This window comes from Denticeps clupeoides, chromosome 3 (assembly GCF_900700375.1).
Source record: "Denticeps clupeoides chromosome 3, fDenClu1.1, whole genome shotgun sequence".
NCBI lineage: Eukaryota > Metazoa > Chordata > Actinopteri > Clupeiformes > Denticipitidae > Denticeps > Denticeps clupeoides.
Genome location: NC_041709.1, coordinates 28,676,235 through 28,818,180, shown reverse-complemented (window position 1 = coordinate 28,818,180; position 141,946 = coordinate 28,676,235). Strand labels below are relative to the sequence as shown.

Here is a 141,946-nt window from a genome sequence, read left to right as displayed (position 1 = left end):
TTCCAGTCTATCATTAAACTTTCACTATGCCATGCACTTGTCCGTCACGTTCACTCTGTGTGATGAAGTGTCATCCGTCCCATTGAACCCACAGCATATAAACAGTAGCTGCTTTCAGGTGGCACTGAGGATGAGTAGCAACAACATCTATTTGCTCCTCACAATGACCTGTAAGGCCAAGGGAGACATTAAGTGAATATTTGCTCATGCCTGCAGGATGATAAAGTGTATGCCGTAGCATAAACATGTCCTCGCCTGACCTACACACACACACACTGGCTGCAGAATGCTGCAGACGTATCTCGGACGGTTTAAAACAGCCCCTCGGCCCTGAGCACAGTTAGTGTACCTGTGATCATTTTTTTCCTGTTTCAACAAAAAGATTGCTGCCAAGTTCTGTTTATATGGCTCCCTACAGAGTCTCTCTCTCTCTCTCACACACACACACACACACACACATCTGCATTATGCTGTTAAGCAGAGTCACAGGCAGCTGATTGGCTATAGGTGGCGAGATGTCTCCAGACAGCAAATCAGGTAAGGCCCATGCTCTCATCCTCATCCCTGGTGACATCATGTACTGTTTTAGTGGCCCCATTTGCTGACAAAATCCCTGCACTCTGATTGGCTGAAGGTGTGCTGTGGACCTGCAATCCTGGAAGGCAAAAGTTACAGAATCTAGTCAGATGCAAGCTGGAGAGGGTTACATAACTGCACTGCACTGCATTTGGTTTGCTTGCTGGACAGGGGGGACAGGAGCGTGGGCTGGAGCAACACACACCTCAGTCCTTTGGCATCTCTCAGTCATCGAATCATATCTGACAAAACCACTGGGGCAGTGGTTGCCTAGTGGTTAAGGAAGCGGCCCCGTAATCAGAAGGTTGCTGGTTCGAATCCCGATCTGCCAAGGTACCACTGAGGTGCCACTGAGCAAAGCACCGTCCCCTCACACTGCTTCCCGGGCGCTTGTCATGGCTGCCCACTGCTCACTCAGGGTGATGGGTTAAATGCAGAGGACAAATTTCACTGTGTGCACTGTGTGCTGTGCTGCTGTGTATCACATGTGACAATAACTTCACTTTCATATGAAGTGAAAGTGAAGTGATTGTGAAACAATGCAGCACAGCCAATGGTGACACAACGAAATGTGTCCTCTGCTTTTAACCCATCACCCTTGGTGAGCATTGGGCAGCTATGACAGGCGCCAGGGGAGCAGGGTGTGGGGACGGTGCTTTGCTCAGTGGCACCTCAGTGGCTTCACATTGAATGGCTCAGGATTCAAACCGGCAACCTTCTGAATACAGGGCCACTTCCTTAACCACTAGGCAACCACTGCCGTTTCCCTCTCTCTTCTGTCCTGCTCAGTATTCCCCTCATGTAGAAGTCAGCATGTTGCTGAAATGAATATGAGTGCATCTTCAGAAAAAGTGGCTCTGATGAAGTTGGTGTGAATGAAGGCAGCAGAAGGAGTGGGTTTGATTTGTTTGCATCGACTGTCCGTGTTGCACAGCAGCAGGATTATCGATTCAGCAGGAAGGATTCACTACCACAGCTGACGTCCCATTACAGAGAGCTCAGGAGACACAAGGACCAGGTATCAAAGAGTGTAAAAATGCATATATAACTAAATGTTATATATAACTAAACGGATTGTAAGCAATCACTTCAGACAAAAACGGAAACGCTAAAAGTGTTAAAACAGCCAGCACTCAGTTCAGGACAGCCGTCTTTACTTTCCAGGACTCTCAGCTTTTTCAACATTCTCTCACACGTCTTCCAGAGTGCGTCCCGGTGTCTCGTCATCTCCTCCACAGCGGTGATGGGAATTTTCAGTGAGTCACATCACTTGGCTGAGATCACCTTCATCCAAGATTCTGTTTAAACTACTGCGGGAGAGAGAACCAACCATGTCCAAATATGCTCGACTATTGGTGGCAGCATCAACCTTTTTTTTAATAAATACTTTAAGCCTGTTAATAATTTGTGCATTTTCATCTTTCTGTCCTTTGTGATGTATTCCTTCAGCTTGTAGAGCAATGAGCAGTTTCACTCCAGAAATTACACATGGTTAATATATCATGGTGAAAGTTGAGTATATGTTTGTGTGTGTATGCTTGTTCAGTTCAGTCTTTAGTAATCTCACGACTGGATTACTACAACTCCGTTCTATCTGCCGACCTCTACAACTAATCTCCCACACTGCCCCTCTGCTATGTTCCCTCCCACTGGCTGCACACATCAGATTCAAAATACTGATGCTGGCCTACAAAACCAAACATGAAGTAGCACCATCCTACCTCACAGCCCATATTATACCTCACACTGCACCTCGTATACTCCGAGCCTCCAGTACTGCTCGCCTGGTCCCTCCATCTCTGAAGGTAAAAGGAAGACATTCATCTAGAATCTTCTCTGTCTTGGCCCCTCGGTGGTGGAATGAACTTCCCCTCGAGGTCAGAACAGCTCAGTCACTGAGCACTTTCAAACAGCAGCTCAAGACTGTAAAAAAAGATAGTTGGGGGTCCTAGTGAACCAGAATTGATCACTTCATTGATTGTAACATGGAAGAATGTTATAAGTTGTTCTGGATAAGGGCGTCTGCCAAATGCCTTAAATGTAAATGTAAATCTAAGTCTCATCATATCCTGATGCTGCTTGGTGGCAAGTTAAATCACATGACAGCACTGCGCAGGCAAACAAGATCCAGGCAAATTATTCCCCTCCACAACACTGACATGCTGCACATGCTCGCACTTCATAAAAGTGTAACTGACATTTATATTACACCCTTACATCCTTTCCACATCACTCCTGAAGACAGAGGACGGGGGGGAGTGGAGCTGCTGATGCATTGCAGATAAACTGCAGGTCCTGTGCATAGCCCCTCCCTGCGTCTCGTTTCCTTCCAAACGTCCACCCCGACACTCCGTATGACATCATCATGTCTCTTGCTGCACCTCGCGTGGGTCCCCTGAGTGTGAAGCATGGCCCATTCCACCTCTGCACAAAACCTAGCTCTGATGCAGCTCCTTAAGGAGCACTGAGCCTGTTCACCACAGCGAATAAAAAAAGAAGGAAGGAAGGAGGAAGGAGGAAGACGGGAAGGAACAAAAGATCCCGTTCAATGCAAAGGGCCCTCGCTGGTGGCAGATCTCGGCAACACAGACAGATGGAGGAGCGCAGCCCAGGCTCACCTGTGTGTCCTCACAGCCCAAACACAGCGATGTGTTATCATTACCGCTTGCCAGACAGAGAGAGAGAGGCTGAGGGAGGTAGAGGCAATAAAAGGCAAAATGTGGCCAAAGGAGAAACGGAGGAGAGGGGTTGACCTCAAGTCTCCGTTTGGGGACTCTGTTATTTATGGCTGTCTGCTGTCTGCTGCTACTGCTGAGCAGCTTCCCCCCACTGCGGCTCCCGCTCTGAACTCCCTGACTCTGTAACTGGGAGAATTCACGAAGCTGTAAATACAGCGGTAACCGTAGCACCAGTGGGGTAAAAACACAATACAGCAGTGATACAGACGTGATTATGGAACACTTGTTTCAAAATCCCTGAGAGCATCTTTTAAACGCGGGTATTTTCCACAGAAAGATTGGCAGCGCCGTTTTGCTGTGTGCCGGTGCCACATTCTCACATTTTGCAGAGATAGACGGGTTGGATGACATGGCGGAGTCATCATGGTGTCATTTCACTGTATAAATATGACATTCAGCAGCAGCTACTGCCATGCATCTGCCGTGGATGCAGTCTGAAACAGTCTGGGTGTCAGTAGCCTAGGTGTAACACACTCGCCTATGAACCAGAAGACCCAGGTTCAAATCCCACTTACTACCATTGTGTCCCTGAGCAAGACACTTAACCCTAAGTTGCTCCAGGAAGGACTGTCCCTGTAACTACTGATTGTAAGTCGCTCTGGATAAGGGCGTCTGGTAAATGCCGTAAATGTAAATGAAACACTGAAAACAAATGAACAAGAAAAATAGGTTCATAAGCCATACATACAGGTGCGAGTTAAAAAAAAAATGAATTGTGTCCCCAAATAAGGCAAAATGTAGGCAAATCAACATATAAAAATTTTTACTTGGACTGGGCAAATCAAGTCTGTATGTAAAAAAAATTTCTAACTGCCACCAAGCACAGCCCTATGCATTTATGGCAGACACCAGAGCGACTTGCAACGTGCTTTCAAGTTACCATTGATGAAGTGATCAGTTCTGGTTCACTAGGACCCCCAACTATGAATACAATCTTTTTATTCACTATGTTGTAGTTTCTATACATAAGTCAGACAATATGAAGGTTACAAGTTAATCTAAATATTCTCTAAAGAGGAAGGTCTAGAGCTGCCGTTTGAAAGTGCTCAGGGACTGAGCCGTTCTGACCTCAAGGGGAAGTTCATTCCACCACCATGGGGCCAAGACAGAGAAGATCATTAAGCATGGAGCTTGTAAGGTCAAAGGTGTGCTCAAGGTAAAAACTGCTTGGTAGTTACATGCAGCTCTGCGCTACTGTGCAATAGTTTCTGTCACCCAGATGAAGTTTTAAACAGCTCTTACACACACTACTCCTCATCAAACCTGCACCCATCAATCCGTCACATTCGTTTTCATTGAAGGTCACATTTCCTTTGTAAGGTGGTACCCGTTTCTTCCTTGTTTAATTTTTTCATGTAAATCCTAAAGCTGCATTATAGCAGAAAACATGCCCCACACTGACAACAGGGTGATAATAGCATGTCCCACACTGATGTAATTTGTTCAATGGCCTGTATTATTTCACAGTATTATTTTCTTGTCCATAACAGGAGAGGCTGAAGTGGATCCTCTGACGTCAGGGTCTGCAGCAAACGGAGACATCAGGAACAGATGTGCTGCAGCAACCTTCCTGACGTGTGGAATGAGATGGATTACGCGTGGAGATGTGTGTGTAGTTAAGTGTGTGTCAGGCCCCATGGTTACAGCTCTCTCATTTGTCTCATTGATGTGCAGAGGCTGAGAACCCCCCCCCCTTCAGATTACAGCCTCCAGAGGGTCTGTCGACCTGAGCTGTTCATCACTGCCATCCGGGCCTGCAGCGGATTTCTCTCTCTCTCTCATGGGCGGCTCCCCTCTGACGTCTCACATGCTTAGATGCACGAACACAGAAGCACGGGCACCCCTGTTGTTCTGTCCTGCTGCATATCTATGACTCCACACCGACACACACTCATGCACGGACGCACACACACACTTACGGGCGTATCCCCTCTCTCTCTCTCTCTCTGTAGTCTCATAAATGATGCAGCAGCAGCGTAACACTCGTTCTTGATGCGGCTGATGCAGCGAGTGCAGCTGCTCCACTCTGACCACTCTGTGGTGAAGGATCTTAACAAACGTTATGGGTGCCACATCATTTAATATGCCATTGGGGCTTGAATCACCAGGTAGGAACATGCACGGATTTATTTTTAATACGTCGCCCATCAGTCCCATACAGAATAATAAGAGATTAAAACCCACCTGCCAGTGGTACTGAAGCAAATCTCTACATTACTAATAATTGGCTTCAGGGCCTTAAAACTCATTTTGATCTCCTCTTTTCTCACCACGTTCGTCAACAGAAGGGTAAATGTGACATTGTGCTGAGAATTTCTGCAGTAGTCCTTGGCTGATGTGGGGCTCGAGGACTCGGGCATCAGGGTGGGGCGCATGATCGTCAGTAGCAGGGTGGCCACTTTGTCAGTACAGAAGGTCAGGGTGAGAGCTGAAGAACAGAAGGGCAGAGTCCTAGCTGGGTCCTGTGTATTTGTGTTCCTGCCTATATATCATAGTTTATGGCCAAAAAAGGCTAGAAAACCAAAAAATCATTATAAATTTAAAACTCTTGCTTTTAGATGTAGGTGCTTTTAGTCTACGTATAGGCATGGGCTTCAAGTTAAATAATGGAACCAATGCATGTACTGTATGTTACACATATAAATCCACATACAAAGTCAAGTTCAAGTTCAAATTTATTTATAAAGCACTTTAAAACAATGGAGTTGACCAAAGTGCTGTACATGGACAAAAAGAGGAGAAAGAGACAGTGAATGAAGCTCTTAAAAGCAAGATATATATATATATATATATATATATATATATATATACACACACACACACACACACACACACACACACATATGTGCAGAGATGTATATGTGTGTGTGTGTGTGTGTGTGTGTGTGTGTGTGTGTGTGTGTGTGTGTGTGTGTGTGTGTGTGTGTGTGTGTGTTGTTGCTGGAAAGGCTCCAGCATTCTGCGGAGCTCCACAGGCCTGAACAGAATATAAATCCACGCCTCCTCCCTCTCAGAGCACCTTGAGAAGCCAAAGGTCTGACCCTCCTGCTGCTGGTGCTGCCACTGAGAGGAGCAAAGGGACCAGCAAAGATCCAGTGTCATCAACTTTAAAGGCAGTAATCATGCATGCAAGAAACACACACACACACATGCTCTGCTGAGAATGCCTTCTTTTTGTCCCACAGGACTGGTGACGAGTGCACTGACCTCCCCATCTTCTCTTATTATCTTAAACACACAGACACACACAGTGGGAAATCTTCACACAGATTTGAAAAGGAACTAAAACCATTTGGCTCCGTTTTTCTGCAGGAAAGCGTGAGCTGAAAATTTGTTTCCCAGTGACTCAGGCACATTTTGAGCTTCTATTTATAGTTCCTCACAAATGCCCATATCTGGAACACAGATTAAAGTCTCGATTATTGCATTTGCGATTGCATTACCTGCAGAAAAATGCAGCCGACGGGCCTGTAGTGACGTCACACTGCAGCAGTGTTGAAGGATCAATATGACAGACGGCAGATTCCACCCCTCAGTCCGGTTACAGGCTCTCAGCAGCCAGCGGCACACTATCCCGTGTCCTCTGTATGAAGGTCAAAATTGTATGAGCAGTGATGAAACCGTCCTCGTCACAAGGGATAAAATCAATTGTGACACTGATCTCCAGATTCAAACATGTTGAACCAAAGGTAGAACCATCAATGTGCAACAGGCCTAAATTAAAGTAATATTTTAGCATACTAATGATAATTTCAGCTGAACTTTCACCACATAATTCAACTTTTAGACCAATGCAGAACATTATAATGCATTGTTCATTAGAGAACCTGGTAATAAACATATAACATACAACAAAAATGAATCTGTGCTTAGGGAAATTAGTCATTTTCTGCAGCAAATGACGTAGCTCTGTGCAGAACCTCCACAGGTCATGTTCCATGACACCTAATGGATAACACAGTCACATAAGAACCAGAAGACCACAAAATCACAGGTTCAAACCCCACTTACTACCATTGCGTCCCTGAGCAAGACACGAGTGTCTCCAGGGGGGACTGTCCCTGTTACTACTGGTTGTAAATCGCTTTGGATAAATGTAAATGAATAAAAGGAAAGAAAACTTAATTCATCAGCAGTTAGATAAACACGGTTTATTGGAAGGCTTCATCAGTTCGTCTGTGGATCAGAGAAAGGTTGGTTAAAAAATCATATTTAATAAAAAATGACAGCAGCAGACACTTAGCTACATCTTTTCAATTTTTCCGATCAAATCACGACGAGTCACTAGAATCGTTTTCTGCCGGTTATGACAGAGATGCTCTGAATTTAGCCAAAGGAGGAGTACAATACAGGTATAATAACTTTATAAAAATGCATACAATTAAACATAGTCGATTCGTAATTTATTAAAAACAATTAAATGACAGTGTCAGTACAGTCAATTCTATATCGATAAATAATAAATAATATCTGTAATAGAGAAATAAGCGTCCTGCTTTGCTGAATCTCTGCGGCGCTGTCCGTGGTGCTGAAACCACGCGGGTTTTATTTTAACTGGTTAAACCGACAAATAATGTATATGCGCACATATGCCTTTATCTACTTATACACACGCGTGTATTTCCGTGGTTAATATCCACATCCCGGTGTGTGACGTTAAAATTGGTGACTCAGCATTTTTCCCGGGACACTCGTGAATGAATCCCGCTCTTCTAGAAACATCCTTCGCGGATCGTCCGCGTTGAACCCTCTTTCTTTTTTTCTTTTTTTTTTCTTTTTCTTGTCTTGTTTGGTCCCGTTTTCCGAAAGGCCACCCACGCCCCCCCACCCCACGTGCCGAGTGGCCGGGACCCCGGTCCGCGAGTCCCTCCCACTCGGCTCGGCTATAAAAGGCGGCCGGCCGGCTGCACCGGCGCTGTGAGAGCCACGCACGCACACACACCCCTCACACCCCCGCCCACCACACACACACACACACACACACACACGCACCCCGCTCGCCTGCACCTCGCCCGCCGCCACCCCGTCCGGCCGGATGAGTTTCTCGGTGGACAGTATAGGCAGCCGGAGGACCGGATATGTCCGCTCCGCGGGCTCCCCGTCCAGCGGCTACCGCTCCCAGCCGTGGTCCCGGAGCGGCTCCGGCTTCTCCGTCGCCTGCAAGAAGAGCCGAGCGTACAGCTCGGCGGACGGTTCCGAGTTCGGGCCGCCGGGCGCCGCGGGGAACGGGGACTACAAGCGCTCCAACGAGAAGGAGCAGCTGCAGGGCCTGAACGACCGCTTCGCCGGGTACATCGACAAGGTCCACTACCTGGAGCAGCAGAACCGGCAGATCGAGGCGGAGATCCAGGCGCTGCGCCAGCGCCAGGCGTCGCAGTCCAAGCTGGGCGAGCTGTACGAGCAGGAGCTGCAGGAGCTGCGCTCCGCGCTGGAGCAGGTCCACCACGAGAAGGCGCAGGTGCAGCTGGACACGGAGCACGTGGAGGAGGACATCCAGCGGCTGCGCGAGCGCGTGGACGACGAGGCGCGCGTCCGGGAGGAGACCGAGGCCATCGTCCGCGCCCTGAAGAAGGACGTGGGAGACTCGGCGCTGGTCAAGGCGGAGCTGGACAAGAAGGTGCAGGCGCTCCAGGACGAGGTCGCCTTCATCCGCAACAACCACGAGGAGGAGGTGGGCGACCTGCTGGCGCAGGTGCAGGCTTCCCAGGTCGCCGTGGAGAAGAGGGACTACCAGAAGGCCGACATCACCGAGGCGCTCCGCGAGATCCGCTCGCAGCTGGAGGGCCACTCCACGCAGAACCTGCAGCAGGTGGAGGACTGGTTCATGTGCCGCTACGCCAAGCTGTCGGAGGCGGCGGAGCAGAACAAGGACGCCATCCGCTCCGCGCGGGACGAGATCGCGGACTACCGGCGACAGCTGCAGTCCAAGACCATCGAGCTGGAGTCCGTCCGGGGCACCAAGGACTCGCTGGAGCGGCAGCTGAGCGACATCGAGGACCGTCACAGCGGCGACCTGTCCAGCCTGCAGGTACACACACACACACACACACACACACACACACACAAGAAATCAAACTTTACATTTTTGTTCAATTCATATTTTTCATCTCAAATTCTTTTTTAATACAATAAAAAATGACCCCGATGGAAATTGTAGCTACAGAAAAAAAAAAGTTCGGTGGGGTGGAGTTGGGGTGTCGTCGTGTAGCCCGACGTCCCGGAGCGGCGCGTTGTCGCAGTGGATTTTTTTGCGCATTGACTGTTTTTTTTTTTTTTACCAGACGCAGAAATCGAAAAAAGTTTCACGAATGCTCGAAGGAACACGTAGACGCGTGTGACGGCTCCGGTACGTGGCTGTGGGAGCACTGCGGCGCGTCCACCTCGCCGCGGGAGCGCAGGGGTTAACCGGGAGCTGAGCGGAGCCCAGACGCTTCTCTTCTGCTGAGTCACAGCCGCAGTTCGAGAACGACTCGGCCCCGCGTCCCGCCCTTGAAATAATAAATTCGCCCTCTGTTTCCCACCGCAGACCCCCTTCTTTAGCTGCTGTGGCGAATGTGCGAGAAATGAACGCTCTCCAAATGTTCAAGGGTGTCTGTGATTGTGATGCAGCAATTTTTTTTTCCTTCACATTTCTCAGGAGACCATCCACCAGCTGGACAACGAACTGAAGAGCACGAAATGGGAAATGGCGAGACACTTGCGCGAGTACCAGGACCTCCTGAACGTCAAGATGGCCCTGGATATAGAAATCGCTGCGTACAGGTATGAGCAGTTCATGACGCATGACTTACGCAGCGACTGGTAGATGTCAGCATCCTGTGACGTCATGTGATGTCTCCTGCACCAACAGGAAACTTCTGGAAGGAGAAGAAAGCCACTTCAGCACTTTCCCATATCGCCAGACTGTGACCTCCAAAGGCACCAAAGTTAAAGGTGAACCCCCCAAACTGAAGGTGCAGCATAAGTTTGTTGAGGAGATCATTGAAGAGACCCGGGTGGAGGATGAAAAGGCAGAGATGGACATGGCCCTAGCAGAGATCGCAGACGAGTTGTCTGCTGCCCTGGGCGAAGAAGAGGGCGGTGAACAGGAGGGAGAAGACGAGGCCGAGGAAAGAGGCGAAGAGGAGGGAGAGAAGGAGGAGGGGGAGGAGGGAGAGGATGAGGCAGCAGAGGAGGAAGTGACCTCCGCTGAAGCCAAGGTGAGTGCCAGCGCCCCCGAAGAGGAAGAGGAGGAAGAGGATAAAGAAGGTGGTGAGGAAGAGGAGGGAGAAGGCGGCGAGGAAGAAGAAAAAGAGGAGGAGGGAAAGGAAGCTGAAGGAGACGAGGAGAGAGAGAAGGGAGATGAAGTAGACGGTGGTGGTGAAGGAGAAGGGGCTGAAGATGAGGCTCAACAGGAGGAAGACACAGTAGAAGAAACCGTCCTGAGCTCCAAAGCTCCAGAGTCTAAAGCCTCTCCAGAGAAAGAGAAGGCTGGAGAGAAGCAGGAGAGTGGAGGAGAAGAGGAGAAGGCATCTGAAGAACAGGGGGACAAAAAGGAAGACGAGACTGATGCTGGAAGTGACAAAGAGAAGGAGACAAAAGCAGAACCAGAGAAGAAGCCAAAGGAGCAGGCTGAGAAGAAGGAGGACAAGAAAAAGGAAGACAAGGAAGAGCCTAAGGCAGAACCAGCTGAGCCCAAGACTGGGGCTGCAAAGGCTGAAGAAACTAAGACCGACCCACCCAAATCTGAAGACCCAAAGAGCCCAAAATCTGAATCCCCCAAAAGTGAAGCTCCAAAGAGCCCAAAACCTGAATCTCCCAAATCTGAAGCTCCAAAGAGCGAGGCCCCTAAAGCCCCCAAAGAAGAGAGCCCCAAGGCTGAGAGTCCAAAGAAAGAAGAACCCAAGGCTGAAGCCCCCAAGAAAGAAGAACCAAAGGCTGAGACTCCTAAAGTCGAAGCTCCAAAAGCAGATGCTCCCAAGCCCGAGCCAGAAAAGGCAGAGAAGAAGACAGAACAAGAGCCAGAGGAGAAGAAAGCAGATAAAAAAGACACAGAAGATGACAAAGGCAAGAAAGGGGACGAGAAGAAGGACACCAGCGAGAATGATGTCATCTCCAACGGAGTGGATGTGAGCCCCACCAAAGATGACCCAGCCCAGAAGGTAGTCATCACTAAAACCGTGGAGACCATCACCACCGGTGAGGACGGAGCCAAGCACGTCACCAAGTCCGTGACGGTCACGGAGACGGTGAAGGAGCTGCAGGAGACGGTGCAGGAGACGGAGAAGATGGTCTCCACCAAGAAGGTGGAGAAACACTCCACCCAGGCCATCAAGCAAGTGACCGAGACGGAGTGAGGGGGGGCCCTTGGGTTGCTGGAGAACTCGGACGCGCGGAGAACATAGCCAACAAACGAACAGAAACAAACCCATAAAGCTAGAACGATTAATCCCTCACGATACTCACTCTCAACCAAACAAGCAAACTAAAAAGCGCATTAGAGAGAAGCCGTACGATGCGACGAAGCTACTATTCCAAATGCATGTTGAGTGGCAGCTTTTCTGTGGGCTTCGCTGCAAGATGCAACCTGGTGGTGTCTGGGAATCTCTCTCTCTCTCTCTATCTCTCTCTCTCTCTCCTTATTTCTTTGCATCTTTTCTTTCTTTCTGACTTTCTGAAGTTTCAGCCTCTGCAACACAGAGTCGGGGTTCTGGGGCTCGGGGCGTCTGCATGCTAGCATCCTTCCCGGAGGTAGAATAGTAAGCGCTACGTGTGCGTGGACGGGCTTACACGCGTGTGCATGCGGGAGCGAGAGAACGTTTTTTTTTTTTTTTTTTTTTTACTCCGTGAGGAGGGAGGCCGGACCTTTTTTTTTTTCTCTTCTCCTTCTTCTTCTTCTTCTTTTCTAAAAGACGTAGCCTTACTGCAACTGGGGGGGGGGGACAGCGACGCGTAACCGTAACTCCGGAGGAACAACCCATAACCATACGGTACCTACAGCTACTAAGAAACTCCTAGCCTTAAAAACACGCTTTTTACTGTGGTCTGTTGTGTTTACGCGTAGGACGGACTCGGATTAAACTATACCGGATATAAAATGAGGTGCTACCGTTTGCAGTCCCATGTCTCTAGTCGTCATGATCAATTTCTCAGCAAGCATTTGCTCAATAAATGTCATTCTAACTTGCCCGGTGACTGTGTGGCTTTATTTCTGCCCCATTACTGAATGGCTGTAAATGTTCATTATGGCATCAACACACTGTTCATAAGATGAGATTCGAGTCACACAACGCACATGTCCGTTTGATTTTTAATTTTTTTTTCATTAATTTTATAATTAGCGTATTAAAAAAAATCTTTAACAGTTGGATATAATTAATAGCATTATCAACTAATGAGTAAAACACAAGAAATGGGGACACCTGAGTTTGGACAGGAGTGGATGAGCCTTCCCAGGAAATAAACGACTGATCCTGCAATACATTTTTTTTTAAAAAAAGATGGTGGTTTGTGAGATTTACACCTCGAGTGGCGCCCACGTCGTGATGCACTGGAGCCACGCGGGATTAAAAGGTCCTCATCGGCAGCCCGTACCGTCACGACCTTCCACGCAGGCTGATCCTCCGCAGTGCGTCTTAACGAACATCCACAAACGATTAGTCGCCTTCACGCGTAAAGTACAACCACGTGACGATTAAACATTTGACACAGATCCTATAAAAATCCTTTACATTTTTTTTGGTAAGCGATACGGTAATTATCGCTTTCCCCCCCTAAATAAGATAATTTTAATGCGGATGATGGGTGTGTTGAAGAACCGAATCGATTGCGTGCCACAAGTTCCATCCCCGCCTTTGCAACTCGTGTTGCGCATTGTGGTGAGCGGGATCCCGACCAGCAGGTGGCGCTGTTTCCTCCCCAAAGAGCGCATTACGCAGCACGGCCGACCGTTTGCCGTGCTCAGAACCTCAATTAGAGAGGACATCACTTATGTTTGGAATTCAGTTTCATTAAAGTAAAGTCATTTGTTACTGTGCATTTAACTGAAATATGAAATATAAGAAGGGCAGTGGTTGCCTAGCGGTTAAGGAAGCGGCCCCGTAATCAGAAGGTTTACGGTTCGAATCCCGATCCGCCAAGGTGCCACTGAGGCAGGGACGGATTACGGACCGGGCCAGTGGGGCCGCTGCCCCAGGAGCCCTTGGAGTGCAGGGGGCCCTTGGGGTGCAGGGGGACCGTGGGGCCCCTAGCCCAAAACAATTTGCAACGCAAACAGTTTTTTTCACATTGGAGAACTTGCAATGTTTAAATCATGGGGAGAGATATATCTTATCCCATGGTAATAACCAGGCTGCTGAATAGAAATGGGAAGATTAGCAAATTGTATGACATTCAAATAATGTTTGTTATGGTACGATCTGGTTGTGCTACGTTGCTACCTGTCTCTATAAACAGAGACCTGGTGCTAACATTAACATGAGGTAATGGCATTAGGCTGTACTGATTATAATTTGAGATCCAACTTACTGTATCAACTTAAGGCACCTTCTTTTCACATTTTCCGAGGTAAAAAGCGTCAAAAGATTTTGTCAACATCATTCTGCTTTTACGCCTGTCATGGCTGCCGACTGCTCACTCAGGGTGATGGGTTAAATGCAGAGGACAAATTTCACTGTGTGCACCGTGTGCTGTGCTGCTGTGTATCACATGTGACAATCACTTTACTTAAAAAAAAAAGAAATAGGTGTAAAGTGTGAAATTCTTGACAATCTTAATTCCATAAATCTCAATTCCCCCCTCAGCACATATTAAATGCATGAACCATATTAAAACCATTAATCTAATGGCAAATTTTGGAGTTTTCTCCTGATAGAACATCTAGAGCAGCAATCAGCAGAAACAGGGGTGTATCTATCGAAAAAGTCTGGATCAGCAAATGTGGAGGAAGAAGATACAGTGAGCCTGGCTGTTGCACTGCAGTGGACAGTTTCTGGTTTCGACCTAAATGCTTACGCCATGAAAATCCCGCATTGGTCTGGACGGTGATTGAATTGCATCGGAGCTTCGGCAGAGACATTGATTCAGGAGAAACATCTCACATTGCGGTGTCAGGACACTGTTACTGGCCCAAATCAATCAACACCTATTTTATTTATGTGCTTTTGTTGCTGTCTTCTTCATCTTTGATGTCTCATTAGGGTGTAAAGTGCCCACTGCAATTATTGGCACCCCTTGTAAAGGTCTATGAAGACAGTATGTTTAATTTCTAGCTAAATAAAACTGGTTGTGGAATGAAAGCTGAAATGTTGCCATCTGCAAGTTTTTATCTTATATTTGTTAATTGCATGATTCTTTACCCACTGTAAAATGTGCAAGTGGAAGTGCAGTATAAAATATACTGCAAACATGATTACATTTTTTAAAACAAAATTTGATTACCTTGCATATAGCCTGTATATCTTTCAATGTACAATACACACACATACACATACATTTAGAAATGTCTGTAGTTACAGGGACAGTCCCCCCCTGGAGACACTCAGGGTTAAGTGTCTTGCTCAGGAACACAATGGTAGTAAGTGGGTAGTTGAACCTGGGTCTTCTGGTTCATATGTGAGTGTGTTACCCAATTAGGCTTCAAACACCTTACATATAGCAATGTTGTAAATGACTAACTGTTGTAAGTGACACACTTTGTTCACTCATTTTAAAAGCTTCATTTGATATTAGCAAACCCCTTTCAGTGTTCTTAGTAGAGCTGAAAACAGTTGCACTGATAAAAGAAGAACTATCTGGCCATTAGCAGACATGAGTTTAATTACACAATCATTAACTTTGACAATATTTCTTTATGTGTGTATGTGTGCAAATATCCTTTTTTTAAGTTGAATTTTAAATGGCATAGAAAATTCACAGGAGAACATCTTCAGTATTATTGGAATCTCAAAGCCCCCTCCCAAACACACACTAAACAATCCAAAAAATCATAAGAATATGGACACATTGAAGCAAGGTTTTTTTCAGGTCATCTTTGCACATCCGCTGTTGATCCTCAGAAGGTGCAGACTGTGAGACCAGATGACAAGTTTTACGTCTTCCAAATATCTTTCGTCTTCAGGTTGTTTTTGTTCTTTGGCATCTTACGAACGTCCAGTATCTACGTCCTCAAAACCTCTGTATAAGGTCTAATTCTAGTCCAAATGAGGCTGTTGTGAAAGTCTTTTCTGTGTAAAATAGTAATTCATTTTTAGATATCATTTTTACAGGTCTACTGTGTGAAGGCTGTGTCGTCCACCTCCACATCTTTGTGGTGAGTACTTTAAACACTCCCTGGGCGCCTGTTATGGCTGCCCACTGCTCACCCAGGGTGATGGTTAAAAGCAGAGGACACATTTCGTTTTGTCACCGTGTGCTGTGCTGCAGTGTTCAACAATGACAATCACTTCACTTTCACTTTTCAAGTACACACACTCATAAAACCCTCTGTGACAAAAAAAGACAATTGATAAGAAGTATGAAGATAATATACAGTCATACACCAAATCCACATTTTTGTAAGCGACAATAGGTTGCCTATGCATCCACTACCAATACTAGATTAATACAAAACCATCCCAGCAAATGTTGCAAAAAGATAGCCATGGTAGACATTTGGCATGGAATTTTTAATGTCAACAGGAGAGGAAATCAAGTTATCAAGTTTTTATTACAGATTGGCAAGGGCCAAAAATTGACAAATGACAAGCCGCTGCTATATTTGAAAAGTGTATTGTGCGGTCAGAGAGAACAGTAGACAAAGAGAGAAAGTTGTATTAAGTCTCTCTTTCTCTCGCTCAGTGTCCTGTCATTTCACACTGCCAATAGATCAGCACTTACCATCCCAAGGCAATGGAAATGTTCATCTTCCATCTGTCACTGCATCTGCACCACAAAAAGTTTAATTTAGAAATGATCAAATGACACACGGCATTTTAATCTGTGCTGAGATTTGTGAGCATGTGCCAGTGAATGACTGAATTTTTTTACAGATTAGATCAGCATTAGGAGATCTGAAATTTGAAATTACGTCATTAAAGCAATTAGTACCACCAACTGAATTTCATAGTGTTTTGACTCACCATAACTTGGCCTGTCATAGGTGGAGTTGGTAAGAACACTGTGCCGGGACCTGTCATCATATCTGTAGTCATGAGTATGGCGGGCCCTGTCAGTGGTACTCTTTAAAAAAAAAAAAGCATATAGTACCATTTGCATATTATCATCTCTTTATTGGAAATAAAAAATGAGTTGAATTTCTCGTGGAAATTAAATTAAAACGCTTCAACTACACATTTAACTACAAGTACCATGAATTATGTCTGTGAATATTCTCAGTCATCCAAGTGAATTTGCCTGAAAGTTGAGTCATGGCAACTGAACTTTGAACAGAACAGAACAGAAAGAAAGTCCAGTTGCCATGACTCAACTTTCACACTACCATGAATTACCTGGCCAATTGACCTGGAGTATCCATAAAATTCAGTCATTCACCGGCACACGCTCACAAATCTCAGCACAGATTAAAATGCTGTGTGTCACTATTCCGGTCCAAATCATGTCTTCCACATTGTTTTTCTCATGCACACTCAACGAGACGAAAGCACTGCAAAGCCTATCCGTGGGTGACAAGTTCATCGGCTCGTCCTGAAGGCACACTAACCTTTAAGATTTTTTAATTTCACCAGGAAACACAGTTTTACTGCTGGTGTATGCACTATACAAATCATATATGATGTTTAATAAAAAATAATATGTTTCATTATTATATTCATTAATAATAACAATGTTGATATGTGGCATAAATGGAAAAATAAATATTACATTCACAACAACCTCAATTGAAAAAAAAAGGTCCTGGGAATGTAAATACTGGACGTTTAGAAGACGTAAAAATCCTTAGGCTTGGGACAGAGAGTGATGTGTGCAGTCCAGCTGGGGCACCTCGTCCAGGCTGAGTACCTCCTTCACCAATTGTGCAATAAACTCAGTTGGGCGCGCACCTTCGACATCCTCCGGCACCCTAACCAACCTTATATTGTTAGCAACTGCACTTGCTTTCAGCATGGGCACCATGACATTTAGCATGGATTGACCAGCTCAAGTTCCGCAATGAGCTGGTCATGGGAAGAGCTTTGCTGCATGGGCTTAATGGCATGTCTCAACTCCTCTCTCACCAAAGAAATCTCAGCGCGCAAATCAGATGACATTGAAAGTCAAGTGATTGTCATTGTGAAACACTGCTGCATAGCACATGGTGACACAACAAAATGTGTCCTTTGCTTCTAACCACCACCCTTGGTGAGTAGTGGGCAGCCATGACAGGCGTGTGAACAGGGTGTGGTGCTTTTCTCAGTGACACCTCACCGGCGCCTTGGAGGATCAGGATTCGAACCGGCAACCTTCTGATTACGGGGCCGCTTCCTTAACTGCTAGGCCACCACTGCCCCTATCGAGTCTATCTTGCCGCAAATGTCTTTCTTCAGTATGTCCAACATAGCTTGTAACTGGCCATAGCTTGTAATGAGTCGACCTGGTTTTCGATTGCAAAGCTGCCACTGATTTTCAAAAAGCAAAGATAAATAAACTAAAGTTCTCCCTGTTCTTTAATCAACTAAGCACCAATAAAAATTATGTGGAAAAAATTATTAAGTATTAAATTTGGGAGGCACATCCTACGTCTTTGATGCTTTGATGCCCCCGTTATTTATTGTTCTGTTTTTTCATGATCTTTAGAACAGTACTGTGTGTGTGTGTGTGTGTGTGTGTGTGTGTGTGTGTGTGTGCGTTCATGTGTGTGTGTGTGGATAGGAACTAAAAACAAGACAAACTCAAGGTAAGTAATTATATGCCAGCGTGTCCCCAGGTTGGCAGGTGTGGCGTGCAGGGAGAGGGTCTGCTCATCCCAGCCACAGGTGTAAATGTGTTAGTGGTGTGTGTGTGTGTGTGTGACCTGCACCATTTTTCTTCCATTGATTGGCCATGATTGGTCACCAGGCAGGACAGGGAGTACAACCAGCTCCAGAATTATAAACGCACACTGCTTGCAACCCCTCACCTTCATTATTAAACCATTAAGAAACACCCCAGGCCTGGTAAGGTCCAAGCAGGACTGAGAAATGTTGCATCACCCATTTAATCTTCCATCTTGAAGTGTGCCGTCCCTGCCAGAGAGGGGTTTATTGTTGCTAACACCATAAGGTAATGAAACCTGCTTATGTGATTATCGGATTATTGGCCCACAAGTAATCAGTGATGCGTACACTTAAACCTTTTTAATGATCACTTTATTGCACTTGCAGTTTAGCTTACAGCACGTACAAGAACGTCTCACTGGTCCAGATGCATGCATTCAAGAGACCAACTGTGCCACCAACTGGACAGTGTTTTATTGAACACTGCACTGTGGTGGCGGCTGCTGTGCTCGTCACATTGGATGCAAGCGAACTGCTTTGTTTTATTGTGGCAAGGCTAGTGCTTTAATTCTGCACGTCTGCAGGCTCACTTCTTTGCCTTGGATTTTTCTGTTTCGTCTTTCTTCGCTGTATCCACTTTCTTTTCGTCTTTTTTCTTTTCCTCCTGCGGCTTTGTGCTTTCCTTCTCTATGGTTGTGGTTTTCTCCTCTTCGTCTTTGGCGGCCTTCTTTTGGGCCTGGTCATCCTTTTTCTGCTCATCTTTAGTTTCTTCGACCTTATTCTCCTTTTTCACTTCAGGCTGGTCTTCACCGCCCTCCTCTTTCTTCTCCTCCTCTCCTCCTTCTTTCTCTTCTGCCGCTTCTTCAACCTCCTGTTCTCCTTCTTTCTCCTGTTTTTTCTCCTCTTCTCCTGATTCCTCTTCGTTTTGCTCCTCTTCGTCTCCTCCTGAACAGTAAAGAAAATATACCAGGTGTAAGTATGTAGTTCACTGAAGGTTTATAGCAAATAATAACGCAACTTTTAACGTTTGAATAAAATAGGTAATATGGTAAATATGGTAATATGGGTGGTAGTAGCCTAGTGGGTAACACACTCGCCTATGAACCAGAAGACCCGGGTTCGAATCCCCCTTACTACCATTGTGTCCCTGAGCAAGACACTTAACCCTAAGTTGCTCCAGGGAGACTGTCCCTGTAAATACTGATTGTAAGTCGCTCTGGATAAGGGCGTCTGATAAATGCTGTAAATGTAAATGTAAAAATCAAATGCATTTAAAAAATGGAGTTTAATAAACAAAAAAGGGGGCTGTACTGACCTTTGTCCTCTGCGGCCTTAGTCTCCTCTCCCTCTTCCTTCTCTTTGTCTACCTCTTCTTCTTTATCTTCCTCTCCCTCCTCATTTTCCTCTTCCCCTTCCTCCTTTCCCTCTTCCTCCTTTTCCTCCTTCGCCTCTTCCTCCTTTCCCTCCTCTTCCTCCTCCTTTTCTTCTTCATTCTCCTCCTCTGTCAGGCCAGCCTCAGCTTTCGGAGTTTGGGCTGAGGTGATGACGTCATCGGAAGAAAAGGAGGAGCTGATGAGGCGAGAGCTGAGCAGGTACGGGACGCCAGAGGTCAGGCTGGAGAAGAGGGGGCGAGAGAAGGTGGGGCCTGCAGACAAGCTGTGGCCGTATATGCAGGACACACTGCCTGCAACGCCCACATTGAACCGAGACTCCTCTCCTTCAAGAAGTTTCCTGTAGGCACAGAAGCATTGAGGGAAGGCTCATTTTCCAGTATGAGTCCAGAACTGTGAGTTGAACCTGTAATCAGAACACGTTATAAAAATTCTTCATACCTGTATGCTGCAATCTCGATGTCTAGGGCCATCTTGACGTTGAGAAGATCTTGATACTCCTTCAGGTAACGGGCCATTTCACTCTTTGTGGCTCCCAGTTCATCTTCTAGCTGTCTGATGGTATCCTGTAGGGGGCAACAGTGAGGTCAGCTTCACTTGCGCTATACCCTAAAAGTGCACCCGCATATCCCCCACTCACCTGCATGGCGGAGATCTCTGCACTCTGCTTGTCTTCGACCTCTCGCAGCTGAATCTCCAGGGACTCGTTCAGGCCGCGGCAGGCGTCGATTTCCAGGATCCGAGCCTGCAGCTGGCGCCGGTACTCGCCAGCTTCATCCTTCGAGCTGCGCACTGCGCTGCTGTGCTGCGCCACAGTCTCCGTCAGGGAGCCCACCTTGCCGCGGAACCAGTCCTCCGCCGCCTGCATGTTGCGGGCAGCCAGTCGTTCATACTGTGCCCTGATGTCCTTCAGTGCGCTGGACAGGTCCGGCTTGATGGACTCGGTCTCCACGGCAATCTGGGCTCCAAACTGCACCTGGGCCTGCAGCTCGGAGACCTCGCTCTCATGTACTCGCTTGAGGAAGGCCAGCTCGTCAATCAGGGTCTCCACTTTCTTCTCCAGTTCGGCCCGGTCCAAAGCTGCCTCGTCAGCCGCCTTGCGGGCTTCCAGCAGCCGGCCCTCGGCCTCCTCCCGGGCCAAAACCTCATCCTCGTACTGGGCCTGCAGTGCCCTCAGCGTCTGCTCGGCTCGCTCCCCCTCACCAAGGGCGGCCTGCTTCTCCAGACGGGCGTCCTCCAGTGCGGCGCGCAGCGTCCGGGCCTCCTGCTCGTACAGGCCCCGCAGGCGGGAGGGCTCCACGTGCCTCTGGCGCAGCAGCAGGAGCTCGGCCTGGAGGGCGCGGTTCTGCTGTTCCAGCTCGTGCACGCGCTCGATGAAGCCGGCGAAGCGGTCGTTCAGATCCTGCAGCTGGGCCTTCTCCTGGGTGCGCACCGTGCGGAACTCGGAGCTCACCTGGGCCGCCTGGCTCAGGTCCAGATCCATGGATATTGTTCCAGGCTCTGTCCTTCCTCACTGGAGTTTGATTCTTATTGTTTCTCTTTGTTTCCCTCTAGAATGTCTGTTTCTTGCAACAGTGGTTTGTGACATTTAGATTAATTTCATAGTCAATTGAGATGTGAACTAAAGTCAATTGTACCTTACTAAATTATATTTCTTCACTGAATTTATTAAGCCAAATCCTCATTTAATAAGCAATCCACTTATTTAGCACACAATATCAGATAATATCTTCTGTTTAGGCATGAGCAAAAACCCAACTGTGGAAGGCAGGCCCTTGTACATGAATAAACACCTAGAGCCAAGTGAAAGGGCTACAAGGTATGAGCCGAAATAGCTCAGTTGGGAGAGCGTTAGACTGAAGATCTAAAGGTCCCAGGTTCAATCCCGGTTTTCGGCAAAGCTGTTTGGACTGTGTAAATGCATTTTTTGGTTTGTTAACAAAGACCTACGCTTTATCTGGAAACTGACCTCCCCCTCACAGGCAAGAACAATTACCAGGTCTCAAAAAGGCCAACAAATGGCCTGAAGTGCCAAGACAAGAGAGGCCTGCATTCTTGTATCAATGGTTTTATCTGGAAAAAGCATAAACCTCAAAGGAGAAACTGATTGATCAGTTGCAACACTTCTGTGAGATAAACGTCCATTATAAAAGAAAGGATTTAAACCTCATTCAGAGGCCTCTTTCCCCCTCAACTGCTCGGGGGGTTCTACTCTCACATTGTTCCTGCATTCAACTTTTCTACTTCTACCAGGGTCTGGCCTCCCTCACTGGAGTTTGTTTCTTATTCTTTCTCTTTGTTTCCCTCTATAATTTATTTTTTGTGTCCATTTTGGGTTCTTTTGTTACAATGGGACCAGTTTACATATATTAGTTCCATAAAAAGAATTCTTATTGTATTTATGAACTAGAACCTGTTCAATCATTTAAAATCTATTGTGCCATGACTGTTAATGTCCATCTAACATCAGATAAGTTCAAAAAACAAGTTCAAACCTCATTCAGAGGGCTCCGTCCGGGTACTACTCTCACATTGTTCATTCATTTGTCTTTTCTTATTGTTCCAGGCTCTGTCCTCCCTCACTGGAGTTTGATTCTTATTGTTTCTCTTTGTTTCCCTCTAGAATGTCTGTTTCTTGCAACAGTGGTTTGTGACATTTAGATTAATTTCATAGTCAATTGAGATGTGAACTAAAGTCAATTGTACCTTACTAAATTATATTTCTTCACTGAATTTATTAAGCCAAATCCTCATTTAATAAGCAATCCACTTATTTAGCACACAATATCAGATAATATCTTCTGTTTAGGCATGAGCAAAAACCCAACTGTGGAAGGCAGGCCCTTGTACATGAATAAACACCTAGAGCCAAGTGAAAGGGCTACAAGGTATGAGCCGAAATAGCTCAGTTGGGAGAGCGTTAGACTGAAGATCTAAAGGTCCCGGGTTCAATCCCGGTTTTCAGCAAAGCTGTTTGGACTGTGTAAATGCATTTTTTGGTTTGTTAACAAAGACCTATGCTTTATCTGGAAACTGACCTCCCCCTCACAGGCAAGAACAATTACCAGGTCTCAAAAAGGCCAACAAATGGCCTGAAGTGCCAAGACAAGAGAGACCTGCATTCTTGTATCAATGGTTTTATCTGGAAAAGCATAAACCTCAAAGGAGAAACTGATTGATCAGTTGCAAACACTTCTGTGAGATAAACGTCCATTATAAAAGAAAGGATTCAAACCTCATTCAGAGGTCTCTTTCCCCCTCAATGCTCGGGGGGTTCTACTCTCACATTGTTCCTGCATTCGCTTTCTACTTGCTACCAGGGGTCTGGCCTCCCTCACTGGAGTTTTGTTTCTTATTCTTCTCTTTGTTTCCCTCTATAATTTATTTTTTTGTGTCTATTTGGGTTCTTTTGTTACAATTGGAACCATTTTACATATATTAGTTCCATAAAAAGAATTCTTATTGTGTTTATGAACTAGAAACCTTTTCAATCATTTAAAATCTATTGTGCCATGACTGTTAATGTCCATCTAACATCAGATAAGTTCAAAAAACAAGTTCAAACCTCATTCAGAGGGCTTCCGTCCGGGTAATACTACTCTCACATTGTTCAGTCATTCGTCTTTTCCATTGTTCCAGGCTCTGTCCTTCCTCACTGGAGTTTGATTCTTATTCTTTCTCTTTGTTTCCCTCTAGAATTTTCTTTGTCGCTAATTTTGATTCGTTTGTTACAATGGAACAATTTTAAGTCTTAGGGTTCCATAAACAGAAATCTAATTGTGTTCAAAAACATGATTTTTTTTTATAATGGAGATCAAGGTAATCTCTAATGGCAAATGAAAAACACAAGAGCATCGCCTCCCCGTCGGGGAATTGAACCCCGGTCTCCCGCGTGACAGGCAGGGATACTCACCACTATACTAATGAGGAGCTGGCCCTGCTTCTCTGTTATCATAGGTCTGTTAGAACTTCAAGCATGTTTGTTTCTTGCAACGTGGTTTGTGACATTTAGATTGATTTCATAGTAGGTACAAGGTATGAGCCGAAAATAGCTCAGTTGGGAGAGCGTTAGACTGAAGATCTAGAAGGTCCCTTGTTCAATCCCGGGTTTTGGCAAAGCTGTTTGGACTGTGTAAATGCAATTTTTGGTTCGTTAACAAAGACCTATGCTTTATCTGGAAACTGACCTCCCCCTCACAGGCAAGAACAATTACCAGGTCTCAAAAAAAGCCAACAAATGGCCTGAAGTGCCAAGACAAGAGAGACCCGCATTCTTGTATCAATGGTTTTATCTGGAAAAAGCATAAACCTCAAAGGAGAAACTGATTGATCAGTTGCAACACTTCTGTGAGATAATGTCCATTATACAAGAAAGGATTCAAACCTCATTCAGAGGCCTCTTTCCCCCTCAACTTGCTCGGGGGGTTCTACTCTCACATTGTTTCCTGCATTCAGCTTTTCTACTTCTATCAGGGTCTGGCCTCCCTCACTGGAGTGTTGTTTCTTATTCTTTCTCTTTGTTTCCCTCTATAAATTATTTTTTGTGTCTATTTTGGGTTCTTTTGTTACAATGGAACAATTTTACATATAATAGTTCCATAAAAACAGGCAAGAACAATTACCAGGTGTCAAAAAAGCCAACAAATGGCCTGAAGTGCCAAGACAAGAGAGGCCTGCATTCTTGTATCAATGGTTTTATCTGGAAAAAGCATAAACCTTTGGGTTTCATAAACAGAAATCTAATTGTGTTCAAAAACATGAATTTTTTTTAATGGAGATCATGGGAATCTCTAATGGCCAAAAAAAAAAAAACCACAAGAGCATCGCCTCCCCGGTGGGGAATCGAACCCCAGTCTCCCGCGTGACAGGCCAGGGATACTCACCACTATACTAACGAGGAGCTGGCCCTGCTTCTTTGTTATCATAGGTCTTTAGAGCTTCAAGCATGTTTGTTTCTTGCAACAGTGGTTTGTGAATTTAGATTGATTTCATAGTAGGTATGAGGTATGAGCCGAAATAGCTCAGTTGGGAGAGCGTTAGACTGAAGATCTAAAGGTCCCGGGTTTCGCAAAGCTGTTTGGACTGGTGAAAATGCAGTTTTTTGGTTTGTTAACAAAGACCTATGCTTTATCTGGAAATTGACCTCCTCCCACAAGGCAAGAACAATTACCAGTCTCAAAAAGCCAACAAATGGCCTGAAGTGCCAAGACAAGAAGAGGCTGCATTCTTGTATCAATGGTTTATCTGGAAAAAGCATAAACCTCAAGGAGAAACTGATTGATCAGTGCAAAACACTTCTGTGAGATAAACGCCCATTATAAAAGAAAGGATTCAACCTCATTCAGAGGCCTCTTGCCCCCTCAAATGCTCGGGGGTTCTACTCTCACATTGTGCCTGCATTCAGCTTTTCTACTTCTACCAGGGTCTGGCCTCCCTCACTGGAGTTTGTTTCTTATTCTTTCTCTTTGTGTTTCCCTCTATAATTTATTTTTTGTGTCTTTTTTGGGTTCTTTTGTTACAATGGAACCATTTTACCTATATTAGTTCCATAAAAAGAATTCTTATTGTGTTTTGAACTAGAACCTGTTCAATCATTAAAATCTATTGTGCCATGACTGTTAATGTCCATCTAACATCAGATAAGTTCAAAAACAAGTTCAAACCTCATTCAGAGGGCTCCGTCCGGGTACTACTCTCACATTGTTCATTCATTTGTCTTTTCTTATTGTTCCAGGCTCTGTCCTTCCTCACTGGAGTTTGATTCTTATTGTTTCTCTTTGTTTCCCTCTAGAATGTCTGTTTCTTGCAACAGTGGTTTGTGACATTTAGATTGATTTCATAGTCAATTGAGATGTGAACTAAAGTCAATTCTGCCTTACTAAATATATTTCTTCACTGAATTTATTAAGCCAAATCCTCATTTAATAAGCAATCCACTTATTTAGCACACAATATCAGATAATATCTTCTGTTTAGGCATGAGCAAAAACCCAACTGTGGAAGTCAGGCCCTTGTACATGAATAAACACCTAGTGCCAAGTGAAAGGGCTACAAGGTATGAGCCGAAATAGCTCAGTTCGGAGAGCGTTAGACTGAAGATCTAAAGGTCCCTGGTTCAATCCCAGGTTTCGGCAAAGCTCTTTGGACTGTGTACATGCAATTTTTGGTTTGTTAAAGACCTACGCTTTATCTGGAAATTGACCTCCTCCTCACAGGCAAGAACAATTACCAGGTCTCAAAAAAGCCAACAAATGGCCTGAAGTGCCAAGACAAGAGAGGCCCTGCATTCTTGTATCAATGGATTTATCTGGAAAAAGCATAAACCTTGGGTTCCATAAACAGAAATCAAAAATTGTGTTCAAAAACATGATTTTTTTTTTTTAATGGAGATCAAGGTAATCTCTAATGGCAAATAAAAAACACAAGAGCATCGCTCCCCATCGGGGAATCGAACCCCCGGTCTCCCGCGTGACAGGCGGGGATACTCACCACTATACTAACGAGGAGCTAGCTCTGCTTCTTTGTTATCATAGGTCTTTAGAACTTCAAGCATGTCTGTTTCTTGCAACAGTGGTTTGTAACATTTAGATTGATTTCAAAGTAGGTATGCGGTATGATTCGAAATAGCTCAGTGGGAGAGCGTTAGACTGAAGATCTAAAGGTCCCTTGTTCAATCCCGGGTTTTGGCAAAGCTGTTTGGACTGTGTAAATGCAATTTTTTGGTTCGTTAACAAAGACCTATGCTTTATCTGGAAACTGACCTCCCCCTCACAGGCAAGAACAATTACCAGGTCTCAAAAAAGCCAACAAATGGCCTGAAGTGCCAAGACAAGAGAGACCTGCATTCTTGTATCAATGGTTTTATCTGGAAAAAGCCTAAACCTCAAAGGAGAAACTGATTGATCAGTTGCAACACTTCTGTGAGATAAATGTCCATTATACAAGAAAGGATTCAAACCTCATTCAGAGGCCTCTTTCCCCCTCAACTGCTCGGGGGGTTTCTACTCTCACATTGTTCCTGCATTCAGCTTTTTCTACTTCTACCAGGGGTCTGGCCTCCCTCACTGGAGTTTGTTTCTTATTCTTTCTCTTTGTTTCCCTCTATAAATTATTTTTTGTGTCTATTTTGGGTTCTTTTGTTACAATGGAACAATTTTACATATAATAGTTCCATAAAAACAGGCAAGAAACATTACCAGGTGTCAAAAAATCCAACAAATGGCCTGAAGTGCCAAGACAAGAGAGGCCTGCATTCTTGTATCAATGGTTTTATCTGGAAAAAGCATAAACCTTTGGGTTTCATAAACAGAAATCTAATTGTGTTCAAAAACATGAATTTTTTTTTAATGGAGATCATGGTAATCTCTAATGGCAAAAAAAAAACCACAAGAGCATCGCCTCCCCGTTGGGGAATCGAACCCCAGTCTCCCGCGTGACAGGCGGGGATACTCACCACTATACTAACGAGGAGCTGGCCCTGCTTCGTTGTTATCATAGGTCTTTAGAACTTCAAGCATGTTTGTTTCTTGCAACAGTGGTTTGTGACATTTAGATTGATTTCATAGTAGGTCTGAGGTATGAGCCGAAATAGCTCAGTTGGGAGAGCGTTAGACTGAAGATCTAAAGGTCCCGGGTTCGGCAAAGCTGTTTGGACTGTGAAAATGCAGTTTTTGGTTTGTTAACAAAGACCTATGCTTTATCTGGAATTTGACCTCCTCCTCACAGGCAAGAACAATTACCAGGTCTCAAAAAAGCCAACAAATGGCCTGAAGTGCCAAGACAAGAGAGGCCTGCATTCTTGTATCAATGGTTTTATCTGGAAAAAGCATAAACCTCAAAGGAGAAACTGATTGATCAGTTGCAACACTTCTGTGAGATAAACGTCCATTATAAAAGAAAGGATTCAAACCTCATTCAGAGGCCTCTTTCCCCCTCAAATGCTCGGGGGGTTCTACTCTCACATTGTTCCTGCATTCAGCTTTTCTACTTCTACCAGTGTCTGGCCTCCCTCACTGGAGTTTGTTTCTTATTCTTTCTCTTTGTTTCCCTCTATAATTTATTTTTTGTGTCTATTTTGGGTTCTTTTGTTACAATGGAACCATTTTACATATATTAGTTCCATAAAAGAATTCTTATTGTGTTTATGAACTAGAACCTGTTCAATCATTTAAAATCTATTGTGCCATGACTGTTAATGTCCATCTAACATCAGATAAGTTCAAAAAACAAGTTCAAACCTCATTCAGAGGGCTCCATCCGGGTACTACTCTCACATTGTTCATTCATTTGTCTTTTCTTATTGTTCCAGGCTCTGTCCTTCCTCACTGGAGTTTGATTCTTATTGTTTCTCTTTGTTTCCCTCTAGAATGTCTGTTTCTTGCAACAGTGGTTTGTGACATTTAGATTGATTTCATAGTCAATTGAGATGTGAACTAAAGTCAATTGTGCCTTACTAAATAATATTTCTTCACAGAATTTATTAAGCCAAATCCTCATTTAATAAGCAATCCACTTATTTAGCACACAATATCAGATAATATCTTCTGTTTAGGCATGAGCAAAATTCCAACTGTGGAAGGCAGGCCCTTGTACATGAATAAACACCTAGTGCCAAGTGAAAGGGCTACAAGGTATGAGCTGAAATAGCTCAGTTGGGAGAGCGTTAGACTGAAGATCTAAAGGTCCCTGGTTCAATCCCGTGTTTCGGAAAGCTCTTTGGACAGTGTACATGCAATTTTTGGTTTGTTAAAAGACCTACGCTTTATCTGGAAATTGACCTCCTCCTCACAGGCAAGAACAATTACCAGGTCTCAAAAAAGCCAACAAATGGCCTGAAGTGCCAAGACAAGAGAGGCCTGCATTCTTGTATCAATGGTTTTATCTGGAAAAAGCATAAACCTCAAAGGAGAAACTGATTGATCAGTTGCAACACTTCTGTGAGATAAACGTCCATTATAAAAGAAAGGATTCAAACCTCATACAGAGGCCTCTTTCCCCCTCAACTGCTCGGGGGGGTTCTACTCTCACATTGTTCCTGCATTCAGCTTTTCTACTTCTACCAGGGTCTGGCCTCCCTCACTGGAGTTTGTTTCTTATTCTTTCTCTTTGTTTCCCTCTATAATTTATTTTTTGTGTCTATTTTGGTTCTTTTGTTACAATGGAACAATTTTACATATATTAGTTCCATAAAAACAGGCAAGAACAATTACCAGGTCTCAAAAAAGCCAAAAAATGGCCTGAAGTGCCAAGACAAGAGAGGCCAGCATTCTTGTATCAATGGTTTTATCTGGAAAAAGCATAAACCTTTGGGTTCCATAAACAGAAATCTAATTGTGTTCAAAAACATGATTTTTTTTTTTAATGGAGATCAAGGTAATCTCTAATGGCAAATAAAAAACACAAATCATCGCCTCCCCGTCTGGGAATCGAACCCCGGTCTCCCGCATGACAGGCGGGGATACTCACCACTATACTAACGAGGAGCTGGCCCTGCTTCTTTGTTATCATAGGTCTTTAGAACTTCAAGCATGTTTGTTTCTTGCAACAGTGGTTTGTGACGTTTAGATTGATTTCATAGTAGGTCTGAGGTATGAGCCGAAATAGCTCAGTTGGGAGGGCGTTAGACTGAAGATCTAAAGGTCCCTGGTTAAATCCAGGGTTTTGGCAAAGCTGTTTGGACTGTGTAAATGCAATTTTTGGTTTGTTAACAAAGACCTATGCTTTATCTGGAAACTGACCTCCCCCTCACAGGCAAGAACAATTACCAGGTCTCAAAAAAGCCAACAAATGGCCTGAAGTGCCAAGACAAGAGAGGCCTGCATTCTTGTATCAATGGTTTTATCTGGAAAAAGCATAAACCTCAAAGGAGAAACTGATTGATCAGTTGCAACACTTCTGTGAGATAAACGTCCATTATAAAAGAAAGGATTCAAACCTCATACAGAGGCCTCTTTCCCCCTCAACTGCTCGGGGGGTTCTACTCTCACATTGTTCCTGTATTCAGCTTTTCTACTTCTACCAGGGTCTGGCCTCCCTCACTGGAGTTTGTTTCTTATTCTTTCTCTTTGTTTCCCTCTATAATTTATTTTTTGTGTCTATTTTGCGTTCTTTTGTTACAATGGAACAATTTTACATATATTAGTTCCATAAAAACAGGCAAGAACAATTACCAGGTCTCAAAAAAGCCAAAAAATGGCCTGAAGTGCCAAGACAAGAGAGGCCAGCATTCTTGTATCAATGGTTTTATCTGGAAAAAGCATAAACCTTTGGGTTCCATAAACAGAAATCTAATTGTGTTCAAAAACATGATTTTTTTTTTTAATGGAGATCAAGGTAATCTCTAATGGCAAATAAAAAACACAAATCATCGCCTCCCCGTCTGGGAATCGAACCCCGGTCTCCCGCGTGACAGGCGGGGATACTCACCACTATACTAACGAGGAGCTGGCCCTGCTTCTTTGTTATCATAGGTCTTTAGAACTTCAAGCATGTTTGTTTCTTGCAACAGTGGTTTGTGACGTTTAGATTGATTTCATAGTAGGTCTGAGGTATGAGCCGAAATAGCTCAGTTGGGAGGGCGTTAGACTGAAGATCTAAAGGTCCCTGGTTAAATCCAGGGTTTTGGCAAAGCTGTTTGGACTGTGTAAATGCAATTTTTGGTTTGTTAACAAAGACCTATGCTTTATCTGGAAACTGACCTCCCCCTCACAGGCAAGAACAATTACCAGGTCTCAAAAAGCCAACAAATGGCCTGAAGTGCCAAGACAAGAGAGGCCTGCATTCTTGTATCAATGGTTTTATCTGGAAAAAGCATAAACCTCAAAGGAGAAACTGATTGATCAGTTGCAACACTTCTGTGAGATAAACGTCCATTATAAAAGAAAGGATTCAAACCTCATACAGAGGCCTCTTTCCCCCTCAACTGCTCGGGGGGTTCTACTCTCACATTGTTCCTGCATTCAGCTTTTCTACTTCTACCAGGGTCTGGCCTCCCTCACTGGAGTTTGTTTCTTATTCTTTCTCTTTGTTTCCCTCTATAATTTATTTTTTGTGTCTATTTTGCGTTCTTTTGTTACAATGGAACAATTTTACATATATTAGTTCCATAAAAACAGGCAAGAACAATTACCAGGTCTCAAAAAAGCCAAAAAATGGCCTGAAGTGCCAAGACAAGAGAGGCCAGCATTCTTGTATCAATGGTTTTATCTGGAAAAAGCATAAACCTTTGGGTTCCATAAACAGAAATCTAATTGTGTTCAAAAACATGATTTTTTTTTTTAATGGAGATCAAGGTAATCTCTAATGGCAAATAAAAAACACAAATCATCGCCTCCCCGTCTGGGAATCGAACCCCGGTCTCCCGCGTGACAGGCGGGGATACTCACCACTATACTAACGAGGAGCTGGCCCTGCTTCTTTGTTATCATAGGTCTTTAGAACTTCAAGCATGTTTGTTTCTTGCAACAGTGGTTGTGACGTTTAGATTGATTTCATAGTAGGGCTGAGGTATGAGCCGAAATAGCTCAGTTGGGAGGGCGTTAGACTGAAGATCTAAAGGTCCCTGGTTAAATCCAGGGTTTTGGCAAAGCTGTTTGGACTGTGTAAATGCAATTTTTGGTTTGTTAACAAAGACCTATGCTTTATCTGGAAACTGACCTCCCCCTCACAGGCAAGAACAATTACCAGGTCTCAAAAAAGCCAACAAATGGCCTGAAGTGCCAAGACAAGAGAGGCCTGCATTCTTGTATCAATGGTTTTATCTGGAAAAAGCATAAACCTCAAAGGAGAAACTGATTGATCAGTTGCAACACTTCTGTGAGATAAACGTCCATTATAAAAGAAAGGATTCAAACCTCATTCAGAGGCCTCTTTCCCCCTCAACTGCTCGGGGGGTTCTACTTTCACATTGTTCCTGCATTCAACTTTTCTACTTCTACCAGGGTCTGGCCTCCCTCACTGGAGTTTGTTTCTTATTCTTTCTCTTTGTTTCCCTCTATAATTTATTTTTTGTGTCTATTTTGGGTTCTTTTGTTACAATGGAACCATTTTACATATATTAGTTCCATAAAAAGAATTCTTATTGTATTTATGAACTAGAACCTGTTCAATCATTTAAAATCTATTGTGCCATGACTGTTAATGTCCATCTAACATCAGATAAGTTCAAAAAACAAGTTCAAACCTCATTCAGAGGGCTCCGTCCGGGTACTACTCTCACATTGTTCATTCATTTGTCTTTTCTTATTGTTCCAGGCTCTGTCCTTCCTCACTGGAGTTTGATTCTTATTGTTTCTCTTTGTTTCCCTCTAGAATGTCTGTTTCTTGCAACAGTGGTTTGTGACATTTAGATTAATTTCATAGTCAATTGAGATGTGAACTAAAGTCAATTGTACCTTACTAAATTATATTTCTTCACTGAATTTATTAAGCCAAATCCTCATTTAATAAGCAATCCACTTATTTAGCACACAATATCAGATAATATCTTCTGTTTAGGCATGAGCAAAAACCCAACTGTGGAAGGCAGGCCCTTGTACATGAATAAACACCTAGAGCCAAGTGAAAGGGCTACAAGGTATGAGCCGAAATAGCTCAGTTGGGAGAGCGTTAGACTGAAGATCTAAAGGTCCCAGGTTCAATCCCGGTTTTCGGCAAAGCTGTTTGGACTGTGTAAATGCATTTTTTGGTTTGTTAACAAAGACCTATGCTTTATCTGGAAACTGACCTCCCCCTCACAGGCAAGAACAATTACCAGGTCTCAAAAAGGCCAACAAATGGCCTGAAGTGCCAAGACAAGAGAGGCCTGCATTCTTGTATCAATGGTTTTATCTGGAAAAAGCATAAACCTCAAAGGAGAAACTGATTGATCAGTTGCAACACTTCTGTGAGATAAACGTCCATTATAAAAGAAAGGATTTAAACCTCATTCAGAGGCCTCTTTCCCCCTCAACTGCTCGGGGGGTTCTACTCTCACATTGTTCCTGCATTCAACTTTTCTACTTCTACCAGGGTCTGGCCTCCCTCACTGGAGTTTGTTTCTTATTCTTTCTCTTTGTTTCCCTCTATAATTTATTTTTTGTGTCCATTTTGGGTTCTTTTGTTACAATGGGACCAGTTTACATATATTAGTTCCATAAAAAGAATTCTTATTGTATTTATGAACTAGAACCTGTTCAATCATTTAAAATCTATTGTGCCATGACTGTTAATGTCCATCTAACATCAGATAAGTTCAAAAAACAAGTTCAAACCTCATTCAGAGGGCTCCGTCCGGGTACTACTCTCACATTGTTCATTCATTTGTCTTTTCTTATTGTTCCAGGCTCTGTCCTCCCTCACTGGAGTTTGATTCTTATTGTTTCTCTTTGTTTCCCTCTAGAATGTCTGTTTCTTGCAACAGTGGTTTGTGACATTTAGATTAATTTCATAGTCAATTGAGATGTGAACTAAAGTCAATTGTACCTTACTAAATTATATTTCTTCACTGAATTTATTAAGCCAAATCCTCATTTAATAAGCAATCCACTTATTTAGCACACAATATCAGATAATATCTTCTGTTTAGGCATGAGCAAAAACCCAACTGTGGAAGGCAGGCCCTTGTACATGAATAAACACCTAGAGCCAAGTGAAAGGGCTACAAGGTATGAGCCGAAATAGCTCAGTTGGGAGAGCGTTAGACTGAAGATCTAAAGGTCCCGGGTTCAATCCCGGTTTTCAGCAAAGCTGTTTGGACTGTGTAAATGCATTTTTTGGTTTGTTAACAAAGACCTATGCTTTATCTGGAAACTGACCTCCCCCTCACAGGCAAGAACAATTACCAGGTCTCAAAAAGGCCAACAAATGGCCTGAAGTGCCAAGACAAGAGAGACCTGCATTCTTGTATCAATGGTTTTATCTGGAAAAAGCATAAACCTCAAAGGAGAAACTGATTGATCAGTTGCAACACTTCTGTGAGATAAACGTCCATTATAAAAGAAAGGATTCAAACCTCATTCAGAGGCCTCTTTCCCCCTCAAATGCTCGGGGGGTTCTACTCTCACATTGTTCCTGCATTCAGCTTTTCTACTTCTACCAGGGTCTGGCCTCCCTCACTGGAGTTTGTTTCTTATTCTTTCTCTTTGTTTCCCTCTATAATTTATTTTTTTGTGTCTATTTTGGGTTCTTTTGTTACAATGGAACCATTTTACATATATTAGTTCCATAAAAAGAATTCTTATTGTGTTTATGAACTAGAACCTTTTCAATCATTTAAAATCTATTGTGCCATGACTGTTAATGTCCATCTAACATCAGATAAGTTCAAAAAACAAGTTCAAACCTCATTCAGAGGGCTCCGTCCGGGTAATACTCTCACATTGTTCATTCATTCGTCTTTTCTCATTGTTCCAGGCTCTGTCCTTCCTCACTGGAGTTTGATTCTTATTCTTTCTCTTTGTTTCCCTCTAGAATTTTTCTTTGTCGCTAATTTTGATTCGTTTGTTACAATGGAACAATTTTAAGTCTTAGGGTTCCATAAACAGAAATCTAATTGTGTTCAAAAACATGATTTTTTTTATAATGGAGATCAAGGTAATCTCTAATGGCAAATGAAAAACACAAGAGCATCGCCTCCCCGTCGGGGAATTGAACCCCGGTCTCCCGCGTGACAGGCAGGGATACTCACCACTATACTAATGAGGAGCTGGCCCTGCTTCTCTGTTATCATAGGTCTTTAGAACTTCAAGCATGTTTGTTTCTTGCAACAGTGGTTTGTGACATTTAGATTGATTTCATAGTAGGTACAAGGTATGAGCCGAAATAGCTCAGTTGGGAGAGCGTTAGACTGAAGATCTAAAGGTCCCTTGTTCAATCCCGGGTTTTGGCAAAGCTGTTTGGACTGTGTAAATGCAATTTTTGGTTCGTTAACAAAGACCTATGCTTTATCTGGAAACTGACCTCCCCCTCACAGGCAAGAACAATTACCAGGTCTCAAAAAAGCCAACAAATGGCCTGAAGTGCCAAGACAAGAGAGACCTGCATTCTTGTATCAATGGTTTTATCTGGAAAAAGCATAAACCTCAAAGGAGAAACTGATTGATCAACTGCAACACTTCTGTGAGATAAATGTCCATTATACAAGAAAGGATTCAAACCTCATTCAGAGGCCTCTTTCCCCCTCAACTGCTCGGGGGGTTCTACTCTCACATTGTTCCTGCATTCAGCTTTTCTACTTCTATCAGGGTCTGGCCTCCCTCACTGGAGTTTGTTTCTTATTCTTTCTCTTTGTTTCCCTCTATAAATTATTTTTTGTGTCTATTTTGGGTTCTTTTGTTACAATGGAACAATTTTACATATAATAGTTCCATAAAAACAGGCAAGAACAATTACCAGGTGTCAAAAAAGCCAACAAATGGCCTGAAGTGCCAAGACAAGAGAGGCCTGCATTCTTGTATCAATGGTTTTATCTGGAAAAAGCATAAACCTTTGGGTTTCATAAACAGAAATCTAATTGTGTTCAAAAACATGAATTTTTTTTTAATGGAGATCATGGTAATCTCTAATGGCAAAAAAAAACCACAAGAGCATCGCCTCCCCGTTGGGGAATCGAACCCCAGTCTCCCGCGTGACAGGCAGGGATACTCACCACTATACTAACGAGGAGCTGGCCCTGCTTCTTTGTTATCATAGGTCTTTAGAGCTTCAAGCATGTTTGTTTCTTGCAACAGTGGTTTGTGACATTTAGATTGATTTCATAGTAGGTATGAGGTATGAGCCGAAATAGCTCAGTTGGGAGAGCGTTAGACTGAAGATCTAAAGGTCCCGGGTTTCGGCAAAGCTGTTTGGACTGTGAAAATGCAGTTTTTGGTTTGTTAACAAAGACCTATGCTTTATCTGGAAATTGACCTCCTCCCCACAGGCAAGAACAATTACCAGGTCTCAAAAAAGCCAACAAATGGCCTGAAGTGCCAAGACAAGAGAGGCCTGCATTCTTGTATCAATGGTTTTATCTGGAAAAAGCATAAACCTCAAAGGAGAAACTGATTGATCAGTTGCAACACTTCTGTGAGATAAACGCCCATTATAAAAGAAAGGATTCAAACCTCATTCAGAGGCCTCTTTCCCCCTCAAATGCTCGGGGGGTTCTACTCTCACATTGTTCCTGCATTCAGCTTTTCTACTTCTACCAGGGTCTGGCCTCCCTCACTGGAGTTTGTTTCTTATTCTTTCTCTTTGTTTCCCTCTATAATTTATTTTTTGTGTCTATTTTGGGTTCTTTTGTTATAATGGAACCATTTTACATATATTAGTTCCATAAAAAGAATTCTTATTGTGTTTATGAACTAGAACCTGTTCAATCATTTAAAATCTATTGTGCCATGACTGTTAATGTCCATCTAACATCAGATAAGTTCAAAAAACAAGTTCAAACCTCATTCAGAGGGCTCCGTCCGGGTACTACTCTCACATTGTTCATTCATTTGTCTTTTCTTATTGTTCCAGGCTCTGTCCTTCCTCACTGGAGTTTGATTCTTATTGTTTCTCTTTGTTTCCCTCTAGAATGTCTGTTTCTTGCAACAGTGGTTTGTGACATTTAGATTGATTTCATAGTCAATTGAGATGTGAACTAAAGTCAATTCTGCCTTACTAAATTATATTTCTTCACTGAATTTATTAAGCCAAATCCTCATTTAATAAGCAATCCACTTATTTAGCACACAATATCAGATAATATCTTCTGTTTAGGCATGAGCAAAAACCCAACTGTGGAAGTCAGGCCCTTGTACATGAATAAACACCTAGTGCCAAGTGAAAGGGCTACAAGGTATGAGCCGAAATAGCTCAGTTCGGAGAGCGTTAGACTGAAGATCTAAAGGTCCCTGGTTCAATCCCAGGTTTCGGCAAAGCTCTTTGGACTGTGTACATGCAATTTTTGGTTTGTTAAAGACCTACGCTTTATCTGGAAATTGACCTCCTCCTCACAGGCAAGAACAATTACCAGGTCTCAAAAAAGCCAACAAATGGCCTGAAGTGCCAAGACAAGAGAGGCCTGCATTCTTGTATCAATGGATTTATCTGGAAAAAGCATAAACCTTTGGGTTCCATAAACAGAAATCAAATTGTGTTCAAAAACATGATTTTTTTTTTTAATGGAGATCAAGGTAATCTCTAATGGCAAATAAAAAACACAAGAGCATCGCCTCCCCATCGGGGAATCGAACCCCGGTCTCCCGCGTGACAGGCAGGGATACTCACCACTATACTAACGAGGAGCTAGCTCTGCTTTTTTGTTATCATAGGTCTTTAGAACTTCAAGCATGTCTGTTTCTTGCAACAGTGGTTTGTAACATTTAGATTGATTTCAAAGTAGGGATGCGGTATGATTCGAAATAGCTCAGTTGGGAGAGCGTTAGACTGAAGATCTAAAGGTCCCTTGTTCAATCCCGGGTTTTGGCAAAGCTGTTTGGACTGTGTAAATGCAATTTTTGGTTCGTTAACAAAGACCTATGCTTTATCTGGAAACTGACCTCCCCCTCACAGGCAAGAACAATTACCAGGTCTCAAAAAAGCCAACAAATGGCCTGAAGTGCCAAGACAAGAGAGACCTGCATTCTTGTATCAATGGTTTTATCTGGAAAAAGCATAAACCTCAAAGGAGAAACTGATTGATCAGTTGCAACACTTCTGTGAGATAAATGTCCATTATACAAGAAAGGATTCAAACCTCATTCAGAGGCCTCTTTCCCCCTCAACTGCTCGGGGGGTTCTACTCTCACATTGTTCCTGCATTCAGCTTTTCTACTTCTACCAGGGTCTGGCCTCCCTCACTGGAGTTTGTTTCTTATTCTTTCTCTTTGTTTCCCTCTATAAATTATTTTTTGTGTCTATTTTGGGTTCTTTTGTTACAATGGAACAATTTTACATATAATAGTTCCATAAAAACAGGCAAGAACAATTACCAGGTGTCAAAAAAATCCAACAAATGGCCTGAAGTGCCAAGACAAGAGAGGCCTGCATTCTTGTATCAATGGTTTTATCTGGAAAAAGCATAAACCTTTGGGTTTCATAAACAGAAATCTAATTGTGTTCAAAAACATGAATTTTTTTTTAATGGAGATCATGGTAATCTCTAATGGCAAAAAAAAACCACAAGAGCATCGCCTCCCCGTTGGGGAATCGAACCCCAGTCTCCCGCGTGACAGGCGGGGATACTCACCACTATACTAACGAGGAGCTGGCCCTGCTTCGTTGTTATCATAGGTCTTTAGAACTTCAAGCATGTTTGTTTCTTGCAACAGTGGTTTGTGACATTTAGATTGATTTCATAGTAGGTCTGAGGTATGAGCCGAAATAGCTCAGTTGGGAGAGCGTTAGACTGAAGATCTAAAGGTCCCGGGTTTCGGCAAAGCTGTTTGGACTGTGAAAATGCAGTTTTTGGTTTGTTAACAAAGACCTATGCTTTATCTGGAATTTGACCTCCTCCTCACAGGCAAGAACAATTACCAGGTCTCAAAAAAGCCAACAAATGGCCTGAAGTGCCAAGACAAGAGAGGCCTGCATTCTTGTATCAATGGTTTTATCTGGAAAAAGCATAAACCTCAAAGGAGAAACTGATTGATCAGTTGCAACACTTCTGTGAGATAAACGTCCATTATAAAAGAAAGGATTCAAACCTCATTCAGAGGCCTCTTTCCCCCTCAAATGCTCGGGGGGTTCTACTCTCACATTGTTCCTGCATTCAGCTTTTCTACTTCTACCAGTGTCTGGCCTCCCTCACTGGAGTTTGTTTCTTATTCTTTCTCTTTGTTTCCCTCTATAATTTATTTTTTGTGTCTATTTTGGGTTCTTTTGTTACAATGGAACCATTTTACATATATTAGTTCCATAAAAAGAATTCTTATTGTGTTTATGAACTAGAACCTGTTCAATCATTTAAAATCTATTGTGCCATGACTGTTAATGTCCATCTAACATCAGATAAGTTCAAAAAACAAGTTCAAACCTCATTCAGAGGGCTCCATCCGGGTACTACTCTCACATTGTTCATTCATTTGTCTTTTCTTATTGTTCCAGGCTCTGTCCTTCCTCACTGGAGTTTGATTCTTATTGTTTCTCTTTGTTTCCCTCTAGAATGTCTGTTTCTTGCAACAGTGGTTTGTGACATTTAGATTAATTTCATAGTCAATTGAGATGTGAACTAAAGTCAATTGTACCTTACTAAATTATATTTCTTCACTGAATTTATTAAGCCAAATCCTCATTTAATAAGCAATCCACTTATTTAGCACACAATATCAGATAATATCTTCTGTTTAGGCATGAGCAAAAACCCAACTGTGGAAGGCAGGCCCTTGTACATGAATAAACACCTAGAGCCAAGTGAAAGGGCTACAAGGTATGAGCCGAAATAGCTCAGTTGGGAGAGCGTTAGACTGAAGATCTAAAGGTCCCGGGTTCAATCCCGGTTTTCAGCAAAGCTGTTTGGACTGTGTAAATGCATTTTTTGGTTTGTTAACAAAGACCTATGCTTTATCTGGAAACTGACCTCCCCCTCACAGGCAAGAACAATTACCAGGTCTCAAAAAGGCCAACAAATGGCCTGAAGTGCCAAGACAAGAGAGACCTGCATTCTTGTATCAATGGTTTTATCTGGAAAAAGCATAAACCTCAAAGGAGAAACTGATTGATCAGTTGCAACACTTCTGTGAGATAAACGTCCATTATAAAAGAAAGGATTCAAACCTCATTCAGAGGCCTCTTTCCCCCTCAAATGCTCGGGGGGTTCTACTCTCACATTGTTCCTGCATTCAGCTTTTCTACTTCTACCAGGGTCTGGCCTCCCTCACTGGAGTTTGTTTCTTATTCTTTCTCTTTGTTTCCCTCTATAATTTATTTTTTTGTGTCTATTTTGGGTTCTTTTGTTACAATGGAACCATTTTACATATATTAGTTCCATAAAAAGAATTCTTATTGTGTTTATGAACTAGAACCTTTTCAATCATTTAAAATCTATTGTGCCATGACTGTTAATGTCCATCTAACATCAGATAAGTTCAAAAAACAAGTTCAAACCTCATTCAGAGGGCTCCGTCCGGGTAATACTCTCACATTGTTCATTCATTCGTCTTTTCTCATTGTTCCAGGCTCTGTCCTTCCTCACTGGAGTTTGATTCTTATTCTTTCTCTTTGTTTCCCTCTAGAATTTTTCTTTGTCGCTAATTTTGATTCGTTTGTTACAATGGAACAATTTTAAGTCTTAGGGTTCCATAAACAGAAATCTAATTGTGTTCAAAAACATGATTTTTTTTATAATGGAGATCAAGGTAATCTCTAATGGCAAATGAAAAACACAAGAGCATCGCCTCCCCGTCGGGGAATTGAACCCCGGTCTCCCGCGTGACAGGCAGGGATACTCACCACTATACTAATGAGGAGCTGGCCCTGCTTCTCTGTTATCATAGGTCTTTAGAACTTCAAGCATGTTTGTTTCTTGCAACAGTGGTTTGTGACATTTAGATTGATTTCATAGTAGGTACAAGGTATGAGCCGAAATAGCTCAGTTGGGAGAGCGTTAGACTGAAGATCTAAAGGTCCCTTGTTCAATCCCGGGTTTTGGCAAAGCTGTTTGGACTGTGTAAATGCAATTTTTGGTTCGTTAACAAAGACCTATGCTTTATCTGGAAACTGACCTCCCCCTCACAGGCAAGAACAATTACCAGGTCTCAAAAAAGCCAACAAATGGCCTGAAGTGCCAAGACAAGAGAGACCTGCATTCTTGTATCAATGGTTTTATCTGGAAAAAGCATAAACCTCAAAGGAGAAACTGATTGATCAGTTGCAACACTTCTGTGAGATAAATGTCCATTATACAAGAAAGGATTCAAACCTCATTCAGAGGCCTCTTTCCCCCTCAACTGCTCGGGGGGTTCTACTCTCACATTGTTCCTGCATTCAGCTTTTCTACTTCTATCAGGGTCTGGCCTCCCTCACTGGAGTTTGTTTCTTATTCTTTCTCTTTGTTTCCCTCTATAAATTATTTTTTGTGTCTATTTTGGGTTCTTTTGTTACAATGGAACAATTTTACATATAATAGTTCCATAAAAACAGGCAAGAACAATTACCAGGTGTCAAAAAAGCCAACAAATGGCCTGAAGTGCCAAGACAAGAGAGGCCTGCATTCTTGTATCAATGGTTTTATCTGGAAAAAGCATAAACCTTTGGGTTTCATAAACAGAAATCTAATTGTGTTCAAAAACATGAATTTTTTTTTAATGGAGATCATGGTAATCTCTAATGGCAAAAAAAAACCACAAGAGCATCGCCTCCCCGTTGGGGAATCGAACCCCAGTCTCCCGCGTGACAGGCAGGGATACTCACCACTATACTAACGAGGAGCTGGCCCTGCTTCTTTGTTATCATAGGTCTTTAGAGCTTCAAGCATGTTTGTTTCTTGCAACAGTGGTTTGTGACATTTAGATTGATTTCATAGTAGGTATGAGGTATGAGCCGAAATAGCTCAGTTGGGAGAGCGTTAGACTGAAGATCTAAAGGTCCCGGGTTTCGGCAAAGCTGTTTGGACTGTGAAAATGCAGTTTTTGGTTTGTTAACAAAGACCTATGCTTTATCTGGAAATTGACCTCCTCCCCACAGGCAAGAACAATTACCAGGTCTCAAAAAAGCCAACAAATGGCCTGAAGTGCCAAGACAAGAGAGGCCTGCATTCTTGTATCAATGGTTTTATCTGGAAAAAGCATAAACCTCAAAGGAGAAACTGATTGATCAGTTGCAACACTTCTGTGAGATAAACGCCCATTATAAAAGAAAGGATTCAAACCTCATTCAGAGGCCTCTTTCCCCCTCAAATGCTCGGGGGGTTCTACTCTCACATTGTTCCTGCATTCAGCTTTTCTACTTCTACCAGGGTCTGGCCTCCCTCACTGGAGTTTGTTTCTTATTCTTTCTCTTTGTTTCCCTCTATAATTTATTTTTTGTGTCTATTTTGGGTTCTTTTGTTACAATGGAACCATTTTACATATATTAGTTCCATAAAAAGAATTCTTATTGTGTTTATGAACTAGAACCTGTTCAATCATTTAAAATCTATTGTGCCATGACTGTTAATGTCCATCTAACATCAGATAAGTTCAAAAAACAAGTTCAAACCTCATTCAGAGGGCTCCGTCCGGGTACTACTCTCACATTGTTCATTCATTTGTCTTTTCTTATTGTTCCAGGCTCTGTCCTTCCTCACTGGAGTTTGATTCTTATTGTTTCTCTTTGTTTCCCTCTAGAATGTCTGTTTCTTGCAACAGTGGTTTGTGACATTTAGATTGATTTCATAGTCAATTGAGATGTGAACTAAAGTCAATTCTGCCTTACTAAATTATATTTCTTCACTGAATTTATTAAGCCAAATCCTCATTTAATAAGCAATCCACTTATTTAGCACACAATATCAGATAATATCTTCTGTTTAGGCATGAGCAAAAACCCAACTGTGGAAGTCAGGCCCTTGTACATGAATAAACACCTAGTGCCAAGTGAAAGGGCTACAAGGTATGAGCCGAAATAGCTCAGTTCGGAGAGCGTTAGACTGAAGATCTAAAGGTCCCTGGTTCAATCCCAGGTTTCGGCAAAGCTCTTTGGACTGTGTACATGCAATTTTTGGTTTGTTAAAGACCTACGCTTTATCTGGAAATTGACCTCCTCCTCACAGGCAAGAACAATTACCAGGTCTCAAAAAAGCCAACAAATGGCCTGAAGTGCCAAGACAAGAGAGGCCTGCATTCTTGTATCAATGGATTTATCTGGAAAAAGCATAAACCTTTGGGTTCCATAAACAGAAATCAAATTGTGTTCAAAAACATGATTTTTTTTTTTAATGGAGATCAAGGTAATCTCTAATGGCAAATAAAAAACACAAGAGCATCGCCTCCCCATCGGGGAATCGAACCCCGGTCTCCCGCGTGACAGGCGGGGATACTCACCACTATACTAACGAGGAGCTAGCTCTGCTTCTTTGTTATCATAGGTCTTTAGAACTTCAAGCATGTCTGTTTCTTGCAACAGTGGTTTGTAACATTTAGATTGATTTCAAAGTAGGTATGCGGTATGATTCGAAATAGCTCAGTTGGGAGAGCGTTAGACTGAAGATCTAAAGGTCCCTTGTTCAATCCCGGGTTTTGGCAAAGCTGTTTGGACTGTGTAAATGCAATTTTTGGTTCGTTAACAAAGACCTATGCTTTATCTGGAAACTGACCTCCCCCTCACAGGCAAGAACAATTACCAGGTCTCAAAAAAGCCAACAAATGGCCTGAAGTGCCAAGACAAGAGAGACCTGCATTCTTGTATCAATGGTTTTATCTGGAAAAAGCATAAACCTCAAAGGAGAAACTGATTGATCAGTTGCAACACTTCTGTGAGATAAATGTCCATTATACAAGAAAGGATTCAAACCTCATTCAGAGGCCTCTTTCCCCCTCAACTGCTCGGGGGGTTCTACTCTCACATTGTTCCTGCATTCAGCTTTTCTACTTCTACCAGGGTCTGGCCTCCCTCACTGGAGTTTGTTTCTTATTCTTTCTCTTTGTTTCCCTCTATAAATTATTTTTTGTGTCTATTTTGGGTTCTTTTGTTACAATGGAACAATTTTACATATAATAGTTCCATAAAAACAGGCAAGAACAATTACCAGGTGTCAAAAAATCCAACAAATGGCCTGAAGTGCCAAGACAAGAGAGGCCTGCATTCTTGTATCAATGGTTTTATCTGGAAAAAGCATAAACCTTTGGGTTTCATAAACAGAAATCTAATTGTGTTCAAAAACATGAATTTTTTTTTAATGGAGATCATGGTAATCTCTAATGGCAAAAAAAAACCACAAGAGCATCGCCTCCCCGTTGGGGAATCGAACCCCAGTCTCCCGCGTGACAGGCGGGGATACTCACCACTATACTAACGAGGAGCTGGCACTGCTTCTGCATTATCATAGGTCTTTAGAACTTCAAGCATGTTTGTTTCTTGCAACAGTGGTTTGTGACATTTAGATTGATTTCATAGTAGGTATGAGGTATGAGCCGAAATAGCTCAGTTGGGAGAGGGTTAGACTGAAGATCTAAAGGTCCCTGGTTCAATCCCGGGTTTCGGCAAATCTGTTTCGACTGTGTAAATGCAATTTTTGGTTTCTTAACAAAGACCTATGCTTTATCTGGAAACTGACCTCCCCCTCACAGGCAAGAACAATTACCAGGTCTCAAAAAGGCCAACAAATGGCCTGAAGTGCCAAGACAAGAGAGGCCTGCATTCTTGTATCAATGGTTTTATCTGGAAAAAGCATAAACCTCAAAGGAGAAACTGATTGATCAGTTGCAACACTTCTGTGAGATAAACGTCCATTATAAAAGAAAGGATTCAAACCTCATACAGAGGCCTCTTTCCCCCTCAACTGCTCGGGGGGTTCTACTCTCACATTGTTCCTGCATTCAGCTTTTCTACTTCTACCAGGGTCTGGCCTCCCTCACTGGAGTTTGTTTCTTATTCTTTCTCTTTGTTTCCCTCTATAATTTATTTTTTGTGTCTATTTTGGGTTCTTTTGTTACAATGGAACAATTTTACATATATTAGTTCCATAAAAACAGGCAAGAACAATTACCAGGTCTCAAAAAAGCCAAAAAATGGCCTGAAGTGCCAAGACAAGAGAGGCCAGCATTCTTGTATCAATGGTTTTATCTGGAAAAAGCATAAACCTTTGGGTTCCATAAACAGAAATCTAATTGTGTTCAAAAACATGATTTTTTTTTTAATGGAGATCAAGGTAATCTCTAATGGCAAATAAAAAACACAAATCATCGCCTCCCCGTCTGGGAATCGAACCCCGGTCTCCCGCATGACAGGCGGGGATACTCACCACTATACTAACGAGGAGCTGGCCCTGCTTCTTTGTTATCATAGGTCTTTAGAACTTCAAGCATGTTTGTTTCTTGCAACAGTGGTTTGTGACGTTTAGATTGATTTCATAGTAGGTCTGAGGTATGAGCCGAAATAGCTCAGTTGGGAGGGCGTTAGACTGAAGATCTAAAGGTCCCTGGTTAAATCCAGGGTTTTGGCAAAGCTGTTTGGACTGTGTAAATGCAATTTTTGGTTTGTTAACAAAGACCTATGCTTTATCTGGAAACTGACCTCCCCCTCACAGGCAAGAACAATTACCAGGTCTCAAAAAAGCCAACAAATGGCCTGAAGTGCCAAGACAAGAGAGGCCTGCATTCTTGTATCAATGGTTTTATCTGGAAAAAGCATAAACCTCAAAGGAGAAACTGATTGATCAGTTGCAACACTTCTGTGAGATAAACGTCCATTATAAAAGAAAGGATTCAAACCTCATACAGAGGCCTCTTTCCCCCTCAACTGCTCGGGGGGTTCTACTCTCACATTGTTCCTGTATTCAGCTTTTCTACTTCTACCAGGGTCTGGCCTCCCTCACTGGAGTTTGTTTCTTATTCTTTCTCTTTGTTTCCCTCTATAATTTATTTTTTGTGTCTATTTTGGGTTCTTTTGTTACAATGGAACAATTTTACATATATTAGTTCCATAAAAACAGGCAAGAACAATTACCAGGTCTCAAAAAAGCCAAAAAATGGCCTGAAGTGCCAAGACAAGAGAGGCCAGCATTCTTGTATCAATGGTTTTATCTAGAAAAAGCATAAACCTTTGGGTTCCATAAACAGAAATCTAATTGTGTTCAAAAACATGATTTTTTTTTTAATGGAGATCAAGGTAATCTCTAATGGCAAATAAAAAACACAAATCATCGCCTCCCCGTCTGGGAATCGAACCCCGGTCTCCCGCGTGACAGGCGGGGATACTCACCACTATACTAACGAGGAGCTGGCCCTGCTTCTTTGTTATCATAGGTCTTTAGAACTTCAAGCATGTTTGTTTCTTGCAACAGTGGTTTGTGACGTTTAGATTGATTTCATAGTAGGTCTGAGGTATGAGCCGAAATAGCTCAGTTGGGAGGGCGTTAGACTGAAGATCTAAAGGTCCCTGGTTAAATCCAGGGTTTTGGCAAAGCTGTTTGGACTGTGTAAATGCAATTTTTGGTTTGTTAACAAAGACCTATGCTTTATCTGGAAACTGACCTCCCCCTCACAGGCAAGAACAATTACCAGGTCTCAAAAAAGCCAACAAATGGCCTGAAGTGCCAAGACAAGAGAGGCCTGCATTCTTGTATCAATGGTTTTATCTGGAAAAAGCATAAACCTCAAAGGAGAAACTGATTGATCAGTTGCAACACTTCTGTGAGATAAACGTCCATTATAAAAGAAAGGATTCAAACCTCATACAGAGGCCTCTTTCCCCCTCAACTGCTCGGGGGGTTCTACTCTCACATTGTTCCTGCATTCAGCTTTTCTACTTCTACCAGGGTCTGGCCTCCCTCACTGGAGTTTGTTTCTTATTCTTTCTCTTTGTTTCCCTCTATAATTTATTTTTTGTGTCTATTTTGGGTTCTTTTGTTACAATGGAACCATTTTACATATATTAGTTCCATAAAAAGAATTCTTATTGTGTTTATGAACTAGAACCTGTTCAATCATTTAAAATCTATTGTGCCATGACTGTTAATGTCCATCTAACATCAGATAAGTTCAAAAAACAAGTTCAAACCTCATTCAGAGGGCTCCGTCCGGGTACTACTCTCACATTGTTCATTCATTTGTCTTTTCTTATTGTTCCAGGCTCTGTCCTTCCTCACTGGAGTTTGATTCTTATTGTTTCTCTTTGTTTCCCTCTAGAATGTCTGTTTCTTGCAACAGTGGTTTGTGACATTTAGATTGATTTCATAGTCAATTGAGATGTGAACTAAAGTCAATTGTGCCTTACTAAATTATATTTCTTCACTGAATTTATTAAGCCAAATCCTCATTTAATAAGCAATCCACTTATTTAGCACACAATATCAGATAATATCTTCTGTTTAGGCATGAGCAAAAACCCAACTGTGGAAGGCAGGCCCTTGTACATGAATAAACACCTAGTGCCAAGTGAAAGGGCTACAAGGTATGAGCCGAAATAGCTCAGTTGGGAGAGCGTTAGACTGAAGATCTAAAGGTCCCGGGTTTCGGCAAAGCTCTTTGGACTGTGTACATGTAATTTTTGGTTTGTTAAAGACCTACACTTTATCTGGAAATTGACCTCCTCCTCACAGGCAAGAACAATTACCAGGTCTCAAAAAAGCCAACAATTGGCCTGAAGTGCCAAGACAAGAGAGGCCTGCATTCTTGTATCAATGGTTTTATCTGGAAAAAGCATAAACCTTTGGGTTCCATAAACAGAAATCTAATTGTGTTCAAAAACATGATTTTTTTTTTAATGGAGATCAAGGTAATCTCTAATGGCAAATAAAAAACACAAAAGCATCGCCTCCCCGTCGGGGAATCGAACCCCAGTCTCCCGCGTGACAGGCGGGGATACTCACCACTATACTAACGAGGAGCTGGCCCTGCTTCTTTGTTATCATAGGTCTTTAGAACTTTAAGCATGTTTGTTTCTTGCAACAGTGGTTTGTGACATTTAGATTGATTTCATAGTAGGTCTGAGGTATGAGCCGAAATAGCTCAGTTGGGAGAGCGTTAGACTGAAGATCTAAAGGTCCCTGGTTAAATCCAGGATTTTGGCAAAGCTGTTTGGACTGTGTAAATGCAATTTTTGGTTTGTTAACAAAGACCTATGCTTTATCTGGAAACTGACCTCCCCCTCACAGGCAAGAACAATTACCAGGTCTCAAAAAAGCCAACAAATGGCCTGAAGTGCCAAGACAAGAGAGGCCTGCATTTTTGTATCATTGGTTTTATCTGGAAAAAGCATAAACCTCAAAGGAGAAACTGATTGATCAGTTGCAACACTTCTGTGAGATAAACGTCCATTATAAAAGAAAGGATTCAAACCTCATTCAGAGGCCTCTTTCCCCCTCAACTGCTCGGGGGGTTCTACTCTCACATTGTTCCTGCATTCAGCTTTTCTACTTCTACCAGGGTCTGGCCTCCCTCACTGGAGTTTGTTTCTTATTCTTTCTCTTTGTTTCCCTCTATAATTTAGTTTTTGTTTCTATTTTGGGTTCTTTTGTTATAATGGAACCATTTTACATATATTAGTTCCATAAAAAGAATTCTTATTGTGTTTATGAACTAGAACCTGTTCAATCATTTAAAATCTATTGTGCCATGACTGTTAATGTCCATCTAACATCAGATAAGTTCAAAAAACAAGTTCAAACCTCATTCAGAGGGCTCCGTCCGGGTACTACTCTCACATTGTTCATTCATTTGTCTTTTCTTATTGTTCCAGGCTCTGTCCTTCCTCACTGGAGTTTGATTCTTATTGTTTCTCTTTGTTTCCCTCTAGAATGTCTGTTTCTTGCAACAGTGGTTTGTGACATTTAGATTGATTTCATAGTCAATTGAGATGTGAACTAAAGTCAATTGTGCCTTACTAAATTATATTTCTTCACTGAATTTATTAAGCCAAATCCTCATTTAATACGCAATCCACTTATTTAGCACACAATATCAGATAATATCTTCTGTTTAGGCATGAGCAAAAACCCAACTGTGGAAGGCAGGCCCTTGTACATGAATAAACACCTAGTGCCAAGTGAAAGGGCTACAAGGTATGAGCCGAAATAGCTCAGTTGGGAGAGCGATAGACTGAAGATCTAAAGGTCCCTGGTTCAATCCCGGGTATCGGCAAAGCTCTTTGGACTGTGTACATGCAATTTTTGATTTGTTAAAGACCTACGCTTTATCTGGAAATTGACCTCCTCCTCACAGGCAAGAACAATTACCAGGTCTCAAAAAAGCCAACAAATGGCCTGAAGTGCCAAGACAAGAGAGGCCTGCATTCTTGTATCAATGGTTTTATCTGGAAAAAGCATAAACATTTGGGTTCCATAAACAGAAATCTAATTGTGTTCAAAAACATGATTTTTTTTTTTAATGGAGATCAAGGTAATCTCTAATGGCAAATAAAAAACACAAATCATCGCCTCCCCATCTGGGAATCGAACCCCGGTCTCCCGCGTGACAGGCGGGGATACTCACCACTATACTAACGAGGAGCTGGCCCTGCTTCTTTGTTATCATAGGTCTTTAGAACTTCAAGCATGTTTGTTTCTTGCAACAGTGGTTTGTGACGTTTAGATTGATTTCATAGTAGGTCTGAGGTATGAGCCGAAATAGCTCAGTTGGGAGGGCGTTAGACTGAAGATCTAAAGGTCCCTGGTTAAATCCAGGGTTTTGGCAAAGCTGTTTGGACTGTGTAAATGCAATTTTTGGTTTGTTAACAAAGACCTATGCTTTATCTGGAAACTGACCTCCCCCTCACAGGCAAGAACAATTACCAGGTCTCAAAAAAGCCAACAAATGGCCTGAAGTGCCAAGACAAGAGAGGCCTGCATTCTTGTATCAATGGTTTTATCTGGAAAAAGCATAAACCTCAAAGGAGAAACTGATTGATCTGTTGCAACACTTCTGTGAGATAAACGTCCATTATAAAAGAAAGGATTCAAACCTCATTCAGAGGCCTCTTTCCCCCTCAACTGCTCGGGGGGTTCTACTCTCACATTGTTCCTGCATTCAGCTTTTCTACTTCTACCAGTGTCTGGCCTCCCTCACTGGAGTTTGTTTCTTATTCTTTCTCTTTGTTTCCCTCTATAATTTATTTTTTGTGTCTATTTTGGGTTCTTTTGTTACAATGGAACCATTTTACATATATTAGTTCCATAAAAAGAATTCTTATTGTGTTTATGAACTAGAACCTGTTCAATCATTTAAAATCTATTGTGCCATGACTGTTAATGTCCATCTAACATCAGATAAGTTCAAAAAACAAGTTCAAACCTCATTCAGATGGCTCCGTCCGGGTACTACTCTCACATTGTTCATTCATTTGTCTTTTCTTATTGTTCCAGGCTCTGTCCTTCCTCACTGGAGTTTGATTCTTATTGTTTCTCTTTGTTTCCCTCTAGAATGTCTGTTTCTTGCAACAGTGGTTTGTGACATTTAGATTGATTTCATAGTCAATTAAGATGTGAACTAAAGTCAATTGTGCCTTACTAAATTATATTTCTTCACTGAATTTATTAAGCCAAATCCTCATTTAATAAGCAATCCACTTATTTAGCACACAATATCAGATAATATCTTCTGTTTAGGCATGAGCAAAAACCCAACTGTGGAAGGCAGGCCCTTGTACATGAATAAACACCTAGTGCCAAGTGAAAGGGCTAGAAGGTATGAGCCGAAATAGCTCAGTTGGGAGAGCGTTAGACTGAAGATCTAAAGGTCCCTGGTTCAATCCCGGGTTTCGGCAAAGCTCTTTGGACTGTGTACATGCAATTTTTGGTTTGTTAAAGACCTACGCTTTATCTGGAAATTGACCTCCTCCTCACAGGCAAGAACAATTACCAGGTCTCAAAAAAGCCAACAAATGGCCTGAAGTGCCAAGACAAGAGAGGCCTGCATTCTTGTATCAATGGTTTTATCTGGAAAAAGCATAAACCTTTGGGTTCCATAAACAGAAATCTAATTGTGTTCAAAAACATGATTTTTTTTTTTAATGGAGATCAAGGTAATCTCTAATGGCAAATAAAAAACACAAGAGCATCGCCTCCCCGTCGGGGAATCGAACCCCGGTCTCCCGCGTGACAGGCGGGGATACTCACCACTATACTAACAAGGAGCTGGCCCTGCTTCTTTGTTATCATAGGTCTTTAGAACTTCAAGCATGTTTGTTTCTTGCAACAGTGGTTTGTGACATTTAGATTGATTTCATAGTAGGTATGAGGTATGAGCCGAAATAGCTCAGTTGGGAGAGCGTTAGACTGAAGCTGTTTGGACTGTGTAAATGCATTTTTTGGTTTGTTAACAAAGACCTATGCTTTATCTGGAAACTGACCTCCCCCTCACAGGCAAGAACAATTACCAGGTCTCAAAAAGGCCAACAAATGGCCTGAAGTGCCAAGACAAGAGAGGCCTGCATTCTTGTATCAATGGTTTTATCTGGAAAAAGCATAAACCTCAAAGGAGAAACTGATTGATCAGTTGCAACACTTCTGTGAGATAAACGTCCATTATAAAAGAAAGGATTCAAACCTCATACAGAGGCCTCTTTCCCCCTCAACTGCTCGGGGGGTTCTACTCTCACATTGTTCCTGCATTCAGCTTTTCTACTTCTACCAGGGTCTGGCCTCCCTCACTGGAATTTGTTTCTTATTCTTTCTCTTTGTTTCCCTCTATAATTTATTTTTTGTGTCTATTTTGGGTTCTTTTGTTACAATGGAACAATTTTACATATATTAGTTCCATAAAAACAGGCAAGAACAATTACCAGGTCTCAAAAAAGCCAAAAAATGGCCTGAAGTGCCAAGACAAGAGAGGCCTGCATTCTTGTATCAATGGTTTTATCTGGAAAAAGCATAAACCTTTGGGTTCCATAAACAGAAATCTAATTGTGTTCAAAAACATGATTTTTTTTTTTAATGGAGATCAAGGTAATCTCTAATGGCAAATAAAAAACACAAGAGCATCGCCTCCCCGTCGGGGAATCGAACCCCGGTCTCCCGCGTGACAGGCGGGGATACTCACCACTATACTAACGAGGAGCTGGCCCTGCTTCTTTGTTATCATAGGTCTTTAGAACTTCAAGCATGTTTGTTTCTTGCAACAGTGGTTTGTGACATTTAGATTGATTTCATAGTAGCTCTGAGGTATGAGCCGAAATAGCTCAGTTGGGAGGGCGTTAGACTGAAGATCTAAAGGTCCCTGGTTAAATCCAGGCTTTTGGCAAAGCGGTTTGGACTGTGTAAATGCAATTTTTGGTTTGTTAACAAAGACCTATGCTTTATCTGGAAACTGACCTCCCCCTCACAGGCAAGAACAATTAAAAGGTCTCAAAAAAGCCAACAAATGGCCTGAAGTGCCAAGACAAGAGAGGCCTGCATGAGGCCTATCAATGGCTTTATCTGGAAAAAGCATAAACCTCAAAGGTGAAACTGATTGATCAGTTGCAACACTTCTGGGAGATAAACGTCCATTATAAAAGAAAGGATTCAAACCTCATTCAGAGGCCTCTTTCCCCCTCAACTGCTCGGGGGGTTCTACTCTCACATTGTTCCTGCATTCAGCTTTTCTACTTCTACCAGGGTCTGGCCTCCCTCACTGGAGTTTGTTTCTTATTCTTTCTCTTTGTTTCCCTCTATAATTTATTTTTTGTGTCTATTTTGGGTTCTTTTGTTACAATGGAACCATTTTACATATATTAGTTCCATAAAAAGAATTCTTATTGTGTTTATGAACTAGAACCTGTTCAATCATTTAAAATCTATTGTGCCATGACTGTTAATGTCCATCTAACATCAGATAAGTTCAAAAAACAAGTTCAAACCTCATTCAGAGGGCTCCGTCCGGGTACTACTCTCACATTGTTCATTCATTTGTCTTTTCTTATTGTTCCAGGCTCTGTCCTTCCTCACTGGAGTTTGATTCTTATTGTTTCTCTTTGTTTCCCTCTAGAATGTCTGTTTCTTGCAACAGTGGTTTGTGACATTTAGATTGATTTCATAGTCAATTGAGATGTGAACTAAAGTCAATTGTGCCTTACTAAATTATATTTCTTCACTGAATTTATTAAGCCAAATCCTCATTTAATAAGCAATCCACTTATTTAGCACACAATATCAGATAATATCTTCTGTTTAGGCATGAGCAAAAACCCAACTGTGGAAGGCAGGCCCTTGTACATGAATAAACACCTAGTGCCAAGTGAAAGGGCTACAAGGTATGAGCTGAAATAGCTCAGTTGGGAGAGCGATAGACTGAAGATCTAAAGGTCCCTGGTTCAATCCCGGGTATCGGCAAAGCTCTTTGGACTGTGTACATGCAATTTTTGATTTGTTAAAGACCTACGCTTTATCTGGAAATTGACCTCCTCCTCACAGGCAAGAACAATTACCAGGTCTCAAAAAAGCCAACAAATGGCCTGAAGTGCCAAGACAAGAGAGGCCTGCATTCTTGTATCAATGGTTTTATCTGGAAAAAGCATAAACCTTTGGGTTCCATAAACAGAAATCTAATTGTGTTCAAAAACATGATTTTTTTTTTTAATGGAGATCAAGGTAATCTCTAATGGCAAATAAAAAACACAAGAGCATCGCCTCCCCGTCGGGGAATCGAACCCCGGTCTCCCGCGTGACAGGCGGGGATACTCACCACTATACTAACGAGGAGCTGGCCCTGCTTCTTTGTTATCATAGGTCTTTAGAACTTCAAGCATGTTTGTTTCTTGCAACAGTGGTTTGTGACATTTAGATTGATTTCATAGTAGGTATGAGGTATGAGCCGAAATAGCTCAGTTGGGAGAGCGTTAGACTGAAGCTGTTCGGACTGTGTAAATGCATTTTTTGGTTTGTTAACAAAGACCTATGCTTTATCTGGAAACTGACCTCCCCCTCACAGGCAAGAACAATTACCAGGTCTCAAAAAGGCCAACAAATGGCCTGAAGTGCCAAGGCAAGAGAGGCCTGCATTCTTGTATCAATGGTTTTATCTGGAAAAAGCATAAACCTCAAAGGAGAAACTGATTGATCAGTTGCAACACTTCTGTGAGATAAACGTCCATTATAAAAGAAAGGATTCAAACCTCATACAGAGGCCTCTTTCCCCCTCAACTGCTCGGGGGGTTCTACTCTCACATTGTTCCTGCATTCAGCTTTTCTACTTCTACCAGGGTCTGGCCTCCCTCACTGGAGTTTGTTTCTTATTCTTTCTCTTTGTTTCCCTCTATAATTTATTTTTTGTGTCTATTTTGGGTTCTTTTGTTACAATGGAACAATTTTACATATATTAGTTCCATAAAAACAGGCAAGAACAATTACCAGGTCTCAAAAAAGCCAAAAAATGGCCTGAAGTGCCAAGACAAGAGAGGCCTGCATTCTTGTATCAATGGTTTTATCTGGAAAAAGCATAAACCTTTGGGTTCCATAAACAGAAATCTAATTGTGTTCAAAAACATGATTTTTTTTTTAATGGAGATCAAGGTAATCTCTAATGGCAAATAAAAAACACAAATCATCGCCTCCCCGTCTGGGAATCGAACCCCGGTCTCCCGCGTGACAGGCGGGGATACTCACCACTATACTAACGAGGAGCTGGCCCTGCTTCTTTGTTATCATAGGTCTTTAGAACTTCAAGCATGTTTGTTTCTTGCAACAGTGGTTTGTGACGTTTAGATTGATTTCATAGTAGGTCTGAGGTATGAGCCGAAATAGCTCAGTTGGGAGGGCGTTAGACTGAAGATCTAAAGGTCCCTGGTTAAATCCAGGGTTTTGGCAAAGCTGTTTGGACTGTGTAAATGCAATTTTTGGTTTGTTAACAAAGACCTATGCTTTATCTGGAAACTGACCTCCCCCTCACAGGCAAGAACAATTACCAGGTCTCAAAAAAGCCAACAAATGGCCTGAAGTGCCAAGACAAGAGAGGCCTGCATGAGGCCTATCAATGGCTTTATCTGGAAAAAGCATAAACCTCAAAGGAGAAACTGATTGATCAGTTGCAACACTTCTGGGAGATAAACGTCCATTATAAAAGAAAGGATTCAAACCTCATTCAGAGGCCTCTTTCCCCCTCAACTGCTCGGGGGGTTCTACTCTCACATTGTTCCTGCATTCAGCTTTTCTACTTCTACCAGGGTCTGGCCTCCCTCACTGGAGTTTGTTTCTTATTCTTTCTCTTTGTTTCCCTCTATAATTTATTTTTTGTGTCTATTTTGGGTTCTTTTGTTACAATGGAACCATTTTACATATATTAGTTCCATAAAAAGAATTCTTATTGTGTTTATGAACTAGAACCTGTTCAATCATTTAAAATCTATTGTGCCATGACTGTTAATGTCCATCTAACATCAGATAAGTTCAAAAAACAAGTTCAAACCTCATTCAGAGGGCTCCGTCCGGGTACTACTCTCACATTGTTCATTCATTTGTCTTTTCTTATTGTTCCAGGCTCTGTCCTTCCTCACTGGAGTTTGATTCTTATTGTTTCTCTTTGTTTCCCTCTAGAATGTCTGTTTCTTGCAACAGTGGTTTGTGACATTTAGATTGATTTCATAGTCAATTGAGATGTGAACTAAAGTCAATTGTGCCTTACTAAATTATATTTCTTCACTGAATTTATTAAGCCAAATCCTCATTTAATAAGCAATCCACTTATTTAGCACACAATATCAGATAATATCTTCTGTTTAGGCATGAGCAAAAACCCAACTGTGGAAGGCAGGCCCTTGTACATGAATAAACACCTAGTGCCAAGTGAAAGGGCTACAAGGTATGAGCCGAAATAGCTCAGTTGGGAGAGCGTTAGACTGAAGATCTAAAGGTCCCGGGTTTCGGCAAAGCTCTTTGGACTGTGTACATGTAATTTTTGGTTTGTTAAAGACCTACACTTTATCTGGAAATTGACCTCCTCCTCACAGGCAAGAACAATTACCAGGTCTCAAAAAAGCCAACAATTGGCCTGAAGTGCCAAGACAAGAGAGGCCTGCATTCTTGTATCAATGGTTTTATCTGGAAAAAGCATAAACCTTTGGGTTCCATAAACAGAAATCTAATTGTGTTCAAAAACATGTTTTTTTTTTTTAATGGAGATCAAGGTAATCTCTAATGGCAAATAAAAAACACAAAAGCATCGCCTCCCCGTCGGGGAATCGAACCCCAGTCTCCCGCGTGACAGGCGGGGATACTCACCACTATACTAACGAGGAGCTGGCCCTGCTTCTTTGTTATCATAGGTCTTTAGAACTTTAAGCATGTTTGTTTCTTGCAACAGTGGTTTGTGACATTTAGATTGATTTCATAGTAGGTCTGAGGTATGAGCCGAAATAGCTCAGTTGGGAGAGCGTTAGACTGAAGATCTAAAGGTCCCTGGTTAAATCCAGGATTTCGGCAAAGCTGTTTGGACTGTGAAAATGCAATTTTTGGTTTGTTAACAAAGACCTATGCTTTATCTGGAAACTGACCTCCCCCTCACAGGCAAGAACAATTACCAGGTCTCAAAAAAGCCAACAAATGGCCTGAAGTGCCAAGACAAGAGAGGCCTGCATTCTTGTATCATTGGTTTTATCTGGAAAAAGCATAAACCTCAAAGGAGAAACTGATTGATCAGTTGCAACACTTCTGTGAGATAAACGTCCATTATAAAAGAAAGGATTCAAACCTCATTCAGAGGCCTCTTTCCCCCTCAACTGCTCGGGGGGGTTCTACTCTCACATTGTTCCTGCATTCAGCTTTTCTACTTCTACCAGGGTCTGGCCTCCCTCACTGGAGTTTGTTTCTTATTCTTTCTCTTTGTTTCCCTCTATAATTTATTTTTTGTGTCTATTTTGGGTTCTTTTGTTATAATGGAACCATTTTACATATATTAGTTCCATAAAAAGAATTCTTATTGTGTTTATGAACTAGAACCTGTTCAATCATTTAAAATCTATTGTGCCATGACTGTTAATGTCCATCTAACATCAGATAAGTTCAAAAAACAAGTTCAAACCTCATTCAGAGGGCTCCGTCCGGGTACTACTCTCACATTGTTCATTCATTTGTCTTTTCTTATTGTTCCAGGCTCTGTCCTTCCTCACTGGAGTTTGATTCTTATTGTTTCTCTTTGTTTCCCTCTAGAATGTCTGTTTCTTGCAACAGTGGTTTGTGACATTTAGATTGATTTCATAGTCAATTGAGATGTGAACTAAAGTCAATTGTGCCTTACTAAATTATATTTCTTCACTGAATTTATTAAGCCAAATCCTCATTTAATAAGCAATCCACTTATTTAGCACACAATATCAGATAATATCTTCTGTTTAGGCATGAGCAAAAACCCAACTGTGGAAGGCAGGCCCTTGTACATGAATAAACACCTAGTGCCAAGTGAAAGGGCTACAAGGTATGAGCCGAAATAGCTCAGTTGGGAGAGCGTTAGACTGAAGATCTAAAGGTCCCTGGTTCAATCCCGGGTTTCGGCAAAGCTCTTTGGACTGTGTACATGCAATTTTTGGTTTGTTAAAGACCTATGCTTTATCTGGAAATTGACATCCTCCTCACAGGCAAGAACAATTACCAGGTCTCAAAAAAGCCAACAAATGGCCTGAAGTGCCAAGACAAGAGAGGCCTGCATTCTTGTATCAATGGTTTTATCTGGAAAAAGCATAAACCTTTGGGTTCCATAAACAGAAATCTAATTGTGTTCAAAAACATGATTTTTTTTTTAATGCAGATCAAGGTAATCTCTAATGGCAAATAAAAAACACAAGAGCATCGCCTCCCCGTCGGGTAATCGAACCCCGGTCTCCCGCATGACAGGCGGGGATACTCACCACTATACTAACGAGGAGCTGGCCCTGCTTCTTTGTTATCATAGGTCTTTAGAACTTCAAGCATGTTTGTTTCTTGCAACAGTGGTTTGTGACATTTAGATTGATTTCATAGTAGGTATGAGGTATGAGCCGAAATAGCTCAGTTGGGATAGCATTAGACTGAAGATCTAAAGGTCCCTGGTTCAATCCCGGGTTTCGGCAAAGCTGTTTGGGCTGTGTAAATGCAATTTTTGGTTTGTTAACAAAGACCTATGCTTTATCTGGAAACTGACCTCCCCCTCACAGGCAAGAACAATTACCAGGTCTCAAAAAGGCCAACAAATGGCCTGAAGTGCCAAGACAAGAGCGGCCTGCATTCTTGTATCAATGGTTTTATCTGGAAAAAGCATAAACCTCAAAGGAGAAACTGATTGATCAGTTGCAACACTTCTGTGAGATAAACGTCCATTATAAAAGAAAGGATTCAAACCTCATACAGAGGCCTCTTTCCCCCTCAACTGCTCGGGGGGTTCTACTCTCACATTGTTCCTGCATTCAGCTTTTCTACTTCTACCAGGGTCTGGCCTCCCTCACTGGAGTTTGTTTCTTATTCTTTCTCTTTGTTTCCCTCTATAATTTATTTTTTGTGTCTATTTTGGGTTCTTTTGTTACAATGGAACAATTTTACATATATTAGTTTCATAAAAACAGGCAAGAACAATTACCAGGTCTCAAAAAAGCCAACAAAAACGCCTGAAGTGCCAAGACAAGAGAGGCCTGCATTCTTGTATCAATGGTTTTATCTGGAAAAAGCATAAACCTTTGGGTTCCATAAACAGAAATCTAATTGTGTTCAAAAACATGATTTTTTTTTTTAATGGAGATCAAGGTAATCTCTAATGGCAAATAAAAAACACAAAAGCATCGCCTCCCCGTCGGGGAATCGAACCCCGGTCTCCCGCGTGACAGGCGGGGATACTCACCACTATACTAACGAGGAGCTGGCCCTGGTTCTTTGTTATCATAGGTCTTTAGAACTTCAAGCATGTTTGTTTCTTGCAACAGTGGTTTGTGACATTTAGATTGATTTCATAGTAGGTATGAGGTATGAGCCGAAATAGCTCAGTTGGGAGAGCGTTAGACTGAAGATCTAAAGGTCCCTGGTTCAATCCCGGGTTTCGGCAAAGCTGTTTGGACTGTGTAAATGCAATTTTTGGTTTGTTAACAAAGACCTATGCTTTATCTGGAAACTGACCTCCCCCTCACAGGCAAGAACAATTACCAGGTCTCAAAAAGGCCAACAAATGGCCTGAAGTGCCAAGACAAGAGCGGCCTGCATTCTTGTATCAATGGTTTTATCTGGAAAAAGCATAAACCTCAAAGGAGAAACTGATTGATCAGTTGCAACACTTCTGTGAGATAAACGTCCATTATAAAAGAAAGGATTCAAACCTCATACAGAGGCCTCTTTCCCCCTCAACTGCTCGGGGGGTTCTACTCTCACATTGTTCCTGCATTCAGCTTTTCTACTTCTACCAGGGTCTGGCCTCCCTCACTGGAGTTTGTTTCTTATTCCTTCTCTTTGTTTCCTTCTATAATTTATTTTTTGTGTCTATTTTGGGTTCTTTTGTTACAATGGAACAATTTTACATATATTAGTTCCATAAAAACAGGCAAGAACAATTACCAGGTCTCAAAAAAGCCAACAAAAACGCCTGAAGTGCCAAGACAAGAGAGGCCTGCATTCTTGTATCAATGGTTTTATCTGGAAAAAGCATAAACCTTTGGGTTCCATAAACAGAAATCTAATTGTGTTCAAAAACATGATTTTTTTTTTAATGGAGATCAAGGTAATCTCTAATGGCAAATAAAAAACACAAGAGCATCGCCTCCCCTGTCGGGGAATCGAACCCCGGTCTCCCGCGTGACAGGCGGGGATACTCACCACTATACTAACGAGGAGCTGGCCCTGCTTCTTTGTTATCATAGGTCTTTAGAACTTCAAGCATGTTTGTTTCTTGCAACAGTGGTTTGTGACATTTAGATTGATTTCATAGTAGGTATGAGGTATGAGCCGAAATAGCTCAGTTGGGAGAGCGTTAGACTGAAGATCTAAAGGTCCCTGGTGAAATCCAGGGTTTCGGCAAAGCTGTTTGGACTGTGTAAATGCAATTTTTGGTTTGTTAACAAAGACCTATGCTTTATCTGGAAACTGACCTCCCCCTCACAGGCAAGAACAATTACCAGGTCTCAAAAAGGCCAACAAATGGCCTGAAGTGCCAAGGACAAGAGAGGCCTGCATTCTTGTATCAATGGTTTTATCTGGAAAAAGCATAAACCTCAAAGGAGAAACTGATTGATCAGTTGCAACACTTCTGTGAGATAAACGTCCATTATAAAAGAAAGGATTCAAACCTCATACAGAGGCCTCTTTCCCCCTCAACTGCTCGGGGGGTTCTACTCTCACATTGTTCCTGCATTCAGCTTTTCTACTTCTACCAGGGTCTGGCCTCCCTCACTGGAGTTTGTTTCTTATTCTTTCTCTTTGTTTCCCTCTATAATTTATTTTTTGTGTCTATTTTGGGTTCTTTTGTTACAATGGAACAATTTTACATATATTAGTTCCATAAAAACAGGCAAGAACAATTACCAGGTCTCAAAAAAGCCAAAAAATGCCTGAAGTGCCAAGACAAGAGAGGCCTGCATTCTTGTATCAATGGTTTTATCTGGAAAAAGCATAAACCTTTGGGTTCCATAAACAGAAATCTAATTGTGTTCAAAAACATGATTTTTTTTTTAATGGAGATCAAGGTAATCTCTAATGGCAAATAAAAAACACAAGAGCATCGCCTCCCCGTCAGGGAATCGAACCCCGGTCTCCCGCGTGACAGGCGGGGATACTCACCACTATACTAACCAGGAGCTGGCCCTGCTTCTTTGTTATCATAGGTCTTTAGAACTTCAAGCATGTTTGTTTCTTGCAACAGTGGTTTGTGACATTTAGATTGATTTCATAGTAGGTATGAGGTATGAGCCGAAATAGCTCAGTTGGGAGAGCGTTAGACTGAAGATCTAAAGGTCCCTGGTTCAATCCCGGGTTTCGGCAAAGCTCTTTGGACTGTGTACATGCAATTTTTGGTTTGTTAAAGACCTATGCTTTATCTGGAAATTGACCTCCTCCTCACAGGCAAGAACAATTACCAGGTCTCAAAAAAGCCAACAAATGGCCTGAAGTGCCAAGACAAGAGAGGCCTGCATTCTTGTATCAATGGTTTTATCTGGAAAAAGCATAAACCTCAAAGGAGAAACTGATTGATCAGTTGCAACACTTCTGTGAGATAAACGTCCATTATAAAAGAAAGGATTCAAACCTCATACAGAGGCATCTTTCCCCCTCAACTGCTCGGGGGGTTCTACTCTCACATTGTTCCTGCATTCAGCTTTTCTACTTCTACCAGGGTCTGGCCTCCCTCACTGGAGTTTGTTTCTTATTCTTTCTCTTTGTTTCCCTCTATAATTTATTTTTTGTGTCTATTTTGGGTTCTTTTGTTATAATGGAACCATTTTACATATATTAGTTCCATAAAAAGAATTCTTATTGTGTTTATGAACTAGAACCTGTTCAATCATTTAAAATCTATTGTGCCATGACTGTTAATGTCCATCTAACATCAGATAAGTTCAAAAAACAAGTTCAAACCTCATTCAGAGGGCTCCGTCCGGGTACTACTCTCACATTGTTCATTCATTTGTCTTTTCTTATTGTTCCAGGCTCTGTCCTTCCTCACTGGAGTTTGATTCTTATTGTTTCTCTTTGTTTCCCTCTAGAATGTCTGTTTCTTGCAACAGTGGTTTGTGACATTTAGATTGATTTCATAGTCAATTGAGATGTGAACTAAAGTCAATTGTGCCTTACTAAATTATATTTCTTCACTGAATTTATTAAGCCAAATCCTCATTTAATAAGCAATCCACTTATTTAGCACACAATATCAGATAATATCTTCTGTTTAGGCATGAGCAAAAACCCAACTGTGGAAGGCAGGCCCTTGTACATGAATAAACACCTAGTGCCAAGTGAAAGGGCTACAAGGTATGAGCCGAAATAGCTCAGTTGGGAGAGCGTTAGACTGAAGATCTAAAGGTCCCTGGTTCAATCCCGGGTTTCGGCAAAGCTCTTTGGACTGTGTACATGCAATTTTTGGTTTGTTAAAGACCTACGCTTTATCTGGAAATTGACCTCCTCCTCACAGGCAAGAACAATTACCAGGTCTCAAAAAAGCCAACAAATGGCCTGAAGTGCCAAGACAAGAGAGGCCTGCATTCTTGTATCAATGGTTTTATCTGGAAAAAGCATAAACCTTTGGGTTCCATAAACAGAAATCTAATTGTGTTCAAAAACATGATTTTTTTTTTTAATGGAGATCAAGGTAATCTCTAATGGCAAATAAAAAACACAAGAGCATCGCCTCCCCGTCGGGGAATCGAACCCCGGTCTCCCGCGTGACAGGCGGGGATACTCACCACTATACTAACGAGGAGCTGGCCCTGCTTCTTTGTTATCATAGGTCTTTAGAACTTCAAGCATGTTTGTTTCTTGCAACAGTGGTTTGTGACATTTAGATTGATTTCATAGTAGGTATGAGGTATGAGCCGAAATAGCTCAGTTGGGAGAGCGTTAGACTGAAGCTGTTTGGACTGTGTAAATGCATTTTTTGGTTTGTTAACAAAGACCTATGCTTTATCTGGAAACTGACCTCCCCCTCACAGGCAAGAACAATTACCAGGTCTCAAAAAGGCCAACAAATGGCCTGAAGTGCCAAGGCAAGAGAGGCCTGCATTCTTGTATCAATGGTTTTATCTGGAAAAAGCATAAACCTCAAAGGAGAAACTGATTGATCAGTTGCAACACTTCTGTGAGATAAACGTCCATTATAAAAGAAAGGATTCAAACCTCATACAGAGGCATCTTTCCCCCTCAACTGCTCGGGGGGTTCTACTCTCACATTGTTCCTGCATTCAGCTTTTCTACTTCTACCAGGGTCTGGCCTCCCTCACTGGAGTTTGTTTCTTATTCTTTCTCTTTGTTTCCCTCTATAATTTATTTTTTGTGTCTATTTTGGGTTCTTTTGTTACAATGGAACAATTTTACATATATTAGTTCCATAAAAACAGGCAAGAACAATTACCAGGTCTCAAAAAAGCCAAAAAATGGCCTGAAGTGCCAAGACAAGAGAGGCCTGCATTCTTGTATCAATGGTTTTATCTGGAAAAAGCATAAACCTTTGGGTTCCATAAACAGAAATCTAATTGTGTTCAAAAACATGATTTTTTTTTTAATGGAGATCAAGGTAATCTCTAATGGCAAATAAAAAACACAAGAGCATCGCCTCCCCGTCGGGGAATCGAACCCCGGTCTCCCGCGTGACAGGCGGGGATACTCACCACTATACTAACGAGGAGCTGGCACTGCTTCTTTGTTATCATAGGTCTTTAGAACTTCAAGCATGTTTGTTTCTTGCAACAGTGGTTTGTGACATTTAGATTGATTTCATAGTAGGTATGAGGTATGAGCCGAAATAGCTCAGTTGGGAGAGCGTTAGACTGAAGATCTAAAGGTCCCTGGTTCAATCCAGGGTTTCGGCAAAGCTGTTTGGACTGTGTAAATGCAATTTTTGGTTTGTTAACAAAGACCTATGCTTTATCTGGAAACTGACCTCCCCCTCACAGGCAAGAACAATTACCAGGTCTCAAAAAGGCCAACAAATGGCCTGAAGTGCCAAGACAAGAGAGGCCTGCATTCTTGTATCAATGGTTTTATCTGGAAAAAGCATAAACCTCAAAGGAGAAACTGATTGATCAGTTGCAACACTTCTGTGAGATAAACGTCCATTATAAAAGAAAGGATTCAAACCTCATACAGAGGCCTCTTTCCCCCTCAACTGCTCGGGGGGTTCTACTCTCACATTGTTCCTGCATTCAGCTTTTCTACTTCTACCAGGGTCTGGCCTCCCTCACTGGAGTTTGTTTCTTATTCTTTCTCTTTGTTTCCCTCTATAATTTATTTTTTGTGTCTATTTTGGGTTCTTTTGTTACAATGGAACAATTTTACATATATTAGTTCCATAAAAACAGGCAAGAACAATTACCAGGTCTCAAAAAAGCCAACAAAAACGCCTGAAGTGCCAAGACAAGAGAGGCCTGCATTCTTGTATCAATGGTTTTATCTGGAAAAAGCATAAACCTTTGGGTTCCATAAACAGAAATCTAATTGTGTTCAAAAACATGATTTTTTTTTTTAATGGAGATCAAGGTAATCTCTAATGGCAAATAAAAAACACAAGAGCATCGCCTCCCCGTCGGGGAATCGAACCCCGGTCTCCCGCGTGACAGGCGGGGATACTCACCACTATACTAACGAGGAGCTGGCCCTGCTTCTTTGTTATCATAGGTCTTTAGAACTTCAAGCATGTTTGTTTCTTGCAACAGTGGTTTGTGACATTTAGATTGATTTCATAGTAGGTATGAGGTATGAGCCGAAATAGCTCAGTTGGGAGAGCGTTAGACTGAAGATCTAAAGGTCCCTGGTTCAATCCCGGGTTTCGGCAAAGCTGTTTGGACTGTGTAAATGCAATTTTTGGTTTGTTAACAAAGACCTATGCTTTATCTGGAAACTGACCTCCCCCTCACAGGCAAGAACAATTACCAGGTCTCAAAAAGGCCAACAAATGGCCTGAAGTGCCAAGACAAGAGCGGCCTGCATTCTTGTATCAATGGTTTTATCTGGAAAAAGCATAAACCTCAAAGGAGAAACTGATTGATCAGTTGCAACACTTCTGTGAGATAAACGTCCATTATAAAAGAAAGGATTCAAACCTCATTCAGAGGCCTCTTTCCCCCTCAACTGCTCGGGGGGTTCTACTCTCACATTGTTCCTGCATTCAGCTTTTCTACTTCTACCAGGGTCTGGCCTCCCTCACTGGAGTTTGTTTCTTATTCTTTCTCTTTGTTTCCCTCTATAATTTATTTTTTGTGTCTATTTTGGGTTCTTTTGTTACAATGGAACAATTTTACATATATTAGTTCCATAAAAACAGGCAAGAACAATTACCAGGTCTCAAAAAAGCCAACAAAAATGCCTGAAGTGCCAAGACAAGAGAGGCCTGCATTCTTGTATCAATGGTTTTATCTGGAAAAAGCATAAACCTTTGGGTTCCATAAACAGAAATCTAATTGTGTTCAAAAACATGATTTTTTTTTTTAATGGAGATCAAGGTAATCTCTAATGGCAAATAAAAAACACAAAAGCATCGCCTCCCCTGTCGGGGAATCGAACCCCGGTCTCCCGCGTGACAGGCAGGGATACTCACCACTATACTAACGAGGAGCTGGCCCTGCTTCTTTGTTATCATAGGTCTTTAGAACTTCAAGCATGTTTGTTTCTTGCAACAGTGGTTTGTGACATTTAGATTGATTTCATAGTAGGTATGAGGTATGAGCCGAAATAGCTCAGTTGGGAGAGCGTTAGACTGAAGATCCAAAGGTCCCTGGTGAAATCCAGGGTTTCGGCAAAGCTGTTTGGACTGTGTAAATGCATTTTTTGGTTTGTTAACAAAGACCTATGCTTTATCTGGAAACTGACCTCCCCCTCACAGGCAAGAACAATTACCAGGTCTCAAAAAGGCCAACAAATGGCCTGAAGTGCCAAGGCAAGAGAGGCCTGCATTCTTGTATCAATGGTTTTATCTGGAAAAAGCATAAACCTCAAAGGAGAAACTGATTGATCAGTTGCAACACTTCTGTGAGATAAACGTCCATTATAAAAGAAAGGATTCAAACCTCATACAGAGGCATCTTTCCCCCTCAACTGCTCGGGGGGTTCTACTCTCACATTGTTCCTGCATTCAGCTTTTCTACTTCTACCAGGGTCTGGCCTCCCTCACTGGAGTTTGTTTCTTATTCTTTCTCTTTGTTTCCCTCTATAATTTATTTTTTGTGTCTATTTTGGGTTCTTTTGTTACAATGGAACAATTTTACATATATTAGTTCCATAAAAACAGGCAAGAACAATTACCAGGTCTCAAAAAAGCCAAAAAATGGCCTGAAGTGCCAAGACAAGAGAGGCCTGCATTCTTGTATCAATGGTTTTATCTGGAAAAAGCATAAACCTTTGGGTTCCATAAACAGAAATCTAATTGTGTTCAAAAACATGATTTTTTTTTTTAATGGAGATCAAGGTAATCTCTAATGGCAAATAAAAAACACAAGAGCATCGCCTCCCCGTCGGGGAATCGAACCCCGGTCTCCCGCGTGACAGGCGGGGATACTCACCACTATACTAACGAGGAGCTGGCCCTGCTTCTTTGTTATCATAGGTCTTTAGAACTTCAAGCATGTTTGTTTCTTGCAACAGTGGTTTGTGACATTTAGATTGATTTCATAGTAGGTATGAGGTATGAGCCGAAATAGCTCAGTTGGGAGAGCGTTAGACTGAAGATCTAAAGGTCCCTGGTTCAATCCCGGGTTTCGGCAAAGCTGTTTGGACTGTGTAAATGCAATTTTTGGTTTGTTAACAAAGACCTATGCTTTATCTGGAAACTGACCTCCCCCTCACAGGCAAGAACAATTACCAGGTCTCAAAAAGGCCAACAAATGGCCTGAAGTGCCAAGACAAGAGAGGCCTGCATTCTTGTATCAATGGTTTTATCTGGAAAAAGCATAAACCTCAAAGGAGAAACTGATTGATCAGTTGCAACACTTCTGTGAGATAAACGTCCATTATAAAAGAAAGGATTCAAACCTCATACAGAGGCATCTTTCCCCCTCAACTGCTCGGGGGGTTCTACTCTCACATTGTTCCTGCATTCAGCTTTTCTACTTCTACCAGGGTCTGGCCTCCCTCACTGGAGTTTGTTTCTTATTCTTTCTCTTTGTTTCCCTCTATAATTTATTTTTTGTGTCTATTTTGGGTTCTTTTGTTACAATGGAACAATTTTACATATATTAGTTCCATAAAAACAGGCAAGAACAATTACCAGGTCTCAAAAAAGCCAACAAAAACGCCTGAAGTGCCAAGACAAGAGAGGCCTGCATTCTTGTATCAATGGTTTTATCTGGAAAAAGCATAAACCTTTGGGTTCCATAAACAGAAATCTAATTGTGTTCAAAAACATGATTTTTTTTTTTAATGGAGATCAAGGTAATCTCTAATGGCAAATAAAAAACACAAGAGCATCGCCTCCCCGTCGGGGAATCGAACCCCGGTCTCCCGCGTGACAGGCGGGGATACTCACCACTATACTAACGAGGAGCTGGCCCTGCTTCTTTGTTATCATAGGTCTTTAGAACTTCAAGCATGTTTGTTTCTTGCAACAGTGGTTTGTGACATTTAGATTGATTTCATAGTAGGTATGAGGTATGAGCCGAAATAGCTCAGTTGGGAGAGCGTTAGACTGAAGATCTAAAGGTCCCTGGTTCAATCCCGGGTTTCGGCAAAGATGTTTGGACTGTGTAAATGCAATTTTTGGTTTGTTAACAAAGACCTATGCTTTATCTGGAAACTGACCTCCCCCTCACAGGCAAGAACAATTACCAGGTCTCAAAAAGGCCAACAAATGGCCTGAAGTGCCAAGACAAGAGCGGCCTGCATTCTTGTATCAATGGTTTTATCTGGAAAAAGCATAAACCTCAAAGGAGAAACTGATTGATCAGTTGCAACACTTCTGTGAGATAAACGTCCATTATAAAAGAAAGGATTCAAACCTCATACAGAGGCATCTTTCCCCCTCAACTGCTCGGGGGGTTCTACTCTCACATTGTTCCTGCATTCAGCTTTTCTACTTCTACCAGGGTCTGGCCTCCCTCACTGGAGTTTGTTTCTTATTCTTTCTCTTTGTTTCCCTCTATAATTTATTTTTTGTGTCTATTTTGGGTTCTTTTGTTACAATGGAACAATTTTACATATATTAGTTCCATAAAAACAGGCAAGAACAATTACCAGGTCTCAAAAAAGCCAACAAAAATGCCTGAAGTGCCAAGACAAGAGAGGCCTGCATTCTTGTATCAATGGTTTTATCTGGAAAAAGCATAAACCTTTGGGTTCCATAAACAGAAATCTAATTGTGTTCAAAAACATGATTTTTTTTTTAATGGAGATCAAGGTAATCTCTAATGGCAAATAAAAAACACAAGAGCATCGCCTCCCCGTCGGGGAATCGAACCCCGGTCTCCCGCGTGACAGGCGGGGATACTCACCACTATACTAACGAGGAGCTGGCCCTGCTTCTTTGTTATCATAGGTCTTTAGAACTTCAAGCATGTTTGTTTCTTGCAACAGTGGTTTGTGACATTTAGATTGATTTCATAGTAGGTATGAGGTATGAGCCGAAATAGCTCAGTTGGGAGAGCGTTAGACTGAAGATCTAAAGGTCCCTGGTGAAATCCAGGGTTTCGGCAAAGCTGTTTGGACTGTGTAAATGCAATTTTTGGTTTGTTAACAAAGACCTATGCTTTATCTGGAAACTGACCTCCCCCTCACAGGCAAGAACAATTACCAGGTCTCAAAAAGCCAACAAATGGCCTGAAGTGCCAAGACAAGAGAGGCCTGCATTCTTGTATCATTGGTTTTATCTGGAAAAAGCATAAACCTCAAAGGAGAAACTGATTGATCAGTTGCAACACTTCTGTGAGATAAACGTCCATTATAAAAGAAAGGATTCAAACCTCATTCAGAGGCCTCTTTCCCCCTCAACTGCTCGGGGGGTTCTACTCTCACATTGTTCCTGCATTCAGCTTTTCTACTTCTACCAGGGTCTGGCCTCCCTCACTGGAGTTTGTTTCTTATTCTTTCTCTTTGTTTCCCTCTATAATTTATTTTTTGTGTCTATTTTGGGTTCTTTTGTTATAATGGAACCATTTTACATATATTAGTTCCATAAAAAGAATTCTTATTGTGTTTATGAACTAGAACCTGTTCAATCATTTAAAATCTATTGTGCCATGACTGTTAATGTCCATCTAACATCAGATAAGTTCAAAAAACAAGTTCAAACCTCATTCAGAGGGCTCCGTCCGGGTACTACTCTCACATTGTTCATTCATTTGTCTTTTCTTATTGTTCCAGGCTCTGTCCTTCCTCACTGGAGTTTGATTCTTATTGTTTCTCTTTGTTTCCCTCTAGAATGTCTGTTTCTTGCAACAGTGGTTTGTGACATTTAGATTGATTTCATAGTCAATTGAGATGTGAACTAAAGTCAATTGTGCCTTACTAAATTATATTTCTTCACTGAATTTATTAAGCCAAATCCTCATTTAATAAGCAATCCACTTATTTAGCACACAATATCAGATAATATCTTCTGTTTAGGCATGAGCAAAAACCCAACTGTGGAAGGCAGGCCCTTGTACATGAATAAACACCTAGTGCCAAGTGAAAGGGCTACAAGGTATGAGCCGAAATAGCTCAGTTGGGAGAGCGTTAGACTGAAGATCTAAAGGTCCCTGGTTCAATCCCGGGTTTCGGCAAAGCTCTTTGGACTGTGTACATGCAATTTTTGGTTTGTTAAAGACCTACGCTTTATCTGGAAATTGACCTCCTCCTCACAGGCAAGAACAATTACCAGGTCTCAAAAAAGCCAACAAATGGCCTGAAGTGCCAAGACAAGAGAGGCCTGCATTCTTGTATCAATGGTTTTATCTGGAAAAAGCATAAAACTTTGGGTTCCATAAACAGAAATCTAATTGTGTTCAAAAACATGATTTTTTTTTTTAATGGAGATCAAGGTAATCTCTAATGGCAAATAAAAAACACAAGAGCATCGCCTCCCCGTCGGGGAATCGAACCCCGGTCTCCCGCGTGACAGGCGGGGATACTCACCACTATACTAACGAGGAGCTGGCCCTGCTTCTTTGTTATCATAGGTCTTTAGAACTTCAAGCATGTTTGTTTCTTGCAACGGTGGTTTGTGACATTTAGATTGATTTCATAGTAGGTATGAGGTATGAGCCGAAATAGCTCAGTTGGGAGAGCGTTAGACTGAAGATCTAAAGGTCCCTGGTGAAATCCAGGGTTTCGGCAAAGCTGTTTGGACTGTGTAAATGCAATTGTTGGTTTGTTAACAAAGACCTATGCTTTATCTGGAAACTGACCTCCCCCTCACAGGCAAGAACAATTACCAGGTCTCAAAAAAGCCAACAAATGGCCTGAAGTGCCAAGACAAGAGAGGCCTGCATTCTTGTATCATTGGTTTTATCTGGAAAAAGCATAAACCTCAAAGGAGAAACTGATTGATCAGTTGCAACACTTCTGTGAGATAAACGTCCATTATAAAAGAAAGGATTCAAACCTCATTCAGAGGCCTCTTTCCCCCTCAACTGCTCGGGGGGTTCTACTCTCACATTGTTCCTGCATTCAGCTTTTCTACTTCTACCAGGGTCTGGCCTCCCTCACTGGAGTTTGTTTCTTATTCTTTCTCTTTGTTTCCCTCTATAATTTATTTTTTGTGTCTATTTTGGGTTCTTTTGTTATAATGGAACCATTTTACATATATTAGTTCCATAAAAAGAATTCTTATTGTGTTTATGAACTAGAACCTGTTCAATCATTTAAAATCTATTGTGCCATGACTGTTAATGTCCATCTAACATCAGATAAGTTCAAAAAACAAGTTCAAACCTCATTCAGAGGGCTCCGTCCGGGTACTACTCTCACATTGTTCATTCATTTGTCTTTTCTTATTGTTCCAGGCTCTGTCCTTCCTCACTGGAGTTTGATTCTTATTGTTTCTCTTTGTTTCCCTCTAGAATGTCTGTTTCTTGCAACAGTGGTTTGTGACATTTAGATTGATTTCATAGTCAATTGAGATGTGAACTAAAGTCAATTGTGCCTTACTAAATTATATTTCTTCACTGAATTTATTAAGCCAAATCCTCATTTAATAAGCAATCCACTTATTTAGCACACAATATCAGATAATATCTTCTGTTTAGGCATGAGCAAAAACCCAACTGTGGAAGGCAGGCCCTTGTACATGAATAAACACCTAGTGCCAAGTGAAAGGGCTACAAGGTATGAGCCGAAATAGCTCAGTTGGGAGAGCGATAGACTGAAGATCTAAAGGTCCCTGGTTCAATCCCGGGTTTCGGCAAAGCTCTTTGGACTGTGTACATGCAATTTTTGGTTTGTTAAAGACCTACGCTTTATCTGGAAATTGACCTCCTCCTCACAGGCAAGAACAATTACCAGGTCTCAAAAAAGCCAACAAATGGCCTGAAGTGCCAAGACAAGAGAGGCCTGCATTCGTGTATCAATGGTTTTATCTGGAAAAAGCATAAACCTTTGGGTTCCATAAACAGAAATCTAATTGTGTTCAAAAACATGATTTTTTTTTTTAATGGAGATCAAGGTAATCTCTAATGGCAAATAAAAAACACAAGAGCATCGCCTCCCCGTCGGGGAATCGAACCCCGGTCTCCCGCGTGACAGGCGGGGATACTCACCACTATACTAACGAGGAGCTGGCCCTGCTTCTTTGTTATCATAGGTCTTTAGAACTTCAAGCATGTTTGTTTCTTGCAACAGTGGTTTGTGACATTTAGATTGATTTCATAGTAGGTATGAGGTATGAGCCGAAATAGCTCAGTTGGGAGAGCGTTGGACTGAAGCTGTTTGGACTGTGTAAATGCATTTTTTGGTTTGTTAACAAAGACCTATGCTTTATCTGGAAACTGACCTCCCCCTCACAGGCAAGAACAATTACCAGGTCTCAAAAAGGCCAACAAATGGCCTGAAGTGCCAAGACAAGAGCGGCCTGCATTCTTGTATCAATGGTTTTATCTGGAAAAAGCATAAACCTCAAAGGAGAAACTGATTGATCAGTTGCAACACTTCTGTGAGATAAACGTCCATTATAAAAGAAAGGATTCAAACCTCATACAGAGGCCTCTTTCCCCCTCAACTGCTCGGGGGGTTCTACTCTCACATTGTTCCTGCATTCAGCTTTTCTACTTCTACCAGGGTCTGGCCTCCCTAACTGGAGTTTGTTTCTTATTCTTTCTCTTTGTTTCCCTCTATAATTTATTTTTTGTGTCTATTTTGGGTTCTTTTGTTACAATGGAACAATTTTACATATATTAGTTCCATAAAAACAGGCAAGAACAATTACCAGGTCTCAAAAAAGCCAACAAAAACGCCTGAAGTGCCAAGACAAGAGAGGCCTGCATTCTTGTATCAATGGTTTTATCTGGAAAAAGCATAAACCTTTGGGTTCCATAAACAGAAATCTAATTGTGTTCAAAAACATGATTTTTTTTTTTAATGGAGATCAAGGTAATCTCTAATGGCAAATAAAAAACACAAAAGCATCGCCTCCCTGTCGGGGAATCGAACCCCGGTCTCCCGCGTGACAGGCGGGGATACTCACCACTATACTAACGAGGAGCTGGCCCTGCTTCTTTGTTATCATAGGTCTTTAGAACTTCAAGCATGTTTGTTTCTTGCAACAGTGGTTTGTGACATTTAGATTGATTTCATAGTAGGAATGAGGTATGAGCCGAAATAGCTCAGTTGGGAGAGCATTAGACTGAAGATCTAATGGTCCCTGGTGAAATCCAGGGTTTCGGCAAAGCTGTTTGGACTGTGTAAATGCAATTTTTGGTTTGTTAACAAAGACCTATGCTTTATCTGGAAACTGACCTCCCCCTCACAGGCAAGAACAATTACCAGGTCTCAAAAAAGCCAACAAATGGCCTGAAGTGCCAAGACAAGAGAGGCCTGCATTCTTGTATCATTGGTTTTATCTGGAAAAAGCATAAACCTCAAAGGAGAAACTGATTGATCAGTTGCAACACTTCTGTGAGATAAACGTCCATTATAAAAGAAAGGATTCAAACCTCATTCAGAGGCCTCTTTCCCCCTCAACTGCTCGGGGGGTTCTACTCTCACATTGTTCCTGCATTCAGCTTTTCTACTTCTACCAGGGTCTGGCCTCCCTCACTGGAGTTTGTTTCTTATTCTTTCTCTTTGTTTCCCTCTATAATTTATTTTTTGTGTCTATTTTGGGTTCTTTTGTTATAATGGAACCATTTTACATATATTAGTTCCATAAAAAGAATTCTTATTGTGTTTATGAACTAGAACCTGTTCAATCATTTAAAATCTATTGTGCCATGACTGTTAATGTCCATCTAACATCAGATAAGTTCAAAAAACAAGTTCAAACCTCATTCAGAGGGCTCCGTCCGGGTACTACTCTCACATTGTTCATTCATTTGTCTTTTCTTATTGTTCCAGGCTCTGTCCTTCCTCACTGGAGTTTGATTCTTATTGTTTCTCTTTGTTTCCCTCTAGAATGTCTGTTTCTTGCAACAGTGGTTTGTGACATTTAGATTGATTTCATAGTCAATTGAGATGTGAACTAAAGTCAATTGTGCCTTACTAAATTATATTTCTTCACTGAATTTATTAAGCCAAATCCTCATTTAATAAGCAATCCACTTATTTAGCACACAATATCAGATAATATCTTCTGTTTAGGCATGAGCAAAAACCCAACTGTGGAAGGCAGGCCCTTGTACATGAATAAACACCTAGTGCCAAGTGAAAGGGCTACAAGGTATGAGCCGAAATAGCTCAGTTGGGAGAGCGTTAGACTGAAGATCTAAAGGTCCCTGGTTCAATCCCGGGTTTCGGCAAAGCTCTTTGGACTGTGTACATGCAATTTTTGGTTTGTTAAAGACCTACGCTTTATCTGGAAATTGACCTCCTCCTCACAGGCAAGAACAATTACCAGGTCTCAAAAAAGCCAACAAATGGCCTGAAGTGCCAAGACAAGAGAGGCCTGCATTCTTGTATCAATGGTTTTATCTGGAAAAAGCATAAACCTTTGGGTTCCATAAACAGAAATCTAATTGTGTTCAAAAACATGATTTTTTTTTTTTAATGGAGATCAAGGTAATCTCTAATGGCAAATAAAAAACACAAGAGCATCGCCTCCCCGTCGGGAAATCGAACCCCGGTCTCCCGCGTGACAGGCGGGGATATTCACCACTATACTAACGAGGAGCTGGCCCTGCTTCTTTGTTATCATAGGTCTTTAGAACTTCAAGCATGTTTGTTTCTTGCAACGGTGGTTTGTGACATTTAGATTGATTTCATAGTAGGTATGAGGTATGAGCCGAAATAGCTCAGTTGGGAGAGCGTTAGACTGAAGCTGTTTGGACTGTGTAAATGCATTTTTTGGTTTGTTAACAAAGACCTATGCTTTATCTGGAAACTGACCTCCCCCTCACAGGCAAGAACAATTACCAGGTCTCAAAAAGGCCAACAAATGGCCTGAAGTGCCAAGGCAAGAGAGGCCTGCATTCTTGTATCAATGGTTTTATCTGGAAAAGCATAAACCTCAAAGGAGAAACTGATTGATCAGTTGCAACACTTCTGTGAGATAAACGTCCATTATAAAAGAAAGGATTCAAACCTCATACAGAGGCATCTTTCCCCCTCAACTGCTCGGGGGGTTCTACTCTCACATTGTTCCTGCATTCAGCTTTTCTACTTCTACCAGGGTCTGGCCTCCCTCACTGGAGTTTGTTTCTTATTCTTTCTCTTTGTTTCCCTCTATAATTTATTTTTTGTGTCTATTTTGGGTTCTTTTGTTACAATGGAACAATTTTACATATATTAGTTCCATAAAAACAGGCAAGAACAATTACCAGGTCTCAAAAAAGCCAACAAAAACGCCTGAAGTGCCAAGACAAGAGAGGCCTGCATTCTTGTATCAATGGTTTTATCTGGAAAAAGCATAAACCTTTGGGTTCCATAAACAGAAATCTAATTGTGTTCAAAAACATGATTTTTTTTTTTAATGGAGATCAAGGTAATCTCTAATGGCAAATAAAAAACACAAAAGCACCGCCTCCCCGTCGGGGAATCGAACCCCGGTCTCCCGCGTGACAGGCGGGGATACTCACCACTATACTAACGAGGAGCTGGCCCTGCTTCTTTGTTATCATAGGTCTTTAGAACTTCAAGCATGTTTGTTTCTTGCAACAGTGGTTTGTGACATTTAGATTGATTTCATAGTAGGTATGAGGTATGAGCCGAAATAGCTCAGTTGGGAGAGCGTTAGACTGAAGCTGTTTGGACTGTGTAAATGCATTTTTTGGTTTGTTAACAAAGACCTATGCTTTATCTGGAAACTGACCTCCCCCTCACAGGCAAGAACAATTACCAGGTCTCAAAAAGGCCAACAAATGGCCTGAAGTGCCAAGGCAAGAGAGGCCTGCATTCTTGTATCAATGGTTTTATCTGGAAAAAGCATAAACCTCAAAGGAGAAACTGATTGATCAGTTGCAACACTTCTGTGAGATAAACGTCCATTATAAAAGAAAGGATTCAAACCTCATACAGAGGCATCTTTCCCCCTCAACTGCTCGGGGGTTCTACTCTCACATTGTTCCTGCATTCAGCTTTTCTACTTCTACCAGGGTCTGGCCTCCCTCACTGGAGTTTGTTTCTTATTCTTTCTCTTTGTTTCCCTCTATAATTTATTTTTTGTGTCTATTTTGGGTTCTTTTGTTACAATGGAACAATTTTACATATATTAGTTCCATAAAAACAGGCAAGAACAATTACCAGGTCTCAAAAAAGCCAAAAAATGGCCTGAAGTGCCAAGACAAGAGAGGCCTGCATTCTTGTATCAATGGTTTTATCTGGAAAAAGCATAAACCTTTGGGTTCCATAAACAGAAATCTAATTGTGTTCAAAAACATGATTTTTTTTTTAATGGAGATCAAGGTAATCTCTAATGGCAAATAAAAAACACAAGAGCATCGCCTCCCCGTCGGGGAATCGAACCCCGGTCTCCCGCGTGACAGGCGGGGATACTCACCACTATACTAACGAGGAGCTGGCCCTGCTTCTTTGTTATCATAGGTCTTTAGAACTTAAAGCATGTTTGTTTCTTGCAACAGTGGTTTGTGACATTTAGATTGATTTCATAGTAGGTATGAGGTATGAGCCGAAATAGCTCAGTTGGGAGAGCGTTAGACTGAAGATCTAAAGGTCCCTGGTTCAATCCCGGGTTTCGGCAAAGCTGTTTGGACTGTGTAAATGCAATTTTTGGTTTGTTAACAAAGACCTATGCTTTATCTGGAAACTGACCTCCCCCTCACAGGCAAGAACAATTACCAGGTCTCAAAAAGGCCAACAAATGGCCTGAAGTGCCAAGACAAGAGAGGCCTGCATTCTTGTATCAATGGTTTTATCTGGAAAAAGCATAAACCTCAAAGGAGAAACTGATTGATCAGTTGCAACACTTCTGTGAGATAAACGTCCATTATAAAAGAAAGGATTCAAACCTCATACAGAGGCCTCTTTCCCCCTCAACTGCTCGGGGGGTTCTACTCTCACATTGTTCCTGCATTCAGCTTTTCTACTTCTACCAGGGTCTGGCCTCCCTCACTGGAGTTTGTTTCTTATTCTTTCTCTTTGTTTCCCTCTATAATTTATTTTTTGTGTCTATTTTGGGTTCTTTTGTTACAATGGAACAATTTTACATATATTAGTTCCATAAAAACAGGCAAGAACAATTACCAGGTCTCAAAAAAGCCAACAAAAACGCCTGAAGTGCCAAGACAAGAGAGGCCTGCATTCTTGTATCAATGGTTTTATCTGGAAAAAGCATAAACCTTTGGGTTCCATAAACAGAAATCTAATTGTGTTCAAAAACATGATTTTTTTTTTTAATGGAGATCAAGGTAATCTCTAATGGCAAATAAAAAACACAAGAGCATCGCCTCCCCGTCGGGGAATCGAACCCCGGTCTCCCGCGTGACAGGCGGGGATACTCACCACTATACTAACGAGGAGCTGGCCCTGCTTCTTTGTTATCATAGGTCTTTAGAACTTCAAGCATGTTTGTTTCTTGCAACAGTGGTTTGTGACATTTAGATTGATTTCATAGTAGGTATGAGGTATGAGCCGAAATAGCTCAGTTGGGAGAGCGTTAGACTGAAGATCTAAAGGTCCCTGGTTCAATCCCGGGTTTCGGCAAAGATGTTTGGACTGTGTAAATGCAATTTTTGGTTTGTTAACAAAGACCTATGCTTTATCTGGAAACTGACCTCCCCCTCACAGGCAAGAACAATTACCAGGTCTCAAAAAGGCCAACAAATGGCCTGAAGTGCCAAGACAAGAGCGGCCTGCATTCTTGTATCAATGGTTTTATCTGGAAAAAGCATAAACCTCAAAGGAGAAACTGATTGATCAGTTGCAACACTTCTGTGAGATAAACGTCCATTATAAAAGAAAGGATTCAAACCTCATACAGAGGCCTCTTTCCCCCTCAACTGCTCGGGGGGTTCTACTCTCACATTGTTCCTGCATTCAGCTTTTCTACTTCTACCAGGGTCTGGCCTCCCTCACTGGAGTTTGTTTCTTATTCTTTCTCTTTGTTTCCCTCTATAATTTATTTTTTGTGTCTATTTTGGGTTCTTTTGTTACAATGGAACAATTTTACATATATTAGTTCCATAAAAACAGGCAAGAACAATTACCAGGTCTCAAAAAAGCCAACAAAAACGCCTGAAGTGCCAAGACAAGAGAGGCCTGCATTCTTGTATCAATGGTTTTATCTGGAAAAAGCATAAACCTTTGGGTTCCATAAACCGAAATCTAATTGTGTTCAAAAACATGATTTTTTTTTTTAATGGAGATCAAGGTAATCTCTAATGGCAAATAAAAAACACAAAAGCATCGCCTCCCTGTCGGGGAATCGAACCCCGGTCTCCCGCGTGACAGGCGGGGATACTCACCACTATACTAACGAGGAGCTGGCCCTGCTTCTTTGTTATCATAGGTCTTTAGAACTTCAAGCATGTTTGTTTCTTGCAACAGTGGTTTGTGACATTTAGATTGATTTCATAGTAGGTATGCGGTATGAGCCGAAATAGCTCAGTTGGGAGAGCGTTAGACTGAAGATCTAAAGGTCCCTGGTTCAATCCCGGGTTTCGGCAAAGATGTTTGGACTGTGTAAATGCAATTTTTGGTTTGTTAACAAAGACCTATGCTTTATCTGGAAACTGACCTCCCCCTCACAGGCAAGAACAATTACCAGGTCTCAAAAAGGCCAACAAATGGCCTGAAGTGCCAAGACAAGAGCGGCCTGCATTCTTGTATCAATGGTTTTATCTGGAAAAAGCATAAACCTCAAAGGAGAAACTGATTGATCAGTTGCAACACTTCTGTGAGATAAACGTCCATTATAAAAGAAAGGATTCAAACCTCATACAGAGGCCTCTTTCCCCCTCAACTGCTCGGGGGGTTCTACTCTCACATTGTTCCTGCATTCAGCTTTTCTACTTCTACCAGGGTCTGGCCTCCCTCACTGGAGTTTGTTTCTTATTCTTTCTCTTTGTTTCCCTCTATAATTTATTTTTTGTGTCTATTTTGGGTTCTTTTGTTACAATGGAACAATTTTACATATATTAGTTCCATAAAAACAGGCAAGAACAATTACCAGGTCTCAAAAAAGCCAACAAAAATGCCTGAAGTGCCAAGACAAGAGAGGCCTGCATTCTTGTATCAATGGTTTTATCTGGAAAAAGCATAAACCTTTGGGTTCCATAAACAGAAATCTAATTGTGTTCAAAAACATGATTTTTTTTTTTAATGGAGATCAAGGTAATCTCTAATGGCAAATAAAAAACACAAAAGCATCGCCTCCCTGTCGGGGAATCGAACCCCGGTCTCCCGCGTGACAGGCGGGGATACTCACCACTATACTAACGAGGAGCTGGACCTGCTTCTTTGTTATCATAGGTCTTTAGAACTTCAAGCATGTTTGTTTCTTGCAACAGTGGTTTGTGACATTTAGATTGATTTCATAGTAGGTATGAGGTATGAGCCGAAATAGCTCAGTTGGGAGAGCGTTAGACTGAAGATCTAAAGGTCCCTGGTGAAATCCAGGGTTTCGGCAAAGCTGTTTGGACTGTGTAAATGCAATTGTTGGTTTGTTAACAAAGACCTATGCTTTATCTGGAAACTGACCTCCCCCTCACAGGCAAGAACAATTACCAGGTCTCAAAAAAGCCAACAAATGGCCTGAAGTGCCAAGACAAGAGAGGCCTGCATTCTTGTATCATTGGTTTTATCTGGAAAAAGCATAAACCTCAAAGGAGAAACTGATTGATCAGTTGCAACACTTCTGTGAGATAAACGTCCATTATAAAAGAAAGGATTCAAACCTCATTCAGAGGCCTCTTTCCCCCTCAACTGCTCGGGGGGTTCTACTCTCACATTGTTCCTGCATTCAGCTTTTCTACTTCTACCAGGGTCTGGCCTCCCTCACTGGAGTTTGTTTCTTATTCTTTCTCTTTGTTTCCCTCTATAATTTATTTTTTGTGTCTATTTTGGGTTCTTTTGTTATAATGGAACCATTTTACATATATTAGTTCCATAAAAAGAATTCTTATTGTGTTTATGAACTAGAACCTGTTCAATCATTTAAAATCTATTGTGCCATGACTGTTAATGTCCATCTAACATCAGATAAGTTCAAAAAACAAGTTCAAACCTCATTCAGAGGGCTCCGTCCGGGTACTACTCTCACATTGTTCATTCATTTGTCTTTTCTTATTGTTCCAGGCTCTGTCCTTCCTCACTGGAGTTTGATTCTTATTGTTTCTCTTTGTTTCCCTCTAGAATGTCTGTTTCTTGCAACAGTGGTTTGTGACATTTAGATTGATTTCATAGTCAATTGAGATGTGAACTAAAGTCAATTGTGCCTTACTAAATTATATTTCTTCACTGAATTTATTAAGCCAAATCCTCATTTAATAAGCAATCCACTTATTTAGCACACAATATCAGATAATATCTTCTGTTTAGGCATGAGCAAAAACCCAACTGTGGAAGGCAGGCCCTTGTACATGAATAAACACCTAGTGCCAAGTGAAAGGGCTACAAGGTATGAGCCGAAATAGCTCAGTTGGGAGAGCGTTAGACTGAAGATCTAAAGGTCCCTGGTTCAATCCCGGGTTTCGGCAAAGCTCTTTGGACTGTGTACATGCAATTTTTGGTTTGTTAAAGACCTACGCTTTATCTGGAAATTGACCTCCTCCTCACAGGCAAGAACAATTACCAGGTCTCAAAAAAGCCAACAAATGGCCTGAAGTGCCAAGACAAGAGAGGCCTGCATTCTTGTATCAATGGTTTTATCTGGAAAAAGCATAAACCTTTGGGTTCCATAAACAGAAATCTAATTGTGTTCAAAAACATGATTTTTTTTTTTAATGGAGATCAAGGTAATCTCTAATGGCAAATAAAAAACACAAGAGCATCGCCTCCCCGTCGGGGAATCGAACCCCGGTCTCCCGCGTGACAGGCGGGGATACTCACCACTATACTAACGAGGAGCTGGCCCTGCTTCTTTGTTATCATAGGTCTTTAGAACTTCAAGCATGTTTGTTTCTTGCAACAGTGGTTTGTGACATTTAGATTGATTTCATAGTAGGTATGAGGTATGAGCCGAAATAGCTCAGTTGGGAGAGCGTTGGACTGAAGATCTAAAGGTCCCTGGTTCAATCCCGGGTTTCGGCAAAGCTGTTTTGACTGTGTAAATGCAATTTTTGGTTTGTTAACAAAGACCTATGCTTTATCTGGAAACTGACCTCCCCCTCACAGGCAAGAACAATTACCAGGTCTCAAAAAGGCCAACAAATGGCCTGAAGTGCCAAGACAAGAGAGGCCTGCATTCTTGTATCAATGGTTTTATCTGGAAAAAGCATAAACCTCAAAGGAGAAACTGATTGATCAGTTGCAACAATTCTGTGAGATAAACATCCATTATAAAAGAAAGGATTCAAACCTCATTCAGAGGCCTCTTTCCCCCTCAACTGCTCGGGGGGTTCTACTCTCACATTGTTCCTGCATTCAGCTTTTCTACTTCTACCAGGGTCTGGCCTCCCTCACTGGAGTATGTTTCTTATTCTTTCTCTTTGTTTCTCTCTATAATTTATTTTTGGTGTCTATTTTGGGTTCTTTTGTTACAATGGAACCATTTTACATATATTAGTTCTATAAAAAGAATTCTTATTGTGTTTATGAACTAGAACCTGTTCAATCATTTATAATCTATTGTGCCATGACTGTTAATGTCCATCGAACATCAGATAATTTCAAAAAACAAGTTCAAACCTCATTCAGAGGGCTCTCACATTGTTCATTCATTCGTCTTTTCTTATTGTTCCAGGCTCTGTCCTTCCTCACTGGAGTTTGATTCTTATTCTTTCTCTTTGTTTCCCTCTAGAATTTTTCTTACAATGGAACAATTGTAAATCTTTGGGTTCCATAAACAGAAATCTAATTGTGTTCAAAAACAAGATTTTTTTTTATAATGGAGATCAAGGTAATCTCTAATGGCAAATGAAAAACACAAGAGCATCGCCTCGCTGTCAGAGAATCGAACCCCGGTCTCCCGCGTGACAGGCGGGGATACTCACCACTATACTAACGAGGAGCTGGCACTGCTTCTGTATTATCATAGATCTTTAGGACATCAAGCATGTCTGTTTCTTGCAACAGTGGTTTGTGACATTTAGATTGATTTCATAGTCAATTGAGATGTGAACTAAAGTCAATTGTGCTTATTAAATTTTATTTCTTCACTGATTTTATTAAGCCAAATCCTCATTTAATAAGCAATCCACTTATTTAGCACACAATATCAGATAATATATTCTGTTTAGGCATGAGCAGGGGGGGGGTTGCCCTCTGAGAAACCACTAGAGCAAAAAGCTCAAATCCTATTGGCTGTCTTTTGCATTCTGGTGGTCTGTTATGACTATCCGCAACCGGCATGATTCAGTATCTTGGTGAGAACAAACAGAAGCAGCGGCAGACGGTGGCATCCTACGACTGATACTGAAATATGTGGTTATAGTCTTATATTGGTACTACAGTGGCCCGGTACCCAAATAGTACAGCCTAACACTGTCTGTGTCTAACAGGGGGACTATGCGATAAAGTGGACTTAATAATTGACACTGTGTCTGGGACTTTAACAGAAGGCCAGAGAAAACCGATGTGTTTTCTGTTTAGATTTAAACACTGAGACACTGAGTTTGAGTGCGAGTCCCAAACACTGACCGGCAAGCCGTTCCACAACTGCTGAGCTCTATAGGAGAAGGATCTGCTCCCAGCTGTGACCTTCTGTACTTTGGGTACCAGTAGTGACCCCACACCCGTTGATCGCAGGAGGTATGGCGGGTCGTAAACAACTGAAAGTTCACTCAGGTACAGTGGAGCAAGACCATTTATTAGGATTTTGTAGTCAATCCTAAATTTGATGGGTAACCAGTGCAGTGAGACCTCAGTGGCTGTTCCCACTATTTTAGTCTCCTACAAAAGCTTTAATACTGATAAACTGATTATAATTAACACCTGAATCCTACACATTTACCTCAATTTCCATGATGAGCGTTTATAAACCTCTTTTGTAACTTACTCTGTGCATTAATATGTCACTTGATATGTCCAATAAACATACGTATGTGTGTTACATAGACATGTTACGTACACATAGACATGGATGGGTGTGCTGTTTAAATTATGATTGTATTACCGTCATAATTCTCTTAAATGACCACATGATCTATCAACTAGTATTTCATTGGTTGTTTTATTTTAGTCAGTTAAATTACAATTATTTAATCCAATACAGTGAAATTACATCAGTTACATTGTAATCTTTAATGAACTTTTAAAACATTATACTGGCCAAAAAAAAACATATTGGTGGTTAATGATCAGGCTTGACCAGAGGAAACATTTTTTCACCACTTTTAACCAAACAAATGTTACTCATGTGCGCCGGACCTTCAGCCTTTTGGCTTGACGTTTAGCTTCTTCAGTGACCACTCCATCCCCACTGTACTGTGTAAGCCCCCTGAACCCCTGGGCATGGCTGATCAGCTGCAGAATCAGTGGAATGACCTATAACAGATGGGACAAAATACTATAAAAGTAGTAAATATTTTTTACTTTTCTTTGACTTCACTTATTTGCACACCTTCACCCTACCTGTTACACATATTTTATGTTTAAGTCATAAAAGTGTAATATTTGGTTATGTTTGGAATATTTGCATATTGGTTCATCACCATTGATGTCCACAAACTGATACCAATCGGTCAGATATGATCTGAACCATACAAGGGCTATTCCCTTAATCCCAACAACATTCTCTAACCTGGCAAGGAGAATAGCGTGATCAATAGTGTCAAACGCTGCACTCAGGTTAAGCAGGATAACAAATAACAACATTTTGAGTAATTATCCGAATGATGTTTGTTGTATACAGTTGTAAGACGGAAAGTCACAAGTCCATCACATTCTGCACTTTTATCTCTGTGTTCTCCATATCTTTCTCAAATGGTCTTCCCCAGAGCAAGAGGTGTGAAAGGCCAGCCATTTGTCTGGGATCCTGCACTTGTGTCTTTGTTGGGCTGCGACACCCCCCAGACAGCAGACGCCAAAGTGCCGGCAAATGACGACGAGAGCAACAGGGCGGAAACAACAAATTCTGATTGGTCTGTGACAACGTCCTGAGAGTCAAATGTATAAAAGGCGCATTGCTCCCTGGGCACCTGTCATGGCTGCCCACTGCTCACTAAGGGTGATGGGTTAAAAGCATGATGAAAGGTTGACAATGACAATCACTTCAAATGACAATGAAAATCACAAGTAAAATGACCAAGATGGTGTGATGCATGGGACGTGACACAAGGAAAAACGTCACTGGTCTAAAAGATACACGAGTGCTGTCAAGTGTAACACATGATAGCCAGTACTAAGAGTTAAAATGTGGTCTGTTGTATGAATATTTAATTAAGCCTGATGCACTATTCAAAATAGCATATCAATTCTTTTGTATATCCGGGTTATGATAATAATTTGTTTTGAATTTTCATTGAAATTAGTAAAAGTTGACATTGCGAAAAGAAAAAAAAAAAAAGTTTTCCAACCCTATTTTTTGGGGTTTTATTTTCCACAGAATCGCATAGTTGTATAACTGTTCTGTTTGTTCTTAAAATAAAAGTGAAGTGAACATTCAGCATTGCATTACTGTATTAAAATAAATTTTACCTTTTCATGGTTATAAGCAGCTAGCAAAAGCAACAATGTAAGGGGAAGTGCAATATATGATCCCTGGGCAACATCCTGGTCAGGTACTTTTCTCTATAGGGGCAAGAAACATCTGAAGTCAAGCTACATTCATGTTCGACTTAATCTGTTAAATATTGCTCTTGATTATTGATACTTACATATGGATTAAAAGTCAGCGTCACATGCTTGTGGTAACCTGTCGAAGTAAAAGATACTTGTGGAAGGTTGAAGTCAAACTGGGAGCGAGGTAGTGTGGTGTCCAACATCAATACATAATTCTGTTAAAAGAAAAACAACAAGACAGTGAACATACATTGAGCATCTATTAATGCAAATTACATAATTTACATGGCAATTAGGTAGAAGGTATATGGCATGGATGGTAAACTGTATCACTCATTCTTGAGGTTTTGGACATGTTATAATCATTTGTGAAAAAGGAGGAGGGGGAAAAAAACAAAACAAAACAAAAACTCCAGAGCTATGTTATCCTATTGTTCTCTGAGTAGCAATTTAATATTGTCCTCCATCTGTAGACTTTGCTTGTAAACAATGGTTAAACGATCAAGTTTTTAGTTCTTCTCAATTATTATCACAAACCCTGCACTGACACCAGAAACCCAAAAAAATGGTGACAGTCCATATATGACATTCTGACGATAGAAGAGTTAATGTGGCACTGTAAAACAGGATCTCCCACAGCATCGTACAGACCTCTGAAAATGACGGCAACCTTTAACTATTGCGGGCTCACTCTACCCTGGAAGGGGGTCCCTCTCTGTTCTGATTTTGGGCTATATAAGAAATAAATGTTGTTGTTGTTGATTCAATATATTCAGGTTTCTTCCTATAATTTCAGACATTCCCTCTCTATACACACACACACACACACACACGCACACACAAAAACAAACAATTTAAATAAGCAAAATTAATCAGAATTTACAGATCATACCTCTCCATCTCTTTTCAATGAAGTAAAATGGAAGAAAAGTGACTGGCCCAAAGAAACACTTTGAACAGGGTTGTCCAGGTTGTCAATTCGATAAAGCTTCACCTGAATAGAAAATTGCATAAGATTCCAGAAAACAAATCAAAATGCATTTTGGGTACACAGCCCTACTGCCTACGTTCTTTTTATTAGCGTGTTGTTATGTCTATTCTGCTTTTTGAAATAATTTCAGTCAAACTAATATGGCATATTGCTAAATGCCTTGGTTTTTGCACTGATGACTATGTTTCTATGATGTATGTTGTACACTGGTGTTTAAATATGGCTTACTTTTTGCATAATCGATCTTTAGATGTCATCTGCAGGTTGTACAATGGATTGTGTTTATTGACAGTGGTTTCTGGAGGTATTCCTGGGCCCATTTAGTAATGTCATTGTCACAGTCATGTTCAGTGATGTAGTGTCATCTAAAGTCCCAAAGACCACAGGCATCCAACAAAGGTCTTGTCCCATATGCACAGAGATCTCAGAATCTTTGATGTTATACACAGCAGATAATGAGATTTGCAAAGCCTTTGCAATTTGACACTGAGTAAAATTGTTAATGTATTACATAATCTTTTTATGCACTCTTTAACCAACGCAAAATGTTCACACTTTTTATGCCTGCCACTGTTTCTAACCATCGTAAAGGAATTGTGCACCCTTATCCTTCTTTGATTTGGTTTACTAGATACAGGTTCGAATGAATGCATGTCAACTATAACATTCTGTGTAAAACACAAATGGAACATGCTGATGCTGTTTAACGCTAGTTATATGAAGTAAAAGAAGCATAGATTCTAGGAAAAATTGCTTCATTTCTTAAAACCACGTAATTTGAGGAATCGTTTCAGCTAGTTTTCTAGCTTATTTTATACACATATAATTAAGGAACATCCCAACTTTTCCGGAATTTGGTTTGTACATCTGTCAAGTAGATATATTAGGTAAAAGTCACTTCTTAGAATCAGGAATTTGATTGCCTTTGACAAGAACAAAATTGTGATGGATAGATGACTGAGTCCTAGCAACTGATTCAGCCTGTTAAGTTTGTTACTGTAACATTTAATAAAAATAACCTTTTGCCGTTTTGAGGATCAGCTGTATGGTAAGACACGAACAAAGGACCCTGAAAGTCAGTGTAAAATGGAAATAAAATACAATGCAATGATTTGAAAACCTCAAAATGCCTCATTCTATTCACAATTATCAAATGTTTAAAGTGAGACATTTTACAATCTCATGACAAATATTGTCTCAATTCGAATTTGACGACATCAAGGCGGGAAAGTAAGTGGTAATATGAAAGTGATTTATGGTAATCCCCATGAAGCAGCAGTCAGAGAAAATACTCGAAAAATGTCCTAACTTCTGGGATGGGAATAATGTGTAAAAAAGAAACTACTAGGTAAAATATTGGGGTTTCCTCACCCACAAAGATGAAAGGTGGTCCAGAGATGTTATGATGTTGCCACTTAGTTCAAACTGGCTAATTTGTCGGAATGCTATTATGTTGATTCCTTCAATGTCACTGTTATTAACCTACCATACACACACACACACACACACACACACAAAAAAAAAGGTCATCATTTTCTGCAAATAATATTTTGTATATTGTAATCTTAACATCTTAACTGTTTACTTTCACAATTTCTTTCAAGAATTAAGCAAAACCTTCAAATGTAGTAACTACATACCTCAACTGATCTATGTTGAGGCAGTGCTCTTTCAATGTGGTCATTGCCGTCTGCTTGAAGTTGGATTAGATACTTACAACCAGGCTGCAAAAGACAGAATAGACTAAACCAAAATTCATGTATCATAAAATACAATTCATGTCATTTTAATTCATTTAATATTACAGGCAAATTTGGGATTAATAAAATAAATGATTTCTGACTATTTTTAAAAAGGTATTGACAGGAAGCTTCAGGATAGAAAAATGACAAAAAAAAACAATATTTAGCAATAACAGAATTTGTTAAAAACTCTAATGTGAATTAATGATATTTGCAGTTCTTGTTAACTCTAATTACTGACTAAACAAAAAGGAGTAAAACTAGATAGTTTCCTGAACACTCTACACAGAATTCACACCATTATACAGATTTACACCACCTGCCAAACATTAAATAAACAAATCTCACCAACAAGCCCCGTAATCTGAAGTGACCCTCCTCATCAGTCACTGTGTCCTCATTATACATGCTGCACTCTCCTAGACCTACTGCCTCGACTGCCACTCCAGGTTCTGCATCCCCACTCAAAGAAAGCACTGTGCCATAGCAGCTGCAGAAAAACATGGGAACACACAGCAGCAAATTTATGCATTTTTATCTTACGTTTATCTCATGTGAAAGAGGCTGTAAGCGCCAGGAGACATGGTCAGTATTTTGTAACTCCCCCATGTCAAGTCTCAATTTTTTTTCCAGTGCTAGCTACTATAGGATTTTCTTTCTTTCCTTGCCCCCCCATTAGTCATTGTGTCATTTTTCCTAATTTCATGGACCATCATACATGCATTGTATTTTTTTAGGTCTGTGCACATATTTTCAATGATGTCTAGGTCAGTGGTCTTTGAGCCAATGCTAAATCTTCACCTTGCGGTATTCCTTTTCAGGCTTGCTTCCAAAAATTGTCTTTTTTAAAATGACTTTTCACAGACTATAATTGAAAACATGTTTCCCTCACCACATTTCAGAACACTTAAATGTGCTAAACAAGGCAGCATATAAACTCAGGTGAAGAACAGTACAATATAGGAGCATAAAACTTACACAACTCACAATAGGGAAATTGTTATTTACATGAGTAAATTTTTTGCTCTGAATTTAATGAAATAAGTAAAAGTTCCCTTTGATATTACTAATAATGTATGAGAAGAAACATTTCAATATTTATTGCCCCAAAAATTTTGACAACAACAGGGATAGCCCCAAAAAACAAAAAAATGACAACGTCAGGAGCGGGTATTTCCACCATTTGCCATAATGACAGCTTGACCGCGACATCTGATGGTCCTCACCAGCCTCATGTTGTTGTTCTGTGGTAATACCTTTCACTCTTCCACAAGTGCTACATGCAGTTCTACCAGGTCACGTTGGAGTGGGATACGATCATTCAGTCTCTGCTTCAACTGGTCCCAGACGTGCTCTATGGGGTTCAGGTCAGGGGACATTGATGGTCATACCATATGAGGCACTCCAACTTCCTGAAGTCGAGCTGTGACTATTCTGCCATGTGGTAGAGCATTATCATCCACAAACAGAAAGTTGGGTGTGTGCTGGTGGAATTGGGGGATGATGATGGGTTCTATGTCTCTGTGGTAAGAACGTGCAATGACTTGAGCCATGTACAATAACCAAATCTGTTTATGGCTGACTAGTGATGCCTGCCCAGACTGTTGCACCTCCTCCACCAAAGCAAACCCTGGGGACCATGTTGACCTCAGCGTATCGCTCACATCGCCTTCTCCAGCAACATAATTTCCAGACACCAGACACTCATCAGTTGACAGGACGGTAGACCACTGCTGCATTGTCCAGGTCATATGGTCTTGTACCCACTGCAAACGTTCACAGCAGTGTCTTGGTGTCAATGGAGTCACCCGCATAGGTTGTCTTGCATTTAAGCCAAAGCGGTGGAGTCGGTTGCGAATGGTTTGTCTGGGAACCCTAGAAGGCCTGCAGGTGTGGCAGTTACATAACAATGTCTGAGTGCATAGGTCCTTAGGTCCTGGTCATCATTGCGGTCTCTCACTCCTGGGTCTGTCATAAACTCTGCCAGTAGTTCTGTGTCTTGATGCAAGTCTGCTGATGACACTTTGAGACACACCAAGTTCATGAGCAACATCTGACTGCCTGCTACCAACCCAAAGGTGCGCCTGGTGACGCTGCTCGTCCATTAAGTGACTTTGTGTGTTCATGGATGTTTGAATGATAAACTTGGAATGACTTAATGACAATACCAGTTTTTTTATACCCACAGAATGTTGAAATTGATGCCACATTGAGAAAGGTTGTCTCTTGGTATTGGCCCCAATATAAGGCACAACTGTGCACAACGAGACCATTACATGGAAAACATCTATCTCCCCAATATAATTTCCTCCCTATACCAAAAATGTCTGAAGTGAAACAAACACCATATGTATGACATCCATTAAGTCTCTCATAATATCCCTAACTTATTGTGAGTAGTGTATACATAAATTACCAGATCGTAGGGTCGTATTCAGTTTTTGAAAACTCGTGAGAAAGAAACACCATATCATTTCAAATTCAACAGTGTTGTGGAAATTAAAGTATTTCCACACTAACAACTCTGTATTAAGAAATTTGAGTCCGGGCTCAGCAAGAGATATTTCTTGAGAGTTGTGCCAACGGGTGCACCTGCACAAAGTGAATGCTGCAGACACTTACAAATGGGCTGGTTATATGTGACGTGTCATCTATACCCAAATGTGTGTGTGTAAATGCTTCTACAAATTTCTTTGTGTGGCAATCATGTTAACACAGAAAACATTTCATTCAAGGCCATAGTGACCTTTGGACAGCATTATCAGCACAACTCCAACCCTTTTTTGTAAGTCCTCACCAAAAGAATGACTTATTCAACATGACCCTTGGCCTTAAATTTAATAAAAAAATAAAACATAAAATGCATTAAAAAAAATTGCTATTACAATCTGCCCTTAAATCAAGTTCATCCTTTTAACTTGTTGATGATATAAATATAGGAGCAAATAAATTTTTCCTCTAGCAAGTTCCTTGTGCAACTGGCTGCAATATTAGCCTAAAGCATTACTGTGTCCTAGCATAACATAGTCAAAATATGACCGCAATGTGTATAGCAATCCAAAATTGTTTCCAGAACGCATCAGGCTTGTATGCAAGACCAGGGCTCAGCAACCCTCAGCTTTGGAGCCTTGTGGCTACCTGTGGCTTAAAATAATAATTTAAGTGAATTTTATTTTTAATAATATATTTAGTGTTTAATGATTTGAATATGCTGACTAAGTTGCTAAGAAAGTTGGGCATAATTAGCAAAGCACTGCTTAGTTAGGGTAACCAGATTTCTTCTTTTCGCTGTCTGGCCGGACTTTTAGGAGTCAACGGCTTCTACATGCATATTTGTGCAAAAATAATCTGGTAGCATCCCCCCCAATTAATCTTATTAAGAACATAAAAATATACCTGTAGGCCGTTTTGAAGCCAGTGACAGCAATGTGGAGGTTCTGCCCTTCACCAACGGTAATCATCTGAGAAGTAGGTTCAAAACGATATTCCTTCATCATTGGTTTAAAGTAGTATTGGCCCGGACTCTGTAGAGGATTTATACAAAAAGCACATACATTGATGTAAACTATAATTACAATCAAGCATTATCTTTGAACAGTCAGTTATTTATTTAAATATTCTCTTGATATTACCAAGTTATTAAAAGTGAGCAGGCCATTATCCTGGGTAAGCAGATTAGAGCGAAAATGTCCCCCACTCAATGATAAAAGAACTCCAGAGAGGGGTTGTCCATCATTTGCTTTAATCTAGAGAAAATAGAAAAAAATGCAATCTTAATAATGCCATACTCAAAAGATTTAGACCAAATGAGCATTTGTTTCAGATTTAACATTTGTGGCTCACTATCCATATCCATATCCATAAGGGGCTGCAGAAATTTCTGTGAGAAGTCCATATCAGACTCCCCACTAAGAACCGTATCAGAAACCTTGAAGAAACCTGGTCCAACTGGTTTCCTGTGTCATGTCAAGTTCAGTTATGACAAGACAAAAGCACGCTCCCACAAACCCCCTACGCCGACCAGGCCAGCCCTGTAAAGTCAGATGAGGCCACAAGCATATGCTGAGAAATAATAACACACCCCAATAATAAACCTTAAACCTGGATCGGTATATCAAAATACTTGAAGTATGGTTCCCTTGTCATGTGGAAAGCATCCACTTTAGAATGAGTCAAACACATGATATATTCCATGGGCATACATTCCATTATGAGATTGTGCAATATTTTTTTTGTTGGAGCCTTATCCTTGATCCAGAATAATAAAACATTTTTCCTCGCAGCAAATAGGTTCAAAAGTTTTTGATGTTCTGAGTTTGGACCTGAGGGTCCAGGTCCAACGGAACAGAGAAAATTTTGGATAATTCTTCCAAAATGCATTTCCAGTATTGTTGAATTTTTATACACAACCAGAAACAGTGGACAAAATTTGCAGATTCACAATGACATTTGCAGCAGAGAGCAGGCATGAGGTGTAGTAGACTGAATTAAGGAGTAAATTAAGGGTTAAAACTTTATAAACGGCACTGACATTTATTAGACAATTGGGAAGACACAGCCCTCTCCACATGATGGTATTGTGATAAAGTAGTGTTGTACCTCTGGAAATGAAATGTCTCACTTGCAAGTGTCATGTTTCTGCAGTCTAGATTTTTGTTTCAGCTGTTGAAAGGATAGTAGGGTTTGACCATTCAGCAGATCTCCCAGCCTCGAAAGTCCCACATCGTACCATCTTTTAAAGCCATAATACATAAAACCCATCAGAAACTTCTGGATTATTTAAAGCAAGTTGATAAGAGTCTAACATTAGGAACTTCTAGGCCCTCCTGAGACCAAATCTTCTGTAATTATGCTCGAGGTTTCCTCTTATAAATGAACTTAGCCAGCCCTCCAGAACCTTAATGACCTTATTGGTTAACAAAATAGGGATCATTTGTAGGGGATAGAGTATCCTAAGTTAGCACATTCATTTTAACAAGAGCAATTCTGCCAAGCCTAGACAGAGGCAAAAAAGCCCAGCGATCCAGGCCGGCCTTTATTGCATCAAGAAGGGGAGGAAAATAAGTTTTAAATAGCTGGTCGAGATTCAGCGTTACATGGATTTTTAGGTAGAACATTTTAGAGACCAGCAAAAGGACTGGGCAAGGTTAATTTTGTATCCAGAAAAAGTACCAAACTTTTAGGTGGTTTGGATAAGATTAGAGACAGGGGTATGTGGCCTTGTTAGAAAAATCAGCATAAAGAGAAATTTTCAAATTAAAATCCAAATTATATTTGTCACATACAAAGTCATACACGGTATGATATGCAGTGAAATGCTTTGGCGAGACTGCTACAGACCACAGTATTGCAAATATTGCAAGTATACAATGAACCAATATGCAAATATTGCACTTTTATGTCTTTAACCTAAAACAAAAAATATATATAACAGGTAGGGTGAAGGTATGCAAATGAGTGAAGTCAAAGTATAAAGTAAAAATAAATAAATAAATACATTTGTGCAAGGTCAAACGAGTTACAATTTCAGGGGGATTGAGTCCAGAAGTGTTCGAGAGTGAAAGTGCTGGAGTGTATTGGAGTTCTACGAAGTGTTGTGGTTGTTTAGAAGCTCCTCCTCATTCTCTCTGTGTTGGACTTCCCTGATCGCAGCAGAGAGAACAGTCCATTGTTTGGGTGGCTGAGGTCCTTCACTATCTTCCCGGCCCTGGTCAAGAACCGCTTGCTGTAGATGGATTGAAGGTCAGGGAGCTTGGTACAGATGATTCATTCAGCTGATCGAGCCACCCTCCGTATGACTCGCCTGTCCTGCATTGTGCTGTACCCAAACCAGGTTGAGATGTTTCCCATCAGGATGCTCTCTATTGTGCAGGAGTAGAAGTTCCTGAGCACCGTGGAGGCCAGTCTAAAGTCTCTCAGGCGTCTGAGGTGGTAGAGACGCTGCCGGGCCTTTTTCACCATGGTGTTGATGTGACTGAACCATGACAGGTCCTGCGTGATGTAAACACTGAGGTATCGGAAGCTGTCCACTCTCTCCACTGGGCTCCTGTTGATGACAGGGGTCTGGTAGTTCCTCTCCTGCTTGGTACTAGTCACTATTAACTCCTTTGTCTTGTTCAGGTGGAGATCGTTCCTCTGGCACCAATTCTCCAGATTTCTAATCTCCTCCAGGTAGGCCGTCTCGTCGTTGTCAGAGATCAGAGATCAACTTAAGGATGGTGGTGGAGTTTGTAGTTGTGGGTGTACAGAGAGTACAGCAGGGGGATCAAAACACAGCCCAGGGGGGCTCCAGTGCTCCCTGTTGTACTCCCTTCCTCCCACCTGTACCCCGAATATTGTCACAACCTGATAGCCTGGGCTAGGGGTACAATAGCAATGATAAATGCTGTAAATTTAGTTGTCTCCTAACTCAAATGTAAAATTAATTAGGTCATTCTACTCGATCAAAAGCCTTCTTATTATCCAGAGAAAGCACAATAGCTAATCTCCAGTGATTTTGCAATGCTGTATCCTGAAGCGAATAAACCATATATACAGGAGCATGGTGAGAAAGAATAATATTTCCTATAGTACAGGACTGTACTAGATTCATTTTTAAAGAAGGTATGAAAAAAATAATCAATTCTTGTGTAGTTCTTATGAACAGCAGAGAAAAATGTCAGTCCATAGGATGAGCTTCTCTCCAGACATCTGAGTAACTCAGGTCAGAACAAATACTGGAGAGGAGCCTAGCTGCAGCATGTGGAAGTTTGTCGAGTGGGAATAAGGTAACAATTAAAATTGCCCCCTGCACGAATGGAAAGAGCATGAAGTATGGGATGTCCCGCTCTCACAATCTCTGTTTAACTGCATCATAGGTTTGCATAACCGCTGCAGAGAAATTGCTGTAAAATGACAGCCTGGAGCCCTTGTATGTTAGCACCCTGTCTTGACTGGCATGACACGCCTTCTCAATCACTCGCTGTATGAAAATGTATGAACTGTATGAAAACAAAGAAGTAGCGGTCCCATGTTAGCTCCAATCATCTGAGTCGGTGAATGGTGCGCGCTTTTCAGTTTAATAATTCTAGCCTTCATAGTCAGCTTCAAGACAATGGGCAGCCATGACTTGAAAAATTCCACTGACTGACTTGGTTCTGTGATCTCCGCCAGTCCAAGCACTCAGACATTAAGCCGTCTGGAGTTGTTTTCTGCCATGTCCAATTTTTCTGACAATTCACTGAGCCGTTTCAGCAGCTCCGTGATCCTTGGGTGTGGTGTGGTGTTATTATCGACCACTAATATCCTATCCTAGTTCTTAGATATGGATTTGGACAGGATTCCAGCAAGTTGATTCTAGACAAGAAAATATTATGTCTTCCGGTTTCTAAATGAAAGACAAAAAAAAAAAAAATTCCAGGAGTTTCACACACTACCCAATAGGAAAAGTCCCACATTTGAGTTCCCAACTCCTACTATTTTTGTTTTTTGAAAGAGTTCCAATAATTGACCAAAGTTAGCAGCTTTATAATACATGTAATAAGAATTATCTATTGTAATAGACTGTCAATTACTTTTTGTCATAGATAATTACTAACTGAAGCATACAGCATGAAGCATATAGTACAACATAAAAGTAATACTGGTGCAAAAGATAGGTGGACAAGCACAGTAATTGGTCTAGAGCCTCAGATTAGTTTAGAATACAACACAAACCTAATATGTGTCTGTTGTTTGAGCTATTGGATAGCTATTGAATGCCTGGTCGCACCATTTAGAAATTACTTCACCAAATCAGGACCACCAAAATGGTTTGTAACAATTTTCAGTTTTCAACCATATTGGAGCTAAATATTTCAGAGATTGCATGTAGTCTATCCTTCAGGTGGAGTTTACCATGAATGAAGCATCTTGTTAGGTTTAAGTTGTGTATCATAAATTTAGGGCATTTGTTAGCATTTAAAAAATGCTTTCATAGGCTAAGAATGCTGCACAAGTCCACCACAATTTCGAAAATGCATTTTGTGAAAATAAGGCAAAACACAATCACAAATTTTGGATGTTTAAAAAAATACATATTATCTTTCAAAAAAAAAAATATTTTGTTGGATGTCACTTTTACATTTACAGCAGTTTATTTTATTAGTGTTTATTTTATTTGATAAATTTTTAAACCTTAATTTCTTAAACCTTAATAATATCATTCATCACAGTGGTGCCCAGAATTCTATGATAAACCAAAACTTTTAAAAGTCTGCATTCTACAAGCACTGGTGCAATATTAACACTTGAAAACCCTATCTTACGGGTCAGAGATTGGTTCAAAACATATATCTGAGGTTATCCAAAAGATTTATTTTATGCAAAACCAATTAGGAGTCAGGAGCTTAAATATCTTCCTATTGGGAATTGTCTGAACCTCTTGGAATGTTTTCTGCCAAATCTGAGATGGTCGAGTGGGAGCATTCGGCCACTTGACATTTGTCTGTCTATTTTGTACAGATGCTTTCTAGAATTTTTCCTTTTGAGACCTCTCAAATCTAGGTCCCAAATATTTTCTTTAATTTCAACCAGAACAGTATGGTATGTACAACACACATTTAAAACAAAAGACAAATATAGAAAATAATATAAATCGAATTGAAAATTAAATTAAAATGCTTGTTTTTGCAGCAATGTCCTTTAAAATATTTTACCTCAAATGTGATCCCAGCCAGGGCAAATGCATTGAAGTCTCCTTTGGTGTCTTCTACCAGTGTCAGTACATAACCCTCTTTGTTGGCACTGATATCATACTCAAGATCACTGTGCAGAGGTCCAACACTCAAGGGTTAAACACAAACACAAGTTTAAGGTTAGTTTAAAAAAGCAAACTTAAAAAAGGAGCAAATAACAAGTCAAAAATTAACAATTCTCCAACATGCATTTTCATACTGCATTGCTTTGACCAGCTTTCGTACATTTCTTTTCAAGAATTACCTATAAGCACCATTCTCATCCGTGAGAACAGTGATAACAGGCTCAGGAGCTCCTCTCTGTGAAACTGAAATGTGAACATCCTTGAGAACCGGGGATATCAGTCCTTCAAGGAAGAGTCCTTCTTTGCCAATGATGTTCACCATTCTACCTGGACAACTCTCTTTTAAGAACAAAAATAATACTTTAGAAGAAGTATTCTTTATACTTTTAAAACATATATTCTGAAATTAGTATTTTACTGATTTCACCTCCAGTGACTGTAACCTCCACTTCAGGTGGGTAAAAAAGAAGCCCCTTTGAGAAAGGTGTCACACTTATCTTTTCTCCAGCCCTAAAACAGAAACAGTGGTTTTAGTCATCTGAAACACACAATTCTTAAAAGTTTAATTAAAAAAAAAAGTTAAAAGTTAAAAAATGGTAGTGAACCAAATGAGGAATTTCTATGATAGACATTTTAACGCACTTGTGTAAGTTAATTTACATTAACAGCATTTATCAGACGCCTTTATCCAGAGCGACTTACAATCAGTAGTTACAGGGACAATCCCCCCGGAGACACTCAGGGTTACGTGTCTTGCTCAGGGACACAATGGTAGTAAGTGGGATTTGAACCTGGGTCTTCTGGTTCATAGGCGAGTGTGTTACCCTCTAGGCTACTACCATCCTATTTAAATGTCTTGCAAATGTTGTAGGTGTAAATATTAACACATAAGTAAACACATTTTCACCGCATGTCTATTTTTTTCTCTCCAAAAAATTTATAGAGTTCTTGATAAAAAATATTGTAGAGTTGCAGCCCTAGTGACAAGCTGAAGAATAAGAGATTGTTACCGCGCCCAATAGGAAAATTCATAGTGGAAAGGACCCTGGAGTTCATCATCCTTTTCTTGTAGAGTGTTTTCAGGCTCATTCCTCTGCTCCACATCTTGAAGCTGCCGCTCCTGCCTCTGCTTCTCAAGTGACTGTAGAGGTCCCACTACGAGGGCAGGTTCACTATCAATAGATGACCTGAATGTTGACAATCATGAATAGAATTATCTTGTAGAAAATGACCTAGAACACTTGCAAAAACTCCTCTGATTAGAGCAAAATTTCAAGAATGTGTTCTTGTAAAATAAATCATTCTAAATAATAAAAAAAACTGTTCAACCCAAAACACACACATTCAAATATTAATAATTTTTGGAGATTTTAACTTTTACAATAATTTCCATAAAATAAATTCCTTTAACACATTCCTCCATTTTTGACTCTAGGATCATGAAAACCTCTCTATTGAGCAGAGACCCAGAGGTCAGGAACCAGATGCATGGACCTATCTCTTTGGTCAATTAAGAGAGAAACATCTGCCCCTCTAAAAAATGAATCATACAACCCATCATAAATTCAAAAGATCACAGAAATTAACCTTGCACAGGCCCCTGCGATAACTATGGAAGCGCCAGAGAAGCAGATTAAGGGGCACCATGCAATAGGAATTCCTTCCTCCCACCTTTTTGTAGTCTGGTTTGCAAGATAACTTTCACCACAGACTTGAAATGAGATCAATAAAGCTATGCACACAGAACTCAATTACATAAATTTTATCTTTACTGATTCACCATAGTTCATGGAATGTTCATGCTATGGTATGTTTGGTATCCTTCACCTCAGAATTGTGTAAAGAATGTTGATGAATGCGACTGAATGAAAAATAATTTACTTAGTACTATATGGTTGTTGCAGATAACTTTGTGATTTGGAGGGTACCACTTAGGGTCACAAAAGGGACACACAGACCCAATCCCCCAGCAACAGGGAAATAATTAATAATTTACTGAAATCCACATGCTTATGAATCAATCCATGAATTAATTCATGATCCCACATTTGGGCTCAATTTACTATACCCATTCTATATTCTTCTGCAAAGTCAGATAAAGGCCAAAGGCCAAAAAATCTGCTGTAAAAGAATTGAATTATTAATAAAAAAGGTTTATATTGTGGTTTTAAAAGTTGAGCTTCCTGTACACTAACTTGAGAGTGACAGTCACATCCATAAGTTTTTCAGTGATGATTAGTCCAGTCATGTGATGTCTAACAGCAGTAAGTGTCAGGATGCTAGGGACAGACCTGAAACATTGTGAAAAAGAAGTCATACATCAAACAGGAAATAAGCAATGTCAACATTTAAAAATATAAGGCCTCTAAAAGGTACTTACGTGTCATATGTGTAATAATCCTGTTCAAACTGATGACAGGAACGAGGAATCACTTTGTATAGACCTTAACAGAAAAATCTATATTTACTGCACAACAGTAAATTCATAGCAGCAACCATTCTGCCGTATACCAAAAAACGTACCTGGTTTAGAAAGACAGAAACGATTGATCCCTTTAGAGAGATTATACACACCAACATTATCAGGTTTACTAGTATCTTGAAAAAACTCCTGGAAAAACATAAAAACATATTGTAGTTGCATTCTAATAAAATTTCAAGAAAAACTTAGCTCAATGATGAGATAATAAACTGCTAATGTTCTGTGTTTTGACATTAGTTGTGCAAGTTCAATTGTGCAATATTCGAATGAAAAGGGGATATAAATACCAAAGTGATGGTGTGGGAAAGGGAGCAGCGGAGTATATAACCATTCTGTTTGAATTCAAGTCCTATCACATCAACGTCAAGTACTTCCACTTCTAAGGACTTGTGTTTCCAACACCACTCCTCCTGAGATATGCTTACTGTAAGATTTAATAGAAATGGGGAAAAATAATTAATGAAGCCATAAAGTGAGGCTACTGTACACAAACTGTATTAAATATTAATGTGCATTTAGAGAGTTTATATTTGGGCTATTTGGATCTGATACCTTTGTATCTCCCTGGAAGGACATTGTCAAATGAGAAGGTGAGTGTCTCACTGCTGCCAGAGAGCTGTATGTTTTTTTTGTCCCCTTGCCGACTCACTGGTTGCAGTGTAATCATCAGGTCTTCACAGGTCACTGTTTAGTTAAAGGCCAAAAATATGTTTAAAATGATTTAACTCTCAAACAGATAAAATTATCAAAGACTTTTTAAACAGCATTATATAGGCATCCATATGCATTGTAATGAAATAAAAAAGCTGAAACTGCCAGGAAAGTACCTAACAAATGCACAAATTAATAATTTTCCTTGACCCCTTGACTTTCTCACAACACATATATGCAGTATAATTTAATGTTTAGGAACAGTTTGTCCAGCTAACTTGTTCAAATTCCAATCAACATCAAGTAATTTCACTTCTAAGGACTTGTCTCGTTACCTGTTTTGCTCTAATACTGCTCACACGAAGAATAGGTGGCACACCAAAAGTTCCACAGAATTCATCTGTGCAATTGCCTAAAACATTGCACATTGATGGAGGACTTTTTTCACAAAAGGAGACCGTTAGAATGTTCTATTCTTTTCAAACAAATAAATGACAGTAATATTCATATATTGTAATCTGGCCAGGCACCAGGCTTCAGTTTAAGGTAGTTTGCCTGAAAGATCACTACAAGATCAAGTGTCTAATAGTCGGTGAGGTCACGAAGGTTACTTCAGAAGCAGTATTAAAGATTGCGTTTGGCAAGGTAACTGAAGCAACGCTTTATGGGATCTGTAGTTCGTGTGTTATTAGCACTTCAAATCGGCGGGCCATAATAATTGACCTGGCTAGAGCTAGGACTGGGAGATACAGCTTTGACTGGGGCTGCAACTGGGTAATGGGGCTCTGGCTGGGGCTGGGTTGGGTAACAAGGCATGCAACTCTTCCTTGTTGAACACTTCAGGCCAGATTTCTTCAGCCAGTAGATTGCTGGTCCCCAAAGAGTTTTGAGCCTCCTACACTATATCATGTTACGTATAATAAATATCACTTTAAATGTTACCTCTGGGTATCCTCTGCCCATGCAATAGATAAGACTGCACATAAGTCTGGACATTTGTCTGTGAAGATTCTCAGTAATCCAGGTGAATTTGTCTGAGAGTTGAGTCATGACAACTGGACTTTCTTTCTTTAAGGTACCTTTCTTTAAGCTTTTCATTATGTTCTGCGGTTTCGCAGCAGTCTTGTGCATGCACCGCTCCGAAAGATCATGCCTGTTTTTCACACTGATCCCTGCAGCAAGTGCGGTGCGTTGAATGCAATTCGTTGTTTTTTTGAGAGGAATCAGAAGTGCCGCGCGTGATTTTTCTTAATTTGTTTTCACTGCAAATTTTTTGCCATTGGAAATTATACTGAAACTATTTATAGCAAATTTGTTTGAGCAAAATATTCCAAAAGATACAATTACAAATATAAGTGTTTAAGTTATATTATTAGTAATATTTGAATTGTTTTTTTTTTGTTTTGTTTTTTACTGTTTTGTACCTTTGTACTCAAATGGGCTATAACAGGAGGTACACTATTATAATAAAAATAAATTAAAAAATAAAACTAAGGACAAATATGTTAACCTGTTTGTGACATTGTTTTTCATTGTTTTTCATGTACAGCATAAATGTTTCACAGAAAGGTTAATTAAATTGGCTTAGTTCTGGAGACAATAAACCAAGGATTTTAAGCATTTTTTGAGGAATAACAGCAAATTGCTTGCTTATTTTAGAGGTCTAAAATAAGCATGTTGCATAGCACACTATTTATAGAGTATTTTAAAAACACAAAAGTATGATTTATCTGATTAAATACTCTAGAATATTCCAAAAATATTTCAAAGTTGGAGTCCTACATACATCTACATCACTCTTACACTCTACATACATCACTCTTCTTTGTCTTGGCACCTAGATGGTGGAACTAATAGATGTCATCAAATTGTCTCTTTAGAAACCTATTACATACACTTAAACAGTTCTTGAAATTGTATTCATATTTTGGGTCCTAGTAAACCAGTAGCAGAATGTATTTTCTTTCAGAAACTCTGAAATGTACATATGTACATAGCAGTATATTAGAAATAGCAATATATAGTATGTTTGTTAAAAATAAATAAAAAGTAAGTAATATTAAATCATTAACCCACCTAAACATGAAATTTTACCAGAAACAGTTGCCACAAACTGTGTGAACTGCAGGCCACTCAGTGGTCTTTCTATCACTGAGATTTCCAAAGACTGAGGATGCAAAAACAGACCAGCCTTCACCTCAGGATCAGGTATGGTAACCTGCACAGGAGGGGAAAAAAACACAACAACATTGTTCTTAGTACTGTCTTAAAGTGATGTACTGTCCCTTGCAAAATTATTCATGTTTTGTTGTCATGCAACCTGAAATTTGAGAGTTTACACCCTTTCATTTGAAGAACATGCCTACAACTTTAGAGATGTTTTTTTTCATTGTGAAGCAAACAAAATGGACAAAATAACCAAAAACATCAGTGTACAAAATTGTTGTCAGTACTTTGTAGTCACCTTTTGCAGGAATTATAGCTGCTTAAGTCTCCATAAACTTGGAACATCTTGCCACTGGGATTTTTGCCCAATCCAAAAACTTGAGCTCTTTCATGATTAGATATAAGATAAGCTTTATTTATCTAGAGGTAATCAATTTTGTTGTAAACATGCTCAGTGCAATAAGAAGAATAAGGATAAAGACAATAAAAATTTAAGAACAAGACTAATTCCTGATTGAATAAAGTGAAAGTGAAGTGATTGTCATTGTGAAACACTGCAGCACAGCCCACAGTGCACACAACGAAATGTGTCCTCTTCTTTTAACCCATCACCCTGAGTGAGTAGTGGGCAGCCATGACAGGCACACGGGGAGCAGTGTGTGGGGACTGTGATTACTGGGCCACTTCCTTACTGCTAGGTCACCACTGCCACAATAACATAATAGTTCTAACAAAATATCAATTTTTATTATGAATAACAGATTATAGTGCAAGTGGTTATGAAAAATGACTTTTTTATGAGCAACACATCTCTTCGGTTTCATTCCACAAATGGCTTTAATTCCATTCTTCATATAGCATTATAAATTACATTACAAAATTATAATATACAAGTGAAGTATAAACTAACAGAGAAAAAGAGGTAAAACTAAGTATACAAAAATATTGTGCATTCAAAGAAATAAAAATTCTCCATTTCAGCTTTGCATGTGTGTTCAGGAAGCAACAGAAGGAACACTCGCCCACTTGGATTCTATTGGTCGCATAAAAAATACATCACGGTGCAGTGGACAAATTTCAAAGTTCAACAAATGACTGCGGTGCTAGAATAAGGCCGCTGGGTACCATGCAGCGTGAAACTCCTACCCGGATAGGTGCTGTAATCAGATCAGGCCGCCAGTCACTACCAGCACTACTTTTTACAGAAGTAAAATGGTGTTTGGAAAGAAAAATCATTTCTGGGTTACCTCTATACTGTAGTCTCCTGGTCTTGCCTGAAAGCAAAATCCCCCCTGGTGGTCACTCTCTGTGGTCTGGACAGGACCCTGACCTTTTGGTGTAAGGGTCACCTTATAATGTCCTTGAAGTTTCAGGCTCTCAGGAGAGTGCCCAATTAAAATGAGTCCACACACACTAAACCTACAAAGAAAGTTTAATTTAAGAGCATCAAAACCATGGTAAACCAAAACATTATTATTTTCTAAGAACAAGTTAAATGCAGTACTTGGTCAATAATATCAGTATTGAATGAGTAACAGGATAAGCCATCAAATGTCAAAAATCAAACTTCTAATATACTGTTATCCCTGTTGAATGATGATAGAGATAATTTCCTAGAAGATGTGTATGTAGTCTGCAAAAATCACCTATACGTGAAAGCCTAAACAATGCAAAGGGGCTTCAGAATTGAACAAGACTCAATTACTGTGGTGGTACATCACTGTAATATTATCCACACACGACAACACAGTGCATCTTTGTTCCATGATTCAAGTATAATTCTAAAAGTAAAAACTCTATTATTATGAACCTCTGTGTGTGGGTAAGGGCTATTCTCATATAATTTGTATAAATATTTATTGTAAATTCAGTAATGCATCAATGTTGTTTTAAAAATATTTATATTGTGAATGAATGGTATTAATACATGTCATTACTAGTATTAATGCAGTCACCAAAATTTAGGAATGGGAAGAAAATAAATAAGTAAGAATTGATGAATAGAATTAATAGTACTAAGAAATTAGTAAATAAGACTTGCCACACAAGTAATGGTGCTACACAAGTTGGATGTCAGTTCTTCAGTTGTACTGAATCTAAAATTCACTAATGTCCAATATAAGTACCGTGTACTTCTCTGGACCCACTTTTAATGGGTATAATGTGTAACAGGAACACTACACCATTTTCTGCATTTAGTCTTCTATGTATGATACACACAGGCATGTATTCACTCACACACTACTTACCCAGCAGTAATGATATCAGGGAGCTGAGGTGTATTAGGAGCAATTTTTACTGTAATCGGCTCAAAGAACATAAGCTCTTTGTATGTGTGAATTATGTAGGTCCCAGTAGTCATGTTCTCCAATCGGAAAGACCCATCCTTTTTAGTTAAAACTACAAAGATACAATAATTGAAAGTAATTTTATATGAATAAATATCAATTTAAAACAATGCTAGTGTAATTGTCATAAAACCTTCACAGACCACTTTATCAACTACAGTTGATGCCAAAATGATTAGCCCCCAAGAAATTATGGAACGTTGTCCTAAACTTCTACCCAATGTTTGCAGCATTTAATAAACTCTATATAATCAAACATTTGGCAGTGATATTTAGTAGCTTTTGATACATTTTTTAATATGAATAATTTTTTTTAGGCTTACTTTATATCAAACATAGTAAAGAATGGGGTAGTCAAAATGTGTTAGCCCCATGTGAATGTACAGTATTTAACCAATCAGCTATGAAACTGTGCAGCAATTGGCTTCCTAACAACACTCAACCCACATGAAAGACTCATTGAACACATGAAAGGGACTACTGTTACCTTACCATGCCAAAGACAAAGAAAATCATTCTGGAGCGCAAAGTACAAGAGACAAGTTTTGTAAGAAACCTGGCTGGTTATTTCGAGTACTCTGGAGAGGAAAATAGTCAGAGATGTCAGAAAGGAGCCCCAGACATTTTCCAAGATTAATGTTGCTGACCTTCAAGGTTTTAAGGATCACATCTTTGAAGGCTCTTCACTGTGGTGGGTTTCAGGGCACTCATCCCAGGCACATCAGAGCCTGACTGAGGTTTGCCCATAAACGTTTGAAAGGTAAAGTTGAGTTTTGGAAGTCTGTGCTTTGATTTGATGAGACTAAACTGGAACTGTTTGGGCACATGGATGTTGCTTATGTTTGGTGAAGAAAAGGACATTTCCCACATTTTTTACTTTTAGTGACCAGGGGGTCACTAAACCCCCTGGTTCTTGGGTCTCTGTTTTGCCCTTTCTTGTTTCAGCTCTGTGTATCAGTAAAATATCCTAATTAAACTTATTAGACATTGTTATTTATAGAGTATTTGTTTCCAAAACAACAAACACTTGGTAATTTTTCATTGAGGAATCATAAGGGCAGCTAATCATTTTGGCCTCAATTGGTAGTTTAAGCAACTCATTGGCAAGGGTCTAAGCAAAAAAAAAAAAAAAAGATATTCAAGACAATGGATTCAAATCAAACCTGTGATCTGGTTGTTAAGGGTGACTGTTGCATCAGGGACACCCATACCATCTGGAGTGTTGAGAACCCTTCCTGTCACTGAAAACCCCATGATCCTGAAAACTGGCTGTGAAGAGTAGAGATACATACAAAAATCACATATTAAATGATACATACTGGGACAGGGCAGCTAAAAGGAAGTGTGGGAGTTTTAGTAGACTAGAGGATAACATACATGCTTATGAACCAGTAGACCACAAAGTCACAGGTTCCAACGCCACTTAATACCATTGTGTCCCTGAGCAAGAGACTTAACCCTGAGTGCTTCCAGGGGGATTGTGAGTGTAAATTGCTGCGTATAATGGTGTCTTATAAATGCTGTAAATATAAAAGGGCTATGAAATATTAGAGAAATATCTAGGAACAATATTTTGTTTTTATTCTGACTGACTATATTCTTAATATAGGAACACAATCTTATCAGGGTTGAAAAGTAGTTATTATTTTCAATAACTTATCTTGTATTTGACAACTACACAATGAATGTACTCAGAAAACAGTATATGCAAGGAACCCTTAGGGGAGAAGTATTCTGTGAAAGGCGACAATAATCTTGCAACAATCTGAGTGCTCACGTATTAGATATACCTAATGAAAATAATGAGATTTTATTATATTTAAATATAAAATATATTTAAATTTATAAGTAAGCTCTCATTAGTCAAACTTAGTTGTTTCATATATTATTGATCTCCATTAGAAGCTCTACTTACATTTAACTTCACACTTCTGTGCTCCACTTTGAAGTCCATTCGAGAAGGTGCAACATCAAATGTGATCCTCTCACCTCTGTAGTATGGAATCTATCGATCAAAGAAATAACACTTAAAAATAACCTGTACAATCTAAAAAAAAATGTAAACAGATAGAAGGTTACTTACAAGAGTGTATTTCCCACTTGTGAGTGAAGGAAACGTAAACGTGCCATCCTCTTGAGATTGGACACTGCAGAGGTACACAAGGGAACTGGTGTCCAAAAAGACCCCATCAACTGTATCCTTGCTACAGCCACTGATCTCCTGCAATGAAAAGACAACAAAACAAAGAATTGTACTGTGACAACCATTCTATGTGATATTTCTGACAATGTTGCATTGGTTAAGGTGTCAAACAACCTGCTGATGACAGCTGATACCGGCTCCCCATCTGCTCTGATTCTACTAAAATTGTCTGCCGCCTTTAACACCATGGACCACAATATATTACCACACCACCTACGTAACACCATTGGCATCAGCAAACCTCATCTCTCAGACCAAAACCTTATCTCTACTGCTCTTAGCCACTTGGTCGATTAATCCGTGGACATGGGGATTAACCCAAGTGTACATCTCAGTCAAGCCGGATGAAGTTCACCACCTCCCTAAACTAGAAAATTGTTTGAAGGACGTCAGAGAATGGATGACCTTCAATTTCCTCATGCTTAACATGGATAAGACCAATGTGTTGGTGATTGGTCCCAAAGGGGCAAAACATGAATACAGATTGGGCAGTGCTGGTTTGTGAACTGGTCCTCTGTAAAGAATTTGGATGAAACTTTTGATGCCCAGGACCTAAGAAACATAGCTGGAGTTAGGAAGTTTCTCTCCATCTCTGATGCAGATAAATTATATCACGCATTCATAACATCTAGACTGGATTACTGTTGCTCTGGTTGCTCTGCTGCTTCATTGAATAAACTTGAACCCATCCAAAACTCTGAAGCTATGGTTCTTACACTCACTAGAAAGTATGATCACAGTACGCCTGTAATGTCTTTGCATTGGATCCATTATGTTAAGTTCCGTATTGACTTCAAAATTCTGCTTATCACCTATAAGCTTTGCATGGTCTTGGTCCAGTTAGTAACCTACAAGTCCCTCATAACCTACCACGCTCCCTTCGTTTGCTTTTAGAGCCCCAAATCTTTGGAGCAATCTTCCAAGGAATAATGTATGGGACTCAGACACAGCAGCAGTGTTTAAACTGTAAGATGGGATGTCGAGGAGCCATGACATTTCTGTGGCTTTGTTTACATTTACATTTATGGCATTTATCAAACGCTCTTATCCAGAGCGACTTACAATCAGTAGTGACAGGGACAGTCCCCCCTGGAGTGAGTAAGGGTTAAGTGTCTTGCTCAGGGACACAATGGTAGTAAGTGGGATTTGAACCTGTGACTCTGTAGTCTTTTGGTTCATAGGCAAGTGTGATACCCACTAGGCCTTTGTTGTGCATGGAGATTCAACACCTCCGTTTTTGCATGCTTTTGTCAAACAGCACTCCCCTGAGTGCTGTTCTACTTGTTAGGCACTTTGTGACAACATTTGCCGGCCCTCCCCGAGCCAAACGTGTGAGGTGCCGGACGTCGGGACCGCATGCTCTCTTTGTCTTCCCCAGATGGGAGGCACCGGGGGCGTGGCGTCAGAAACAACAGGTTCTGATTGGTCTGTGACAGCTTCCTGTAGGCCAGGTGTATAAAGATCTGTTCACATGTGGGGAAGGGACTTTCATTCTTTCTCAGCTGTTTTTCCATCGGAAGCCTTCTGGCTTCCAAGTCTTTTCTCTCCTCCCATTTTTCTCCTGGATCAGGTGATGTCTCTGGAACTTGGTTTAGGTTGTGCTGTCCTTTTTACATACAGTATATACATGTAACTGCAATAATAATTTACTGGTGTTAATAAATTAGAAACTGTTCATCTTTTAATCTCTATTGTGCCATGCTTCTTTCTGCCAGGAAAAATCAAGTTGGAGTTGTTTGAATACAGTGCTTTTGTGTGTAGAGAGAGAGAGTTTTTTACTCTGTTCTCTCAGTTTTTTACAAAACCAAGGCTAAAAACCTACTTATACAGTCTAGCCTTTAACACTCCCCTCACCATTAGTATCTCTGCAGCAGTTAGTGCCGCTGGAAATGTCTAGTTCTCTATTCAGTTACTGGATGCTACTTCTTTATACACAAGTCTACTGTAATAGCCTTCATATGCCATAATTTTCAGGAAGTATTTAATTTAACATGTAATCCAGTGCTGAGTCTAGGTTCCTCTCAAGGTTTTCTTCCTTTTAGAGGGAGCTTTTTCCTTGCCAATATTGCCTATAGCTTGCTCCCGAGTGCTGTTCTACTTGTTAGGCACTTTGTGACAATGTACACTGTAAAAAGCTCCTTATAAACAAACATTGATCTGCCCCTCCTCTTACAACTGGTTCCCCTCTTATCTCACTGGGAGAAATTAGTATTGAGAGTATAGTTGTTTTTGGAAGCTTGTCATAATTTTAGTTTTAGTTTAGTCTTCGCATTTTAGTTTTTATTAGTCTCAGTCACATCCAGACTCATCTTAGTCTAGTATATTATTTTATTTTTTACAGTTTTATTGAAATAGACAAAACATATTACATATTTACATTAGGGCTGCAACAACGAATCGATGAAATCGATAAAAATCGATTACTAAAAGAGTTTGATTATTAAAAAAACTTTATTTGAGCGCGGAGCGGAGTGTACACACTCGGACTCTCTCGTGCACAGATGCTAGCAGAGTTTGGCGCCTCGTAAACAGCGTGGGGCAAAAAGAGAAAAAAAAAAAAAAAAAAACAAGCAGAGGTAGAGGAAAGATACATGGCGGAGGCAGAGAAATCTGCGCGAAAATATGCAAAAGCGACATGGCACGGGAGCACCACGGCAATGATCCAGCACCTGAAACGCAAACATGTTGGAGTGTTTGAGGAGGAAGAAGGGGGTTCAGCAGCAGGGTAAGTCGCTACAGAATCCTACTTTTGTTCCGGTTTGAAGTGAGGAACGTAATGTCCCTGGTGCTGGTGTTTAACTTGCCGCGGAGGAGAACTAGACGGGGACTTACAGCTCCACCTACAGGTGTGGAGGGGGGATGAAACAGCGTTCGGACTGTTCTCTGCGTCTCCACGTGGACGACTCGCCTATTGTGTCCTTGAGCAAGACACTTAACCCTAAGTTGCTCCAGGGGGACTGTCCCTGTAATTACTGATTGTAAGTCGCACTGGATAAGGGCATCTGATAAATGCTGTAAATGTAAATGTTTACCCGTCATCCAGCTTGACAGGCATGACAAGTTAGCGTTAGCGCGTTAATAACAGTAGTAAAAGCAGGGGTGCTATAGTTACTTTGCATTAAAAGACTAAAGACATGTTTTTATTCACTAGCCTTTTTTGGACCATTCATTTTTCAATCTGTTGTCATGTATGGCTACACTGCAAAAAAAGCTTTTTTTACCTAGTAAATTTGTCTCGTTTCCAGTCCAAATATCTAAAAAATCTTAAATCAAGATTACTAGACAAGAAAAATTGCATGAGAAAATTAAGTGATGCTTAAAACTTCTGTTTGAGATTATATCTCATTAAGATTAGTCGAAAGATTAATCGATTATTAAAATAATCGTTAGTTGCAGCCCTAATTTACATTACATATTAACCACTCCACAGCCAGGTCAAAACACTGCACTGGCTCCCTGTCTCACTCTACATTTAGTACAAAGTCCTCAATCCTCACCCACCAATGTGTTTATGGAACTACGTCCACTCTGCCTGAAGGATCTCCTCACTTCACAAATATGCCAACACTCGCTTCATTACTCCTCTATCTACCTCTTCAAAACCCCAAGGACCAAGTGCCACATAATGGGGCATTGGGCATTTTGCTCAGCTGCTTCCCACCTATGGAATGCCCTCCCAGATCACCTGAGGACTCCACAGACCCTCAACACTTTTAAACATGGCCTAAAGACCCACCTCTTTAAAAGGGCATACATTTGTTGATTTGACTTTTTATTAGATGTGTTTACTTTTGTACCACTGAGATTTGTTTGAAAGGAAAGTGACTATAAATTAAATACATTATTATTACATCATGTTTAGGACCTTGCATGTAGCACCTCAAGACTGTCCAACAGTTCCACGATGCCCTGGTCAAGATCTGAGAGGAAATAGCCAATGACTAATGTCATTTCAGCGAATTGGAACAGTATCTATATCCAGCATTATTATTTTTTTTACCAAATGAGATCTGGTGTGTTTTAAAAGTGTTTAATTTTTGAGCAGTGCACAATATTTATTGTCCCACCAACCAATTAAAAGTAATCAAGGTATAAAGTCATAAAGGACTTCATACTTCTTTCAATAATATTAACAGTATGCTGAGAAACAGCCCCACTTTCACCAACATGGCATCCATTTGCTCAATCATGAGCAAAGTACAGTGCCCACACATGGCTGCCCACTGCTCCCAAAAGGGTGATTGCTTTGTGTGCACTTTGTGCTGTGCTGCAGTGTTTCACAATGACAATCACTTCACTTCACTTTCTTCTTAAATGTTGTTCAGTAATCTTTAAATGCAATGTTTTAAATTTTTCTTGTCTTGTGTGGTGAGTGTGCATACAAGCAAAGGTGGATGAGTGCATTAATGATTGTTTCCTTTAGCTATTGGACAATTCTTCTAATTATTATTTTCACTCTTTTTAAAATATTGTGGGGAGCACCTAGCCAAGGTCATAATGTTATGGCCAAGCAATATATCAATGTTGTGTTTTGTGGGGTGCTATTTCTGTGAACACAATGCAGCTTATGTAACAGTACATAAATAAATATACAAATGTTACAGAACAGATACACATATCACATGAAGATCTAGATAGTTGTCCACTTACTTCTTTCTTCACCGTGTCTGAATAGAGCAAGAAGGACACCTCTTTCATTGGTTCACCATCACTTAGCACTTCTCCAGAAACATCATACCCTCCCACAATCAAAGGTGCCGAAGCCAAGCCATTTGAATTAACCACTTGAACTGATGTTGTTCTCTGCAAAACAGTGACATTTGCATATCCTAAAACATTAAGTAAATAAAGAAAAGAAAAAAAAGAACATAATTAAATGAATAACTCACTTGTTCGAGACTCCATGAATCATGGTAAGCAGTGATTATATAACTTCCAGGAAGGATTTTAAAGAATGTGTATCTGTGAATTAAAAAAAAAAAAAAAAAAAAAAAAAAGAACTGAATTAAACAAATTAACACACATATAAAATACAAAAATAACTTGTGTAACATAAACTAAATATAACAACTAACATTTTGATATTCCAGCCTAAATTATCATGGCCCAAAATAATTATTTCGGTCACCCAGAAGAAAAATGTATCTTTCTTCCTCATTCAAGACAATTTGAACTTGCTCCTGTCAATACTCTATTGATTTAAAAACCCTAGTCTACATTGCCTCATAAATATGATATCTGCTGCAGATCATATCAAACATGAAGGTTATCAGTGCTTTAAGGTAGGGCATGCTGATTTGCTGAGTTGGGGACTAAAGGGTTACTAAATATAATTACAAAAATTCCTGAACTTACTGTAGGAAAGAAGTAACTAAATTAGTTATTAGTTAGTTATTCATGATTACAATTTTTTATCAGTAAGGGGGATTTCTAAGTGGGCTATTGACACAAAATTTCCACCAGATGTTGCCCTTAGGGCTGCAACAACGAATTGATTAAATAGTTAAAAATCGATTACTAAAAGAGTTGGCAAAAAATTTCTTAATCGATTCATTGTGCCATGCGACGCGGAGACATTTGATTATTTAAAAAAAAAAAAACTTTAGTTCAGCGCAGGTAGAGGACAGATACATGGCAGAGGCAAAGAAATCTGTGCGAAAATATGCAAAAGCAACATGGCATGGCACGGGAGCACCACGGCAATGATCCAGCACCTGAAAAGCAAACATGTTGGAGTGTTTGATGAGGAAGGGAGTTCAACAGTAGGGCAAGGCACTACAGAATTCTACTTTTGTTCCGTTTTGAAGTGAGGAACGTAATGTCCCTGGTGCTGGTGTTTACTCGTTATCCAGCTTGACAAGCATGACAAGTTAGCGTTATCGAGTTAATAACAGTAGTAAAGCAGGGGTGCTATAGTTACTTTGCACTTTGCATTAAAAGACTACAGACATGTTTTTATTCACTAGCCTTTTTTGGACCATTCATTTTTCAATATGTTGTCATGTATGGCTACACTGCAAAAAAGCTTTTCTTACCTAGTAATTTTGTCTCGTTTCCAGTCCAAATATCTAAAAAATCTTAAATCAAGATTACTAGACAAGAAAAATGGCATGAGAAAATTAAGTGATGCTTAAAACTTCTGTTTGAGATCATATCTCATTAAGATTAGTTTTCTTACCCCATTGGCAGATCATTTTGCTTGTTTTAAGCAAACAATCACTTAATTTTGAGGTGTTTTTTCAGAAAACAAGACATCATTTCTTATGCTATTTCATGTGTCTTGTAAATGTATCTTGATTTAAGATGTGTTTAAATGTGGTGTATAAATGAACCTTGCACTTACTACATTGATGGTAATAATTTAATGAATAAGCTTAAAGTGAGCTTGAGAGAGAGAGAGTGTGAGAGTTTGTGAGTGTGTGCGTCTGCAAGTGTGTGCATCTGCAGTGCAGAGAACAAGTTCTGACATTCAAACAAATTCTGTTAAATTTTCTGATTTGTACTGTTCTTAATTTTTTTTTAAATTTATCATTCTGGCAGCTCAGGTGGCACTTTATTTAAATTAAAAAAAAGTCTATATATATTTGCCAGATGTAAAGCATACATGTATATTTTTTGCCAAATATTGAATTCATACAAAGAAATCAAAACATTTAAGTATACAAGTTGAGTCATAATAAATAGTGAAATAACACAGGGAATAAGTATTAAACACATGAGGATAACAAGGTGCAAAATGGCATAGAAAGCCAAGAGATCACCTGAAATCTGTCAGTGTTGAGAGAGAAACTGTGCCCCCTATCAGTTGCTTTAGTCCTAATTGATGGCCTATAAAGGCTTCTCATTACCCAGCAGGCACACAGGAAAGACTTCATGATGGGTAAAAGCAAAGATGTCCCCCAAGATCTTCGTAACCTAATCATTGAAAAGCATTTGGATGGGAATGGTTCTAGGCACCAGAATGTTCCTGTGAGAACTGTGGGGGCCATTATCCTGAAATGGAAAGAGTATCAGTTCACCATAAACGATCAACGATCAGGTGCTCCACGTAAGATCCCTTTCCGAGGAGTCCAAAGAATAATCAGGAGAGTTCTCCAAGAGCCAAGAACCACTCGGGCAGAACTTCAGGAAGACCTTGCATCAGCAGGTACTGCTGTTTCAAAGAAAACTATGAGCAATACACTGAACCGCCATGGCATCCATGCAAGACTCCATTGCTGAACAAAAAGCATATTGAGGCTCGGTAAACGTTTGCGAAACAGCATTTGGAGAAGCCTGTGGATTACTGGGAGACTATAGTATGGTCAAATGAAAGCAAAATTGAACTTTTTGGCTGTCATTCTACACACCATGTTTGGAGAAAAAATGGCACTGCCCACCACCCCAAGAACGCCATACCAACAGTTAAGTTTGAGGGTGGAAGCATCATGGTTTGAGGCTGCTTTTCAGCAAGGAGTACTGGCAGACTTCATATTATTGAAGGCAGGATGAATGGAGAGATGTACCAGGACATTCTGGATAAAAATCTGCTGGCATCTACCAGGAAGCTGAAAATGAAGAGGGTGGACATTTCAGCAAGTTGCTTGAATGGCCCAATCACCTGACCTAAATCGCATAGAAAATCTATGGAGAGAACTGAAGATCAAAGTTCATAAAAGAGGACCAAGGAACCTTCAAGATTTAATGACCGTTTGTGTGGAAGAATGGGCCAGAATCACTCCTGAGCAATACAGACGACTGTTCTCTCCATACAAGAGGCATGACATTTACATTTAAGGCATTTGGCAGACGCCTTTATCCAGAGCGACTTACAACGTGCTTTCAAGTTAACATCGATGAAGAGATCAATTCTGGTTCACTAGGACCCCCAACTATGAATACAATCTTTTTATTCACTCTGTTGTAGATTCTGTACACAAGTTCGAAAATAAGAAAGTTACAAGTTAATCTAAATATTCTTTAAAGAGGAAGGTCTTGAGCTGTCGTTTGAAAATACTCAGTGACTGAGCTGTTCTGACCTCAAGGGGAAGTTCATTCCACCAAGACAGAGAAGAGGGGCCAAGACGGAGAAGAGTCTAGATGAGTGTCTTCCTTTTACCTTCAGAGATGGAGGGACCAGGCGAGCAGTATTGGAGGCTCGGAGTATACGAGGTGCAGTGCGAGGTATAATATGGGCTGTGAAGTAGGATGGTGCTACTCCATTTTTGGCTTTGTAGGTCAGCATCTGATGATGGCAGCTACTGTCAGCCAGTGGAGGGGACGTAGCAGAGGGGTGGTGTGGGAGAATTTGGGAAGGTTAAAGATCAGTTGGGTTGCTACATTTTGTATTAGTTGTGGAGGTCGGATGTTACATAGAGGTAGACCAGCTAGGAGGGAGTTGCAGTAGTCCAGTCGTGAGATTACTAAGAACTGAACCAGTAGCTGGGTGGCCTGTGTTGACAAATAAGGATTTGTCTGACATTGTAGGGAAGGAATCTACATGAGCAGGAAAGATTGCTGATGTGAGTCGAGGAGAGTCTAAAGTTGCGGGCTGTTGTAGAAGGAGAGAGCTGTGAGTTGTTCAGGTAAATAGCAAGATCCTGATGTGGTGAAGAATCTGCTAGAATGAATATTAGTTCAGATTTGGTGGGATTGAGTTTGAGGCGATGGGCTGCCACCCAAGATGATATGTCAATTAGACATGCAGAGATTTTGGAAGCAGCATGTAGATCAGAGGGAGGAAAAGACAGCATGTGTGAATATTGAAATCCCTCAACAATAAGGACATTTTCATTCTTGTCCATAATGTTTGCCATAAAGTCGAAAAATTCCTTTGAACAGTTCATACTATATTTGGGTGGACTATAAACCACCACACACGGTATCGGTTAAAAACGGCCCAACCAAACACTATTGTTTCACACGTAGACCAAGACATAAGCTTGTCTTTATAAACATCTAAATTCCCACCTCCACGACCAGAGGTTCATTTTGGGTATTTAAAAATGTACGGTCAGACAGTAGAAGATAGCATGTAAATAGCATGTGACACACAGACACTCAACCAAGACTCACACAAAGAAAATCCAGGTCATTCAAAAAAAATCCACTTCAATCCCATTCCGGATGAAAATTTGTTATAGATCTGGCATTTACCAAGAAGATCCTTGCAGGGACTGGAGTTGGAGCAGTGGAAGGCCAAGAGGCCCATATGCCAGCGTTCGTTGATTAAGAATGTTTGCCCTATTTTTTTTTTTTCAGTGTACATGGTTTATCTTCAATAGGTTGCTCTGCGTTATACACTTCTGTTTTAAGGCTGACACTGGGCTTTTCATTATTATCTGTGTCTATCTACCTGCATCTCATCTCAGGGAGAATGAATAGTTCTTTAATCTTTGTGAGCTGGAATGTTAAGGATTTAAACCATCCGGTCAAAAGAGAAGGAAGGTGCTCTCACACCTTAAACAACTTAACACTGCAATCGCATTTCTACAAGAAACTCACATTCACAGTTCTTATGTCACGTTGGGGAGGGCAACACTACCACTCTACCTTTCAGGCCAAAGCAAGGGGTGTCTCAATAATCCAAACATCTCTTTTGAGCCTCACAATGTTATTGTGGATATACATGGTCATTATATCATTGTTTCAGGGACGTTATTTAATACTAATGTAGTGTTGGCTAATTTATATGCCCCTAATTATGATGTCTCCTTTGAAATTTTTTTCTCTGCTCTACCAGATCTGAGCTCTTACGCTCTTATATTAGGGGGAGACTTTAATTGCTGTTTAGATCAATCACTTGACAGGTCATCTCCCTATCCTATACCTCTGAGTAAATCCACCACGCTACTTCAGTCCCATCTTTGCAGCTTTGGTATTTCTGACATATGGCGCTTCCTAAAAAGAGAGAGTACTCCTTTTTCTCACATGTTAATCATACTTTTTCCAGAATTGATTATTTCTTTGTAGATAATCATTTGATCCCAATGGTTAATTCTTGTGAATATAAGAGCATTGGGATATCAGATTGATGGAGGACGATTTTGTTAAATCTATGGAAGACCAGATAGTTTTTTCTTAAACACAAATGAAACACCTGAAGTGTCATGCTTTATTGTTTGGGATGCTCTGAAAGCCTACCTCAGGGGACAGATAATTTCATACATTTACATTTATTAGACGCCCTTATCCAGAGCGACTTACAATCAGTAGTTACAGGGGACAGTCCCCCTGGAGCAACTTAGGGTTAAGTGTCTTGCTCAGGGACACAATGGTAGTAAGTGGGACTTGAACCTGGGTCTTCTGGTGTGTTACCCAATAAGCTACTACCACACCATATACACTGTAAATATGAAAAGAAAGGTATATAAAGAGCAAAAAAACCTGACCAACCAAATTACAGAAGTTGATCAGCAGTATGCTCTATTTAAAATCTGTATAAAAAACTTGTAGAATTGCAAAGTAAGTTTGAACTTCTCAACACATGTAATCGAACGTCAATTAAAAAAGAATAGGAGCCAATTTTACATTCATGGTGACAAATCTGGGAAACTTTTAGCTAGTCAGTTAAGAGGATTTAGAGCACAGCAACACATTACAAAAATTCGAATAATGTAATGATGCATTCAGGAATTTTAATTCTTGATTATATACTTCTGAGTTCCTCAACTAGATATCCCAACACTGTCCCCTGATTCTAGTTTAAGATTAGAAGGGCCCATATCACAATAGGAAATCATTTCAGCTATCTCATCATTGCAATCTGGTAAGTCCCCGGGTCCTGATGCAGAGTTTTTTTTAATAATTTTCCTCATACCTTGCACTACAACTAGCTTTGGTTTTATCTGAATCTATTAAGCAAGGTAAGCTGCCCGCGTCATTTAATGAGGCTCGCATCACCCTCATAGTAAAGAGAGATAAAGACCCAACAGTGTGCTCTTCATATAGACCAATCTCTCTTCTCAATGTGGATGTTAAATCCTTGCTAGTCTTGGCTCATAGATTAGAGAATGTTCTACTCTCAATTATATCTGAGAACCAGACCAGTTTTGTCAAAAATCGCTATTCTTACTTTAACATTCGACGCCTTATGGATATCCTGTACACACCATCAGAGTGTGTCCTGTCTTTGATGCTGAAAAAGCTGTAAGATGGGGCGTCGCAGGACCATGGCCTTTCTACGCTTTTGTTTTGCATAGCGGCCATCTGTAAGAAGAAATGTAACAAATGTAACATGAAGATTCAACACCTCCGTTTTACATGTCTTATGTCGGACGGCAGTGCAACATTTGCCTCCCCCGAGCCAAACGTGTGAGGTGTCGGCCGTCGAGGCCGGCCACTCTTCCCCAGATGGGAGGCACCGGGGGCGTAACATCAGAAACAACAGGTTCTGATTGGTCTGTGACAACTTCCTGTAGGCCAGGTGTATAAAAAATATCTGTTCACATGTGGAAAAGGACTGGGCTTTCTTGCTCAGGGGTTTTTCCATCAGAAGCCTTCCGGCTTCTGAGTCTTTTCTCTTCTCTCATTTTTTCTCATGGCTTTATCTCTCACTCTCTCTCTCTCTACACTCTTTCTTCTTATTTTTGTTTTCTCTGTAACATTGGTACCTTTTTTACATAGAATATTCACATTACTGCAATAATTATTTAACGGTGTTAATAAATTAGAAACTTTTCATTTTTTAACCTCTATTGTGCCATGCCTCTTTCTGCCAGGTAACAGTGGTTTGAATACAGTGCTTTTGTGTGAAGAGAGAGAGAGTTTTTTTACACTCCGTTCTCTCCCCACGGTCTTTTTACAGGCTTTAAATCGTGTGGAATGGGAGTATTTATTTAGGGCTTTAGAAAAATTCAATTCAACACAGAATTTATCTGGAGGCCCAGATATTTCACGGTCTGGGACGGAACCAGGGCGCTCTTGGCGTAGTTTATACTGAAACCCAGGCTGGTGAGGTGGGTCACCAGTACCTTCGTTTCATGCACTGCCTGCTCACGCCATCGTCCAGGTAATAGTCCAGGTAAGCCAGAACCCTGATGCCCGAGGATCTGAGCGGGGTCAGAGCTGCTTCTATACATTTGCTGAACACACGGGGAGCGAGGCTCAGGCAGAACGGGACCGTGAGAACCTTGTAAGCCACGGCGTGGAAACAGAACCTGAGATACCGCCTGTGGGCAGGATAGATTCCTATGTGAAAATACGCATCCTGCAGATCCACTGTAGTGAACCAGTCACCGGGACGGACCGATCGAAAAAGGTCCTTGTGAGTGAGCATTCTGAATCTGAACTGAAAATCCGAGGTGTTTGTTGAGAACACGCAGGTCCAGAAAAGGGCGGAGCCCTCAGTCCCATTTTGGAACCAGGAAATAGCGAGAATAAAAACCCATTTCCTCCACGGGGACGGGCCTTATTGCTCGTTTGCTCAGAAGAGAGGTTATTTCTGCCTCCAAAACCTGAGCTGTGTCCCCAGTTGCCAGCAACGGAACCACTCCATTGAACGCTGGGGGCCGTGCCGCAAACTGTAGTCTGTAACCTTTTCCTACCATCACCAGGACCCAAGGGTGAACTGCGCATGAGCGGCAGCTGTCCGCACGGCGCGCAAGGTTCATCTGCCCCACCATCGGAGTATGAGCACCATCTAGTGGAGGCGCAGAGGCATGACACTCTCCACTTAAGTTTCGTTTTTGGTTGTGCGACTGCGCCCTCAGCCGGAGGCTTGGATGCGACAGTGTAATTTTTTAATGAACCCTGAGAACAGCGAGGGAAAAAAGAATGGGGACAAACCTGTCTTACCCGCTCCACTCTCAAGGTCGTCCGAACGAGCTGAGGGGAGGGCGTAAGAGGGAGCACTGTGTGAACTGGTGCTTTTTTCCTGCAATGAAGCGGGGGAACATAAGTGGCCGCTGAACATTGAACAGAACTGTCTGCCGACATTCACAGCTTCGCCCGTTTTGCTGGGGGAGGGGCGAGCGTGACGTTGGTCAAGGGAGGGGGCAGGCCAGAGACCAAGTGGTGCTTGCAACGCCCCTGCTATGAGGGAAATTAATCCCTATGTCTGCTTACTGCAGGGGGGAGAAGCCGGGCGGTGCTTTGCAGCGACCGCCGTGTATGACTGCTTTATCCCCTGTCTGAAGCTGGTAGCTGGTGTTGTGGTGGTGCCGACTTGCGAGGCAGACAGAAGTCGAAGGCTTCTCCTTCTTTCTTCTGGAGGTCGCACCTCTGCCGCATTGCCTCGACTGTCTGCCTGAAAAGGTTCTTACAGTCTACCGGCACGTCGAGAAATTTAACCTTCTCCCGGTCGGTGAGACTGGATAAGGTTAACCACAACGAGCGCTCGCCCAAGAAGCGCAACCTTGAACCAGACCCTCTGATCGCTCTTTTTGATATCACTGAAGAGGAAGAAAAGCGTCTAACTCCAGCTAAACAGCATTTGTTATATTTTGCGACACTCCTGGCCAGGCGTTCTCTTTTATTCAAGTGGAAGGATTCCACGTCACCCACTCACGCCCAGTGGCTCAGAGATATTATGTCCTGTTTGCCCCTGGAGAAGATTCAACTCAATCCGTTATTCAGACTTGAAATTTCAACAGGTATACATTTATAGTTTGATTCCCTTCTTAATTGTTTGCCCGTTCTCTTTTCGCTTTTTTTTTTTTTTTTGCATGCAGTACCAAAAAACTTCCAGCTTTTTTTTTTTCTTGGCTTGGAGTCAGGCAGGAGTGGGGTGGGTGCTATAGGGTTTATAAGGGGGTTATAAAATTTTGAGTATATTGAAACATTACATGTTTACCCTGTTATAACCCTGTTTAAAATCAATCAAAATATTGTTGGAAAAAAAACATTATTATGTTTTAAAACTAATGCACCAAGTCTTGTTACAACCGCGAGATTCATTTTTGATATTTAAATAAACACAATTTATCTGTACAATAGAATGCTTGCCGATTCCAGAACAGGTTAAAATAGTCAAAAACTGCATTATGAGCAGGGTAAGACTAAGCACGCGACTAAAACATTTTTCACATTTCAGAGGTCCTAATGGATATATAATTTATATCAGCATGGATTATCACGGTTTTTGCATGTGTGTGTTGTGATATCATGTGAGGATGAATAACGAACTTTTTCGCTCATTGTTGTTTCTTGTAAAAGGTGCCTGGAAAAACAGTCGGCTCCTCTTTTTGCAGTTTATGACCACCACGGCACAACTCAGACAGGTCGATGGTGTTGATTTGGTGTAATTATGTACTAATTTGTTTATGATTATAGGGTGGTAGTAGCTTAGCGGGTAGCACACTCGCCTATGAACCAGAAAACCCAGGTTCAAATCCCACTTAATACCATTCTGTCCCAGTATACGTAAAAATAATAAATAGATTAAAGTCCAGTAAAGGTTCACATCACTAATAGCTATGGCTCCCTATATGAATGGGTAGTTCTATGCCTTTCTTTTTCCCTGTCAAAACCATTTGCTAGTCCAATTAATCCCCCTCTTACAGAAACCGTACTCAGCCAACCAAGTAAAATGCAACTCACTCCCCCACACTATGTGATTCAGAGTGTAGTAGGAAGTGAAAACGTAATAGATGAGTTAGTCCCTACAAAAGCTCTACATCAGTAATATAGATTTGGTTTGGCTTTACCAAAATGATAAAATATATAAAAAGTTATTTGCAAAGTCTGCAGAGAAAAAGATTGAATGTCAGATGACAACACAACCTTTTCAATCACTTAAAGAGATATCTTAAACAAAATGTCAAAAATATAAGTATTATTGTCATTTAACGTTAAAATACTGAATAATTCAGTAAAAGTTTATTAGTTGCTTAATACTTTGTTTATAATAATTTTAATTGTTTATCATTTTTTTTTTTTTGGTCTTTACATTTAATCTTGTTGATATTCTGTTCTGAATTAACATAAAGAATAAACAAAATTCCACAAACTGATCTGTTCAGAAATGTTCATTGGCCTAAATGCTGTTTTGTTCTTTTGGACTATATTTTAAGAGGGAAAATAGATCGGCTTTTACTGTCAAAATATAAAATTTTATTTATTTATTTATTTTATTCAACAGTTACACATCAATACAAAAACCATGATAAATTCCAATGCCATGCATCTTATTTAGGAGCACAGAAATAAAATTGCAATACAGGGCTGGGTAATACTGCAAACAAACAAACAAATAAAACCAATAAATACTTGCCATATTGACTTATTAAAAATTTATTTAAAACATTTATTCCTGATACTGCAAATCTGGACTCAACTGAGAAGAAATCAGAGATAAGGTCAACATGTTATGAGCATAAAAAGCTAAATAACATTGCTTTATTTTAATTCTGGATCCATTAACTACAGGTTGGACATTATTTTAGGAAAATTAGAATTGGTACTAATTACATGGAGAAATGACCTTTTGGCTAAAATACGCCAAGGAAGTCAATAAATAAAACATGCTGAAAAAACGTGATTAGTTTAGGTAGATCATCGTTATGACACAAATAACATTTGCACTTAAGAGTTTACATTAATTCATGAGCCGTGTGAAGTGACGCATACTGAGAAAACCGTACTTTTTCAAACTAGTCCTAGGGATTTTTCTCCACAAAACCAGTCCCAAAGCAAATAATTATTAATAAAAATGTCTGATGCATTTGGACCGTTGGAGGCCAAAAAATTTAATAAAAATTAATAATCCAATTATTTAACATGCAAATTGCTGTAAATAAAACAGAATATTTACCAAATTACCCAATCGATCTGAGCATCCATTTTGAAGAAAATAATTTCTTTGCATTACACAAACATTTAATGTAAACTTGACAAAAAAAAAAACACACACTTACTTTCCTCCAGAGTCTGTTGGCACAGTTTGAAGTGTTTGTTCATCTCCATCCCTTGTAAGGATTACTTTGACTCCTGCTGGGCCAAGCAACTGCCCTTTACTCAATACCTAGAAGAGCAAAAAAGGTACACTTAACTGGAATAGGTCTGTTTCACGTGACGTCATGCCACACACACACAGATGGGTTCCCCATACATTAGGTAGTAATAATAAATGCAACAGGTGGACAAATCTACATTCATTAGCATATAGATTTACTTTTGGGCGAGTTTATAGCATTTGTTGTACATCGCAGCGGTGCAGGTTTGAACATACATTGCACACACATGCATTAATACTAATTCTCTCTCTCTCTATTTTGCACATAACATTGCACAGAGATAAACATTGTACCTACCTACCTCATCTGGATACAACTGGAAACTGAACTGTATTGTTTAAATTGGATTATTAGTAATACTTGAATTGTTTATATTTTCTTTTTACTATTTTGTACCTTTATACTTTTTTTCTCTTTATTCTCAAATGGGCTATAGCAGGGGGTACACCGCTTTCCCCTTTTTTAAATTAAAATAAAACTAAGGACAAATAGGCAAATGTTTCATAGGTTGATTAAATTGGCTTAGTTCTGGAGCAAGTAACCCAAAGGTTTTAAGTTTTGATCTAATAAAAGTATTGAGTTTGAATTTAAAAAAACTTTTTTTGTGAGGAATAACAGCCAATTGCTTGCTCATTTTAAGAGGATTTTCATGTTGCATAACACACTATTGATAGAGTTGTTTAAAAACAACTTGGAGTTATCTGATTACTCGATTAATCAATGAAAATCCTCATGAAGACCCAGCTTCCACAGAATGTGGACTCACTTCAGTTCGCCTACCGGCCAAACCGCTCCACAGATGATGCAATCTCTTCTGCCCTCCACACAACCCTCTCCCACCTCGACAAAAAAAAAAAAAGACATGCCAAGAATGCTGTTTATTAACTTCAGCTCAGTATTCAATACAGTCATCCCTCAGAAGCTGGCGAGGAAGTTGGACCTGCTGGGGATAAGCTGTCCACTCTGCAGCTGGATCTTGGACTTCCTAACAGACAGGCCTCAGTCTGTGTCTATAGGAAATAACACCTCCAAGGTCCTCAGACTGAGCACAGGTTCCCCACAGGGATGCTGCTCAGCCCACTGCTGTTCACTCTGCTGACATACGACTGTGCTACACAGTACAGTTCGAACCACTTCATCAAGTTCGCAGATGACAAAACAGTAGTGAGGCTCATCACAAACAACAATGAGTCTGCCTACAGAGAGCAGATAAAACATCTGGTGGATTGGTGCCCGCAGCAACAACCTGACTCTCAATGTCACCAAGACCAAAGAGATGGTTGTCAACTTCAGGAAGAAACCTACTGTCCCCACCTCACTGCACATCGATGTTGAGATCATCAGCAGCATGATCTTCCTGGCTGTCCCTGTAACAACTGACTGTAAGTCGCTCTGGATAAGGGAGTATAAAAAATGCTGAAAATGTCTACAAGAAACACCTCATCCGTCAAGCTTGGAACATAATGAAGGACTCTCACCACCCCTCACATGCCCTGTTCACCCTTCTATTGTCTGGCAGACGGCTCCGCAGCACCAAAACAGTAACTGCCAGACACTGCAAGAGCTTCTTCCCACAAGCAGTCAGAGCTCTCAATGCACCGCAGTCACCAAAAAACTGATAAACTCAACAACATACTTTCAGCCTTATACACCTGATCTTTGCACATCTCTGCTCTTTTGGCACATTCCTGCACATGTTTGTCTAGTCTTGTGTGTCCTGTTTGAAATATCCAACATATCCAGTTACAAGCATCATACATGATGTTGTCCAGTCACGTCCTGTTCGATCTGTTCATTGTACAGAAACGTTTTACTTTTCTCTTATAAAGATACTGTACAGTATTTAAGCTTTAGTTTTAGTGAGTATAGTTTAGTTTACAGTGTATATACATATTTTTTTTCCTTTTATGATTGCACTATGGGGGGTCTGTGTGAAACACTATTTCAATACACGATATACTGTGTATACTGCTGTACTGACAAACCGATAGTGAATCTTGGATCTCATAAAGAATGTCAGCTATGCCATACCATTTAAGCAGACATATAAAATCTTACCATTCCAGAGACAGAAAATCCTGTAAAGACAAAATTGATATCTTCTTCCTTAGTGCAAATATCATTTACTCCATCCACATGAAGGTTGACACTTGTGGGTTCTGTGAGGGGGAAAAAAAACAAATCAAGAACAAAAAGGTTGATCTGACTGACCTGTATAACAAGATCAACAAACATACCTACATGTTAGGAGTGGGAATCGACAAGGACCTCACAATTTATAACAATTTATAAATTTCAATATATTTTGGAATGTTTTCACTGAAAATGTAAAATGCTGTGTATGATCTGGGTGGATCATATTACATTAATAATTAAGCCAGAACATAACGTAATTGTCTTGGCACTTTAACACACTGAAATAGTTGACTTCAAAAATGTTAAGATAAAATGCATAAGATTGAAAACAAGAAAGTAAAGTGCCAAGTAAGTCTAAGGCCAGTGTGGTGCTTTGAAAAGATTGAGCTGAAATTTAAACATGCAAATAAATAAGAATAAAACAGTCAGAATGATGTTAATAAACTGAACCTAAAAGTGTAGATTATGTTAATTTTAGGGGTGCAAACACCTCGATAAAAATCGATTACTAATTGAGTCGGCAACGGATTTCATAATCAATTCGCTGTGTCGTGCAATGCGGAGACATTGATCATTTTAACGCGTGTTTTTATGCTAGACGCGCGTTTTTATTTACATTTACAGCATTTACCAGACGCCCTTATCCAGAGCACCTTACAATCAGTAGTTACAGGGACAGTCCCCACCTGGAGACACTCATGGTTAAGTGTCTTGCTCAGGGACACAATGGTAGTAAGTGGGATTTGAACCTAGGTCTCCTGGTTCATAGGCGAGTGTGTTACCCACTAGGTTACTACCCCCCCCGTTTTATGAAAAAAGCGCCGCTTTGAACGTCATTTCAAATGGCGGTTGTCTGACGCTGCCAGTGGAAGCCTGCATTGTGCATGTGCTCAACACAGCCACATGTGACTCATAGGTCTGATCTGACACAAAAAAAGCCCCAAATTAGGGCTGGGCGATTTAGCCTTTAAAAAAATCTTCGATTTTTTTTTAAATGGCTGCAGACATCAGATATAGTGTCAAAAGTGCAACTTTATTGTTATAATTGTCCTCAAGAGTTAAAATGCATAGAATCCCAAAACAAAAAGTACATGAGGCTCTGTCATTCAATTTCAAGCTTTAACCCAGGTTTAAGCAAAAGTGCAACAGCTTCACAGTAGCTTAAAATTTTCTGTTCACGAAATCAGATAATTACAAATTTTGTAACATATAACATAATTTAAAAAAAAAAAACTCTTCTCAGTATAGTGTGAATATAAAAAATGAAACGTGCCTTTGGCAAACATATAGCTTGCTCAAAGAATGAACAAATGTAAACTTTATCTATAACAACAAAACACGTGACTGGGGACAACATACCTCGCATCTAATACTTGCAGCGTGATATTAAAGCCTCGCTTTTCGACAGAATAAATTGGCAGCATGTCTGTGGCAATATAAAAAATGTGATCTCCTCTGTAATCATTTTCCATCGTGCTCCGTTCTTATCATAAGCCACACAGTTTGTAAAGCTGTCAGAAAGTGCAGTTTGCTTTTTAGCAGGTGTGCTAGAGGAGCCGTTTTCGCTACGGAGCCGGCTGCACAACTCCCATTCTTCGGGATGTTTATTCCTCAGGTTCTGGAAAAGATTTGTTGTACTGCTGCTTCCAGTAGCAACAGCCTTGAAACATATTTTGCAGCAAGGCTTCGTCTGTCTTTCGTCTGCTGCATCAAAACCAAACCAGTTCCAAATTACAGAATTACCTGTGCCTTTCTTTGGAAGTAGTTCTCTGCTACACGCTGCCATGTTGTTTTGACTGTGTTACGCGGGGCGGGGGCTGGCTCATATCGCGCTACGGTAACCAACAAGGACAAAATGCGGGAAAGTCCGAAAAAAAATATTGTGGCAAAAATATTGAATTTGCAAAATAAAAATAGTTTTAAACTACAAAATCGATAAAATCAATTTTTTCCCCCTGCCCTATGTTAAATAAATGTCTACTCTTAACTGCATTACTTACCAAAACTCCAGCCCAGAGGTGGCTCAATTTTAAGAATGTAGTCCCCCTGAAAAAACAATTGTACAAATTAACACACACAACACTAAAAACTAACAAGAGAACTTTGCAATTTAAAATGACAATTTTACTATCAGTACTATTCCTCCAAAAGAGCGACTACTTTTCCATTTCTAAAAAGGCATTCACTACACATGTTAAGAATAACAGTCTACACTTCACATAGACTTCATGGACCACAAGTTCCTGAGAATAATTCAGTTTTTTCCCCAAACCAAATGATGAAGAATACTTTGAACAGCACAGTACCTTGTCATAAAGGGGGATCATGAAATAACCATTAATAGGTGCACAATCAGTTTGGTATTTCAGGGATCCTAGTTTCGTGTATAACTTTATCTGCAAGAAAACCACAAAACACATTCACATTAGGAGGAGGACAAGCTCATATAACACTCTTGCATGGGTTACAAACTGCAGCAAAAACAACTGTGCCATGAAAATTAACTTAATCACAAAGAAACCATTTCATGCTGACTGAGTTAGAATAGCAGACTAGATGCTTTAAAAAGAAGGGTCATACTTGAAAACATTGTCCTTCCTCTGTTAACCATGGTTGCTTTAAATAAAAAAGGCTTCACAGGCAAGGATATTGCTGCACCTAAATAAACCATGTATCAGATCATCAAAAACTTCAAGGAGAGAGGTTCAAATGTTGTGAAGGCTTGAACCTCTTCAGGGCGCCCAAGAAAGTACAGCACACCCCGTCTCGTAAGGATGATTCAGCTGCGGGATCTGGACCTTTCCGATTGTTTGGGGCTTTGGGAAAATGATGGCCCAGAGAAGAAAAGGTGAGCCGTACAATCAGTCCTATTTGCATAAATTGTCAATAAAAGCCTTAGAATTTTTTTTTATTGCTTGTACTTATACTTCAATACACCACAGATACAAGTGACAAAAGGATCACTGAAAACACTGAAGCAAATTTTGTGAAAACCAGTATTTGTGTCAATCAATTTTTGGTAATGACTGTACATTGTACAGTCAGAAGGTTGAATCCTGATCCGCCATGGTGCCACTGAGCAAAGCACCGTCCCCAAACACTGCTCCCCAGGTGCCTTTCATGTCTGCCCACTGCTCCCTCAGAGGATGGGTTGAATGTGCTACCCCCATCCTACCTCACAGCCCTTATTACACCTCGCACTGCACCTCGTATACTCCGAGCCTCCAGTACTGCTCGCCTGGTCCCTCCATCGCTAAAGGTAAAAGGAAAACATTCATCTAGACTCTTCTCCGTCTTGGCCGCTCGTGGTGGAATGAACTTCCCCTCGAGGTCAGAACAGCTCAGTCACTGAGCACCTTCAAACGACAGCTCAAGACCTTCCACTTTAAAGAATATTTAGATTAATTGAGACTAGGCAGTTTCTTAAGATAAAGATATTTTGATACTCTCTGCAAGGATCTGCCTTGATATTCTACATATACAGAACAAAACAATGCAAAGAATTTAATCCTCGAAGGCAAATAAGTCGCAAGTTTCATTTGTGCTCTATGTGTTTTTATCAACTTTCTCTTTGTCTTACAGGTCTGTTGGGCAGGTGGCTTATTGGGTGTTACGTGCATGTTTTTAAATGTTTAAAAAGCTGTAATTGGCAGACGGTGCCTCGAGATGGGCAAACACAATGCAATTTTTCACTGGTGCAATAAATCCAGGAGTTTGGACAAATCATGAGAAATTCTGTTTGAAATTTGTCACCCATCAACTTTTTGCACTAGTGCACCTAACTTTTTGTGGTGTTAGGTGCACCAGATTTTCGACCACACCGCACTGAAAAAAAAACACAATTTTCCAGGTTTACTTTTTCTTCTTTTTAAATTGTTGCCCATATAGGAAATATTGTAAATTATTAAATAATCTGATTAACAAAGTTCTTTATCTGAAGTTAAATTCTACTAGAATTTTCTGGAAATTCTAGACAGGTAACTTAATGAAAATATGTTGATGCTTAAAGTGAATCACTAAGCTAAAATTAAAATAAGATAAATTAAATAAAAAAAGAAAATGTACATATTCTACTAGAACTAGGTGTTGAAATCCCTTGATGATAAGCCGGGACGGCAAATCTTTCAATTTGGTGGCCTTTCGTTTTTTTTTTTCTCCCCTCAAACACGACTCATCATCAGTGATGCACCCTAGGTTCATTGGGTGTTTCTGCCTTTCATCACAAGAAACCTTCAACTCATGGACTGCCCACTGCAGGTTGATGGGACCTGGGTGTGTGCTGGAGGCTCCTCGATCAGCCCAGACTTCCTTCCACCTCAACTATAACCAATGGCTGCTTCTTCCATGTCTGATAGCTCTTAATTAAAAGTGCAAGTGGTTTAAGGGCTTGAACTTTATGATCATCTCGGCCTGATGATCTGTTTGCTGCTGCCTGTTGCTAAAAGGCAGCGGGGAGAGGGGACACTGGCCCAGTACATTTATCACTGAATGTAATGTGTTTTATTTATATTTATGAAATTTGGCACAGTCTATCTGACTCTCTGACCCGTCAGATAGACTGTGTCTATCTGACGGGTCTAGGCTATTCATCTCTATGTCTTGACTGCAGCATGAGCACTTTCAAACATACAGGAATATCTGGACCATGACCACTCAGATGTGACACTGGACCTAATGTGTGTTTTTTGCATGAGTTTACAGAGATTTACAGAGATTACACCACTAAGAAATTCATGTTGCTCATGTAATGTGAACAGTCAAGTCACATCTGAGAATCTGACCGTACAGTGTGTGCACATAAATCATGAGCTTTTTCCCCCCTTTCAAATGTTATTTAGTCATACAATTTGAGTTGCATATAGTTCAGTTATACTTAAATATCTTTGAATAATATTTTAAACATTTTCAAACTTACTATGTTTGAAAGTCAAAAATCAAACACAGAGAGTGTTGAATACCTTCCGGTCTTCCTATTAAGAAATCTGAAGCCTTAAATTGTCAGGGGCAGTGGTGGTCTAGTGGTTAAGGAAGCGGGCCCCGTAAACAGAACGTTGCCAGTTCAAATCTCGATCCACCAAGGTGCCACTGAGCAAAGCACCACACACTGCTCCCCGGGCGCCTGTCATGGCTGCCCACTGCTCATGGTGATGGGATAAATGCAGGACAAATTTCACTGTGTGCTGTGCTGCTGTGTATCACATGTGACTTCACTTTACAATAAGGAATAATTAACTTTAAAATTAAGAAATATTAATTAATGAACTGACAGAATCAACATTTTACATTTGAATAACAAACTGTGGCAAAATATGTAAAATTGTATAAATAATTTATATTTAACATTCTGATGAAAAAATAACTTTCTAACTTTGAAAATTGATTGTAAATTATGAGCAGTTAGGAGTACTTATAAAATAACATCCTTGTAACTATATACCAATTGTGAATGGATTTGATCAGTTCAAACGTGTATATTGCATATTGTTTATATAGAAATAGAAATAGGAAAATTGGAAGCGATGTCACATGGGCAATACCAGCTTATATTTACATTTACGGCATTTATCAGACGCCCTTATCCAGAGCGACTTACAATCAGTAGTATCAGGGGACAGCAACTTAGGGTTAAGTGTCTTGCTCAGGGACACAATGGTATTAAGCGGGATTTGAACCTGGGTCTTCCGGTTCATAGGCGAGTGTGTTACCCACTAGGCTAATACCTAGTGGGTAATACCTAATCCTTTAATAAAAAGCTGATGTATAACACAGCTTTACATTCAAGCTACTAAATAAGCACAACTTTGATTTACAGTTATATTTTGTTCTTGTATTTAAGTATATGTATTAAAACATGCATTTTTGAGAATATTGAGTCATTTGGCTGGCCGGAATCTGACTTCATTCATAGCCTGCTAGCTTCTTACTGGGTTTTGACGTCTTACCTCAATCACAGAATAATTTATTTCAACTTCTGACTTCACAAATCCTCCACAAGCCACTACGATGTCGTCTGTTGATAGTACATATTGAACGTGTAAATAAATCGTCCAAAGCAAGCATATTACACTCGGAGTCATTTCGGTAGGTGAGAATACAAATGCTAGCACTTCTGAACCGGTTTGTTCAGCGTGTACAAAATCCTCCCTAATGCGCAGGCGCGCGCAGGCGCCGAGCGTCCCGGACATACGGGGCGGGGTAGTATAGTGACGTCATGCGGCGTGTCGTAAGGCTGGTGAAACCTGAACACCGCTGATCTTCACGTTCCTTATTCCAATGAATAATGGCTTGTTCAGCGTTCTCCAAATAACCATGAACACGTTCACTGTACAAGACTGTACATATCCGTGAGGTTATGAGGCTATGAGTGTGGTAGTATAGGGTCGTCGTGCTTCCTTGTTCTGGCAGTTCATTTCTAATACAGACTCAAAACACACACACTATGTCTCAGTGGACTTCAGCAGGTAGGGAACCTTCAATTATTTTACAAGCCTTCACTGGTCATTTCCGACGGAATACCCGCGTAAACCGCCAGGGTGGATTCTTATCCCGGCGTGGATCTCCATTAGCCCGTAGTCTCTATTCGTCAAACCTCGTCTATGGCAAGAGATTTTAACATTTAATTAATGTTGCACATATCCGTAATTTAAATCGTCCTGGTCAAAATGAACATTTACGATATCCACTTCAGACATCCAATATGACATTTAAGACATCCAGAATGAGTAAGTGAAAGTGATTGTCAGTGTGAAATACTGCAGCACATCACACGGTGCGTACAACGAAACGTGTCCTCTGCATTTAATCCATCACCCTTAGTGAGCAGTGGGCAGCCATGAAAGGCCCGGAAAGCAGTGTGGGACGGTACTTTGTTCAGTGGCATTTTCCCATTACGGGTCTGTTTCATACTAGGAGAAATGCAAATGTACTAAAATCATGTACACAAAGCAACCTATGTTCACAGAAAAACACAGAATTGTTGACAGTTTTGCAGATTTATTAACTAAGGTCAGCTTCATCTTCTGTTTTACACCAAGTAAAGAAAATTAATCAAAATTCCTCTAATGAATCATAGTTTTAATAAAAACATACAAACCCACATGTGTACCATCATAACCACACATTTCTGTACGCTGTTTGTGTTTGTTCTCTCCAAAGCACTGAATCACCCAGACCACCTCCAGAGTACAAGAGTGATGAGACCATCAGAGGGATCCTGGTTCCTGTAGTGAGCTGCTGACGAGACAAGCAAGCATGAAATATCCCAGACGGAGCCACAAATGGCCACAGCCACCAATATCCTAATGGCTTAATCTTCAGGAATCTTCAAATGGACCAGTAGCATTAAAATGGACATACAGTGCAGACTATGGCACTGGACAAACTACTCTGCATGGTCCTGTACCTCCAAACAGATGTCCTATACTGCACTTTGGACTTTCCTACCACTACACCTATCGGATTTTTTTTTTTTTTTTTTTGACAAATCATTACCAGCCCTCACAAACCCCAATCGTGGGATCACTCTACCACTGGTTTGGGTCCCTCTCTGTTTTACTCCTTCCTAAGGTCCCCCCCCCCCCTTTTTTTTTTTTTTCTCTCTCTTTCTCCTAGAGTTTTTTCCTTGTGTGCAGAAAGGAACAAGTGTGGGGGTATCAACTGTAGGGCCTGTCAAAGCAACCTATGTGACCTGTATGTGATGGGCTATATAAGAAATACATGTTGTTGTTGTTGAATCAACCAGTCTCTACAGAAGCTTACAGTGTTGTCCATCATCTATTGCTGTCCTGCCTGGAGAAGAGGACACTGAAAAGACTAGTGGTAAGGCGTCTGTTTCGTAAACCAAAGATTGCTGGTTCGGACCCCATCCGTGTGGCGAAAAGGATTGTGTGACATATTTAAAACAAAGAAATGGGGTAGTGGTGGCCTACGGGTTAAGGAAGGGGCCCCGTAATCAGAAGGTTACCGGTTCAAATCATGAGCCACCGAGGTGCCACTGAGCAACAGCACTGTCCCCATACACTGCTTCAGGTGCCCACTGCTCACCAAGGGTGATGGTTAAAAGCAGAGGACACATTTTGTTGTGTAACCGTGTGCTGTGTTGCAGTGTATCACAATGACAATCACTTCACTTTCACTACTCAGGTCACTGGTTTGAAGTGTTTAACAGAACAGGGTAGGGTATTTCTGGAGCTAATCAAGTCTCTGCAAACCTGCCAAACAGGATTGTACACATATGGAGTCATGTAGTGAAAGTGACAAACTTTCATGGTAATATTTTTTGTGAGAGTTTATTAGAATATTGTATTATTGATTATTGAGCCTGAACACATACAGATGAGCAGTGATATTCAACTTGCTGCTGCTTGCAACAGAAATGAAAATACTGCAGCATGTATGTTCCCTCTATAATTTTTTTTGTGTTTGGCGGACATTATAATAAGTGATTCCATGAATTTAATTTCTAAATGTTTTTGGTGTGTATCTCAGCAATGATTGCCTGGTATTGACTTTTTGTAATACCCATTATGATTGTAAACAGACATGAATTACCTCAAATTAGACTCCTTATACAGTGGTGTGTATTTGCCCCCTTCCTGATTTCTTATACTTTTGCATGTTTGTCACACAAAATGTTTCTGATCATCAAACACATTTAACTATTAGTCAAAGATAACACAAAATGCAGTTTTTAAATGATTGTTTTTATTATTTAAATCCAAACCTACATGGCCCTGTGTGAAAAAGTAATTGCCCCCTGAACCTAATAACTGGTTGGGCCACCCTTAGCAGCAATAACTGCAGTCAAGCGTTTGCATTAACTTGCAACGAGTCTTTTACAGCGCTCTGGAGGAATTTTGGCCCACTCATCTTTGCAGAATTGTTGTAATTCAGCTTTATTTGAGGGTTTTCTAGCATGAACCGCCTTTTTAAGGTCATGCCACAACATCTCAATAGGATTCAGGTCAGGACTTTGACTAGGCCACTCCAAAGACAGTTTTTGGTAGACAGTAGAATTCATGGTTCCATCTATCACAGCAAGCCTTCCAGGTCCTGAAGCAACAAAACAACCCCAGACCATCACACTACCACCACCATATTTTACTGTTGGTATGATGTTCTTTTTCTGAAATGCTGTGTTACTTTTATGCCAGATCTTCCAAAAAGTTCAACTTTTGTCTCGTCGGTCCACAAGGTATTTTCCCAAAAGTCTTGGGACGAGCCTTGATGTTCTTTTTGCTTAAAAGTGGTTTGCGCCTTGGAAATCTGCCATGCAGGCCGTTTTTGCCCAGTCTCTTTCTTATGGTGGAGTCGTGAACACTGACCTTAATTGAGGCAAATGAGGCCTGCAGTTCTTTAGATGTTGTCCTGGGGTCTTTTGTGGCCTCTCAGATGAGTTGTCTCTGCGCTCTTGGGGTAATTTTGGTCGGCCGGCAACTCCTGGGAAGGTTCACCACTGTTCCATGTTTTTGCCATTTGTGGATAATGGCTCTCACTCTGGTTCTCACTCTGAAATGGCTTTATAACCTTTACCAGACTGATAGATCTCAATTACTTTTATTCTCATTTGTTCCTGAATCTCTTTGGATCTAGCTTTTGATGTGCTTTTGGTCTACTTCTCTGTGTCAGGTAGCTCCTATTTAAGTGATTTCTTGATTGAAACAGGTGTGGCAGTAATCAGGCCTGGGGGTGACTACAGAAATGTAACTGAGGTGTGATAAACCACAGTTAAGTTATTTTTTCACAAGGGGGGGGAAATCACTTTTTCCACACAGGGCCATGTAGATTTGGAGTTTTTTCTCCCTTAATAATTTAAAAATTGCATTTTGTGTTCAATTATGTTATCTTTGACTAATAGTTAACAGTTTTTGATGAGCAGAAACATTTAAGTGTGACAAACATGCAAAAGAATAAGAAATCAGGAAGGGGGCAAATAGTTTTTCACACCACTGTATGTGCACTTTTAGTTGGTAAAATATCACAATAGTCACAATACTTTTTATGTAATTATTTTTTCACATATTTTTAAGAAATGGATGATATATTGTTAGAATAATAGGTCAATAAACAACTAATTATGTTTTGATATTCCCAGATATTACAAGCCCTGGAATTACTGGTCAGTAGCATCAATCACTCTCCCATTCATGAGGCTCTACAGCAGACTGCACCAGAGAGTCCTTTTCCTCTATTGTTGTCAAATGTCTGAAGGAGCCTATACGCTGCTTCTCCAATAACGATAACAATATTGCTGGTACAGCCTGGGCTACTACTCCATGGACTACACAAACTATGGGAGAGAAAACCTGTTAGTCAGTTAGCATGAAGAAAGAGTCTGGACAGTCTGATTTCCTTTTATCAGTTCTTTATCAAAAATAATGTTGGTACATTTGTGTTTGTGTGTGTGGTTTCGGAAAACAAGAACAGAATACACTGTTCACTGTCAGTACACTGAATTACACCAATATCACCAACATGGAATTTGGCACCATCTAGTGCCCATAAATGATATCAACTAAACATAACGATTTACTTTACTTTTTACTTTACTTTACTTTATTTTGCAGACGCTTTTTTATCCAAAGCAACTTACAAGAGGAAGACACCAGCAATTCTCGTTCGATTTCTATAGAATTTTGAGTTTACAAAACTAAGAGCCCTGATAAGGCCTAACTTGTCAGCAAAGAGCATGCTCGGAGATTGTAAAGTGCTAGACGAAGAAAAAATGATAGTATATAAGTGTAAGTGTTAGATTTGTGATTTATGTCTGAAGTCTGACACAAAAACTCGGTTCCATAACATAACCAACCCGCACTAGTTATACCACTCAGAAAATAATAAACAGCTTTTTATAATTTTTTTTTTTTTTTTATACATTTAACCACCCAGATGCATATGCTGATGCGGTCACATTACAACTTGTGGAGAAAAGAACCACACAATGTGCGTGCGTCCCCTAACTCAAAGGAAGGGAACATACAAAGGGTTTTTACTCACTGTGCTTTGGACACACACTTGAACAATTAAAGCACGAGCAGCACCATTCATCCGAAAGAGAAAGATACCCATTCCAGTGTAGTGGAGTAACCATGTCGAAATTTACATAATGCATTGATTTCATGAGAAACCTGAGGAACTCTCTTTTGGGATCACCTTCATCCACTGACCGGTCTGTATTCAACAATGTCCTCAACAGAGACAACATGAAGTTCTGTCCCTGAAATGCATGCAGACTGCTTTTTAAAATGTTGCTCCGGCAAACAGCAAAAAGATGAACAAAGAATGTATTACAAGCAACATAATTAAAATTAGGTACTACTGATATTCTTTTTCTTTTGAAAAGTTTGAGGAAATACACAGAATGAATGACATCTATGAGCAGCTGATAAAATACATGTAAAGTATATACGTAAATCTAAACCCTACTCTGCTGAACTAAAACCTACTCTGCACTGTCCGGTACCTCCAAACATGGACAGATGCTCTATATTACATTTTGGACTTTTCCACCTCTACAACTTTCTTATTGGACAAATCATCACAAACCCTGCACTGACACCACTTGCTGGAAGGGAAGTGTGTGATTGTATGTGATTATTGTATGTGATTATGGGCTATATAAGAAATAAATGTTGCTGTTGTTTTTTTTAAAGGAAATACCATCTGATGGTTCCACAACAAGTCATTTGTTGACATTGTTCCTTGATGACCTTATACTGTATATACACAAAGATGTCACTATTACAGAAAATTAGGTTTCCTGTAATTATCAGAATACACAAGCCATACAATAACATACTAATGAAGAGACTAGGATAGGATTAGACCTTTATTAGTCACAAAAGTGGGAAATTGCACTTGTCATGACGGAAAGTGAATAGAACAGAGGTAAGAGCAGCATGTATATCCATTTATCTACACAATGTAAAATCGGTATCTACACATGTACAATGGATACACCTGTACAATTGGTAATTACCATGGTGTATTTGATGTGTTTGTTTGTGGCCGACTGTGAGGTCTTTGTTGTAGAGTCTGACAGCAGTTGGAAAAAAAGACCTTCTTAACCTCTCCTTCCCACATCGTGGGAGCAGTATACCCTGTCACTGAAGGATCTGCTCAGTGCTGTCAGAGTTTACGGCATGGGGTGGGACATGTTGTCCAACAGGTATGACAGCTTAGCCACCATTCTCCTGTCACTCACCACCTCCACCGGGTCCAGAGGGCATCCTAGAACAGAGCTGGCACTCCGGATCAACCTGTTCAGTCTGTTCATATCCCCAGAAGAGATGCTGTTGCCCCAGCACACTACACTGTAAAAGATGGCTGATGCCACTACAGAGTCATAAAAAGTCTTCAGGAGTGGCCCCTGTACTCCAAAAGACCTTAGCCTCCGCAACAGGTACAGCCTGCTCTGCCATTTTTTATAAAGTGCATTTCTGTTGTGAGTCCAGTCCAGTTTGTTGTGAACCCCAAGGTACCCGTAGATCTCCACAGAAAGTTACCAAAAGTAAAAGAAAGACTACAAAAGTTATTATAGCACTGATTATAGCAATTAAATTCTGGTATCACAGGTCGGGGGACAGCACATCCTGAGGTGTTAACATTTGTTGATATAATCAACCCTTACATTAACTTTTTATTAAATTTTTTTTTTTTAAACCTATTGTCAGGATTGCCTGCAGCTGGGCTCCACACCTGACTCCAATCCTGACGCCCCATAAATGCCGGAAGTTTCCGCCCCTTCTGGGTCTCTGGCATTTTCGTGGACTCTCTGCACGAACTTGACCTGGTTTAGTTTCATGTGTTTTGAGTTCTGGCAATCGCCACACGCCTACGGGTTAGTTTCAGTTCTTTATTTAAGTTAAATCGTTTTCGGCCACCGCGCCATTGTTTATTTGTATTTCTTAAAGTTTATTGTTTGTTTAAAAATAAAAACCCCTTCCCAGTATGTCAGACCTCTGCGCTTCCTTCCCCCATAAGTCCGTAGTCGTGACAGAATGCCAGAGACCTCCCCAAAAGCGCAGAGGTGGAAAGCAGAGAAGAAACGCCGCGAAGGACGCAGCCCGGCGGACGCCAGGGGAGAGACGCGCCGCCCGTTCTGGTGGAGTGTTTTCTCCCCGAGAAGCCGTGGTACGCGGCGCCGCGTGATGACGTCACCCCCGGGAAACTCCGCGAAACCCGGAAGCGACAACGGCGGCGGGTGAGTGGGCGGAGCGAGGACGTTGGCGTCGGCAGCAGCGAGGAAGTGACGTGGGCAGCGAGCGCAGAAGATGCGACCCCCACGATCTTCGCCATGTCGAGCCAAGAACTCTGCGCTCTGCTGGCAAGGCTCCCCGTGGACTGGGACGACACGGACGACGACGAGAGCACGGGAGACGAGAGTTGGGCTCCGCCCATCGCGCCAGTCTGCGATCGTCGCAAGGTCCGTGGGGACCCACATCACTTCCAGGGGGGTGAGAAGCGGCAACAATGGCGGCTTTCCTCCAGCGAGGAGGTGGGCAGCCTCCAGCCCGAATGGCTAGAGTACTGCCCATGGGAGCTTATCGCGCCATGGGTCCAGGATGTCCGCAGGGTGGACGACCCTCGGAGTCACCGGTGGGAGGACACTGATGACGAAAGCGATGATGACGTGGATTTTTGGTGGCCGGTCGTTGCCAGGATGGCTCCGCCCAGCGTGCGCGTCCGAGATCATCACGGCGTCCGTGATGACCCATGTGACTTCCGGGGGTACGAGGTGGACACGGACGACGACCAGGATGACGCCGTTTGGGCAGTCGGTGCCGGGATGGCTCCGCCCATCGCGCCCATCCAGGATCGTCACGAGGTCCGCCACGCGGGACCACGCCGGGGAGCCAGGCGGAGGGTCCGGGGCCGCCACGCCTGACCACGCCGGGGAGCCAGGCGGAGGGTCCGGGGCCGCCACGCCTGACCACGCCGGGGAGCCAGGCCGAGGGACCGGGGCCGCCACGCCTGACCACGCCGGGGAGCCAGGCCGAGGGACCGGGGCCGCCACGCCTGACCACGCTGGGGAGCCAGGCCGAGGGACCGGGGCCGCCACGCCTGACCACGCCGGGGAGCCAGGCCGAGGGACCGGGGCCGCCACGCCTGACCACGCCGGGGAGCCAGCCCGAGGGACCGGGTCCTCCAAGGGGAGGATACAGCAGGGCAGGAGCCCTGTGGTTGCCACCGTCCGCCCCGTCGCCTCCACTGATGGTACTGTTGGGGCTTCCGCCCCTTCTGGGTCTCTGGCATTTTCGTGGACTCTCTGCACGAACTTGACCTGGTTTAGTTTCATGTGTTTTGAGTTCTGGCAATCGCCACACGCCTACGGGTTAGTTTCAGTTCTTTATTTAAGTTAAATCGTTTTCGGCCACCGCGCCATTGTTTATTTGTATTTCTTTGAGTTTATTGTTTAAAAATAAAAACCCCTTCCCAGTATGTCAGACCTCTGCGCTTCCTTCCCCCGTAAGTCCGTAGTCGTGACACCTATGTTACATGTGACTCTGGATCCTTTTGGACTGGTCGTATTGGACTCTGAGACTGCTTATTTTCTGTGACCTCACTTAAGATTTAAGTGGGTACACTGAAAAAATGGAAATGTAGGGTATTAAAAAATGTAGTAAAATGACTGGAAGTGACCTGAAATCAATTTAATCGTGATTGCCCACCCCTGGAAATGGAAAAAAGGGCCAAGAAGTGTCAGCGGATCGCAGGGCAGGTTAATTTACATGTGCCCGCCTACTGGGGATGAATTGAACAAGGTTACCAGGGGCGCACACCGTTTGGGTGACTGTGCTGGAAACATACAGATGGAGTTGGAAATGGTTCTTGTAGAGCCCTCTCATCTTATAGAGCCCTAATTTCTCTGTTCTTACTCTTCTTAAAACATATTGAAATATCTTAAACATAAGGCTTTCACAAGTGGAGATCCACAAAGTTGACATTAGTGTTGAATATCTCATAAAATGGCATCGGAATTATACAATACATGGTCAGTTCCCTAATGCCAATGTTGGTTCAACTTGAGTTAAACATTGGTTCATAGTTACAATTAATTGAGAAAAAGAGAAACTTTTATGTCAGTTGGCCATATTCTTATCACGTGGGACCAATGTACACATTCAAATCAAGTAAATTCAATTTTTTTCAGTGTATGTATTTTATGTTTTGTCTCATAATGGTGTTTCACACTGGCACTTTTAATAAGTGCCACGGTTTCTGAACAGACGAGACACCCTGGTTTAAAGCTCCCAGGGGGCAGAATGAAGAGAAATGAGTCTGTCCGTTCCTGATTAAATGCTCTATTTTTGCTGTCATCTTTTCTTTTTTTGACCAGTGCCATTTTTCTGTTTTTTTCTCCTCTTTTTCTCCTTCTCACCTGTCTTTTCATCACTTCGACACAGTTGTCTGTGTCTCTTGCTTTCTCTCGTTCAGTTGTTAGTCATTAGTTTTCTTGTGTATCACTATTTTTCTATTTCTTTCTTCTATCTTTTCACCAGTCCGCTGTGCATCTAATGCTCTCTTTTCTGTCTGCCCTCAGTCTCGAGTTGCATTGGCTAGAACTGGCAATAGTTGTAAAGAGTGCTTTGGCCATTCTGCTCCGCCATTATTTTTTCTGGATGAACACCAACACAACTTCCTATCTGGGGCAGTGGTGGCGTAGTGGGTAAGAAAGTGGACCCGTAATCAGTGGGTATATATGCAATATAACAACATACAGCCCATCAGTCAGGATGGTGGTGTGGTATTAGCATTAGATTTAGGGTTAAGATGTATGAATAGAACACGGTCATATAAAAAGGTATAATATCACTATGCTAAAAGCAGAGGATACATTTTGTTGTGTGCACCCTGTGCTATACTGCAGTGTTTCACAATGACAATCACTTTCACTTTTCACTATCTGCGCCAAATATTGTGGTCTCCTCTTCGTCAAAGAGGCTGAATTTCAGAAAGACTTCACATACACTATTAGGGGACCACTATGACCACTATCCATCCACTGATTATTCTGTAGGTCTATATCACAAATATCACATTTGTATATATTTTTTAATTAAAACAAATGCTCACAAATGCTCTGTTCTTGACTGAAACATGACCCATCTGGAAACCTTCAGCAGAAGGAAGAATATCAAAATGTGGCCCTGGAAGGAGAAAGAGTGTTGCATACCAGACATGGTTTACCCGTCTCCCACGTGATCCTAACAAACACATGTAGCAAAACATGCAGATGTACTCTACAGTTTAAGCAGGCCTACCTCATGCCATGCATTTACATGAGAACCAGTATCCCCACGAAGTGGGTTGTCCTGATTTCATGAGTTTAGTTAGTCCTGTATACATGCCTTCTAAAAAAAAAAAACGCAGTGGTGGAGGAAGTACTGAAGCTTAGTACTTAAGTAATAGTACAAGTAACCTGCAAAATATGTACTCAAGTAAAAGTAGAAGTGCTACATCAACAATCTTACTTAAGTAAAAGTCCTTAGTACTTACTTTTAAATTTACTTCAAAGTATTTTTTTAAGTAAAAGTACTCACACAATGGTTTGTCTCAACATCTGGGGTGTGCCATTTTGTAAAAGCATAGTACATATACTGACTTATGCTTGTAATAATTACAAGCAATTATACAGTGTGTATTGGAAAGTTTGGTGTGCTTATTGTGCGTGCACTCTGCAATACTGTGTGTACCTTAGAATTATGTGGATGACAAGTTATCTACTAGGTATTACCCACTAATATACCATTAAGATAAACCAATCAGGACATGATATATCTTTAAATCATTTATGCACTTGCAAAACTATTCAACATTTCTGTTAAGAGCAGTAAAAGGGAAACACACCAGTAACCAAACACCAGTGGTAACAAGGTAACTAGCACAATCAAGTATATTATTAGGCCTATTTACTGTGTTAAACTATGTATATAAACCTTATAATTACGAGAGATTGCATTTAAGTGAATACAAAACCAAATTGGAGGGGGTCCTGAAATATGTGAGAAATCCAGGAAATACAGGAGTGTTGGTGTATTGTGATCACATCTCTAGTCAGAGATGACTACTGATTGTGAAACAGGTCGGAAAGCACCACTTCCCGCCAAGCTGGACCAGTGTTGTGCATGAACGGCATTCATTGAACGCGTTCCTATTTTTCATGAACGCTGAACTGAACGAATCAGTTTACAAATTATGAACGTCAACGTGAGTGACGTTCACTCTGGCGAGACTGAACGCCGCTCACGTTTTAAAGTTTGCTGATTACAGGCCAGCATGGCTGGTGCTTCCAGTCCGAAAAAAATAAAAATAAAGAACGAACGTGAACCAGTTCATTTTTTGAGCTGTGAACTTGCACAACACTGAGCTGGACATTATGCTAGCAAAGACATTAAGCTATCTTCTCTGAGCTGATAAACCAGTTTTATCCTACCACCGTGTTAAAAAAATTATGAAGCTACACTGGTGTGATTTTTATACCATTTCATACATTTCGCTAGATAATAGTATCATAACATGTCATAACATACCCAAAAGCATAGCATAGCTTACCTCTATATGTTTATCAAGCCGGTCTACCAGCTCGTGCTGCGAACTGACGCGCGCTCTGACGTCATTGGAGCTAATAAAGCCTGATTGGTAGGAAATGGCAAACAACGCCAGAACGCGATAGTCTAACGATTTTTTCATGCAGGATTTTGAGGAAATTGTGTTCATAAAATGTAACGAGTAACGGCATAAATTGTAGAAATGTAGTGGAGTAGAAAGTACAGATAATTACCGCAAAATGTAATGGACTAAAATAAAAAGTATGCATTATTATTATTTTTACTTAAGTAAAGTACAGATACGTAAAAATGTACTTAAGTACAGTAACGAAGTACAAATACTTTGTTATATTCCACCACTGCGTAAACGTAACAATAGACGCTGTTTCCCACACTAACATGTTAACAATATGCAATATAACAACATACAGCCCATCAGTCAGGATGGTGGTATGGTATTAGCATTAGAGTTAGGGTTAAGATGTAAGAATAGAACAAAGTCATATAAAAAGGTATAATATCACTATGCTATCACTATAGATCTGTCACTTAGTGACGGACATGTTTATGTAGATATGACGCGCACAAAAGTTTGGTCATAAGTAGGTGTTTCAGTTTCTTGTATTTTATCTTATATCTTGGACACTGAGGGAAGAGTTTGGTCTTACCACCAGGGGGAGCCATCACTGGAAGGGGACCTTGGAAACTCTCGCGGTATTTTCTTCAGATAAAGAAATGCCTGCACGAGCGAACGACACTAATGACTCCTGCCTGTGTTTTCTCTGTTAAATACAGGTTAGTATAGTGCACCACTATTTCTAAATACACCCATTGGGTACAATAGAGAAATTACTCATTAGAGCTGTCGGAAAAAACAACAGATATCACATGTTAGTAAAAGTGTGAGACACGCGTAGTTCAGTGAAATGGTGTTCTTTGTTCATGTTACTACTGCCAGGTAGACTGAGTGTATTATTTATGTGTACATATGTTAAGACCACTGATGTGCTGTGGGATGGGAAAATACTGGAAAGATTTGGTTAAAGGTGCTTCTGAAAGTAATTATTGCATTCATATTGAGTTAAAACAGTTTTGTACTATTATGGAAATAGTTGATTGTTGAATAGTTGATTTTCTTCAAATAAAGAAATGCGAACGATACTAATGATTCCTGCCTGTGTTTTCTCTGTTAAATACAGAAACCGCAGACACAACCCAATACACTTTTTAAATCAGTCACAGTCCTGGGGCACTGGGATCTGTAATATAGACACTCATAACTGTACTTTTCCTAGTAAATTTGAAGCTATACATACCTATATACATATATACATTTTAGCTAGTTGAAATATAAATTGGGATAATCAGAATATCATTATGGATTTAGGAAATGTGTTTTTAGTTTTGTATATTCAAAATGAATATTGTGAATAGTAAGGATTGTAAATATCTCACTTGTAATATGTTACTGCAGATATATAGAACATTCTGGATATCTGAAATGTAATTTTGGATATTTAAAACAGTAGTATTGTTGTTCTGGTTTACATGAAAGTGAAGTGATTGTCATTGTGAAACACTGCAGCAAAGCACACGGTGCAACAACGAAATGTGTCCTCTGCTTTAATCTCATCACCCTTAGTCAGCAGTGGGCAGCCATGACAGGCACCCGGGGAGCTGTGTGTGGGGATGGTGCTTTGCTCAGTGGCACCATGGCGGTTCGGCATTCGAACC

General features: G+C 40.7%; 3 protein-coding genes and 29 non-coding genes across 32 annotated transcripts; 15 read left to right on the top strand and 17 right to left on the bottom strand.

The window, feature by feature from the left end:
- The first annotated feature begins 8,243 nt into the window (after window positions 1-8,243).
- Window positions 8,244-12,080, top strand: nefma (neurofilament medium chain a). The gene is made up of 3 exons (XM_028974649.1): window positions 8,244-9,342; window positions 9,952-10,076; window positions 10,165-12,080. Exons 1-3 carry the CDS (start codon window positions 8,350-8,352, stop codon window positions 11,648-11,650), a joined length of 2,604 nt encoding a protein of 867 aa, XP_028830482.1. The 5' UTR covers window positions 8,244-8,349; the 3' UTR covers window positions 11,651-12,080.
- Window positions 12,081-18,599: 6,519 nt separating this feature from the next.
- LOC114785198 (neurofilament light polypeptide-like) lies at window positions 18,600-23,205 on the bottom strand. Its single transcript, XM_028971059.1, has 5 exons — window positions 23,201-23,205; window positions 20,276-21,140; window positions 20,077-20,201; window positions 19,560-19,975; window positions 18,600-19,189 (listed from the first exon to the last, which is right to left on the bottom strand). Exons 1-5 carry the CDS (start codon window positions 23,203-23,205, stop codon window positions 18,831-18,833), a joined length of 1,770 nt encoding a protein of 589 aa, XP_028826892.1. The 3' UTR covers window positions 18,600-18,830.
- A 26,702-nt stretch (window positions 23,206-49,907) lies between these two features.
- Window positions 49,908-49,980, top strand: trnaf-gaa (transfer RNA phenylalanine (anticodon GAA)). Its single transcript has one exon. It is a non-coding gene; the product is annotated as a tRNA-Phe (tRNA).
- A 1,219-nt stretch (window positions 49,981-51,199) lies between these two features.
- trnad-guc (transfer RNA aspartic acid (anticodon GUC)) lies at window positions 51,200-51,271 on the bottom strand. Its single transcript has one exon. It is a non-coding gene; the product is annotated as a tRNA-Asp (tRNA).
- A 1,551-nt stretch (window positions 51,272-52,822) lies between these two features.
- trnad-guc (transfer RNA aspartic acid (anticodon GUC)) lies at window positions 52,823-52,894 on the bottom strand. Its single transcript has one exon. It is a non-coding gene; the product is annotated as a tRNA-Asp (tRNA).
- Window positions 52,895-56,606: 3,712 nt separating this feature from the next.
- On the top strand, window positions 56,607-56,679 carry trnaf-gaa (transfer RNA phenylalanine (anticodon GAA)). Its single transcript has one exon. It is a non-coding gene; the product is annotated as a tRNA-Phe (tRNA).
- A 1,258-nt stretch (window positions 56,680-57,937) lies between these two features.
- Window positions 57,938-58,009, bottom strand: trnad-guc (transfer RNA aspartic acid (anticodon GUC)). The gene has a single exon. It is a non-coding gene; the product is annotated as a tRNA-Asp (tRNA).
- A 111-nt stretch (window positions 58,010-58,120) lies between these two features.
- On the top strand, window positions 58,121-58,193 carry trnaf-gaa (transfer RNA phenylalanine (anticodon GAA)). The gene has a single exon. It is a non-coding gene; the product is annotated as a tRNA-Phe (tRNA).
- A 1,849-nt stretch (window positions 58,194-60,042) lies between these two features.
- trnaf-gaa (transfer RNA phenylalanine (anticodon GAA)) lies at window positions 60,043-60,115 on the top strand. The gene has a single exon. It is a non-coding gene; the product is annotated as a tRNA-Phe (tRNA).
- Window positions 60,116-61,108: 993 nt separating this feature from the next.
- Window positions 61,109-61,181, top strand: trnaf-gaa (transfer RNA phenylalanine (anticodon GAA)). The gene has a single exon. It is a non-coding gene; the product is annotated as a tRNA-Phe (tRNA).
- Window positions 61,182-61,478: 297 nt separating this feature from the next.
- On the bottom strand, window positions 61,479-61,550 carry trnad-guc (transfer RNA aspartic acid (anticodon GUC)). The gene has a single exon. It is a non-coding gene; the product is annotated as a tRNA-Asp (tRNA).
- Window positions 61,551-62,399: 849 nt separating this feature from the next.
- trnad-guc (transfer RNA aspartic acid (anticodon GUC)) lies at window positions 62,400-62,471 on the bottom strand. The gene has a single exon. It is a non-coding gene; the product is annotated as a tRNA-Asp (tRNA).
- Window positions 62,472-63,361: 890 nt separating this feature from the next.
- trnad-guc (transfer RNA aspartic acid (anticodon GUC)) lies at window positions 63,362-63,433 on the bottom strand. Its single transcript has one exon. It is a non-coding gene; the product is annotated as a tRNA-Asp (tRNA).
- A 111-nt stretch (window positions 63,434-63,544) lies between these two features.
- Window positions 63,545-63,617, top strand: trnaf-gaa (transfer RNA phenylalanine (anticodon GAA)). The gene has a single exon. It is a non-coding gene; the product is annotated as a tRNA-Phe (tRNA).
- Window positions 63,618-65,285: 1,668 nt separating this feature from the next.
- Window positions 65,286-65,357, bottom strand: trnad-guc (transfer RNA aspartic acid (anticodon GUC)). Its single transcript has one exon. It is a non-coding gene; the product is annotated as a tRNA-Asp (tRNA).
- Window positions 65,358-65,468: 111 nt separating this feature from the next.
- On the top strand, window positions 65,469-65,541 carry trnaf-gaa (transfer RNA phenylalanine (anticodon GAA)). The gene has a single exon. It is a non-coding gene; the product is annotated as a tRNA-Phe (tRNA).
- A 706-nt stretch (window positions 65,542-66,247) lies between these two features.
- trnad-guc (transfer RNA aspartic acid (anticodon GUC)) lies at window positions 66,248-66,319 on the bottom strand. Its single transcript has one exon. It is a non-coding gene; the product is annotated as a tRNA-Asp (tRNA).
- Window positions 66,320-66,430: 111 nt separating this feature from the next.
- On the top strand, window positions 66,431-66,503 carry trnaf-gaa (transfer RNA phenylalanine (anticodon GAA)). The gene has a single exon. It is a non-coding gene; the product is annotated as a tRNA-Phe (tRNA).
- A 705-nt stretch (window positions 66,504-67,208) lies between these two features.
- Window positions 67,209-67,280, bottom strand: trnad-guc (transfer RNA aspartic acid (anticodon GUC)). Its single transcript has one exon. It is a non-coding gene; the product is annotated as a tRNA-Asp (tRNA).
- A 1,179-nt stretch (window positions 67,281-68,459) lies between these two features.
- On the top strand, window positions 68,460-68,532 carry trnaf-gaa (transfer RNA phenylalanine (anticodon GAA)). Its single transcript has one exon. It is a non-coding gene; the product is annotated as a tRNA-Phe (tRNA).
- A 297-nt stretch (window positions 68,533-68,829) lies between these two features.
- Window positions 68,830-68,901, bottom strand: trnad-guc (transfer RNA aspartic acid (anticodon GUC)). Its single transcript has one exon. It is a non-coding gene; the product is annotated as a tRNA-Asp (tRNA).
- Window positions 68,902-70,451: 1,550 nt separating this feature from the next.
- Window positions 70,452-70,523, bottom strand: trnad-guc (transfer RNA aspartic acid (anticodon GUC)). Its single transcript has one exon. It is a non-coding gene; the product is annotated as a tRNA-Asp (tRNA).
- A 2,103-nt stretch (window positions 70,524-72,626) lies between these two features.
- trnaf-gaa (transfer RNA phenylalanine (anticodon GAA)) lies at window positions 72,627-72,699 on the top strand. Its single transcript has one exon. It is a non-coding gene; the product is annotated as a tRNA-Phe (tRNA).
- Window positions 72,700-73,919: 1,220 nt separating this feature from the next.
- Window positions 73,920-73,991, bottom strand: trnad-guc (transfer RNA aspartic acid (anticodon GUC)). Its single transcript has one exon. It is a non-coding gene; the product is annotated as a tRNA-Asp (tRNA).
- An 848-nt stretch (window positions 73,992-74,839) lies between these two features.
- Window positions 74,840-74,911, bottom strand: trnad-guc (transfer RNA aspartic acid (anticodon GUC)). The gene has a single exon. It is a non-coding gene; the product is annotated as a tRNA-Asp (tRNA).
- A 111-nt stretch (window positions 74,912-75,022) lies between these two features.
- On the top strand, window positions 75,023-75,095 carry trnaf-gaa (transfer RNA phenylalanine (anticodon GAA)). The gene has a single exon. It is a non-coding gene; the product is annotated as a tRNA-Phe (tRNA).
- A 706-nt stretch (window positions 75,096-75,801) lies between these two features.
- On the bottom strand, window positions 75,802-75,873 carry trnad-guc (transfer RNA aspartic acid (anticodon GUC)). Its single transcript has one exon. It is a non-coding gene; the product is annotated as a tRNA-Asp (tRNA).
- A 111-nt stretch (window positions 75,874-75,984) lies between these two features.
- trnaf-gaa (transfer RNA phenylalanine (anticodon GAA)) lies at window positions 75,985-76,057 on the top strand. The gene has a single exon. It is a non-coding gene; the product is annotated as a tRNA-Phe (tRNA).
- An 889-nt stretch (window positions 76,058-76,946) lies between these two features.
- Window positions 76,947-77,019, top strand: trnaf-gaa (transfer RNA phenylalanine (anticodon GAA)). The gene has a single exon. It is a non-coding gene; the product is annotated as a tRNA-Phe (tRNA).
- Window positions 77,020-78,977: 1,958 nt separating this feature from the next.
- Window positions 78,978-79,050, top strand: trnaf-gaa (transfer RNA phenylalanine (anticodon GAA)). Its single transcript has one exon. It is a non-coding gene; the product is annotated as a tRNA-Phe (tRNA).
- Window positions 79,051-79,347: 297 nt separating this feature from the next.
- On the bottom strand, window positions 79,348-79,419 carry trnad-guc (transfer RNA aspartic acid (anticodon GUC)). Its single transcript has one exon. It is a non-coding gene; the product is annotated as a tRNA-Asp (tRNA).
- Window positions 79,420-81,664: 2,245 nt separating this feature from the next.
- On the bottom strand, window positions 81,665-128,818 carry nomo (nodal modulator). Its single transcript, XM_028970975.1, has 31 exons — window positions 128,606-128,818; window positions 124,970-125,059; window positions 124,664-124,709; window positions 122,586-122,686; window positions 120,429-120,535; window positions 109,485-109,557; window positions 109,246-109,398; window positions 104,476-104,613; window positions 104,308-104,397; window positions 103,556-103,661; window positions 102,294-102,444; window positions 101,292-101,463; window positions 99,955-100,096; window positions 97,780-97,911; window positions 97,515-97,651; window positions 97,269-97,356; window positions 97,126-97,189; window positions 96,941-97,036; window positions 95,756-95,932; window positions 95,173-95,255; window positions 94,925-95,084; window positions 94,642-94,768; window positions 89,599-89,712; window positions 89,363-89,490; window positions 86,315-86,456; window positions 85,865-85,948; window positions 85,596-85,706; window positions 84,126-84,227; window positions 83,329-83,448; window positions 83,150-83,242; window positions 81,665-81,997 (listed from the first exon to the last, which is right to left on the bottom strand). The coding sequence occupies exons 1-31, from the start codon at window positions 128,738-128,740 to the stop codon at window positions 81,866-81,868; spliced, it is 3,594 nt and encodes a 1,197-aa protein (XP_028826808.1). The 5' UTR covers window positions 128,741-128,818; the 3' UTR covers window positions 81,665-81,865.
- Window positions 128,819-141,946: the final 13,128 nt, after the last annotated feature.

Excerpts from the sequence above, each read along its gene's own strand:
- LOC114785198 (XM_028971059.1), bottom strand. Across the intron at positions 19,976-20,076 it reads ATCGAGATTGCAGCATACAG|GAAACTTCTTGAAGGAGAGG; the intron begins GTATGAAGAATT and ends CTGTGCCTACAG. Across the intron at positions 19,190-19,559 it reads TAAGGCCGCAGAGGACAAAG|GAGGAGACGAAGAGGAGCAA; the intron begins GTCAGTACAGCC and ends TTTACTGTTCAG.
- nefma (XM_028974649.1), top strand. The coding sequence starts at position 8,350 with ATGAGTTTCTCGGTGGACAGTATAGGCAGCCGGAGGACCGGATATGTC. Across the intron at positions 9,343-9,951 it reads GCGACCTGTCCAGCCTGCAG|GAGACCATCCACCAGCTGGA; the intron begins GTACACACACAC and ends CACATTTCTCAG. Across the intron at positions 10,077-10,164 it reads ATAGAAATCGCTGCGTACAG|GAAACTTCTGGAAGGAGAAG; the intron begins GTATGAGCAGTT and ends CTGCACCAACAG.
- nomo (XM_028970975.1), bottom strand. The coding sequence starts at position 128,740 with ATGACTCCGAGTGTAATATGCTTGCTTTGGACGATTTATTTACACGTT. Across the intron at positions 95,256-95,755 it reads GAATTTTCCTATTGGGCGCG|GGCTGGAGAAAAGATAAGTG; the intron begins GTAACAATCTCT and ends TTTCTGTTTTAG. Across the intron at positions 94,769-94,924 it reads GATGAGAATGGTGCTTATAG|TGTTGGACCTCTGCACAGTG; the intron begins GTAATTCTTGAA and ends TTAACCCTTGAG.